Source organism: Anoplopoma fimbria, chromosome 14 (genome assembly GCF_027596085.1).
Source record: "Anoplopoma fimbria isolate UVic2021 breed Golden Eagle Sablefish chromosome 14, Afim_UVic_2022, whole genome shotgun sequence".
NCBI lineage: Eukaryota > Metazoa > Chordata > Actinopteri > Perciformes > Anoplopomatidae > Anoplopoma > Anoplopoma fimbria.
Window position 1 is genome coordinate 21,015,085 of NC_072462.1, and position 143,073 is coordinate 21,158,157.

General features: G+C 38.7%; 10 protein-coding genes across 15 annotated transcripts; 7 read left to right on the forward strand and 3 right to left on the reverse strand.

Annotated features, from left to right (window-relative positions):
- Positions 1-11,077: 11,077 nt before the first annotated feature.
- On the reverse strand, positions 11,078-12,307 carry LOC129102667 (5-hydroxytryptamine receptor 1A-beta). Its single transcript, XM_054612911.1, has one exon. The coding sequence runs from the start codon at positions 12,305-12,307 to the stop codon at positions 11,078-11,080; it is 1,230 nt and encodes a 409-aa protein (XP_054468886.1).
- A 2,359-nt stretch (positions 12,308-14,666) lies between these two features.
- Positions 14,667-24,628, forward strand: LOC129102405 (E3 ubiquitin-protein ligase RNF180-like). Of its 3 annotated transcripts, none has more exons than XM_054612534.1 (9): positions 14,667-14,772; positions 16,386-16,541; positions 16,956-17,050; positions 17,564-17,659; positions 18,379-19,128; positions 19,739-19,861; positions 20,677-20,896; positions 21,577-21,702; positions 23,486-24,628. In XM_054612534.1, exons 3-9 carry the CDS (start codon positions 16,994-16,996, stop codon positions 23,680-23,682), a joined length of 1,569 nt encoding a protein of 522 aa, XP_054468509.1. In that variant the 5' UTR covers positions 14,667-14,772; positions 16,386-16,541; positions 16,956-16,993; the 3' UTR covers positions 23,683-24,628. The 3 variants fall into 3 exon arrangements, with proteins under 3 accessions (XP_054468509.1, XP_054468508.1, XP_054468510.1); XM_054612533.1 differs by having other exon boundaries at positions 16,398-16,541; XM_054612535.1 differs by lacking the exon at positions 16,386-16,541.
- A 1,629-nt stretch (positions 24,629-26,257) lies between these two features.
- On the forward strand, positions 26,258-30,828 carry LOC129102847 (regulator of G-protein signaling 7-binding protein B-like). Its single transcript, XM_054613123.1, has 6 exons — positions 26,258-26,371; positions 26,955-27,127; positions 27,663-27,793; positions 29,136-29,301; positions 29,428-29,498; positions 30,737-30,828. The coding sequence occupies exons 1-6, from the start codon at positions 26,258-26,260 to the stop codon at positions 30,826-30,828; spliced, it is 747 nt and encodes a 248-aa protein (XP_054469098.1).
- Positions 30,829-34,121: 3,293 nt separating this feature from the next.
- On the forward strand, positions 34,122-47,387 carry c6 (complement component 6). Its single transcript, XM_054612433.1, has 18 exons — positions 34,122-34,251; positions 34,819-35,004; positions 35,199-35,355; positions 35,743-35,887; positions 36,086-36,227; positions 36,680-36,818; positions 37,401-37,595; positions 37,948-38,191; positions 38,889-39,011; positions 39,148-39,314; positions 39,405-39,630; positions 40,744-40,912; positions 41,230-41,341; positions 41,864-41,996; positions 43,777-43,971; positions 44,605-44,692; positions 44,942-45,186; positions 45,704-47,387. The coding sequence occupies exons 2-18, from the start codon at positions 34,859-34,861 to the stop codon at positions 45,883-45,885; spliced, it is 2,808 nt and encodes a 935-aa protein (XP_054468408.1). The 5' UTR covers positions 34,122-34,251; positions 34,819-34,858; the 3' UTR covers positions 45,886-47,387.
- A 673-nt stretch (positions 47,388-48,060) lies between these two features.
- Positions 48,061-59,251, reverse strand: c7b (complement component 7b). The gene is made up of 18 exons (XM_054612468.1): positions 59,171-59,251; positions 57,742-57,803; positions 57,553-57,628; positions 56,072-56,213; positions 55,630-55,774; positions 55,361-55,499; positions 54,843-54,971; positions 54,449-54,692; positions 53,326-53,439; positions 53,027-53,193; positions 51,959-52,187; positions 51,612-51,783; positions 51,167-51,254; positions 50,850-50,982; positions 50,401-50,592; positions 49,640-49,736; positions 49,352-49,527; positions 48,061-48,680 (listed from the first exon to the last, which is right to left on the reverse strand). The coding sequence occupies exons 1-18, from the start codon at positions 59,234-59,236 to the stop codon at positions 48,508-48,510; spliced, it is 2,544 nt and encodes an 847-aa protein (XP_054468443.1). The 5' UTR covers positions 59,237-59,251; the 3' UTR covers positions 48,061-48,507.
- A 406-nt stretch (positions 59,252-59,657) lies between these two features.
- Positions 59,658-82,107, forward strand: ghrb (growth hormone receptor b). 3 transcript variants are annotated; one of them, XM_054612003.1, is made up of 10 exons: positions 59,658-59,685; positions 62,764-63,007; positions 67,921-68,008; positions 74,594-74,729; positions 76,273-76,451; positions 77,181-77,359; positions 77,533-77,677; positions 78,748-78,838; positions 79,079-79,148; positions 80,287-82,107. In XM_054612003.1, the coding sequence occupies exons 3-10, from the start codon at positions 67,930-67,932 to the stop codon at positions 81,163-81,165; spliced, it is 1,758 nt and encodes a 585-aa protein (XP_054467978.1). In that variant the 5' UTR covers positions 59,658-59,685; positions 62,764-63,007; positions 67,921-67,929; the 3' UTR covers positions 81,166-82,107. The 3 variants fall into 3 exon arrangements, with proteins under 3 accessions (XP_054467978.1, XP_054467977.1, XP_054467976.1); XM_054612002.1 differs by lacking the exon at positions 59,658-59,685 and adding an exon at positions 61,941-62,000; XM_054612001.1 differs by lacking the exons at positions 59,658-59,685; positions 62,764-63,007 and having other exon boundaries at positions 67,906-68,008.
- A 4,156-nt stretch (positions 82,108-86,263) lies between these two features.
- Positions 86,264-92,295, forward strand: LOC129102704 (coiled-coil domain-containing protein 152-like). 2 transcript variants are annotated; one of them, XM_054612954.1, is made up of 8 exons: positions 86,264-86,582; positions 87,138-87,243; positions 87,696-87,764; positions 88,085-88,149; positions 88,809-88,944; positions 89,209-89,336; positions 89,760-89,867; positions 91,797-92,295. In XM_054612954.1, the coding sequence occupies exons 1-8, from the start codon at positions 86,520-86,522 to the stop codon at positions 91,923-91,925; spliced, it is 804 nt and encodes a 267-aa protein (XP_054468929.1). In that variant the 5' UTR covers positions 86,264-86,519; the 3' UTR covers positions 91,926-92,295. The 2 variants fall into 2 exon arrangements, with proteins under 2 accessions (XP_054468929.1, XP_054468930.1); XM_054612955.1 differs by having other exon boundaries at positions 87,141-87,243.
- A 2,392-nt stretch (positions 92,296-94,687) lies between these two features.
- On the forward strand, positions 94,688-97,147 carry nim1kb (NIM1 serine/threonine protein kinase). Its single transcript, XM_054613094.1, has 3 exons — positions 94,688-94,964; positions 95,456-95,724; positions 96,386-97,147. Exons 1-3 carry the CDS (start codon positions 94,688-94,690, stop codon positions 97,145-97,147), a joined length of 1,308 nt encoding a protein of 435 aa, XP_054469069.1.
- A 2,286-nt stretch (positions 97,148-99,433) lies between these two features.
- Positions 99,434-100,128, reverse strand: gadd45gb.1 (growth arrest and DNA-damage-inducible, gamma b, tandem duplicate 1). The gene is made up of 3 exons (XM_054612701.1): positions 99,986-100,128; positions 99,666-99,873; positions 99,434-99,547 (listed from the first exon to the last, which is right to left on the reverse strand). Exons 1-3 carry the CDS (start codon positions 100,126-100,128, stop codon positions 99,434-99,436), a joined length of 465 nt encoding a protein of 154 aa, XP_054468676.1.
- Positions 100,129-106,265: 6,137 nt separating this feature from the next.
- LOC129102458 (growth arrest and DNA damage-inducible protein GADD45 gamma-like) lies at positions 106,266-106,918 on the forward strand. The gene is made up of 3 exons (XM_054612622.1): positions 106,266-106,366; positions 106,478-106,685; positions 106,805-106,918. Exons 1-3 carry the CDS (start codon positions 106,266-106,268, stop codon positions 106,916-106,918), a joined length of 423 nt encoding a protein of 140 aa, XP_054468597.1.
- The last annotated feature ends 36,155 nt before the right edge of the window (positions 106,919-143,073 follow it).

Here is a 143,073-nt window from a genome sequence, read left to right on the forward strand (position 1 = left end):
ATATATTGTGTTTTATATGTATGAACAAATGTCTCAATAAAGTTATTGAATTTAAAAAAAAAAAAAAAAAAAAAAAAAAAAAGATAATGAAACATTAAATAAAGAAAATAAAAGAATCTACCCGGCATGCAATGCGCGGTGATCGCCGGAACCTATTTCCCGGTCACCGGGATTCTACTAACGGGCGGCCTCTCCTCTAGCTCCCAGACGGCTCAACCTCCTCTAGCTATGCTAGCTAGAGGAGGTTGAGCCGAGGCTTGGTCCACCGGTACCGGTACCGTGAAAAACACCGGTAATCCGGCACACCGGGTATACAGGGCGGTATAAGGATGAGCCGTCCAGTGAAGCATCCGTGAAAACATCATGACGTCACTGCACCGCTACTGTGACAAACGTTACTGTGACAAACATTTAAATAAAGAGAATGAAACATTAAATAAAGACATTAAATAAAGATAATGAAAAATTAAATAAAGAAAATGAAACATTAAATAAAGATATTAAAACATTAAATAAAGATAATGAAAAATTAAATAAAGATAATAAAACATTAAATAAAGAAAATAAAACATTAAATAAAGAAGATAATGCAGCCTTAAATGGCATCAATTTAAGATCTTAAAAATAAGAACTTGAAAATTTAAATATATACATATATATAAACATATTGTGTTTTATATGTAAGAACAAATGTCTCAATAAAGTTATTGAATTTAAAAAAAAAAAAAAAAAAAAAAAAAAAAATCTACCCGGCATGCAATGCGCGGTAATCGCGGAACCTATTTCCCGGTCACCGGGATTCTACCGGGACGGCTCCTGTAGCTCCGGGCGGCTCAGCCTCCTCTAGCTATGCTAGCTAAGGAGGTTGAGCCGTTCCGGTCCAAATACCATGAAAAAACCGGTAAAACACCGGTATACAGGAGGATGAGCCGTCCATTGAAGCATCCGTGAAAACATCAACGCTATCAAAGCACCGCTACTTGACAAACACGAAAAACATTAAATAAAGAAGAATGAAACATTAAATAAAAGAAATAAAGAAATAATGAAAAATTAAATAAAGAAAATGAAACATTAAATAAAGACATTAAAACATTAAATAAAGAGAATAAAAAATTAAATAAAGAAAATAAAACAATAAATAAAGAAAATAAAACATTAAATAAAGAGAATGAAACATTAAATAAAGAAAATAAAACATTAAATAAAGAGAATAAAACATTAAATAAAGATAATAGATGATATTGCAGCCTTCGTGGCATCAATTTAAGTCGAATCAAATCAAATGTTGGCCTAACTTAATTTTTTTTATCCTTAAATGCTGAGAATAAATATTCCTGAGATACAATGTCTTCATTTGTTCAATGTAGTTATTGTTGGAGAGCCCATTGTTTCCCCAAATGGGAGGCATTTCCTCAGGCGGTTTTCCATGACGGGGTCCCTCCCTGTTTCACACCATTCTGTCCTTCCTCTGAGTCTCGCTCTGTGGCAGTCTTACTTTGCATTTCCTTCACTAGCAGTCTTAAATTATGACCCCTAAAATGTATTTTTATCCCCATAATTTCCACAATCTCAGACATGAATTTTAAATTGTTAATTTGTCTCTTTAACACATTCAAAATCACAGTACAAAGAAGATACAATTAGTACAGTGCACCATCTGAATAATTTCCAGACTCAGACACTGACTGAACATTCTCTAGAATCACAGGTATCTTCTTTTTTTTTTGTTGATATGAAAAACTGAGCATCCACCTCGGCCCTAACATTATGTTAACTTGAACTTTATTTTTATTTAACAATGTTTTCCCAGCAAGCTTCTCATTTATAATTCAACTAGAGTTTGTTAATTCATGAGGGACGCTGTTTTACTTGACGCTTGTTTGTTGCTTTCCGCTGAAAACCGAGACCTCGTTTGCCGTTCCTCCTTAATCTCTTCTGTATCAAAGTTCGCCAGTGAGGCCGCTGTCTCCATACTAAGAGCCAGTTAATTCAATCTGTGCATGCACTGCAGCATTGTCTCCTAATTGGTTGTAAACTGAGAAGGAAAGACATTTGTAACAATATATACAGCTGCTGCAATTGAATAAAACAAGGGGAGGTCATGCAGGGATGAATATGAATGTGTTTTTGTTCTGGATTTGATTAATATTAATTGAAGGTTTTCATCTCAAAATGTTATTTATCCGTTTTAGAATGCTCTTAGAAACTCTTCATACTGCGGTAACAACATACCTTGGGCCACTGTCATCGTATTGATTATTTTTTGTTCCTTAAAAGCAGGTGGGTTTTACATCTTTAAATGTAACTTATTTTCGTATAGTATAACTTAAAGCACCTCTTTGAACTGGTTTGTAACTCACTCACTCATTCACCCATTCACATCTTGCAGTTTCTCCACCAGAGGAAGCTGTTCAGTCTGCAACTAACCTGAGCCTTTCCTTGGAGGGAAAAATCACCACCTTTATGTGGCTGTCCAATCAGTGCTGATGGTAAATGTAGTCTACTGCAGAATGAAATGCTCAGTGCGGGAGATTGAGAGAGCTGGTCAGAACCTAAAATTGAACACACCAAGACCATAAGTCTGTTTGTATTTCCACTTTTCCAACAATCGCAACGTATGTTTGGTCAAAATTAATCCTTAATTCACTGAGTTAGATGTTCAAATATGCAGGGCTCTACACGCTGACTTCCTGGCTGCAGAGGCTCAGTGGCGGCTCTCACGCCTTCATCAGAAATAGAAATACAATGACAGAAATAGCCCCAAAATCACTGTGCTGGTCTTGGTTGACTTTTCCAGATTATCTTCTAGATGCTGAAGTAGGTCTTCAGCACAATTCTGTCATAGTGAGGAGGAAAGCTTAAAACTTCTGGTTAATCATTCGATGCAAAATGAGGGCGTGTGCTCTATTGTCCTGCTCCATGGCAATAGCAATGTAAGGTTTTTTTGGACAGTTGGACAAATATTAAATAATAAACTGCCAGCTTTTAAACAAATTGAACAAAACATTGGTGTGACTGATTCTCCTTTTCATTTAAACGTACAATTATCAACAATGATTGAGAGGAAACTCTGGGATGGTTGCTTCTGCCTCTTGCTCACAACTTAGCGAATGCCTTACAAAAGCATCCGCCTCCAAAGGAACAGTTGCCAGTGTATAGATCATTAGCCTGTGTAAAACGTAACACATACTGCTCCATCCAGCTTGCATGGGAACAGGATTTGAATATCTCACTAACTAGTACAGATTGGGAAAATATGGACATCTGCATAATGAAACATAAGGTAAATCAGTATGCCATTTTATGCAGAGCTTCTATTACTCCTATTCCACTTTCCAAAATTGAGGACAATTATTCTGACAATTGTTGTCATGGTTGCAGAAGCAAGGGTAAATTGTTCAAATCCATTGTGGAAATGCTCAGCAGTGTGAATTTATTTGATCAAAGTAAGTTTTGGATGTGATTGTCAATTTTCCCAGTTTGTCCTTCAATACATCTGCTGGACCAGAATTTTTTATTAATAGTTAATTAGGTTAATGCAGGTGATTGTGCCTCTCTGGCTAGCTGAGGCCCATCGCTCTGCACTGCGCACACGCGGCAGTTAGAGCTGTTTGATAGTTGCCACTCTGCTGTTTGATAAACCTGAAGCTTACTCCCTATAAATCACTGTTTGTCCCGGAGGCCCTTGACTCAAATTGCAGATGCTTGGTAATTGCATATGTCCTCTTCTCATCATTGCAGCCGCAGCGAGAGGAAACGGTCATTTTTCCAATTTGCTCTCAGTGTCGTCACCCCTGCATGCTACCAAAACAAGTCTTGTGGTGTGGTGAAGTGGAGGCTAACCGTCTTCTTTTGACCACAGGCACCTAAATGTAGTTAAGTTAAAACCATATTTTCTATCATCATGGAAAAGGTACAGAATTCTAAACACAAAATAAAACACATTTTTTGATCACTATTCCAAATACACACATGTATATATTATTTCTACCTGTTGTCATGATTATATCATCAGAACATTTCTTTAGTATCTTAACATTTATCCATTTCTCTGTTTAATAGAAATAAATATGCTTAACAATAGAATGAAGTTACTCTTCTTTTTTTCGGTCAAGCTTGATAAGGTGCTATTTCTTCCCATTGACATAAATCCATGTAAGGCAAGTATTAGCTTGTAACTATCCTGCTAATGTTAGCTACCTGACACATCAAGTACAATATTCTTTAGGCACCTATAGTTTGATGGTTGACACTTTTATAAACGACGTGTTTGGGAAAAATGAACCCAGTCTAGAAACACTTATCAGACTTTGGATACACAGACAATACTTGTTAGTAGGATCAATTCAATGATCTCGAGAAAATTATAAAATATTGTCAGACTTATCAACATATTGACCTTCACAACAACATGATATTAAACCATAAGGGAAATGCAAATCTAAGACAATGGTAAAATCATGCAGTCAAAATCTCCTTCAACTTTGAAGAACAAAGCTAGACCTTCAGAAAGTTGGGTGTCGGATTCAAGAGGCAGATGGGAAATGTCATACATTGATCCATCCTTAATAACTCTGAGTGAGGACATTTGAAAATTGCTCTGCGTCGCTGTTTTCAAATGATGCTGTGCTTTCAGCATTTAAAATGCTGTGTTGTACTATTATTTAAACATTCAAAATCGTTGTTTTACTATTTAGGAACTGTCCACAATAGGTTATTGAACAAAACTGCTCTGTGAGAGAAAATCACTGTCTGTTTAACAATCATAGTCCTCCCTCAGCAATAACATCAACAAATTATTAATTTCTATGTATTTCTTTCTACTATATGAGTGTTGTGAACTAGAATTTGACAGATAAAGTCCAGCAAGATGACAACTTTTAAGCCCCACTAGAGTGCCTTCGAGGTTGCTATATTCATTACACCAATGATAGGGTAGTAGGTTTTGGACAGAACAAAGGTACATTAAGCTGTTCTTAAGTCGTGTCTCAGAGACGATTGCTTATATAATCAGTGGACAGAGACAAATGGACACTAATTTGACCAGCGCCAATGGAGCTAAAGACACATCCGCTCAAGAAGAAAATGTTTCAATACAGCTAAAATATTGGTTCTCCTTTCAAGGCTTTATAAGTCAAATTCATTAACATGCAAAGATAAGAGTAAAAAGGACAGAAAATGGAGGGAAATAATAAAAGTATTTTTGAGTTTCTGGCATTAGTTATATAGTTATTACATTGGCTGTTTGGGGCAAATAAATACAGAGTGCAAAAACACTTACTGGTCAAATTCTTGTAAAAAAAAAAAAAAGCATACTTGCATACTGTTTGCACACACATGACCAGTAATAGAGCTAAAGATGTTAGGTTTGTCCTGGTGGTGGCGCTAGAGGAAAAGTCATAGGCTTATTAAAACTGACTTTTAACTGCAAAACGTGTGGACATGCCAGTACTTATTTTGATATCTTGTTCTGGACACACAATGTTGGTCATGCTGGGCCAAACAACATAACTGTCCTGCTATAGTAAGTAAACCACGGCTTCCCCTCAATTTTATAATAAGGCATCTTTAGTGCTTGTTATTGTTTCCCCTTAAAGGATAAAAACAAGGCTTGTTTTTGTCCCCCTATACATGGGCAGTTTATAAACATGTAATTGATTTACACTATAATGCTATTGAGAGCACATATGTTGAAAATAGCAACCTCTTGTGGCCAGAAGTGGAGTACTGCTGTATAAAAGTAAAAGTAAAAAAACCCAGATTAAAATACTGTTGTTGTGATATAAAATATATTAATTGTTGTCATATACTGTGCAAAATACACTTAAAATGTCCTTAAAGCTGCATATAACTACATCATAGTGTTGTATTGAGAAGAAACACCTGCAGTGGGAATAAAACACCAAGACAACAAACACCGAGCCTCTGTTTGATGTCTTACTTTAAAATGAATGCACAAACAAAATGACATCACCAACAGCTGCTTGAGGTTGAGTGGGGTCAGGCTAAGGGAGCCAAAAACAGACCACGCTTTAAGATTTAAGAGAGGACTGGAAAGAAGGGGGATAGCCGCTTTTGAAAGAACAAAAACACTGGACAACCTTTGAAATATATTATATAAATATAAGTATTTTCCTTTTCCTTCAGTTCAGCTCAAATGCAGGGCCACAGCACGATACAAACCCCCCCCACTGGTTGGTTAAGTTAATTTAATAAAGTTAGTATATGCATCAGTCGTGACTTCATTATTGTTAGAGGAGCCCCGTAAAACATCACGACCTCACAGCAGAGACTTCATTTGCTTGCTTAAAGCTGCAGGAGAGACACTCTTGCATGACAAGAAATCATGTTTTACAGGATCCCATCAAAACAACAAGTTATGATCTCAAAACTGTATAACTATCGTTCTGGAGTGAGATGACGTAGTGATTCTTATTGAAGGAAGCAAAGTATCAATTGTATTGATGAAAAGAGCCATGACAGAGCTAATTGTTACCATAAAGGAGTCAGAGAGATGGAGCATTACTGACATTTGTTGTGGCTCTGGCCTGTGAGAAGATAATAATGAATTGCTAAGTCATAAGTACTTAAAGCGACACAATGCAATGTATGAGAAAATAAGCAGATTCTTCTTTTTACATATTTGTCTGGTATGACCGGTAGCTTGTGGTGGCTAATGTAGGCTAATAAACAAATGTTATATACCTTCATTACTGAATCACCTTGCTGGCTTAATGACTCTTCTCCACCTGTGCTACTCTTATTGTACGGAGGGCAGCACAGTCCTGCTTGACTGAATAACGAAACAGATTCTGTCAATGGAGCCTTTTGACTTTGAGGAGAGAATATTCAATATTTATATTTTTTTTATGATTTTATTTATTATTAAAAGGCTTACATTTTTCCATTTTGGACAGGTAAGTTTCGGTCCGGGCAAGTGGCTGAAAAAGCTGAATGTCAAGCCCTGAGTAGTTTGGCATTAAGGATAATTTCATGATTGTCAATTGTAGCCTTTGTGACCACTGTTGGTCACCAGCATTACAACAAATAAAATGTTCCTAAGTAGGGCTAATATTTATTTTAATTCTTTATTTAACAAGTCTGTGATTTAATTTAATTTTCAGAATAAGTCCTCTTATACTTTGAGGTATAGTATTAAAAAAAATAGACACGTTTAGTTGGTTTTGTTGAGTTCATGCTGTTGTTTATTCCGAGAATAATTTATTCTTAGAACCTTTATTGTCCTCATATATTGAATTGGATTTAGTCTTACCCCCTAATGTCAATAAAATACATATAAGTGCTATTTAAAATCTAAGGTTGTTGAGAATCATCTGCAGCTCCTGTTCTGCTGTTTTCCTTTAAGCGTGTTAGCAAACAACAGTTCCAAGAAGAAATCAAAAATCAAAAGACAAGAGAGGGTTTATCCCTGCGAGGCCGTGGAAGCCCGTAACGTAATTCCTCTGACAGCAGCACGCCACCGGCGCCTCTGTAAGGGAAACATGACTGAACGGTTCAAGAGTGTGTGGATGAAATTGAATCCACACTCTTCACCTCTTCCAAAAGGCAGGCTGATTTACAGCCAAGTGCTCTCGGCGGCAGTCTCTTAGGAAACCTGGCGAACACACAAGCATCTGCAATGATACATTTAGTGTTACAGTGCTTTAGAGGCTCTGATATCGTCCTGCACATTCCACAAGTGACTTATGGAATTTTAAATGTTTAAAGCTTTAGTAAGCTGGTGGTGTTTGTCCTCAAGCTGTTGTTTACTGTTGTTTTGAGATATTCTGTTTCGAAATGTCACTTGTCAAAAGGACTAATGTGACTGATAAATCCTGTTGTTTAGAGGAATGAAAACGTGAGGAATTGGGCATTGAAGAGATTGCATACGCATTGTGTCGTGGATGAAATGCATCATTACTTATTTTGGTGTTTTTATTTTTCTTGTTTGTCTTGATGTGACGGCACACAATAATGTGGTGCCTTACTGCAGCAAATAAAAGTGTTGTTTGGCCCGACTGAAAATGTTCTTTATTACTGATTTCTCTGTGATATCCATGGATTTACAGAAGGTCAGACGTGCTCACTATAATACTTTACCATACTGTTGGCCAATATATTTGACAGAAAAGCAATATATTCTATGAGCAATTTGCTTTACAGGAAAACACTTTAAAAAAAAAAAGTGATTAAGCATGACAACTGAGCGTACTGAGGTACGAGTGAAAGATCGCCAATAAGTCGACCTGGATTTAGGATTTTTCAAATAAGTAACAATATTTTGAAAAATATTAATTATCGTTGCTAAATTATTCATGTGTGCAAATTGTTTTCCATCTCACCTCTATCCATTTAGTGCGCTGGTTAAATATGTTGCTGTAAAACAAAGTAACAAAATAACTAATTAATGATAGTGTAGGTCTTGGTATCTGACTGCTCATGCTTCTTGCCTGTCTGACTTGTTTTTAGTAATGTCTGGGGCCATAGCCATGACTGTAGCAATACTGAGATTAGAACTTCAAGTCCCCACAATGCCACACATAGACACGTATACATTTTTGACCAGTATGTTTGTCTAGATTTCTTGTGGTCTGCACCCTGGATAAATACTGATCCTTTAATCGATTATTTATTTAATATTTGTAGATCTCAGCAAACCCAAGTTGTAACCAAAGTTATCCTTTAACCTCTGGCCTTTTGGCAGACCAGCACCCCTTTCATGCAGGAAAGCTTTGTTCAAACTTAATTTTAAATGCTTTTGGACATTTAGATATTTCCAAAGAAACTAAATATGTCAGGCTGAATTTTGGGGAAATGTGTTTGGAATTGAAGCTCAAGACATCTAGAATATTTCAATTTGCAGCCATGAAATAAAAACTTGGACTCTTTGGTTTTAATGTGTCATTCCATCACAGTAACATCATAGCTTGAATAAAGCAAACTGAAACAGAGCATTTGTTTATGTGGTCCTGTCAGACAGAATTGAAAAATGTCAGTATAATTATCTTGTTGGGAAATAAAAGGAGAAAACCCACTTTGAAAAAAGTTTGTGGCACTCTTGTAGAGAGAGGATCACAGGACACAGACCTGATGTACAGTAGCAGTCACTGTGTAACACTGTAAGCCAAAGAACAAGAATATAAAACACACCTGCGTATTGTCTGCGGTAGCTGCCAGCTGTGGGCCCCTCACACACACCTCTGTATTCCTGCCTCGCCGCAGGCCTTTGATCAGGTAATTGCCCCTCCGGCCCCCGGAGTTTGCATCCACCATATGTCGCTATGGCGACAGCCTCTCCAGCATCCATCTGTGCGCCCCCTTCACAGCCTTTTTAAGATGGACTTATATGTTATGAGGCTGTGATTGGTGGAGGGAAAGGGCAGCGAATAGGTGGAACAGAATCACCTCCACCACTTCAACAGCAACCTTTTCATGACCGCTCATGTGCGCTGACGAGAGTGTGTTTTTTTCCCTCTGTTATACCATCCAACACATCAGAGACCCCCACCCATGAAATGATGAAATTATTTATTTTTTTCAAACTGTAATAAGGATTGTCTTTTTTGTTTCACATCACATCAGCTTTGAGATGGAAGGAGATCCACACATGCATGATCTGAGAGGATCAGAGTGCAGGTGGAGCTCAGGGGAAACACTTTGGAGGAGGAGGACACATGTTCTGTTGCAGGGGATGCAATCCTGTGAAGACTTTAAGACAAGAACTGAAGTCCCACTGTGATTAGTTTAAATGTACAAATACCACATTCTTATTAACCTCTTAACATTGAGATTTTCTTTGTTTCTGTGTTTTTTAAAACAATCCTATTCCACGCTGTCTGACAGGACACCAAAGTTTTACATCGAGAAATGTTCAAATTAAGTACATTTCCCATACACCTTTCCATCTAATTTGAATATTCTAGATGTATTGACACTTTTCCCTGTCATATTTGGTATTGTTTTGACAATAAGGATGTTTGGGTTTAAACAATGCTTAACTGCATGGCTTTGACCTTGTTACCGTCCCACCAATGGGTCAATAGGGTTGAAGAGGTTATATAGACAAATAGAGAAAAGCAACACAGTCAAATCCTCCACTTCACAGCTTCCATTAGAAAAAAACTGTCACATTGTGAGTCAGATGTTCAATGCCTTAGTATCCATGCACATCCTTAAGTAGTTTGCAGGTGCTGGGTGACAGTTATCTTCATGGAAAGAAGAAAAATCCTGAAGAGTCATACACATAGAATACAAGATTGAGGATTAAGGAACATTTTTTTTTCATATGTCAGTGCAGAGGTTTAATGAGAATATATAAGGACTTGTGTCCCGGATAAGCTTGAGCTTGAGCTGATTGATGTAAATGCGTCTGCTGTGTGCTGCTCAGTTGGATCCTTCATTTATCTTTTTTTAATTGCCATATATACAGCTTTAAAGTGTTTAACATATAATATTTTAGGAGTCAGGCTGCAACTAATGTTTTTTGTCATTATCTATTTCAATGATTTATGGCACTGACATGTTAGAAAAACACTCATCACAAATTCCAAGAGCCCATGGTGAAGTAATCACATATCTCGTGTTGTCTGACCAGCAGTCCCAAATCCTCTATTTCCACTGATACAAAACGAAGAAAAAATAAATGTATATTCTTAAATGACTAATCGATTATAAAAATTGTTATCGGTTAGTTTTCTGCTTGTTGAGTCGGACCACTATCTTCCCCTTCAATTCACCACTAATTTTAGAAATCATGTAGTTTGCAGACCTTAAAAAAAAGAGTAAATCTGTATATAAAATGTTTAAATCATGACTTCTGAAAAATGATGAAAAAGTATTTCTTTATTGAACATTACAGAACAGGATGAGGAACATGGAGCTTTCAATCAAACGATCACAGCTTTATCTATGCATAGGCTACGGACATCTCTGGGAGTATTTCAGTACTGATAACAATGGTGACGATCAACAGTAATCATTGTGAGCTCCTCTTTTCAGTTTTAGCATCAGTCTTAAGAACAATCTCTTTTATAGGCTTTTGGGTTTTTTTCTATTTTTAGGGCTGCTCCTCTTCTCACCTGCAGAAATGACACTTGATTATTTTCTTGAAAGCACTCTGAAAGTCTTTGTTGAAGTAGGCGTAAATAATAGGGTTGAGTAAAGAGTTGGAGTATCCCAGCCAGTTTATGACATCCTCCAGCCACCTTGGCATGTAGCAGGACCCCTGGCAGAAGGGCATGACCAGGGCGACGATGAAGAAGGGCAGCCAGCAGAGGATGAAGGTCCCCATGATGATCCCCAGAGTCTTCACTGTTTTTCGCTCCCTGGCCATAGCAATCTTCCTCTTGGCCTCGGTGGCCTTCTCCTGTCTGCTCTCAAACAGTGGCACTGAGCTCGGAGTGTTGGGCAGTGGCAGGTTGCATTTGGAGTTGCTGTGAACTTCTATGATCTCCAGAGACTCTCCATCCTCTGCGTGTTTCACAGCACCATTGACAGGCTCCACGCTCCTCTTCCAGCTCTTCCCCTGCGCATCTGGAGTCTTTTTATGGAACAACGCAGGGGATAGAACCAAGCAGGAGTCGGACACTTTCTGTTTCTCCGTTTTACGCACCGTCCTCCTGATCCTGAACCTGGCAGCTTTGAATATCCTCCCATACAGAACCAGCATTAGAGTTAATGGGATATAAAAAGCCCCGAAAGTTGAGTATATTGTGTACCAGGGGTCTTGCCTGATCTTGCACTGCTTTGGGTTCGCCCTGTCCTCTGCCATGCTGCTGGGCTTCGAACGCATGATCAACATCGGCGGCACCGAGATGGAGAACCCAACCAGCCAGGTGACACTGATGAGAACAGCAGCTCTCCTCGGTGTCCTCTTCTTCATGTACTCTATGGGCTCGGTTATGGCCCAGTACCTGTCCAGGGCGATGGCACACAGGTGCAGGATGGACGAGGTGCAGCACAACACGTCCAGAGAGATGAAGATGTCGCACGGAATCTGCCCGAGAGTCCACCTGTTCAACACCTGGTAAAGCGCAGCCATGGGCAGCACCAGCACCGACACCATCAGGTCGGTGACTGCCAGAGAGCCGATCAGGTAATTGGCCACATTTTGGAGAGACCTCTCCAAGGCGATGGCTGCGACCACGCAAGCATTCCCAAATATTGAGCACAGGATGAGGGCACCAAGCAGAAGGGATGCGACCACTTGGTAACTCAGCTTCACCTCCTCGTCCTCTGGTTTTGGGGTTTTGTTGGAAGAGTTGTCAAACTGAGACCAGGCTGTGGTGTTGTTTGTGCCCTCCATTGTTGAAGTTTAGAGCCTAAGTTACACAGTCCCACCCTGGAGAGAGCATAGTGGAGGTACTGGTGCAGCAGAGAGAGTCTGGACTGGGAGTCTCGGCTGCTGGTGGAGAATGATGCTGCCTATTTATACCAGTGATGGAAAATGCGTCATTTTTTCTGTGAGGATGTAACGAAGTGGCTGTTTAGTCGGCAGCCAAGAAAGTGAAGACGTGGGAGATATTGAATAGTTATAGGAGAAATAATAATAATGTATAATCTATTTAGCTCTTCAGGCTGCAAGTCGAATCTTTTTTATTTTTTTTAAGAATTCAGTTTCTTGAAACAAGTGGATTTTGCCATTTCGGTGAGAAAATAAGCTTTCAGAAATGTTCTTTGTGTCAGATAACACGTTTTGAGTACATTTACATTACATTACATTACATTACAGTCATTTAGTCAGTAGCAGACGCTTTTATCCAAAGTGACTTACAATAAGTGTATTCAACATAGGTATTCAAGAGAACTACTAGTCACCAGAAGTCATAAGTGCATCTCCTTTCTTAAACAAGCATCTTAAAGCATAAACCAGAGCAAAAGTATAGTGCAGAGGCAAATTACTACGAAAACAATAATTGCAACAGACTAATACGAATATAGTAAGTGCTACAAACTACTACGAATAGGATAAGTGCAGTAAACAAATACAAATACAATAAGTGCTACGAGGAAGGCTCAGGGTAGTACTTCTTGAGTATTTTCTTAATCATGATAGTGAACTGATCTGCATTGCATCGACATATATCAGAAGAAATACAGAAAGAAGAAAGAAGAAATGGCACCACACTTGTATTTGCTTTGATAACAAAAACAACAACAACAACAACAACAAAAATACTATTGATAATCATAATAATAATAATAATAATAATAATTATTATTATTATTATTATTATTATTATTATTATTATTATTATTATTATTATTATATATTAATAGATTAATTTGAGTATGGAACTTTTTTTTCCCCTACCTGCAGAAACGTTGTTTTTTTCATTAAACACATCCTAATTGAAAGAGTTTTCCTTCTTAGCAGTTAATAAAGGATATTTTTAAATCTCAATTTTTTTTTTTTCTAACCGTATCATTTTAATTTTGGTATTTAAAAGAAGTCTGTTTTCAGCACCATGGTCAGCACCAGATGTGACACTGCCACCTGGCGTCGGTCCACTGCCACTACAGTCACAGGATGGTTATGCAATCCAGAGACACTAACATTCTAAAACAAATACAGACATATAAAGATGGGAAATGATGTCAAATCATTGTTTGCAATAGGCTAATGTTTAAATCAAAACTTCTGAAAAATATGAAAAACTATTTCTTTATTGAACATTAGTTAATATAGTTAATATGGAGCTTTTTCAAACTGATAAATTTATCTATATTTCAGTTATTGTGTTTTTCTACTGTTTTTAATGGTGACTTATTTATAATACATTGTTTTTTATTTTATTTTTAGCATTAGTTTTATTTTTTATTTTCTTTTATAGGCTTTTTATCTTGTTTTCTTTACTATGTCTCTTGTGAAATGACACTTTAATTATTTTGTTGTAAGTCTGAAAGTCTTTGTTGAAGTAGGGACTAATAATAGGGTTATCTTATCTTATCTTAGTTTATGACTAGGCTATCAAAACATACATATTTGAGAAAAGTGTCAAGGTGATGGAAAACTAGAATGAAATAAAAGGAAGGGTTACAAACCGGCTTCTCTTTTGTGTTTCAAACTAGATGAATTCTTTGATTTTCTTTTTTTTGTATAAGTAAAATATGGCAGTTACAGTTACTCTTGTGATTTTGAAATGAACTGAAAAAGATGCAAAAGGGATTGGCAATTTTTGTTTAACAAATGTGACATTTATTAACATAGCCTACTTATAGTAGTCACACAATTGTGTTAGTCATCATGGCAGGATTAACCTGTCAGGCAGCTCTGGGGCTAAAAAAAAAAACAACTTTCCACTCTTACACACTCACTGCAATGCAATTTGCCCAGATTCTAGTCCAGCCTTTCTGGGTTTTTTTTGAACATGTAATTTGACAAACTTTAAAAAGCATTAATGTTTCCAGCTATTTTATTTTTAAGGAGTAAATGGTCAAATACTTGAGAGCAACCAAGGTATATTTTGAAATGTTTTTTTGCTTCATTTCTCCTGGTTACATTCATGCATGACTAGAAAAAACAATCTCAGTTTCTAAAATAATTTCATTCTTTAAAATAGTTCACTGGGATGGTGCAGAAGTCTAGATGCAAAGCGGTATTTCTTTCTTTCTTCGCCTCTTTTTTTTGGTCTATTAGACTTTCCGTAGATGTCCCACTCCATGTGACGTCACAGCCTCTCTTAAAGCGAAAGTGCTGCCTAACTTTCTTGTCTTTGAACACCGGTTTTCTTCGTTTTCCAGGACTCACAAAGTCTTCACAGTTGTCAGGTACGTGAGTACGTGTGATGAACATATTCACAGGTCGAGTGTCATTATCATAAGAATGTAATGTGTCGTTGTAGAAGGCACAAGAGAGAGTCTGTTGTGGTCTGTTGTGCTAAGTTAGCACCACATTGTTTACATTGTTAGCTAGAAAACTAAGAAAACACTTTGAGAGAGAGTTGGAAATCCTGTCAACCTTCATTCCATATTTATTGTCACTTCACAGCATAACATTGAAGGGTCAGCAGACAAACATTTCAATAGCAAGGCTGCTTTTTGTGTTATTTTGGTTTTGGGCTGTTTTTCATGGTTTGAGCCCCTTAGTCACATTACTATCCCTATTTAGTCACATTACTATCCCTATTTTCTCCCTGTTATTTTTAACTATAATTCTACTGTAATAATTGCTGCTGTTGTTATAAGTAGTCTTATTATATGAATCATTTATGTCATATACATTGAATGTGTTGTATCTCTGTTATGCTGCTCATTCTGGTCACATGACATCTATTGCATTCTGTCCATCCTGGAGAAGGATCCCTCCTCTGTCGTTCTCCCAGAGGTTTCTTCCTTTTTTCTCCCTGTTAAAGGGGTTTTTAGGGGGTTTGTGAGGGTTAAGGACAGAGGATGTGAGGGTCTAAGGACAGAGGATGCAGAGGATGTGAGGGTGTAAGGACAGAGGATGTGAGGGTGTAAGGACAGAGGATGTGAGGGTCTAAGGACAGAGGATGTGAAAGGACAGAGGATGTGAGGGTGTAAGGACAGAGGATGTGAGGGTGTAAGGACAGAGGATGTGTAGGACAGAGGATGTGAGGGTCTAAGGACAGAGGATGTGAGGGTGTAAGGACAGAGGATGTGTGAGGGTGTAAGGACAGAGGATGTGAGGGTCTAAGGACAGAGGATGTGAGGGTCTAAGGACAGAGGATGTGAGGGTGTAAGGACAGAGGATGTGAGGGTGTAAGGACAGAGGATGTGAGGGTCTAAGGACAGAGGATGTGAAGGACAGAGGATGTAAAGGACAGAGGATGTGAGGGTGTAAGGACAGAGGATGAGGGTGTAAGGACAGAGGATGTGAGGGTAAGGACAGAGGATGTGAGGGTGTAAGGACAGAGGATGTGAGGGTGTAAGGACAGAGGATGTGAGGGTGTGTGAGGGTGTAAGGACAGAGGATGTGAGGGTGTAAGGACAGAGGTGAGGGTGTAAGGACAAGGACAGAGGATGTGGACAGGGATGTGAAGGACAGAGGATGTGAGGGTGTAAGGACAGAGGATGTGAGGGTGTAAGGACAGAGGATGTGAGGGTCTAAGGACAGAGGATGTGAGGGTGTAAGGACAGAGGATGTGAGGGTGTAAGGACAGAGGATGTGAGGAAGGACAGAGGATGTGAGGGTGTAAGGACACAGAGGATGTGAGGGTAAGGAGCCAGAGGATGTCACATGTGTACAGATGTCTGAGGCAAATTTGTAATTTGTGATTCTGGGCTATACAAAATAAACTGAATTGAATTGAATTAGTTTCTAGGAAAGGGACATCTTAATGCTACAGCATACACTGATGTTTTACAGACAGCTTTTGTTAGCAGTTTCAATATGACAATGCCCCCTGTTTTCATAATCCCAGTTTTGTGTGCAGATCTGAACTGGCTTGCACAGAGCCCTGACCTCAACCTCACCCAACACCCCTGTGATGAACTGGAGCAGCGACTATGACCCAGTCCTTATCGCCTCTTATCAGTGGCAGACTTCACTCATGGTCTTATAAGGCTGTAATGTTCAGGTGTCCACATCATTTTTTATTTTATTGAGTGTATCTCATTAATTGCATTTACCCAACAGGATTTTCCTCTCTCTCTGGGTCACTCTAAAAATAGCCAAATCAATATAAATGTAGGCCTACAAGGTGCAGCATTAGGTTACATCATATTTAGATAGCTGTCTCACTGCAAAGTGTCTCTTATATCTGTGTAATGCAACACAGGTCTATATTTAAACATGTTTACTTAGTTTGTCATGGCTGCATTTATGCTATGTGCAGAAGCGTATGCAAAACAAAGTCCATAGCATCTGATAGTTGTCTGCTGAGCCTCCAAAAAAAAAAGGTAGCTTTATGAATTCAGTCTTCATATGCCCTAAAAGTGCAAGTGTGTTTTCAGTTGTGTGTCTTGACTTTCATCATCATCATCATCAACAGCTTGGCTGAAAACTCAGACGGCCTGAAGAGAGGGCACCATGCTCCGTTGCAGGAGGTGTCGCAGAGGCATCATAGACTCAACATGTTTGTCAATGGTGGGTGAACATTTCTGTGTATCTGATGTATTCAGCAATTGTTTACTTTTGAGGAATTTCTGACTCTGTTTTTCATAGTTATAGCCAGTGCTGAAACAAAGTAGTTGATAAATCAGTTTGCCAGTCAAAGAAATTAAACACCAATGATTTTTACAGTTGTTTTAACAAATTTTCCGAGCAAGAATGTCAAACCTTCTGGGTTTCAGCCTCTTAAATGTGAGGATGTGGTGCTTTTCTCTATTATTATGTCATTGAAAATTGAAAAGTTCTCACGTTTAATAGCCCAAACGATTGTTCAATAAATCCCCCCAATATTGAGAGTGATGATGGAATTCAATCATTAGTTTCAGCTCTAATCAAAGTAAATAGTCTATAAAGTTGTTAGGGTGCATTAGAGTTTGGAAAACTCCAAGATAACAGCTTGTGTTTCAGTAATAAAAAAGATTGCTGGCTATCTGTGTCAGTCTGATGGGAGCTGTTCTCGCTGATTGTGTGTCCTTTATGTGGAAGCAGGTTGAGGCCACAGATGAAAGCTCAGCTGCTGTTTGCAGTATTTGGCACGTGAATGTTGACACACTTCCAGAGTGGATACTGACCTCAGTTCATCAGGTAAGTGTGGCAGCTCAGTGAGGAAGTTAGCCCAGAGCACACAGCCATTTAACACTGAATGGAAGGGAGGTAAGAAAACTTAACATTTTCGTCTGATGAAGATTCAGATGCACTTTCATAATCTTTCACATGTTCAATTGTTTTAAATTGTGTTACTTTGTCATGTGTACTTATGTTTGTGACATTTTTTACAGTTTTAGACTTTTTTAGACTTTTTTAATTGTTTTATTATACTGCATAAATTGTATGCATTCATCTTAATCACATTTTATATATAATAACAATATTTTCTGACACCCCTGGTATTTTTAGTTTTTAATATGTTTCGTTACGACTCCCTGTGCATTATTATTCATCTTTTACATCTTGCAGCTGCAATCTCACAGGTGCCTGTCCATATACGTTTCTCCTAGTTTAATACAATAAAACGAAACTGATTTTATGGTTGCTATAGTAGTCCACTTATTAATTGGTATAACCAGGATAATTGAATCAACTGTTTGGCAGACAGGACAAGCAGATGGAAGATTTCACCTTGAGCATTTTTCAGTATTTTCTATTTTTTGGACTGAAAAAAGAATCAACAGTTAAATCAATGAGGAAAACAATTGTTATCCTGCACTCGATTATTAAAAAAAAAGTCAAATGGATTGGAAATTTCATTTTCTAAAATCAATGGATTGTAAGATATCTTGAAAATGTATCTGTTTTTTGTCTAGGCTCAGTGGACTGTTGGAAAACTGAACTGCCAGAACTGCGGAGCTCGTTTGGGGGGTTTCAATTTTATTAACCGCAGCGAGTGTCCCTGTGGCCTTGACGCCACGGTCCACCTCAACAAAAGCCGCGTGGATCGTGACCACAAACACTGCGTTCTCATCGTCCAGCCGAGGAGGACGAGGCCTGAGAAGGAACGGGCTTGTCTGCTGACAGACTGCTCTCAGAACAGACGGCAGAGGCCTGAACTCAACAGGACCGCACTGGACAGTTTACAGCTTAACTGTGCTGCGGTCATGTCCCACATAAGTGCTGCTGAGGCCTCTAACTCACTGACTGACAGTGAAAACACCCATTCATTTTCTTTCAGCCCTCTGTACTGCCTTTCTCATAGGAGACGGTGCAGTTTGGAAGACGATGCCGCCATCAGGTCCTCATGTTTTTGCCCAGCAGTTAAGCCTGCTGTTCAGAGTGCAATTACAGGAACACATGAGTGTACAGAGTCACCCATCTCATATCCCACAAGTCAGCAGTTTGACACTAATGGTGAAGCCTCAGTCAACGCTGTCCCCTGCCGTTCGTTTATTTCTGGAAGGACACAGTCACCTCTGGATCGACAGCCGCTGCAAACTGTGGAGGACGTTGAGTCTTCTCCAGAGACCGCGGCTGTCCACGAGGAGCTTTCTGATTCAGCCCCGTTACTGAGAGCGAGGTCCATCTCTGACACTGTGGCCGAGCAGGACGAGGAAGTGGTGGTATGTTGCTGGAATGTACAGTTAATTAGAAAAAGAATCTGCTTTAATTAGGACTGAAGCTAATGATTATTTTCACATATTATCACATTATATTAACATTGCTTTTTCTTTCGTTCTTTCTTTTTTCTTTTTTAATTTACATTATAGGGACATACAAAGAAACCAGAACATTCAGGGATACGAACAAGGGCTATGTCTGTTGACTATGCTTACGAAGTAAATTGATATGAGGGTTAGGCTTAGGGGCTTCAGGGCTGCAAATGCAAGGGCTTTGATCAGAGGGCCAGAGGCTCATTGACCATTGTGTTACCTTATTCAGCAATAGATAGGTGTTCAAAAGATACATTTTCAGTTCACCTCTACAGATGACAACCATGGTTAACATCAACATGAAACAATAGTCTTAAAGTATTTGTCTTGAAGATTTTCATTTTATGTTTGTTAAATCTCAAACTGTTTGCCAATTTTCTTTTCATTCCAGCCAACATCTTGGTCTTTTTCTTACTTTGTAATTACAATTAATGTCCCTCTCAGATTCTGTTTGTTTCAGCTGTTGAATCAGTGTCATGGATCAGGACTCTCGATATGTGTGTTTTTCTTATCTTCTCAGCCTCAAGGCTTTATGGCCTCCACAGACTCAAACAGACTGAGCAAAAGGGAGAAGAACCGTTTGAAAAGTCTTCGGAGGAAACAGAGGAGGAGAGAGCGATGGCTGCACAGCCAGCTGGAGCAGGTGAGAGAGCAAGAATGACAATGTGGGTCTTATTCCAACTACTTACTACTAATCACAGCTCTTTTACAGACTCATTGTGTCTGTAAAAGACAAAATCTTAAACGTAATTTAATATTTTGACTGGAAAATTTCAGTGTTTCTCAGAAGACATAGAAAGGTCCTGAGGAAGTTGTCTATAAACTGACATATTTTTAATAATTTCTGTCGCCCCTTCCAAGTAAGCTATCGAGATAATATATCAGTAGATCTTTATTTAAATATGTTGTGACTAAAACAAAAGACAAATCAAATTTATAAAAAAATATTTTTTTGTATTATGTTCAATGGGACTTTAAGGATGATGTAATTCTTTTAATCACAATTTAATATATTTTCCATAAATTAAATCTGTGAATTGGATTTTAAATTATACATTTGTGATCTGGAGGATGTCACTCTAAGCACTGACTGGTAATAATAAAAAAAAAAACATTTGGGAAACAATACTATACGTTTCAAGCTTCTAAAATTAAGAATAGGGTTCAAGGATTTGACGCAATTGTAACTGTTTTTGGAGGATGAACATCAAATGAAAAGTTGTAGAAAATAGTTGAAAATGTTTTTAGCCATCAGAGAAACAAAAATACCATCACCATCAAAATCACAGCAATGTGAGATGCATAGTAGTTAGAAGATTTTAAACATTACTTATGTTTTTGCCACATGGTTGAAATACATTTAAATTTCAGCTTTGGAACAAGATATGTATAGCATGCTTGCACAGTGAAAACATTTCTGTATTATTGGATTAGGGTTGTTGTTGAATGTGTGTTCAGGTCGAGAGTGTGAGCGCTTCACTGTTGGACAGTGAGGAGGAGGACAGAGAGGGCCTCACCTGCGCCGTGTGTCTCGAGGTCTACTTCAGCCCGCACAGCTGTCAGCCCTGCGGTCACGTCTTCTGCGAGCCGTGTCTCCGCACGATCGCCAAGAACCGGCCGACAAACACTCCCTGCCCTCTCTGCCGCACCCTCATCTCACACACCACATTCCACAAAGGTAGACTTCTTCCAGCACTTATGAACCAAAAAAAAACCCACTGCATATCTAACATACTGTCCTTTTCCTATCTGAGACCAGTGATAATTGACTGGCAAATAGACAAACATTTTAGAAACAACACTTATTCATTTATATAGTTATAATCAGAAATACTACACATTTGCTATTTCCAGCATCTTGATTGTGAGTATTTGTTGTTTATCTATGTTTTATATTATTGTAAATTGAATATCTTTGGGTTGTTGGACAAAACAAGACTTCCCATTCTGTTCTGAAATATAGTGATGGGTGTTTTCTTTGTTTTCTGACATTTTATAGACTAAATGATTCGTTGTTGTCTCCATACCTGTGTGGGTGTTCTCCTGATGCTGTGGTTCACGCCCACAGTCCGATAATGGCATGGAGAATCTAAATTGCTTGTAGGTGTGAATGTAAGTGTGAGTAGTTGTGTGACTGGGTAGACTGGTGACCTGTAGGTGTACACCTGGACAGGCTGCCACCGTGCACAGGATAAGTGGGTACAGATAATGGATGGTTAAAACAATATTCATCACAGTTATCATTCCTCTCAGCCCTGCCCTTGATAGCAACGACCTACAGTACAGTCATAAGGAATAGTGGCCTTAAATAAACCTACTCTGATAGTGACTGTACATACTGTTCTCATTCCTCTTCAGAGCTCAACCAAACAGCCGAGACCTTCTTCCCGAAAGTGTACTACGCCCGCAAGCAGAACTTTCAGAATGCTTCGTGTGCAAAATGGTCTCTGCCCAGCTGTCGCAAACGCTTCCGTGCCTTCTGGGGTGAGAAAGTATCTGTAATAGTTGTGTCAGCAATTTTATTTTATTTTGTCTATAAAGTAGTACTAATCCTTTGACAGGGAAGTCTCTGTTTGTTTGTTTTTTGACGTCTTTTCCGGTCCAGTCCGGTGTACCAGCTTAAACCACTTTGATTTGAGTGCAAACCAGTGAAGCCATCATTTGACATTATGACACATTCTCGTAAATTAAAATGTAGCAACCTGTGACGAGGTCACTGCACTTAATCCAGCTTCTATTGCATTAGTAAGAAGCAATATGACAATGTGATTAACATAATATAATCACGCTGCGAGTAATTTAGTGCCGAGCCGAGATCGGCAGCATCAAGGAGATCAAATTTCAGTAGAGGTGGGAGTGGGGCAGAGGCACGCGCTGTCTTTGTTTACTAGGAAGTTCATGTGTTTTTTGGGGTGATGAGACGTGACAGAGTTGGGGCCAAAAAAACGCCACCCCTATAATTTTTTTGCACAACGTCCACACTGGTAACGGATAGGTGTTACCGGGGCTCAGGGACGCACCACCCCATGCCACCCCATTTACATTCTCTAGGAAAAGGCGACTATCGCAGCATTTTAAATTTGAGGCATCAGTGCGAGGCGTGTTTTGGGACATGCCTCACTCTCTTGGCTCTCTCCCAAAACACAGCCATATTATGTTCTACTCGAGAGCGGATGCGGATGAAATAGTGGAACACCTAGTGGTGAAATTTGTTTGGGCTTATTATCGTTCTGACTATTTTTGCACTTGCCCAACCCTGATGTAAAACTATACGATAGAGTGTTAGAATGTGGTTTGATTAGCCTGAATGGCCGAACATTCAGGAGACCGGAGCCCTCAAAGTTGACCCATATTGGATGACCACCCCTCCTAAAGACGCAGATATCTACTTTAAAAATAAACATGAGTATGGTATTCTGATCATCAGAAAGCTAACAATCTAGGTTCTAAAGCAGGAAAATACATGGTCAAATTAAAAATGGGGAGGTCAGAAGGTGATTGATTTCTGATGGAATGCCCCTGACCTCATTTTCACCTCATCCCCATGTCGTGAACTCGTTTTCTAAGAAAACAGAACTTTTATTGCTTTCGTTCTACAATTTAGTGGCAATAATAAACCTTATCTTTACAGCAGTTGACAAGTCAATCCTATAAACGACTTTAAACAAACAATAAAACAGCAGTTCTACAAATCCAGTAAGATAAAAAATGACTGCACTGTGAACTTACTGTACATGGTATGGAACAGGGTGTCATAAATATTTTACACAACACTAAAAAAGTCTTACAGTAATTTAAATGAACAACGGCACAATGAAAAAACACCTTAAGTATTTTAGCCTCATAATCTATGGAGATGTAAATATTAAAAGGAATTATTGTGTGATTTAAAAACGTGCAGACTTCATTGGAAAATTAAACCTCAAGCTGAACTTTTGAATTTTGATTTGAATTATGTCCTTATTTAAGAAATGGAAATGATCTTTTTAATGCCCCTTTTATTTTATTTATTTTATTTTTTTATAATTAGGAATTTACAAAAGAAATTCCCACGCACTGTTTGCTTTGTTTCAGGATTGTCAATAAAATACTAACATTTTAGCAAAAGGTTGAATTACGTTTTGGGGTGAACAGTCTTGCATTGCTCGCCACGAATCAATCCAGATGTTTCTAAATGAAATATCAACACAAAAATTCAAACTAAAATACGCAGACATTGTATTTAATCATTTTGAATACAGATGGTAATTTTTCCGTCTGACTTCAGGAGAACAGAGACAGGCTGCTGCAGCAGGGAGACCCTGGCACTTTGTCCATGGAGGTTTCACACTGGATGCTTTGCACTTCACCGATATGCGCGGCTGGCTCTTCGACATCGGCCTCGTCATCGTCTACATCCACTCAGTCAACTGGATCGTGGCTTTCCTCTTCCTCTGTTTCCTCATGTACTACTACTTCTTTTGAGACACAGAGGCTTGCTCAAGAGTTTGGAGAACAGGTTTATATTCTTTTCTTTAAAGTCACCAGTTACTTTAGTGGTTAAGTATCACAGAAATAGGAGAAATGGTTTTGGCACAAAGGAGCAGGAATCCGAACATTAGCGTGTTCGAACGTGTTTCAAAAAGTTTACAATATGCTAACCTTAAAAATCTGATGATGATTTAAATAGAGCTTATTTTTGCCAGTGTTATGCACCCATGGTGTTAGTGCAATATACACTGTGAGTTGTTCTGATCTACAGAAATAATGGGTAAGTCTGGAGTTCATAAAAATGCCACGGCCTGAAGCAAATAGGCGTTACTTCTGTTTAATCTGTTACTTTTGACATCAGGAAGACTTCGTCAAATGTGTGCTGTTTGTTAGTTAAACCTTTGGTTTATGATAGGACTATTTGATAATAGTGGTAGTGATGATCAGCAAAAAATTGTTTCAGCATGTAACAAATGAATCAAACAAAAAAGATACAACTTGCTAATCAGTGAGCTTCAGCAGTGCCAATGGGTTTATTTTAAACTTTTGCAGTGAAATGCACTGCTGAGAAAGTTTTACTTCTATATATGTACATGTTTTATTTACCAAGGAGAGGGATGCTCAGGAACAGGAACAGGTAAAGACAGTAGCAATTATTATGGATGTGAATGATTTCAGTATGGTGCCTTTGCTCAGTCTGTGCCTTCTGTTAACAAGTAATATGAAACAGGAAGTGAGCTGCTTTAAGTTTTAGCTTTCTAGAAAAAAATAAAAATAAAGCTTTCAATGAACATTAATTGTCTGTTTTTGAAGGAAAGGTGGCATAAATTTAAAAGGGCTCCTCCCAAAAGTGATTTTTCAGAAATATTTATTTTGAGCAATACAACATCCTTTGTTAAAACATCCATTGTAAAAGTGATTTAAAAACTAAAAAATAAACTCTTTTAGCTCATAGGTTTGGGTTTTATGACACATTTACTGTATGGTTTTGTCTCTGCGTCCTAGCAAAGGTTTTTTCCAGCAGGGGCAGGCAGCTTTTAACATTCACAGTCAGCTTTGTAATCTGAAGTAGAAATAGAAATAACAGCAAGGGAGAACGGCAACAAAGCTGGACAGATAAAGTGTGAAGGAAAGACCGGACTGTTATTAACATAAGTAGTAAAAAAACGAAATGCACGAAAGCCGAGAAGGGCCATGCTTGCAGTTTTTCATTATTTTGTAACTTGAGATAACAAAGCTCGTCTTCGTGTGATAACGAGTTCAATTGTCGAGAAAACAAAAGGCCGATATCTCGAGATAAGTAATCCAAGTACTCATTGTAGGTGGTTGTGGAGGAAAAGGAAAACAAGCTGCTGCTGTGTGCGAACAGAAACACAATCAGCACCACAGAGGCCTGGACAGCTCCTCTTTAGGGTAACCAAGGTGACATTGTTTTTATGGGTTAAATACACTATGGCTATGCACAGTATCAAGCATGTATGGTAGCCCAGAATGAATATCAAGATAACTAAACACTCTATGAGATAAAGGCATAACAAAAACAACAAGCGTGGCCGTTCTTTGCTTACGTACATTTGGCTCTAAACAGCTAAATAATTTAATAAGAAGTGGGTGACACAAACATGATGGTATGATAATATTCTGCATCTGCCAGATGTGTGTAAATTATTGACTAACAAGTTATGTATATCCAACTTTATATGGTGATAATAGGCAATGTTACGGTTTCTTATCTGTCAGTTTATTCTCCTCCCAGTGGCCGAAATAACAAATGCAGCTGCAAATACAACTTAATCTCTTCACTCCTCCAGTATAACAATAATATTTAAACCGAGGGAGAATTCACCTGACAAAGGGGAACTATTGCCATTTTCAAAATCCATAAATGTTATTCAGACAGTCCAAAAAATATGACTGAACATGACCAACTCCAAAATCCCAAATCCAAATATAATGTCATCAAGTATAAAATGTGGAACTGCTCCATAGACAATGATTGTAGAAATACATTATGGATGCATCTGTGTGTACCCAGGGGAACCTTCTGAGTATACGGGTACTTTCTGTTTCACAACAATGGAATAAAGCTCATTGTGGTATAAAAAAAAGGAAAATCAGTCAGTCAGTCATTGTCTATGGAGCAGACAGTGAATGCCCTTCATCACTCAGCTTTAATGAATGTCACAGAGAAAATCCTGGCTGTTTTTTCTTCTTTTTTCATTTTTTATTTTTTATAAAAATGAATGCTCCTAAACAGTTAATTGTCAGTCGGAGGGTGACGACTTGTTTTCCCGTTGGCTCGTTCTGAATCCTCCCTCTCCTCGGCCTTCAGGAGGGGCTGAAGGTGACTCTCCTCTCGGCTGGGATGCAGAGAGAGCTGGTAGGGGGTCGGTCCTGCTCCTGGGAATAACACACACACACACACACACACACACACACACACACACACACACACACACCTGCAGAGGCTTTAAGCATCAACCCAAAAAAAAAAAACCTGCGACTCTGCAGCATCCGAGCGGTTCTCCCGTCCTCTCTCCCTCCCTGACTGGGTGCTGGGTGTGCATGCATGTGTTCTGCACCGTACGGGAGGAAAAAGCGTCCCCGGTCTGCAGGGAGCATCTTCCCCACCGCTAAAGTGGCGCAGACGGAGCCGGAGGGGGCCGTGGACGGCAGCAGGATGGTGAGTGATGAAACAAGTCATATCTGTGAGGGTGTGAGGGTATAGCTCTGGGTATAGCTCTGCAGCAGAGGACAGGTTATTGCATTAGACTATTGTAAAAAAAATCAAAAAGAAAAAAAAAGCATGCACAGGTACAGCAGTGGCCAAACAGATGGATGGGTTGTTTTTTTTATTGCCTTCCTTTGGAGATGCTACATTCTGGGTTTGTTGTCTGTTTGTTCTCCAGACCGTGCATTAGACTATTATAAAAAAAATCAAAAAGAAAAAAGCATGCACAGGTACAGCAGTGGCCAAACAGATGGATGGTTTTTTTTATTGCCTTCATTTGGAGATGCTACATTCTGGGTTTGTTGGAGGTTTGATCAGCAGTCTGTTTGTTCTCCAGACCGTGCAGGAATTCAACACCCTGGTAGCTCTGTACCAGAGGACAGGTTATTGCATTAGACTATTATAAAAAAAAAAATCAAAAAGAAAAAAGCATGCACAGGTACAGCAGTGGCCAAACAGATGGATGGGTGTTTTTTTTTTATTGCCTTCCTTTGGAGATGCTACATTCTGGGTTTGTTGTCTGTTTGTTCTCCAGACCGTGCAGGAATTCAACACCCTGGTAGCTCTGTACCGGGAGCAGGTCATCTCCATCGGGGAGATCTCAGCCGACTGTCCTTCTCTGCGGGCTCAGATGCAGCACACTCGGTCCAAAGGTTGCTCCATGGCCCGGGCTGCACACCAGGACCTCAGCGTCATCTCTGTGTCAGGGTAAACAGGATGGGTTTTAATGGAGAGAACAAAAAGATGTTTTGCTCCCATCGATTTTAATAAACACCTGTCTGTCAGTGTTTGATTCCAAGCACCTGATTAAACCAGGAATCCTCCTTGAATAATAATACATAAGAAAAACATTTAATTTTAAACAAAGTTATTAGGTGATTGACAGTAAGACAACATAATACAAATGAGAAAATTGCAATTGATGAGATAAGACAGGTCAAGTAGGAAGGTAAAAAGCTGAATAAATAAAAAGAAAAGGAACAATACAGTTTATTTAAACCCTGCATTGATGTAACTTTGGCAAAAGTTAACTGCAAGCTAATTTTGTTCATTTGTAATGGAATGAATGGGGAACTAAGGGCATAAATCTGTTGCATGTTTCGGAACTTGGCTGGCTAGAAAGTAAACACTACATCCCACTACTCTGTTTTTCTGATTGTATCTTTCTCTCGCTCTGTTTTCCTTCCTCCCTTTTCATCCTCTCTTCCTCCCACCCCTCCTCCTCCTCCTCTTCATGCTGCAGTCTAGAGGACGGAGAGATCCACCCCGAGATCTGTCGGCTCTTCATCCAGCTGCAGTGCTGCCTGGAGATGTTCATAACAGAGATGCTCAAATCCATGTGCCTGCTGGGGGTGCTGCAGCTGCACAGAAAAAGTACCGTCTCAACAATATCACTGTATAAAAATGCCACAAAACTATTCCAAGAAAAGTAAAAATACAAGAGCGAAGTAAATCCATGTTACTTTAAAAAAAAAAAAACTAAATAATTGATCAGCGTTGGCACAGGTTGGTGAATTTTACAAACTGTAAAATTTGGACACTCTATTGAATTGATTCAAATGTCAACACAATCAGATAACCAACATCATGTTTTGTGGAAATAACACAAGCACAGACTCATTCAGTTTCATCTCCATGTGAAATACCTTGCTACCATGAGGACCGTGCCTATAATCAATTTTATCTGTATTTGGTTGGTTTCAATTCAAGATGTCACTGAATATCTGCCCATCAGTAAGACAAGAAAAAGCCAGTTAAAATCATTGACACAGGCTTTTTTCCCCCAGAGCAGAAATGTTGACATGACAGTGGGATAAATGCACATGTAAAGATTAAAGTGATGGATAGTGTACAGCTGTAATTTAGCTGTTTCAGTTTCAGGGTCCTAGTATTGTTCTTGCGGGCTCACAGTCACACTGGCCTTGTTCGCACATGGCATTAACATGTGTCTTCGGTAATCTGATTGCAAGTGGACAGCTCTAAATATGTCGGTTCACACCTGGAATTAGAATCTATATCCACATGCGGCTATTTTTGCAAATAAACATATACTTCATTTTCATTTGCAAAGACCAAATATGTTGTTGTTTATAATCGGCGGAAGGCGGCAATGCACTTCTCGTGTTTAATCCACTGGAAATTAAAAGAAGAAATCATAGCAACACAGATTGGTTCTATTCCTTGGTGTGCTCCAGGCAAACCAAATTGTCCAGGATGTCTCACCCTTAATATATCTCCATGGGCTTCCCCAAAGAGCTGCGAGATACGTGGTCACATGCACTGTAATGTCTCAAAGGGACCTTTTGAACAGAACAGAGCCATTATTAATGTTATTAGTAACGCCTGTTCTTTTCCTGCTATGACAGGTCCAAATGTCTTCTGTGAAAGTAGACCTGTTGTTACAATTATCATACATTGAATTTATCTTTCACAAAGGTAAATACAACAGCAATAACACAAAACTTGATTATTAATCAATCTAAAAGATTGATTAATAAGATTGATTTAAAAAAAAACAAAAAACTTTTACAACTGAAATTGTTTTAAAAAACAAAAGGCCAAGCAGAAGCGTTGAACAGAAATAAAGAAACAAAAACACAAAAGACCTAATTGAAAATAAGATGATACTTATATAATTATACACAGAAGAGCACATAAACTTCTGCTTTGAAATGCTTTGAATGTGTTTGAGTTGTCCTCGTTGGAGATGCCTCAGTGCTGCTGTCTCTTTTCGGACCTAAAGGGACAGACTCGGAGCCGAGGTTGGACTTCAGGGTGGATGAAAGCTCAGACGTTCCCATCCTGGAAGACCGGTCCTCCTCCCCCATCGACTTTCCTCAGGAGCAGTGGCTGGTGGGAATAGATATTCAGAACATAGAGAGGTACACCGACTGCATCTGCTTTTTAAAATGTATTCCGACATTGTTTAAATGTAGTTTTTTAACTGCTGTGAAGCTATACTAATTCATCCAAACTACAAATAAGCCATTGTTTCTTTGTTTTCACAGAGACATGCGAGAGATGCGAAACCTACTCAGCAAACTCAGGGACACGATGCCATTGCCACTGAAAAACCAAGGTATGTAACGCTTTGATAGATGAAATTCTTATTATTATAATTATTCTTAATATGGTGTTAAGAATTACTGATGAAATAAACTGAGAACTGAAAGCTGATGCAGTGGCTCCCAACCTGGACCCTCACAAGCAGTCATGAGATGATTTTAAGAGGTTGTCATATGTTTATCAAATTATATAGTTCTACCAAAAATCTGGTTAACAATGTCTTTGTTTTTATTGTGACAAACTATAATTTTACATCTCCAGGCCTCTAAAAATCCTGAAAATCTGCTTACTCCCTTTCTTGATAAGAGTTGGATGAGAAGATTGATACCACTCATGTTTGTCAGTATTAGAATACAGCCAGCAACCTTAGCTTAGCATAAAGAAACAGGCAAACCGCTGGCGTGGGTCTGTCCATAGGTAAGAAAATCCACCACTAAGGCTTGCCAATGATTATATCTCATTTTCTTTAATCTGTTACCCCCTGCTTCCAGTCTTTATGCTAAAATAAGACACACACCCAAAAAACTCTTAAACAGGTGCTAGACCAAACAGGAAACACAGTATTGAGGCAACAACAATAGTAAAATTGGCACGCCCCACTTTAATAATAAAATAGTAATAATAATACAAATTATAAACAAGACAACAAATAATTATGACATAATTGCTCACTACTTATAGACATGTACAACAGGTACAATATTAAAGCTGGATTGTGGAACTTTTGTCCTTTCCCTTCTAGGAGTGTGTAATACACAAACACTGTTGACACGTTCTTAAGAAATTAGTCTGTAGGTGAGCTCCATGCATCTTTTTTACTTTAATCCTTCCTCTGAACGCAAAGTTTCAGTTGTATTCAGAGCACCCACTCCAGAAACTCTTCTTTTCTTTTCCAGAAAGATTTTCCGCCATAGTTTTTGACATACTCTTTACTGCTTTTCCACCGTCAATCCCCCCCTTCCTGCCCTCTTTCCAGCGCGGGAAAGTCGCCACACCACCACTCTGGTATACCTCGACACACAGAGAGCTTTCATTGGCGATGATGGGCTTAATCAATACTGTTTAACTCTTTTGGAAAGGCCTTGACTGTAACAGACGTTCATCTATATATAAAAGTCCCGCACTCCAACTTTAAGGGTTCATAAGTTAAAAAAATTGGAACTAGTGACTCCGGACTTTGTCTCTTTGTTATCAGTCGTCATCATGCCATCCTGCTCTGTGTTTCCATCACAAAATGTTTCTTTGTTCCAGACGACAGCAGCTTGTTGAATCTGACTCCACAACCGCTGATCAGACAGACGAAGAGACGCTTCCCTGGACTCTGCTGCATGGTGTCTGGCTGAGAGCCTGAAGGCAGCACTACAGGCAACACATAAATAAGACATTCATTCATTCTATTTCATTCTATTATTTCCCCCATAATATCTGAAATTGTAATCTTGTAGTTACTGTTATCTAATTATATGCCATTTGTCCTATTCATCTTGATGTTAACTTTTTAGCGAGCGGTCATTCAGGACTTGAGTTCTGCGATCCACCACGTTCCGGTTCAGTCCATTTAGTGGCATAAAATTTCGGACTTGAATCGAGTTTGGGTTTGGTTATTTTCAAATGTATTCTATTAATACATATTCAGAGTAGATGGTTCATATACCATCCCCAGTGGAGAGGGGGAAAAAATGAAGCCAAAATGTTGCATTAGCCTGGCGAGCTAACTGCAAGTAATGGATGAAATGCAACAAAGATATAATACTGCGCAGAACTCTATTTTGTTTTTTGGTTCTCTTTTTAGGTGAGTCATATTTGCATTTTCTTTCTTTTTCTTCCTTACTTATGCAGCCATTCCAACTTTTTTTCCGTTTTGTGCCATTTTTTATTATTGAAGAATAAAAATGTACATATTCAGGCTATGCACTGGCATTTTTGGTTTTCAGCTGTCTCGCTGTGCTTGTGTCACACCTCCATGTTTGAATGTGTCACACTGTGACATGCTTTAGTCCCAATGACCTCCTGATGTAATTCAACTCAACATCATTCAGTAGAGGCTCTTGCCAGGTGAGTCTCTACTTGACTGTGTGGTGTGAAACCCTGTAGACAAAGCAATTAATCCAGTGTTATGATGCATACACTGACTTGGCTCTTATAATTATGGCATTTGTTTTTTCTATATAAAAAAAAAAGATTTTGAATTAATTCAACCATTGGTGTGTAAAAATAAACCTTATGTCAAATAAGTAAAAGCAGCTGCTACAAAGCTTCTAGATATTTTAAGCAGATTGTCAGCCTTTCAACTCCCAGACAGCAGCGTTGATGTATAATGTTGGTCAGTTAGTCATTCCAATATCAACAGTATTATAGTCACTGTGAGGGAGGAAAGAGGAAAAAACATTGTAAATTATGAGATGTTTATTTTAATGCTCCATTATAGTAAACATGTGAGGGCATCTAATCTAATCTACCCAATCATGATATTTTGTTCCCAAAATGTAATCTCTTTCCTTGACTTTATTATCATATTATCAAGACTAAAATTGCATTATAATTGTAATATTATGTTTGCTCTATTACTCATGAAAAAAGCTGAATCATCAGTATGTTGTTCATTCTGTTCAACACTTTAAAGGTTCTCCATACGACATTCAGAGCATAAATATAGCCCCAAACAACTATTAGCTATGTTAAGATATAGTGCAGTATGTCTACCTGAGCAGAGAATGAAGTCGCTCTCCCTGTGTGTGTCTAATGCGAGCTTCTCTGTGCTTTGTTAACATAGCCTGACCAGTGGCTCGTGCCTTGTAGTGCTTGAGCGCGGGCCCCACTGGTTAGCTAGTTTGCCGCAGCTCTGCACTGCACTCACACGGCGGTTTCAGCTGATAACTGTAGTCGTGGAAGCATAGCGCCCATTCCTCCGGTCCCGTCTCGGGTAAACACTGTTATCCCTGTCAGCACTGTTATCGGTGTTTGCACTGTTATCGCTGTCAGCACCGTTAGCTGCGAGCCACCGTCTAAGCCACCGCCATGTTGAAAGCCGTTGAGAGGCAATAGATATGCTCTGAAATTCGCATTTAGCACCTTTAATATTTTGGGGTGTAATACTCATTGCAGCCTCTAGGGGATACTATCAGGGCTTTTAGTATTGTTGTACACGAATGTCATAAGCATTAGTCTTCCTTGATTTTCAACTTTTAGCTTATATGTTCCTTCACAAGGGCTTTTTATGTTCCACATTAAGAAACAGTAGAATTGAAAAACACACACACTGAAAATGTACTGAAATTAATGAATTCATCCAAAGCACTTCACTAGAGCCATTTTCTGATTGAATGTAAGTGTAATGTAATTTGTAAATGTTTGTGATGTTTGTTTTCTTTCTTTAATGTAATCTAGAGTGGTGATGTCTAAATTGCATAATTCTTTGTTTTGGCATGTATATGACTCAGAGTATGCCATGTGTAGTTAATGTGTCCTGCAATGTAGAGAATCCACAGCTTAACCTATGTACAGCTTAGGACATTTTATAATGTGAATAAAGTTTTATATACAAGTAAGATGATATTTCATTTTTTGAAATCGTCTTTCACTTAAAGGAATAGTCCAACATTTTTGAAAAACAATTATATGCTTTATTTCCAAGAGTGAGATGAGAGGATCAAAGTCAATCCATTGCCTTTGAGTGAAGTGCAGAGCTGTAGTCAGAATATGGTTAGCCTAGCTCAGCATTAAAAGTCTGAGCAGGGGGAAACAGCTAGCCTCTCTGCAAATCGAAGCCTCTTACCTTAACACACAGACATGATATCAATCTTCTCATCTAACTCTTGGAAAGGAAGCAAATAAGAGTATTTCCCATTATGTCGAACTATTCCTTTAGTAATCTTCAAAAGCAGTAAACTAATTTGCTAGGGAATTAAATAGTATTCTTATCGACAATGCTACTAAATCCAGTTGTCCTTAACATTTCAGTAATGTCAGTTTCGGTTTAATTTTGCACCATTTTATCTGTTAAATTAAAAAATGAACACTTTTGGGCATATCATGTGTCAGTATCTTTTGTAACACTTTGGATTCCTTTTTCCTCTATCCCAAAGTCTTGGGAAAATGAAGCAAAACCCCAAAACAAATTAATAATATTCCCTTCATTTGTTTTGCGATGAATGTCAAAATGTGAAAATCATACACTGGGCAACAACCTCTACATTTATATACACATTTGTCTTGCAGTTCTACAAATTAAGCTGAATTCACTAATGTGCCTCTTACAACATGGACCAGTTGTGATTGTGTGAAGTGCCAGATTGTGCAAATACTTGGATAACTAAAGTAAGTGTGGAAAGCTAATTGGTTTTCTCCCCCTCAGTATCTCTGAACTGCCAAGTCTCAAACACAAAACATCTGGTTTATGTCTCTGCAGCTGGGAAACTCCAGAGATCTCTTAACTTCCCGTAACAATGGAGGAGAAGAGGGTTATGTAAGAACTGTATGTGCTGCAATGTTTTCTTATTATTATTATTCATTTAAAAAAAATAATTTATATTTAGAATTTTGTTTTGGACACAGATTGGGCAATGTGAGACAAAAAGCAGCTGGGATCCCCCGAGAAATCACAGAGGGAGGTTAGAGTATATATTGCTGCTACAAACCTCAAGTCAGAATCAGCTCTGCCTGCAGTGCAGAAAGGACTTAGTGAGAGGACTCTTAACTGCCCAAATACACAGGAGCTACAGAATTACTTTCTTTATCATCTTCTGAAGAGAACGTCAGTATATGTGGTAAGTCGTATTTAGTTTTTTTAAGCATGTTAACCAAATAGGACCCTTTGTTGCTTGTTATACTATTTTATTTCTTTATTCTTTTTTGTCTTATTATGCAAATCACTGAATCCCCTCTATAAATAAAATCTGCTAAGACTTGAACCTACCTTGCCTTGCTTAAAAGGCATTTTGTGTGCATCAGAACTACATTTACGTTATTGTCGGAAAAAAAAAACATTTTAAAGGGAAAGTAACAAAAACTTGGGGCTTTACTCAAGTTAGATGCTGCAGCATTTAGAATTTTCCTGAGTAGAGAACAGTAGATTTAAGTTTAGGGTTTTGGGTCAAAGGATGTCCTTACAATCCAGTCATCATGTTCACATGTTGAGAACGGTTTGTGAGGCTGTTCCTCTGTGGAGGAAGTGTCAGAGCATCAAGTCATCCTTTGTTTTTGAGTGTAGTTTTGGTGTTTTTAATAATAAATGCTGATGTTTTATAACATTTAGTGAAAGTGCAAGTTGAAAGTACAACTTATCAGTATAGTAAAAATCCAAACAAAACTATATGTTGATTCTGCTCATAAAGTTATTTTCAGAGGAGGTGAAAGCAGTTTGAACTCTCCATTATGGCTCCTTCCGGCTGGTTGGTCCTGATGCTACAGCTCCTCAGCTGGATATCAGTCGGCATGGCCTGTTTCTGTGACCGATACCCCTGGGGACCCTGGTCCGCCTGCTCCAAGACCTGCAACAACGGTATACAGTACAGATACAGGTGAGACACCAAACAGACACTGGAGACACAGCAAATTCAAACTGAGCCAAAGCAATTGTGAAATGCTGTGATCAAGAACTATTTTCAATCTTTGCTCTGGTGTTTTTAGATATTGCTGTGAGATATAAATCCCCTAATGCAAATGATGCCAACAGCTTCTGTATAATAAAGGGATCTTCAAACGTTGTTGACAGGAATTATAAGTATGATGACTATTACTGGAAGAGCAGCTGCAGTCAGCTGTGTGAGAAATATGACGCGAGAGCTTGTAACGAGCGTAGCTGTCCAATCAACTGCCTGCTGACAGACTACAGGGCTTGGTCTGACTGCTCGCCATGCGCCAAGAAACAGGCAAGAAACACACCAATCACACTGCAGAACCCTGCCATGTTCCCTCTCACAGCTGTGTCTTCACTCTATGCTACAGACTAATTCTCAGCATGTTTTGAATGGTATTCAGACTGGAAATTATGTATACTCACCCTACTGTCCGATGCACAAGTAGAGGCAGTTAGTCACAGCTAGAAATCATTAAAATAGTTTTTTAATCCATTTTGTATAACGTTTATTTATTTGTCAAAGAAAAAGGGGAGAGAAAGAAAAATTAATTCTAATTATTATTGTTTAAAAAACATATGTTTTACTTTGTCCCCGTATATTGGTCTGTCAGTTTCAATTGAAAAAAGTTGGTAATTTGTCAAAATTTGAAAATGTACATTTAAAATGTCGTTGCTACAGTTTCGGACGCGGTCTGTCGAGAGGCCGTCCCAGTTTGGTGGATCGGCCTGCAGCGTGGAGCTGACAGAGGAGAGGCCCTGTCACCCCCCCACAGAGTGCAAGTTAGCACCCATCGACTGCAGAGACGACTTTAAGTGTGATAATGGTAAAAAGTGTTTGAACATGAGTGATGTGTTATACAATAAAGAAATAAAGTGTCAGATGTGCAATCCCTACTGTTTTATTTTGAAAAATCTTAGAATCCCTTACTTTTTTTCAGCCCACTTGTTTAATATCTGATCTGTCACACAGAAAGACACAATACAAAATTGTTATCTTCTACTAAACATCCTTTCTGCTGCAGGACGCTGCATCAACTCAACGCTAACGTGTAACAGGCAGAACGACTGTGGAGATAACTCTGATGAGAGGGACTGTGGCGACTTCAAAATAGTGTGTCCAGCGGAGAAAATAGTGGCCCCCGGGGCTGACCTGGTTGGAAATGGGTAAGCTAAAGGTCAAAAGGTCACTGCTGAGTTTACAATTTTTAAAAGATATTCCTTCCTGCTGTGTTCATAAATTAGCCCGCATTCCTTTCTGTCAAGTGCTCCTAATGTTTCTCCTCTTAAAAACGTTTTTATTAGTACGTCTTGCAGTGTTGCATTACATTTGATCTTCTTCTAGGAATATTGTTGTACAACTGCTGCAAAAATATTATAATATTATATACTGTATATATAAACTATAATCATAATAATTAGAGCCCAAATTGTGTTAACATGAACATACAACATTTGTATTTCATGATGTCTATCTTAATATATTACAACTGAACAATATATTTTTTCACTGGATTTAATTTATTTCAGATAATTATAAAAATAACTAAAATTAACTTGTTGGGCTTTTTTTATGAGATGAGATTGAGATTTGACCCTTCAACGATTTGTGTTTGTAGATTTGATGCTCTAGCAGAGGAGCAGAGGGCAGCGGTACTGGATAACATGTTTATGGGAGGAAGCTGCATCATCAGGAGGCCTCCGTCCACACTGCTCTACCATCGCGTCCCTCACAACTTTGACAGCTTTGACATTAAGGTAGTATTTGAAATATTTAATTGTAAGGCCCTTAAGCCAAAAATATAATGATGGAAAAAAGGCAATATTAATATTAGTGATATTTTCTTGAATTTATGATGGAAACGTAAGCAATATCTCACAGTACTTTTAGTCACCATAGCAATTCTAAATGTAGTGAGCTAATTTGATAATGTGAAAAGGGACTAACAGCACCCTTTTTTTCAATCCAAGCACTGGAAATAACTTTTAAATTGGCATATGTCTTTCATCATTTAGAAAAACCTTAATAAAATCCACTCCCAGACAGAAATCGCCTTACACAAAACGAAATGGAATTACTTTTGTATTTGTAGTAAAATCAGACAAATGTTGAAAAGAGGTGACTTTTGTATCAGCGTTGCCGTCTGTAGTTTCTTTGTGACCATCAGGAGAAACCATGTTCAAGCATTCTCACATACTACACACAGGGGCTTTAACTTAATAATTTGAAAACATTTTAAACCAGTGGTTTGCAGAGAATGTCTTTTCAGCTTTAGCTTTTATTGGTCCTATTCTTGTTGTGATAGACCTTTATTAACTGATGTGGTTGTGGTTGTAAAGGTTGGAGAGCTGGAGGACTTCAGCACCGAGCCCCAGACACTGCACGCCGATTCCATTGACTTGAAGACGTCCATGTCGTCTGGAAGCAACCAACAAAATCAGAATGCCTTTTTCTTCCCCATCTTTGTCTTCTGGAGCAGATCCAGGTCGCAGGTCCGCTCTTACAAGGAAGCTTTTGAAGCTTCAAAGAAAATGGTGAGTGACTCAAACAGCAACGCTCACATTTGCAGTGATACACTTGTGAAGCCCTTCATTCAAGTGATGCATTCATCGACTTACTTTAATTTCCTAGAGATTTACCCTAACCCTTACCATAGCAGTTACAAACCTAAACCTTCTCCAACCTTGAAGCAAGTATTCCCCCTAAAATGTAATCATTTACATCATAGGGAGGTGTAATTGTCATGACGAGTCCCCACATTGTGACTGTGTAATTACATTTATGTCCCCATAAGATTGAACATCCCCACACACATGCAAACAGAAATAGTTGCTTGTATCATCTTTCCTTTCTTCTTATTTTTCCTTTCTATATTTCCGTCCTTAGGATTCCAAGTTTTTTCGGGTGCACCAGGTTCTGCCCGTGTCCACGTTCAAGGTGAGAGACCCGGGGGACCTCGTCCTGTCGCAGCCCTTCCTCCAGTTCCTTCACGCTCTTCCTCTCAAGTACAACTACGCCCTCTACAGGGACATCTTCCAGCGCTTCGGGACACACTACTACAGCTCAGGGAAACTGGGAGGCATATATGACCTGTTGTACCAGTACAACCGAGAGGAGCTCACCAGTTCAGGTACAACAGCACAACTTGGTGGGCAAAATTCAGAATGACAGCCTGGTCTGCTGTGGTAACCCTAAAATATTTTTTCTAATGTAAATCAGACTCATGTTATGTAAATCAGTTATAAACAACAACATAAAACTAATAATATCAACGTCAAATAATAATAATAATAATCAATCCTTTATTAGTCCCACAATGGGGAAATTTTTTCTCTGCATTTAACCCATCCCGGAGGAGCAGTGGGCTGCAATGAAGCGCCCGGGGAGCAACTTGGGGTTAGGTGTCTTGCTCAAGGACACCTCGGCATGTTGCCGGTAGAGGGGTGTGAACCACCAACCTTGTGGTTACGGGACAAGCGCTCTACCTCATGTGCCACAGCCGCCCACAAATAACATTCAAATCTTAAAACCACAAGAATTGAGTATGATCTTTCTTTAAAAATGTGGTTCTGGTCCTGGGTTTTTAAGGTCAAATAATCTTAATTTATTGATAATTCTATTTTTGGAGGTTTGGATTAGAATTTGTTGGCACGCAAGAAACCCCAAATGAGTGGACTGTTGTTGAATAAACAGAACTAGGGGGAAATGTAGTGTACCTGTAATAATTGAATATAAAAGATTACCCATAGAGTGCTATGTATGTATGTTTTGTTTTAAGAGCCTTTTGTATCTGCATCATATTGCTCTGCACTCTTTGTCTCCAACAGGTGAAACAGAAGAGCACACCAGAGGCTGCCTGCGGCGGGACCTCACCTGGACCGTCATCCTCTACACAGAACATAGCAGTGTATCCCGATGCACCAACAACAAGATGACTACCAAATATGAAGGTTTTTTTTACACGATTTACTCACTCTTTATTCTCAACTCTACTGTTCACTGTCTACTGACTGTGAAAAAAACATTGATATTACTCTCAACATGTTCTATCCTTTACTCATTCCTTAAACATTTTCTTTGTTCCAGGCTCGTATATTAAGGCAGCAGAGAAGTCTTACTCTATGGTGAGAGGAGGTCGAACCAGAGAGGCAGCAGCTCTGGCCTGGGAGAGGCAAGGCCCCGCTCCGGACCGAACATCCTACAAGAACTGGGCCAAGTCTGTTCTCGAAAACCCTGTTGTAGTCGACTCCGAGGTTAAATCAAACGCCACTGAAATGCCTTCTGTCACGCAGAAATAAAAAAAAAAATTGATGTTGGGTTCATGTATGAGTGTGTTTGTCCAGGTGCTTCCCATTATAGATCTGGTTCGGGGGATCCCGTGTGCTGTCACAAAGAGGAGACACCTGAGGAAGGCCCTGCTTCAATACCTGGATGAGTTTGATTCCTGCAAGTGCTCTCCCTGCCCCAACAATGCCAGGCCAGTTCTCTCCGGCACAGAGTGCAAGTGTGTTTGCCAAACTGGCACATTTGGCACTAACTGTGAGATACGAGCTCCCGACTACACTTCAGGTATAGCAGGACTTCTGCAAAACACAATGTGCTAATGTACGAGAAAAAAGTAGACAACAAAAGTGTGTGTTCAGGTTTTATTTTAATGATCTCCTCAGTGATTCTCCTGTTTAAGTTAAAACAACACGGAAGTTTATGTTTTGACCTTAAGTTTTAATTATTTAAACATTGTGTCTGAATAATCATTTCCCATTATTCTGGTTTTGTAAAGAGAGAAAAAAATACATTATGAACCTGAAAATTAGCACGATATGTCCCCCTCAAAATGCAGATTGTATTAAACTTCTTGGTGGTGCTTGGGGAAAAGACATGATCACCAATGTCATTAATGTACATACACAGGGGACCATGAATGTCTGTACAACATTTCATGGCAATCCATTGTACTTTTGACTTTGTATCAAAGAACCAGATATTTTTTTTACACTGATGATTCAAACAGGAGAGTGTTGTGTCCATTTAAGCCTTGAAGTGCTTAAACTGTCAGACTTTTACTGTAGAAACATGGTGCCTGAAATAACTCTTTCAACTTGTCAATTTATTAACAAAAAATGGCATTAGGAAATTGAAACTAGTTTACGGTTGGAAGTATGGTTTTCTTGTGGATTGGCTTGTACATTGCACCCATCAACACATGCATATGCACTTTTTTTTGCCTAGGTTGACAATGTCCGTTTCTTCGTCCATGTATTTGACCAATGCTTTGGTCCAGTGCAAGAAATCTTTAATTTGCCGTAGCTTTTCATGGTCCCAAAAGGATGAACCCTTATGGTTTTGGTTACCTGCTGACCTTTTCTCTATTACTACCATCGGGCCTGTGAACTTGCACACAAAAATCAAACTCCATCAAGCTACATTTCAAGACAGTTACTGATTACCTTCATGCTCCCCAGAGGATGAATCCTATGATTTTAAGGGCCCAATGACCTTTCCTCTAGAATCTTAGTCAGGATAAAATCAAATAAACTTGCAAATTTATCAGTATGATCTTGGTTCTGTCCAACACTTTCCCATTGGAAGCTAAAACGTAACTCCATACTACAGTGTATAGATTTTTAAACAGGATTGGTTATTCCCACATTGAAAATGTGATTTGATGTGTATTTTCAACAGAGGCAGTTGATGGTTACTGGAGCTGCTGGGGGCCGTGGAGTAACTGTGGAGCCTCAATGAAGAGACAACGGAAGAGGAGCTGTGTTAACCCCGCCCCCCTTAATGGAGGCCAACCCTGCAACGGTCCTGGCACCCTTGAGGATCCATGTCACATCTCACTCTTTGAGAAGTAGGACGAACGGTTTGCTTGAAATGTGTTGATACAGTCCTGGAAAGTAAAGTTAAACGTTTTAATGCCACACATCCTATGATAGACAGGACTTTAACTCAACACTGCAGAAGAATCAAATTAAAACATTTGTCTTCACTGAAAAGTTAAACATTTTTTACATTACCACAATTTTAATGCTGATATATGAAACCATAGGATGCATTGCTGCTCCATTGGATATTTAAACTCAAATTTACAAAATAGGTAAGCTTATTTTTTTCATCTGTATAACTTTGGATTTACTGTTTTTTCTGTGTTCATGTTTTTGTGTCCAGACAGGAGACCTGTGATAATGATGACGACTTCATGATAGGCTGGAGGGACGAGCTGCCTCCTGGTGTGCAGGGTTGTCTGAGGCCACAGAGGCCCGCCAACAGCTTCCTTAGGGTAAACACTAACCCTCCAGACTGTAGTTAGTGATTGAAATGTACAGTATAAGAGAAACAAAGATGCTTTAGTTCATTTCTTATCAGATAACTGACAAAAACATTGCGAAATACTCACTTCTGCAGTATTGCCTTGTTATTATATTGAAAATAATTGCATATTAGAAAGACTGAAAAGAGTGAAAGTGTTGCCTCTCTATGGAGTCTGAAGTGTGCCACTTTTTAAAAACCTTTACAGTCATTGAATAATTTATATATATATATATATATATGAGACTCAGTTTGTCATAGTTAGAACAGTAGGAAGGTATTATTATGTAATACTTTCTCATAGATAATGTGAAGGAAAAGGAGGAATGAAGTGAGAGGAAAAGGAAGGAACAAATGGAAGAAGGAGTATGAATTGTAAACAGTGGAAGGAGGACAACAAATACTATAAAAAGTAAAAGAAAGATTCACAGGTCGGTTTATATTTGTACCCCTATTCATTTTTCTGGTATTTATTAACTTCCTTCTCTGACAGAAAGCGAAGCAGTATTATAACTTTGGTGAGGATGAGGAGCTCCAATGCTTCACTGGATTTGACCTGGAGGGTTTTCAGTACATCAACTGTCTTCCTGACGGGACGTGGAGTCAACCAAGGGGAAGATGCATCAGTAAGTGTGTTTCTCACCAGAAAAGTGAACAGTTATCAAAGAACTCTGTGATTTGGTAAACATACAGTCAGGTCCATAAATATTTGGACATTGACACAATTTTCATCATTTTGGCTCTGTACACAACCACAATGGATTTATTATTATTATTATTTATTAATGAAACTATGTGATGTGCTTTGAGTGCAGACTTTCAGCTTCAATTTGAGGGTATTTACATCCAAATCAGGTGAACGGTGTAGGAATTACAAGACATTTTATACGTGGTCCCTCCGCTTTGAAGGGACCAAAAGTAATTGGACAATTGGCTGATCAGCTGTTCCATGGCCAGGTGTGTGTTATTCCCTCATTATCTAATTAACAAGGAGCAGATAAAAGGTCTAGAGTTCATTTCAAGTGTGGGATTTGCATTTGGAATATGTTGCTGTCAATTCTCAATATGAAGTCCAAAGAGCTGTCGCTATCAGTGAAGCAAGCCATCATTAGACTGAAGAATCAAAACAAACCCATCAGAGAGGTAGCAAAAACATCAGGTGTGGCCAAATCAACTGTTTGGTACATTCTTAAAAAGAAAGAAAGCACTGGTGAGCTCAGCAACACCAAAAGACTCGGAAGACCAAGGAAAACAACTGTGGTTGATGACCGAAGAATTCTTTACCAGGTGAAGAAAAACCCCTTCACAACAGTTGGCCAGATCAAGAACACTCTCCAGGAGGTAGGCGTATCAGAGTAAATACAGAGGGTTCACCACAAGATGTAAACCATTGGTGAGCCTCAAAAACAGAAAGACCAGATTAGAGTTTGCCAAAAAACATCTAAAAAAGCCTGTACAGTTCTGGAACAACATCCTATGGACAGATGAGACAAAGATCAACTTGTACCAGAATGATGGAAAGAGAAGAGTATGGAGAAGGGAAGGAACTGCTCATGATCCAAAGCATACCACCTCATCAGTGAAGCATGGTGGTGGTAGTGTTATGGCATGGGCATGTATGGCTGCCAATAGAACTGGTTCCCTCGTATTTATTGATGATGTGTCTGCTGACAAAAGCAGCAGGATGAATTCTGAAGTGTTTGGGGGAAATTTAATCTGCTCATATTCGACCAAATGCTTCAAAACTCATTGGACGGCGCATCACAATGCAGATGGACAATGACCCGAAGCATACTGCAAACGCAACCAAATAGTTTATCAAGGCAAAGAAGTGGAATGTTCTGCAATGACCAAGTCAATCACCTGACCTAAATCCAATTGAGCATGCATTTCACTTGTTGAAGACAAAGCTGAAGGGAAACTGCCCAAGGAACAAGCAGGAACTGAAGACAGTTGCAGTAGAGGCCTGGCAGAGCATCACCAGGGATGAAACCCAGCGTCTGGTGATGTCTATGGGTTCCAGACTTCAGGCTGTCATTGACTGCAAAGGATTTGCAACCAAATATTAAAAGTGACAATTTGATTTATGATTACATTACTTTGTCCAATTACTTTTGGTCCCTTCAAAAGGGTGGACCATGTATATAATTTGTTGTAATTGCTACAGTGTTCACCTGATTTGGATGTAAATACCCTCAAATTAAAGCTGAAAGTCTGCACTCAAAGCACATCTTGATTGTGTCATTTCAAATCCATTGTGGTTGTGTACAGATCCAAAACTATGAAAACTGTGTCAATGTCCAAATATTTATGGACCTGACTGTATTTCTGCAACTTCTTAAAAAGTAATTCTCTACTAACGTGAAATCTACGTTAGCTTAAAAATCTGTCCTCCTGTACCTTTAGGGAAACTGTGCCTTCCTCTTGAGATCCCTGATGACATGATGCTGTACCCCAAAAAAGACAATTACAGAGTGGGGGAATCAGTGGGTATGAACTGTAACGTGACAAACATGCTGCCACGGCCTCCAGGCATATACAGATGCAGCGAAAGTCTCACCTGGGAGCCTCCATTACCTGCTGATCTACATTGCACTGATGGTACAGTGGATTGCTCATTTTGAGAATGACAAATTAGGATGCTAATGCAAAACTTTCATGCAGGTGTGTCACAGAATAGCTCAACATATTACAGATAGGGAGATACTCATGGTTCCTGCTATACATATTACTTTTTTGAAGCTTTCTGCAACAAAAATGATCCAGTACTTTAGGGATTCAGGTCAACATGGTTACACAATTACTGATCTTATTTACAGCTCATGTACAACTAGAACAGTATCCACCATGCTGACTTTAAGTCCACTGATCAGAACTAGTTCGTAAGTATTTTTTTCTTGTAAAAGGTATATTTTGGTTTGAAACCCCATCTAATAAAGCAAAAATTGAATCTTTATAAGTGCTGTCTCACTCTGGTGCGCCAAGTCACTATGGGCTCACCACCATTACATCTGAGGTTGTAGAGAAAGGCAGTTGTTGTGGGTGTTTTTCTCCCAACGACCACAAGAGGCAGCAATGAGCCAAGTACGCACCCAAAAAAAAACTTAGACAAGCAACAAAGAGACTTTCTCTTAGTCACTGGATTAGACAAATGAGTCTGTTTTATATGAAAAATACTCTTTAGGAAGCATATGGCAAAGTTGTCTCTTGTTTCTGTGTATTTCCTCTATACAGTGGAACCATTTGTTCCGGAGAGTCAGTGTGGTCCAGGAGCGAAACTGCAGGACTCTAAATGTGTCTGTATTCCACGGGAGAGCTGCCTGTAAGCTTTTATAAATTATTTGATTGTGTTTTTTCTATTGCACAACTAGAGAGAGCAATGATCATGACATTTATTTTACATTTTTTCTTTTATTACATCCCAAAAAAAATTACTGTTGTGATTGTTTAACATAAAACAGTCTCTGTTAAATGTTATTGAATATATGTGGAATTTAATACGTGAAAGCCAAGTGTAATACATTATTGTTTTCTGCCAGCAGCTGACTAACATGTTAGTGTTTGTGTGCAGCTCTCAACTGGAGACACTCTGCATACTGAACCTTGAGGTCGGTGTCACTGTGCCAATGTCACTCTGCTCCTTCCACGCTGGTCGTTGCCATGGCGATCCGCTCTTCTTTGTCAATGAGGGCGCATGTGACACTGCCGATTTGGCCAAACTGGAGTGGGCAAAGTTCAGAGCCACCATGTCCTCTAAGAGCTCTGTCCATGTGCCCTGTGATCTTGACACTTGTTATGAGTGGGAAACCTGTTCTGGTGAGTTTGTCTGATATGGAACTATTTTTACATTCAGTTTGCTGTTTGATGTGAATGTGCTTTTTAGGAGATACTTATTGATATGTTTAAATGATTAAGTGCGAAGTATAAAATTCAATTTTTTTTTTTTTATGATTGGTTCTGATAACATTTTACGATGTGAATGTGGGGCAAACAGATGAGATTCTTGAATGTTTAAAAGGTCCAGTGTGTAGGGTTTAGGGGGATGTATTGGCAGACATGGAATGTAATAGTTATATCTATGTTTTTATAAGTTTATAATCACCAGAAACAAAGAATCATGTTCATTAGCTTAGAATGAGCCCTTCACATCTACACCGGGTGTTGGCTGTATCTTCAACTTGCAATCATGTCAGCGTGAATTCTTGATTCATCAAATCTAAGTATTAAAACTTCAAAAGTAACTTTGTGAACACAAATGACGTTTGACTATTTGAAGACATCACATATATTACTTCACTTTTTTTTTCTAACGTTAACTCATGTCCGTCCACAGCATCTAAGAAATGTGAGTGCAAAGCTGCTCGGGAGTGCCCCAGAGTTCAAGAGCACATGTACTGTGTGAAGCTGACCAGGACCCAGAGGACTCGCAGCATGGACCAGTGTTCTATGGCAGCCATCAAATGTGCCAGCTATCAGTTTGAGATTCTCAACGAAGGCGTCTGTGATTCCAGATGATCCTTCAAAAGCTTTTCTGTGCCGTCGCTACCAACCTCTGAATTCATCTAACATCTGACATTATAGTCATAAGCACATCTTACACTTCGGTATTCTTTGAAAATGTACATTAATTAAATAAAGCTGGGCTCCAAGCACCTGAAGCAACTCTTAAATGTGCTTAAACAGGGTGCACTGTTTTGCTTGGGTTTGATGCAGTTCATGTAGTACACTTTCACAGGATGTCGTGGACAACAATGTATCATCAGATTTTCACCAAATTTAGTATGACAACACCGGAGGAATACTGGATATGATTCCATAATGTATCATACTGCCACCTAATGTCAGATTTAATAAGCAGAATGTGGGGTACATATGTGTTGAGCATACCAAATGTGTGTCATATGGAATATGTATTTTGGGGATTTCCACCAAGTTGGTGTAGGTATATTGGTAGACAAACATGATTGGTATGTCAAATTTGGTGACATTTTAACAGTGTGTAAAATACATGTTGGTAATCTGGGCGTCCCCCACCCTGTGCACAATATAGGCCGACAAGATTATATTGATGCATGCCTTGATATTCCAGGAGATGGCACTATACCACTACTCCTTCAGATCGGACACTAAAGTAGAATGAAGATTAAACATTATGAACCATACTATACAGTTCTCCAACTATGTACTTTGTATGTATATGTAGCCACATACTTCTGAAACATTATAACTGGCCCTTACAAAAACAAACTAAGGCTTCTGTCAAACTAAAACTAAATATACAAAAACTAAAACTTAAGCAAAATTAGGAACTAACAAACACACTCTAAAACTAACTAAAATGAAACCACAATGAAATGTCAATGTCAAAACTAAAATGAAATCAAATAGAAAAAGAAAACCTTTTATAATTTTGATTATATAACTATTTGACATAAAACAGTTACAGTGCCATATAGGTTTCAGTTGCAGTCAATTTTTCATGGAAAATCTGGAGCACAGCAATGACACAATTTGACAGATTTTTGATTGTTCTTCAAAATAGGGTTTAACATATTCCATAAAATTGTTCACTGTCAGTGCTTGACCCCCTAAAAAACAGATAAACATGTCATAGACAGATTCATGAAAGTACACAAGTCTTTAATCTTTTGGATACTGTGGAAAGGAAGCACAGTTATGGTACTTTTACAGCTTTGTAGGACTTGATCTGAGCCAAAGATCGAGAAGGCAGTTAGTCAGTCAAGTCTAATTACAGGAACAGAGTGAAATAGTTAGACTTACTTTACATGCTTCACATGTAATAATAATTAACATTGTTATTTTATTTCTTATGGAGATTTTCATTTCACCTCTTGCTCCCCATTTAAGCATATAACACAACATAATTTACTATTTCTATCCTCTGAATATTTGTCAAACAATGAATTCTTTATTGATGTGACCAAGAGATATCGAGACCCAGACTAGACTAAATGAAATATTAAATGTATAATGACTCCAATAAAATGTGAAAGAGATTTTTTTCCCTGTTTTTGATTTAACAAATTCAAAAACACCCATTTCTCGGGTTCATTAAATGGACACCAAAGAGAATGCAGGAAACAAATACAATAAATAATAATTCCAATAATATGCCTCTTATCAAGTCATTTGTGTCACTGGGACTGAGTCCTTAGGTTGGAATATTCTCACTGCACTGGCAGATCTCTTTTGTATTAGGAAAATAAAACTGTTTCAAATGCAATTTTACATGCTGCAAGGATTGTTCTGTCCTTGTGCTTTCTTCATGCTTCAAAAATCCTTGAAAAAGTTACAAAATGTCACAATGGATGATTTATGTTGCGCAGTGGTTCTTATGGTCCAAGTGCTAGACTGTTAACGCTGCGACCTTCCTCACCACCTCCTCCCCATGATGTTTCATTTGATTATTCTAGAAATGTATTTAGCTATACAATGCAGCCATCTCCCACATAAACAACCTTATTAGGTGTGAGGGAGCTACATAATATTAGTATATATATTGGGTTGTAAATTCCCTAATTTTACCATTATGCTCTTGGACATTAACATATCGGGTTTGCTGTTTACCGTCTGTCATGTGAACGCAACATACATTTGATAAGTGATTAAGTGGAGAATTAACCCCATTAGATTATTTGATATTTAAACAAAACAAAGAGAACAAAAATATATTCAAAGATAGGTTTTTATTAACTTTCTATAACAAAAACCATCAATATCAGAGCATTCATTTAATGTTTGTCAAACCATTAGAGCAGAAACTTATGTTTACTTCACATGCAGATGTTGTCCATCATTAGTCCGCACACTGTAGGTCCCTTAAGTGCAATTCATTGGCACATCCACAAGTGACTTTAACTCGAAACTCTGTCTTCTGAATGTCAAGCACAGACCTTCAGTGGTATTTGGCGATGCGCAGCCACTGTGCATTGCTTGTCTATCATCAGTACTTCATGATTAATACAAAAAGACACCACAAGATGGCAGGGGAACATATTTACATAATTCAAGAAAGAAATATTTGATTTTGTTCACAAGGAAGAGAAAAAAAGTCAGCCCCCCCCCCTTTAAGTACAGCGTGAGTCTGCTCAGTAAAATAAAGCTCAACAGCCATATTTATTCAGGACAAGCCTCAATACTTAGAACATTGACCTTCTCCCCAGCACACCGTCTGGCCCCCACCTCACATTCGGTCATCGCCACAGCATTGCTGCCAACACCAGAACTAGCACACAAGGGGGTGGAGTCTTGAGGGCACTCTGAGGCGTTCAGACAAACGCACTTTGATTCTAGAATTGAAAAAGAATGATACATTCACACACATATAATATATATTCAGACCACCAATATATTTGAGTATTAAAATACTTTTTAGGCAATCATTCGTATCTTGCAGTCAGATAACCAGACATTTAAAGACCTTTAAAGAAACAGATGCTAGAACTGAGTGTTTCAATATATTCAGTGGTTTTTTTCAACATTAAAGCATGCAAACATGTAGAAACTCCTGAACCTGGACATTTTATAAAATATTTTCCCCTTTACATTTGCATTACAAATACAATTCTCCATTGAAAACAAAACCTGAACTGAGGAAACATTGGCATTGGAACAACTGAATGAGAAAAAGGTGGTTGAGAAAAAGGTTTCACTGAAAAAAAACCCACAGGCATTACAAATGAATATATATATTGTATATTGTATTCTGATGTATCTTTTTTTGTTTACTTGACTCCATCTTTTTTTTCAGTGGAATTTTGTTTAATGCTTATTTGTCCATTGTGAGTTCAGGATTTGTATTGAATGCCAGATTTAATTTGTGCTGCAAAAATCTCAAATCACTGTTCTAGCTCCATAATAATCTGGCTAAATTTTTTACAATAATGGTCAAAACAACAAGAATAAACCCCCCTATTGTAATAAATAGGAAGATACAATATGGACGGTCCAGGAGACTCACCCTGACAGATTGTCCCTGGTTTGCAGTCCTCACATGACATCTCCTCTGGCAGGTCACAGTCGCTGTCATTGGCCAACTCGAAGCTCCGCCCTAAACACTGCAGAGCTCCAAGCTGACAAACGCTAAGCGAACGAGCTCGACTTGGGCCGAGTCTGGCGCACAACTGCAGAGAAGTCCTGAATGAAGACAACATGTGTAAAAATGCGGTGTTAACGTTCTTTCTTGCTTTCACACAAGGCATTTCCCTGTGTGTGTAATGCAGAGATAATTATCAAAAATCATACTCACTGGCACTGAGATGGCATTTTACACACACACTCAGTTTTTCCTACGCTCTCCCACGGCTTACACCTCAGGCCAGGTGGAGGAGAGGGAACTGAGGGCGCTGAGAAGAAAAAAAAATATATATTCTATCATATAATCTGATATAACATACACCACAGGAACACAACCTTATATCCACCTCAATCAAGAGTTTGCAAAGTTCGCAACAAGCTGCTACTAACATGGTAGACTGTTGGTGGAGGCCAAAAACAGAGCTAAACGATAGAGAATATTAGACTTAAATTCACCCATCGCCCCCGAATTAATTCAATAAAAAAATAAGTAAAACATAAGGTTAAGCTTAAGTTATTTTGATCAAAGCTGCAGTGATAGAATTTTTGCCGATATGGATCAAAATTGTGGCAAACAGATTCCTATTTATACATCCAGCAGACTCAGCAACAATGTCATCTGATTGGAGCCGTGGTTGTGTTCTAGTTGCAAACATTGTCTATTGTTTGATGATGGGCAGGTAGTGTACAGTGCGTTTGTCAGAGTTGTTTAGTTGCCTGCTGCTGCTGGAAACAGGGCTGATTAGAGCACTGAGACTGAAGTATACAGTGAGCTGAAAGAGGCTAAGAAAACTCAGTAGAGCTGCGGAGTAAGTGAGAATTATCTAGTTAAATATTTCACAGCATAACTATATTTCTGGGGAGTGAACCTGTTGAACATACGAAGCTTTACAACAACAACATTTGAACTGAGAATAAATGTGTGTACTGTACCGGCTCTACAATGGGCGCTGGCCGGTGAAGGAGACCACTGCAGACTGGGACTGCACATGATCTCTGACACCTCAGCATCCAGCACTGACCCCACAGGACAGGACAGGGACACACTTTCTCCAATCTGATAGGTGGCCTGCGTGGGCGTGGATATCACTTGGCTGTTGAGTAGAGGAATCTCACAAGTGGAACCTGTGACGGGAAGAGGGGGAATTTGGGCCAGAGGAAGTGAGGGAAACATGACATTGTGATCCTTGACAGTGATAACGTGTGGATTCCTGAGAGCAAATGTTTAATCTGCATTCTGCATCTGGATCTGGATTTATGCCATGCAGTAGACACTACTTAAATCTGTTACTGTAAGTCGCTCTTCAGATGTCCTGCTAATTAACAAACATTAGAACCAAATGCATAACATCTCTAGAAGAGTTGATGGCGTGAAGACGTACTTTTACAAACCATCGCTCCTGTCCTCCACTTCTGGTTTTCAGTGCAATGAGCCACAGCGTTTCCACTGAGGTAATGGCCGTGTATGCAGGAGTACTCCACCCTGTTTCCAACCAGGTAAAAGTCTTTGGGATCCTAAAAAAGAAATAAAACAACAGTAGCTATGCTCAAATACATGCAATTAATCACCTTCTTGAATATTTGCAAGTAGAGAGCTACAAGTTTACTACAGTTTTGCAACATTCTTTGGAACCCAAAGAGCCCACAGGTCTCAGAGGTTTACATAAATGGAAACACAGCATCAATCAAGCAAACTCACCTGACTAAAACCGTTCCTGAGGTTTGGAGGCGCTCCACATCTCTTCGGTGGAGTTACAGAGAGACCGAAGCACTGAGGCTCCATCATCCTGCACACAAACAGTTAGCAGTGAGAAATCTAAAATACTGCTGGAAGCCGCTGCTTAATAAGTATTTAAGCCTGTACCGTATAATGAGGACATGGTCATTAATTGGTTAACCTACCTAATTGATTAATCAATGTTGACGATCAATATAAGGATATCACAAAAAATACTTATTTCCTCTGAGATTATTAACATATGTAAGTATTTCTACTGGTTTTAATCATGCTTTGGGGGAAAAAGTCTCCCATTTAAACAATTACATTTTAGAGTGAAGACTTGTTTTGGTTGAGGAAAGAGACAAAATAAGGGTAGATTTCTGTTCTACTCCTACATGCCAAGTTTGTGTGTGCATGTCCTTACTGCAAGTACTGGATGTCTGCGTCCTCACAAGGCTTGTGCTCCCTCTGCAGTCCAATGCAATGTTGGCCACCTCTACTGGGGTTGGGGTTGCTGCAGCTTCTGGTCCTTGACCTTTGACCCCCAGAGCAGGAACCCCAGGAGGACCAGCAGCTCCAGCTGCCATGGATCACCCCTGAGAGAAAGAGAGAGAGAGAGAGTATTGTCTTTGTTTTTCTGTAACTGACTGGATGGCATGGTAACATAAAACTTTTGTTGGATGACTATGACCAGAGCAAACCTTTTTTTTTTACCCAAACTAAACCTTTGAAACTAATCCATAATCCTCTCAGATTATTTTGTCTGTTTACCTGGTTGTTCTCCGATCACAGCTCCAATCTCGCAGGCTAGTCCCGAGGTTCCTGGACGGCAGACGCAGTGACACTCCGAGCCCGTCAGAAGAGGCTGTCCGTTGTTCTGGCAGGGCCGGCAGTGACAGGGATGCTCCTCCGCCAGGTACTCCTCTGTGGCTCTTTTCAGGTGGAGCTTCTTCAAACCTGCACACTGCACCTCCTTCACCAGCTCATACAGCGGACGCAGCTGGAAAATAAGTTTACACTTTAGTAATGTGAATGTATAGAAAAGGAAGAAACACACAGAATGCTTCCCTTAAAATATCAGAAAAAATCATTCAAGGATGATAATTAATATAAGTACATACATATATTAATTAACATTTTATTTTAATACCATCAATATTTTAATAATTGATTAAGAACAGATTTTTTTTTTACCACCTATAGGACATGCAAACATCAGAATACTTGGCTAACTAGCGTAACCTATTAGAGTAACCTAGCGTTAAATCTAAGGCTAGAATATCTACATTAGTTAACATAACTATTTTGGTGTCTGTCTTCATAATTGAAGCCATTTGTAAAAATGAAACGGAAAAAAAACACATAATTTTTGTATTATTTTTAATATTAATATTATTTTTTCCAATTCTGCAAACTAACAGGGAGCTGGAATGACACAGCAATGTCTTGTGAGTGTCTACGGCCGTTACATATTTTCTCATACTACTGTACACTATTTGTTCGGCCTGTTATATCAGTCTTTTACCATTGCATATCATTTATGTAGCCATCTAGTAGCCTTATGTAGGGTTGGGTGTTAACTCACTGTGGTAATTTTAATTTTCGAACAAGCTACAGCTAGTAGAATGTGACAGCAACAGTAACTTAAGGGGGCGGGGCATTGCAAAGGAGCAGTTTATCTGAAAGATGGAGGCAATCACAAAAAGAACAATTTAAATGGAAAAATTAACTCAATATGTATATATCAAACATGATTAGGAATACAACAAATTAAAACAAAGCTTTTGTATCAACTAACCAAACACAAAGTTACAACCAGCTGTGTACCAGCTGTCATACCTTCTGGTCGGTGACTCCAGGGAAGTCTTTGACAGAGGAGGCCCAGTTGTCGTAGATCTCTCCGTTAGCTTCTGGGTTTTCCAGATCCAGAAGAGCCAGAGGGCCTATAAAGGCAGGATTTCCTCCAAACACTTTGACCTTTATGGGCATCTTGTTTACTTTGTTTCCTGCAGGCAAATTACATCAGAGCTCAGGCTAGTTTGTGTGATGGTTAACTTTAAATTAATATCATTTATTGGTATCAAAACTTGACAAAATCTGACCGTCTAGAGCCCACTGTGAGGTTTAATGTCACTCACCGTAGCTGGATGATAAAGCTTTTTTCATTTTTTCACAGATGGTCTTGACTTTCTTCCTGAAGAAAGAGCGCTTCACCTTTCGCCAACACCTCTGGTACTCTATATTTGTTATTTCTTTACACAAATATGGCAGAAGCAAAAGATATAAAACTGTTCAAAATTCCAATCATCACATGACAGGCACCAAATTCCAGTTCATTCAGAATACAAAGGTAATATTTTAGGAGATACTTTGAAGCTATTATTGGTATTAAACTCAAATAATTGAAAGGTTCATATGTGGTAGTGATCATTATAGAAGAAAAAGTCCCTCCCCTTTCCAATGTGAAAAATGTTACCTTAATTCAGAAGTTTTTTGATACCATTTGAATTGTGTCATTAATATGAGGTTTGCCTGTTTTAGATAGTTTTGCAGGTCAAAAAGTAGCATTTTGTCGAAGGTTTGTGGTAGTTGTAGTTACTTTTTCTTTGAAACCTCTAAACTCGTCTTTCACAATGTACATCACCAACAGCAACATGAATGTTACCTTGGCTTGCTAGCTAGCTAGGTAAATAGTTAGCATTTTCCATGCACATATGTTACATCATGTTACCAGATCATGTTATCATACAAGGACTCTTTTTATCAGCCGGGAAGCGAAAGAATGAGAAGACCTGTTCTCTGTGTGAGTACATCCATTACGAAACACACAGGCATCGAAGCTTCAGTGAGAGACATCACTTCCAACAATTTTGAGTCTGTAGACTTTCTAATTACGTATTTTCACAATGTTATATTTTAACAGTTTTAAGAAAAAGTGTGACTTAGTTGACTTGCAAAAATATCTTTTAAAATTTAAAAACATCTTACATTCATGGCAAATTTCAAACAGGAGAAAAATTGTTATTTGTCGATAGATGTTGACAATCGTAAATATTTTTTACAGAAATACGGTCCCATGGTGGTCAACTGGAAGGGACGGGACTTTGCCTCTATATAGCCGAAGCAAGAAACAAATTCATTCCCTAAAAATATGACATCACATTGCATCAGGTTTGGATTTAATTTGCAGAAGCCAGATTTCTGGGTACGTAAAGGAACTAATATTGATAGCAACATTTTTATTATAAGCTAAGTTCTTACCACTGGATTGGAGCGCCTGGCGGTCAAACTCCAACAAGCCTTGGTATTCGCCTCCAAGTGAGCCCTCAGAGAGGTAGTGTGTGCCGTAGGTCTCAAACAGTTGGCGGTAGGCAGAGTAGTCGTAGGTGTACGGCAGCGAGGACAAGGCCTTCCAAAAGCCTTCAGCCAGAGTCAAATACTGAGGGGCAGAGTTTTGGAACTGGGCCAGCTCCACTTTATTCTTCATGATTATAAGTCTGTAAGCCTGGACCATAGATGTAAAAAAACTGGAATGAAACTTTTAACCCAACTAGAGTACAAGGACAGTTATATCGATATTAGTCACTTTGTCCAACACTTACAGTATGAAATCTGAGATAAGTGATTGGTGAAGCACATCGGGTTATATCATCACCTTATTGTCAGTGAGCTCTTTGTGGAAACTGCGGTGGTCGTTTCCCACCAATGCGCTGGACTGGATGTGCTGTATGTAGGACCAGGAGCTCTCGTAGGATTCATCGCTCTCCTCATTGTTTACTGTCACCTGCAGCACGAACAAAGGCAACACGTGGTATATTAGAGCAGCTGCTCTGATAGTAGCTCATCATCCTCTGTTATTTACTATATTGTTAGCCCATGCTAGCTGCATGGCTCTTCGGCTGTTCAGTCTGTTTATTGGCGCTGTGAGGTTTATGGAGGTTCTGTTAGATTGAGTGATAAAAAGATAAAGTTACTAACTGTAACCTGCAGCAAAGTTTGGAATAACACTGCTGATTTAAAATGTTAAATAACTACATGTATTTATAAATCTGTAAAGTGAGACCGTACTCAGTAATAATAGTATTTATGTAAAACATATCCCATTTGCAGCCCAGTCAGGCCTTTGCCTCTCATCTACATAAACACCAAACATTAATGTGTTGTTCGACTCACCTCAAAGCTGTACCTGATGATGTTCTGTGGCAGTCTGTAATAGACTTTATGGTCACCACTGAACACCTTCCTGCACTGCCCTCCAAAACTGAGAGTGTTGATCACACCTGCCCTCAGATTGCCCGTCAACACGTTGTACCTGTAAAGCATGACACCACAAATCCATTTGATGGACTGTTATCTTATAGGTGTTATATTCTTTCAGCCCAAACATGACATATCAGGCTGTTATTTATGTTAAAAGCAGAATTGGAGTTGTAGCTACTCACCCTCTACCTGTGAAGTCAGAGTTGGGAGGTGTTTTGTCAAGGTCACATGAGTACTGGCTGCTATCTTGGTCACAGCTTCTCTCATCCAGACCATCCTCACAGTCCTGGTCTCCGTTACACACCAGAGACTGGCTGATACACTGACCTGCACCAAGGTTTCAATAAAGACTATTCATCCACATTACAATGAAAATAAATCCAGTTTATTCTATCTATAAAGTATTTTTTAATTATATAATGTGTACAAAATATTAAGAAAACGGAGACAAACATTAACCTAACGTCAACCCCCCAAAACTGAGCCTAAACTTTAAATAGATAAATAAATAAATTGGTATCATGGCACTTTTGCTGTAAATTGATAAATATTGAAATTCATAGCAACGTTATGAAAAAATAGCTTAGGCACAGTTTATTAAATGATATATATGTTGCAACATACCAGAGGTACAGCGAAATCTGTCTCCACAGCTTGTTGCCAGGGGACATCCTTTTTGTGGGACACATGGTTGTGTTTGTGTGGCTTCCCCTGAACATGGCACACCCCCAAACTGGCCGTACACCTCTATGTGGCGAGTCTGCACCTGAAAAAGGAAGCGACCATAAAAATGTAATACATTAAATACGCAAACAAATAAAATGATTAGCAGAGTCTGAATTAATTTTCTGTATTAATTTATTCATTAATATCACTGTGTCAGTCTTAGAAATATCCAGTAATAGCTGAGATAACTGTGTAAAGCCCCCTTTACACCAGCATTTGAAGCCAAAGAGTCCACAACTAAGCTATCATGCAAGCTGTTTGCTCCGTCCATTTGTATATATTTCACAAAAACATTGATTGAGTCAATGGTAAATACATCTTTGAATAAATTGCATTGACTTATTGACTTTTTAGCAGCCGTGCTAGCTCGCTTGCTACAGTCCTAGAGTTTCTTTCAGTCCTTTTGTAGCAGCAAACACACTGGTGTAACCAATTACATACATTTTAGCAGCATTCCACCTTGGGGAGGCCGTTGCTCTGTGCATTCTGTCTCACTGCAATAGCTTACTGGGACACTTAATGGAACTCTGCCAATGTTAAACAGGCCCTATTATGCTTTTTTCCAGGTGCATATTTTTTATCTCAAGTCACAGTTACAACATATTTACATGCGTTAATGCTCATAATCCGCCTTGTTTTTCTCATCCTGGCTGTCCTGCAGCACCTCTTCTCACCCTCTCTCTGAAATGCTCCGTTGTAGCGATTGCTCCTCCCTCCAGAAAGCAAAGTCTGCTCTGATTGGTCAGCTAGCCCGCTCTGTTGTGATTGGTCAATGCCGGAAGGAGTTTTACGTGACTTCCATAACATTATGACCTCATAAAGTTACGGAAGTGAAGGAGAGAATTCAATCGAGCCGTTTCAGGCAGAGGAGGGGGAGGGTAACTCCTTTTAGGCATGGACTTCATGTTGTACACTCTACGGACCTTTTACATGTAAAAAAAAACATGCTTTTTCTGAGGACACACAGACACATTACACTGTGATTCACATCGGCTTAATGGATTTAGTTTAGAGGGTCAATGTTGTGAGCATCAGAAACCCTTGGGAATTTGGCCTTTTTTTAATAACTCATGTGTGCTCTATATTCAGCACATTGCATTATGAGGACAGAAGCCTGTTCACACACCTTCCTTGTGGAGACTTACTTCTCATGTGGGGACAAAACTCTAGTCTCTTCAAGTTTAGTCATTTACTGTCGAGTACTTTAGGGTTAAAACTTGGTATTACAGTTAATGTTAGAATAATGCAAGTTAGGTTAAGGCATGGGTTTAGGTAATGCAAAATAAGGGTTACCCTCTGATCATACCTTCAGGTAATGAATTTAAGTCTATACAGTGTCTTCACATTTACAGTGAGAGTATGTGTGTGCTCTGAAGTACCTTTGTCCTGGAGCAGCCATCGCACTCAGACCATTCCCCATAAGGGCCCCATCTGCAGTTCACACGCTGCTGACAGCTGATAGGAATGGACATTGATATTATTAATAAACAAACATTTATGTTATATTCTTTACATAATTTATCCAATTATACAAGTGATGTAAAGACAGATCATGTGTGTATACCTACCATACTGGAGACAGAAAGACGACCAACAATGCCAAAGAAGACAAAGCTGCAGCAAAATCCCACTGTACAAAAAAGCAAGAAAACTGTTAACTCAATCTAAATCATACTTTTAAAAATATTCTTGACAAAGCTTTTTGGCAGCAGCTATCATCATGACATAAAAGTCCTTTCTATTACACTTCCCATTTTGGCAGTATTGACCATGAATAGAAGTCCTAGTTAATTCAAGAGGATGTGAATGAGTCATATTTAGTCCTGATGAGTCCTGATAACTTTGAATCGATAGCTGTGATTCATTAAAAACTCCTCAGTTGTGGAATGCAGGAAAACCCCATTTCACTCCATGTTTACTTTAGACTTTGCACTTTAATCTCATAAGGTAAAAAAAGTTATTAACAACTGTTTCTTTTATTATCATCTAAGTGTGTCAGTTTCCAGCTAAAATTGTTTTAATATAACTTTGAGAACTTAGGTTAACTTAATGTCCGGACGATCTTTGAACTTTGACCATCACATAAACAAGCTTCTGCGAACCTGCTCCTTCCACCTTACCAAAATCACAATCATTTAAATAAGTGCTATTAACCAGAGATCTAGAACAACTAATCCATAACCTTATATGTTTATGCCTAGACTATTGCAATGCTCTTTAATCTTGTCTAAGACAATCAGCCCTGTCCTGCCTGCAACTGGTTCAAAACGCTGCAGCAATGCTACAAACGTAGATCCCATATCATTTCAATCCTTGCATTTATAGCTGTATGTGTATATTTCTTATTATTGTGCACTTGTCTCCTATGAAGCACATTGTAACTTTGTCTTACAAGTGCTACATAAATTAAATCTAACTTCCAAGTATGCATTGCATTAAGGTTTAAATTCTTCAGAAATCCTTCCTTTATCTGTCATGAATAAAGTTACGTGATGGAGTCAGTTATGTTTCCTTTTAAATATGTGTCTCAGAGGAGTGAAAAAGCTGTCTGTCTGAGTGAAATTGAAACAATGATGAAGAAAGGTAGACACTTCCACTAACACAAACGTGCATTATCCATCAGTCACCTGGGCTTTATTGACAAATAGTGATTATTGGTCCTTTCTAAATGCAAGCAGCTCAGCAAAAACTTTTATAATAACATTTTAAATATTAGAATCGAAAATAACCTTTTTTGTAAACTGAGAATTTCTGTATGGTACTGAATACGCATTTTAATTACTTGAGTGAGAGGTAAAGATTCTGAATTGTGATGATGTAAAAATGATATATTAACTTTAAACCTTAATTTAAGAAATGAAGATAAAGGACATTTCTACATATTTTGTTGCCTGCAAATATTGATTATTTTTTTTAACAGGATCATAATAATACTATTTTCATATCATGGTTAATTCAAATCTGAATGGTAGATTTGTGGAGTGGAGTTTACAGTACCTTCATGATGTGCTCCTTAGAGTCCAGCCCTCTTGTCTGGTCCAGCACTGGAACACTAAGGGTCATATAGTCAGCAGGGGGAGGAGCCTACAGATCCCAGTGTTCAGGAATTCCTCAGTTGAAGAAATTCTCATCCACTGAATCTGAACAACCAGATTTTTACAGTGAGTCATGGACAGAGATCCAGTGTTCTTTTCCACAGCTTCAATCCAAGGCCGGACGTTTTGTTCTCCTATGTGCACTTGGTTGATTCCAAAAACACTTTGAGTTTATTTCAAGTAATTTTGGTGATGCTGTGTGCTCTGAGTGCGTGATGAAATGCTTATTTTTTTGTCAAAACAGCCTCATTGGTGTGTGAAAGGACTAGCTGAATCACACTTGTTTATCCTGGATAAAACATCAGGAGCTGAGTCTGCATGATTTGGGCAAAGGTCAAAAAAGTCCCAATTTGGCAAATATTTGTATGCTATTGACTTGGCTGCTCTCAGTGTGCAATAACATCCACATCTTCATTTGTAAGTACAACTTCCTACTTATAAATTCACGACACAATATTAATTTGAATGTTCTCTTTACAATATTCAGAGCATTAATATAGCAGCAAAAAACTATTTGCTATATAAAGATATAGTCGAGCAGAGAATGAAAAAAAGCTTTCCCTCTGTGTGTGTTGTATTACGAGCTTCTCTCTGCTTTGTTAACATAGCCAGGCCAGCTGTGCGTCCCTTTTAGTGCATGTTAGTACATGTGAGCATGATCTACTGGCTAGCTCACAATTGCCACTCTGCACTGCACTCATACAGCGGTTACAACTGAAAATGCCGTCCCGGTTCAGTCGCGGCAGCTTAGTATCTTCACTCCGGTTCCCCTTCATGTAAACATTGCTAGCTCTGTCAGCACTGTTGCCGTTGTTAACACTGTTAGCAATGTGAGCACCATTAGATGCAAGCCAGAGGCTCATTAGGAGGCAATAGAAATGCTCAGAATTTCTAATTAAGCCCCTTTAATCCACATTTCATATTTGTAGACAGAAACCCAGTATCTCAATTCGCATCTAGATATGTATTCGTACTTGAATATTATTATAATGACTCAGTCATTCTCAAGGTTTATTGTTTTATATTTGTTTGTTTCTTTGTTAATCTAACTCATTTCCATAGATGGTATTACCTTTTTTCCCTTTAGTGTCTTTATGTCTTCTTGAATGTTTAATTGAAAACATGATGAGTCCCTTTTTGTTAATGGGTGTCACTTAATCTTTTATTTATCACAAGTAAACTCAACTTCCTTTACATTGAAACACATACAGAAATAAGTGACATGTCCAGAGGAATATAATTAATAAAATAGAAGAAATTCAAGAGCAATGATGAAACAAAAAGAAAATGATAAACCCCAAATCTTCTTTTATTTTTTACGAAAGGGACACAGTTCTGACAAATCATGCAGCTTGTTCCAGAGAGCGGGACCAACTAGATACCAATTAGATAACCACCATCTGCTGTCCAGGAAGGTCAGACTATGTTGAAGTCAGTGTGCAGTGAGTTTCTACAGGCCCAGCTGTATAATCAGTTGAGGTGGCCATCTGGTTGTGTCTCTTTTTCTTTTGTAGGGTTTAGCACCAAGACACATAAGACATACAGTGTGTTTACCTGTTTTCATCACAGAGGAAGAGGACAGTGTGTAGAGATGCCTTCGTTCCTTTCTGGTCTTGGGAAATTCATGAACCTAAATCTGCCCCTCCGGCAGCGGATGTGGTTGTGAAAGTTTGCAGGGGGCTTGTTTTGCAAATTCCAATCCCAGAAGACCCAGCATGCCTCCACCTCCCATTATTACTGTTATTGGTATAATAGTTTTCTCCTTTTCTATTCATATACTTTCCATTCCTTTCCACTTCCATCTTATTGCTGTTTATTATCTTAGAAATTTTGTTTTGGCTTAGCTCATTATTCCGCACCTCATACACATGCATTTACACATTAAATACATACTCATCCCATGCAATCACTATTCATCTTGCACTTGATGAACTCAGCTTGTAGGCTTGCTAACATTGTTTGAGAATGTCCCAACAAAAATATATTGTGTTTATTCACTTATTTTCGCTAGGAAATCATCTCTTAACATTCTGTAGTATAAAGTATGTTTTTTCACGTGTGTGATACATCACATAAATTGTATGTAACAGTTAACGGGACACCCTGACCAGAACAGTACATTAAGAAAATGATTATTTAAACTTCACTTTTGATTTACATAGTATTTCGAAGGTATATAATCTCTAAGGATGATTTACTTGATTGTAGATTATGAAGAAATGTAAATGTGGTGCAACTGCCTCCAGAGACACAAGCACACTGAAGTTACTTGTTTCTTTATTGAGCTCTAATTCAGAAACACTTAAAGCTGATATTCCAACAGAGTCAATATTTGTGTGGTTTAATGCCATTCAGAAAAGTTGTATGATAATACACATAGTACAATATGTCAGTTTTTTTATGGGTGACTTGTAATTTTAGAACAAATTTGACTGTTGTTATGCAAGTAACATGATTTAAGTAAGAATTAAAGAAATGTAATATTCTCTACCAGATGGCATAGAGCCATAATGTAGGGATATAAAATAAACATAAAAAATAATTCAACAGTAAAGTGAATAACTAAAATGTGAAATGTTGTGGTACAACGTTTTGTTGCTGACTAGTCAAATATATGTGATGTTCTCCAGAGGGGAATTTGGACTTTTGACCCCAGTATTTCTAAAATCTTGGCTGTAACTCTTGCTGCAGCAGCTCCCACACAAAGAGTTCTAAGATAAAGCGACAACAAGGTAATTGTTTTGGTTTTCTAGCAAGCAGCTTTACTGTTTTGGTTCACTTCCACTGCTGTAATCAGCATGGTGCACATGACTCCCATGGAATGAGAGCTGGATGTGTAAATATGGTTGGTAAATATCTGCTTGCCAACATGTGAGCGGCAACACCTATATATGTGTGTGTGTGCTATGCAAAGCATGTAGAAGGTGTTTGGGTGGTCCGTACAGTCTGACAAAAACAGGGTGTTGACATTTCAGAAGTGAGACTCACATACCACAGAGTGAACATAACTTGAAATGCGACTCCACAGGCTGATAAATGCCACTCTAAAACTGTTGAGGAGCAGAGCCTTCAAAGTTAGAAAAACTAAAAGTTCAAGGTTTATTTCGGCACAATAGGAACATACACTTAATAATATAAGTGCATCTAACATCCTTATTCGAGTTACAGCATAGGTAGTGGTACTTTAATTGAGCATTTCCATTTGTGGATCTCAAATTCAAATTGATTGGCAGTGTGGAATGTAACTGTTTTAAGTACAGTAGGTATTTGAGTTATTTGTACTCTTCTTGAGTATTTCCATTTATTGTATATTTCTATTCCTTTACATTTCGGAAGTAAATATTGTACCTTTTCCCTCACTGTATTTATTTGATAACATTAATTTCTCTGCAGATTCAGATTCATAAAAATATTAATCCACCAGTAATTGATGATGTATGATTATGGATTAGGATATGCAGTAGTATATAAAGTTTTTTTCCCTGCTGTACCCAGACCCCACCAGCAGATGCCCCCCCCCTCCCACTGGGTGGATGTGACAGATGTGCAGGCTGCAGCACTGGTCCCACACCGCTGGAGAGTGAGGCAGGGAGTTACCACACCGCACAGATCTCGGTTAAAACGCATTCTAGGTTTATTTTAGAAGGATTGTGGAGTCCATGTGTGTGAGAGACCTCGATGGTGATGCTGTTCTATCAGGGGAACCTGTGAGGAGACTGCTGTCCACCTCACCACGGAGGTGAGCTGGTTCTCATGTCTGTCCAGCATGTGTGTGTGTTAATGCAAACAGACTTTACCTGTTTGACATATTATTATACACTAGAAATGTTCACTGCTAACTTGTACAGTGTTTATACTTCTTGATGCAGTTTATTGTGTCACCATCTTGCACAATGGGGAAAAACAGTCGGATTGTAAAGAAATTCATTAAACCAAAACTGCAATGAAGAAACATAAGGATTAAATCAAAGTAGCCTGTCAGGGTTTAAATGTTACAAGTCAAGTCTACAGTTGGTAAAGGGTGAAAAGTAACTTGTATTTAACTCAAGACTCAAAGGAAGTTAAGTTATGCCATTATGATGCAATTCTAAAGCGAAATGCTTGTTTGTTGTTCATTTCTTACAAAAAAAAATATTAAAACGAAAACAATTAGTTAATTAATAAATAAGTTAATCGACCCAACATTAAATGGAAACTATTTTAATATTTGTCTGTGGAATTTTTGCCAAACTTTGCCTCTTAGCAAATTGTGAGGGTCAGTCTGGAATCAGAATAATGGAGACAATTAGAACTATTAGATACAAAACAGGATGTAGACCCTAAAGGGGGATTTTTTATCATGATTTTCCAAAGTGATGTACCGATTTTTAGGCATTCTATAGGCTTGAAAAATATGTACATCCCTGTCATTAATAGGATCAGCCCCTCCGTTTGGGCTGAGCCTACAAAATACATAACTTTAAGGGTTAAGACATTGTAGGAGGCTTTTTTTTTTACTGTTTATGACGTTTTTATGACAGATTACCGATAATAAAAGTGTAATTGGTTTAATGTTCAACTCAACTGCATCATACATTTGATGGCTGTTAGTCACTAGTTACATTGGAGTTAAGATATAACACCCAAACATTTTGATTTATAAATGAGGATGCATTGCATCTTCTGCTAACACATTTGCATAACAACTTTACAAGGAGAAACCATGTCAGTGCTGTGTTTACAGCTTGTTCTGCTGTCCTCAAGTGGACACAAATATACATTTTCGACTCGTGGGTGTAACACAATCCTTTAAATTGTACGCACTGGGGCTTTAATGAGCTTAACTGCTGAATAGTGTGTAATATAAACAAAACAATAAGTCTATTTAAACCCCTGACAAACATGCACACATCTACAATAATGTTCTTGGATGGTGCATTCTCACTTACATTGCTAGAGATACCTGCATCGAGTTCTGCAACAAATGACATGGGAACTGAAAAAGTTATAACAACAACATTTTACATAGAATTCTTTAGGAGTTATTTTTCTGCTTGGTAACAGGGTTTCTTCTCCAAAACGTCATCAGTCAATGTATCAGTGAACACAAACAATTGTCATGACCCTTTTGTAGTCAACTTATCAGGGACAGTTTGTGTTAGATTTGCTTGAACACAGAACAAGCTCAATATGGATCACATGGGAATAGTTTTTTAAGTCTGTTTATGAAAATATATCGGGACTAAATGTCAGTAAAGTAGATTTACCCATTTTACTGCAGAATTTCCCAAACTTTGAGTCATGACCTCGAGCCTGTTTGTAAAGTCCACACCTGTTCATCTAAACAGAGTTGTGCCATCTGGAGCTATGAGTGTAGTTGAGTCTGTTTGTGTGTCTAATCAGCATGAGACATCCCAGATGTCTGTTCTCAACAGTGGTGAGAGCTGAGTTTATGTTGGTTAACACTCACTAACTAATAACACCTGGCCCAAGCATTGGAGATACATAAGTATTTATCTGAACCCAAAACAAGTAGTGAAAGATTATGAAACAGTTATTATTGTTAGCATGCTGCATATGTAAATATATGGAACACACAGAGCCTGGCTAATGCTGAACTTTTGAGGACGACATAGAAAATATATAGAAAAAAATAGAAATCCTATCACAATTTATCAGCCAATATTCTTAATATATAAACTAAAACAAACTTTTTGGCAAGTAGACTTCACATTTGGTTATAATAGATTTGTCTCAAAGGTTTGTAATGTGTTGCAAAAAGTGCCATGCTGAATTGCAAATTATGCATATAGTAGAAAAAATATGTTTAGTGTTTTGGAGACTTGAGCAGAGGGTTTGGTCTCTTAATGTCAGAATCACTAATTGTACTTTATCTAATTTTATTGAGTAAGCGATTGAAAAAAACCTCAAATTTGTTCAATAATCTATATCTAAACCTTTTATTAGTTAGACGAATATATACTCAAAACCAAGTAAATCACAGAAAGCTAGAGTGTGTGTGAGTAAAAGGTTCAGACATGAGCAGTCTGGTTGCACCTGTATATCCAGTATATCCTAATTATAATGATCATAGAATATTATTTAAAAAGCCCACAGCTGATGATAATCTTCATCTAGTAGTTCATTTAACAAGCTATAGTGCTGCTAACAAGTAAACTAACATTCTTTAGTTATATATTTGCATGCTATTTTTGATCAGGTTTATTCATTTTGTTTATTATTATGATTTTGCATTTATTCCTTTGAGGGACATTGTAATTAATAATCATAAAATGATAATGATGATTGTGATGATAACAATAATAATGTAGTACTGAGTACCGTGAAACTCTTAATTTTCTGAGATGGCTATCGTACCGTGTAATATCTCATACTGTTACAATCCTAACAATGACAAAATTACTGTATTACAAAGTATGATATCATAAACTATGAACACATCACATGTCTTCCTCCTGCACTGCAACATAGAGCTGTGAAAGTAAGAGCAAATACACTGAACTAACAAGACGGTAGACTCCATCAAAGTACACGAGTCAGCGTCAGTAAGTGTGTGAGGAGATTAGACTTAGCATGGCGGGGAAAACGAGACCAGTAAATCATTAATACGGTTGATGATTTCATGTATGTAACGTGCCTCGAAGTGCTTTGAAGTGAATATATAATAAAGTAAAATCAACAGGGATTTGGAAAATTATTATAATTTAATAATGTGCAAAACCCATGATTGATCTGTTTTCCTCAGTCATTTTACCTCGCTGATTATCGTAAAACACACTTCATTCAAACTCAAGATTTTTCCGCTGTTCCAACAATCACCAACTCTGTTTTGAGATTTTGAAAGAGACACTGAATAAGTAACGGATAAAAAAAAAGCAAGCACCGTAACATTAACTGTTCACTAACCCTGCTTCTGATGCTTCTTACTGACAATAGGAAATTAGTCTTTAACCTATTTTATTTTAGCAGGTTTTGTGTTTAAAAAACCAACATATACACGCTTTTTTGGGCAGGAAGGGTATTAGGGACCTGTTCCTATGTTACTGGCTGTTGACACAATTTCTTAGGCCATGATGTAATCATAAAGCCAGTAATTAGACCGATGTTAAGTTGCCATCAAATGTTATTTTTATTCGAGCAAGGAGGCATCTCCAAATAGATTATAGAAATATTGTGAGGTATTTTATATTTGTAAGGGCTACCCTGAATGGTTTGACGATTCAATCAAAGGAGCGGAATCCCTGCAGTGGTGGGAAAATGTGGTTAGGAAACAGGATCATTAATCATTAATAAATAACAGCATAAGACTATTTCAAAATCAAAGAATAGGCCTTCATTTATAATTCATATAAGAACGTAGCACTATCAGAGCAATAGATATATTTTGAATTTATGAATGACATAAGGGAAATAGGTGTTTTTTAAATGATAGATCAGGCTCAGAAATGCCTTGGAAATCCTAATCACAAGCTCACAAAGAGCCCAACTTCTGGGTTGAAAAAAAAATCTGCTTTAAAGGAGGAAAATATAATGAATCCAAGGCTCAGCAATCAAGATCAAAACAAGGCCCAGCATGTGGTGGGGATGGTATGCACATGTGCTGGCGGGAACTCAGCAGTGTTGGCTGGAGATGGATTTCACGTCTAAAACAAAACTGTTTTCTCCAGGAAGGACTAACAGTGTAAATACCACAAAGCTAATATGAATAAAACTTCCTCAGATTCCAATTTAGACCTGCTGGTCCTACCTGCTGTCCAATAAGTGCAATAGGTCAATTCACCTATTGGATTCTTTTTTTTTCTCATGTTATTTCAAATTAAAGATGTAAAACATTTGACAGGTCTGAAGTGAATGATCTGAATAGAGTCCAAGTTGACAGTAAGCATAAACAAATCCCTAGTGTCAGTTTAAGTGTAAACATCGAAAGAAAAAATCTGAAAGTAGTGGAAGTGGCAGTTCAAATTGAAGTGCTGAAAATAAGTTGCAGAAGTTTTGAAGTGTAAGCATTGAATGAAGCTGAATTAACAGTTTCAATGGCACCGAGTGAAATTAAAGTACTTGAAGTGAAGCTGCTTAAAGGAATTGAAAGTAGTAGTTGTAGTAGAATGATGAAGTGAAAGCAATGAATGGAGTTGAAAAGTACAAGTTTTAAAAAGAGCTGGACGTGTCAGTGTATAGGATTCTGAAAGGAGTTGCAGATGTCAGTTAAAGTATAGACACAGAGAGCAGATATCAGTTAAGGTGTCGTTAAGTAATATGACTTTGAATATAATCAAAGTCAAAATGAGGTCTCTCTGGTGTCTGTCCTAAAGCGTTCCAAGCATGCAGCAAAATAACTCCAACGTGGGAACAGAGTTCCTCCAGATGAATGTTGGGATACAGAATAAACCTGACAAATAGGCTGCTATGTATGCACAGGAGCGGGGTTTGCAAACTGAATGTCATTTGATGAATGCTTTTCATCTGAAACCCTTTATAGTTCTGTGACTCTATACAGTTTTATAGTGTGTGTACCCAGCCTCTCCATTGAAAAAAAAAAAAAGCTGTGGAGTGTTTGGAATGGTGGTAGTGGGCTGGGCCTGCGTGGGCTATGTGGTTCAGCTGGATGGACTGCACTGTGAAACTAACATTCACCACATGTTTGCTCCACAGCTCAACACCATGGCTGCCGCTCTCACCATGCTGCTCTTCTTCCTTCACCTCTTCACTTTCTCTGCAATGGAATTAGCCTCAGAACAAGGTATGTTTACGAATATCTATAAGTAGATAAGAATTTGTTGGCATTTGAATACTTGAGGCAGATTTGAAATGATGCTAATTGTATAACATACATAACATATGTAATGTTGCGTGGAACTTTAATGCGTAACATTGATTATACTCTCTTGTTGATTTATTTGGTTTTGGAATCAGAAAATTACACAACACCAGAAGGAAGTAATTAATTCAGATATATCTGCTTTGAATTGGCCACAGGACAATATAACCCCAAAATAATACAAACCATGTGTTGTTGCATTGTGACTGTGTGCTCTCTGCTGCTTTAGCATTCAAATTAATTTGAAATGTGTTGCACAACAGTGTAGCCCTCCGCACAGAGCCACAGAGCGTTGCCAGCAGATTTCTAGTGAAGTGGCTTCCCAGGAATTCTAGAGAGCAGAGAGTACTCTGCTGCTGAACAATGGGAAGCTGTTCAGTGTATCCAGGCCCCGCTTTCTACAAAACAGCCCCTCAGCAGCAGTGGGAAAGGCTGTGCGTTTGCATACATGGGTTGTATTTTATCCACGGATATAAATTAGGTCTCCATTGACCATTAAAGTAACGTGTGGACATCCTGTGCTTTGTTTTGTTACATAATTATGTCAGTAGTTTAGCGGAGATGTGGACGGAAGACCTTTTCCCCTTTCCCCCTGTTCTCCTGCTACTTAGTGTTGTTTTGTTTCATGCCGTTATGAACACAACTGCTGTGTTCTGACGGGTATGTGTACCCCTGTAGAATAATAAGGGACAATGAGCTTTACAACTTGCTGCATCGTTCATTAAAATCAATGGCTTTTTAATGCAGATTAAGAAGCAAGTTTGCCTCCCAAATATTGAGTGGTGAATAGCTGATTGGAAGCAACTGCTACATATAACTGGAGAAAAAAATGTAACATACGTGATCTTAGTATGCAAACAGAGGCTACCAGCTAGCTGTTAGCAGACAGAGGGTATCAAAACAGCGAAACCCTGGTTACCTTTTGCTAAATTTGATAGATGTAATTTAATTTTGCTGAATCCTTCATTAGGTTTTTACAAAATGTAATCGTGATTGAATATTTCTTACTGAAGTGTACCTCTGGCTTTACATTTTTATGTACAAAGGCTTTGATTTTTTTATTTTTATAAAAGAACAGGGTATTTTGGAAGGTATCTTTTGAATGTATAAGAGTTTCAAGTCTATTTAAGCCTTGTTTGTGATCCGCCAGTCATCCAACATTGTCTATGAGAGAATGACTGGGACTTTTAGATAAGTGGTAGCATAAAATAACCCCTCTCAGCTCCAATCTTTTGAACACAACGCTGCAGGAGGTAGGTTGCTGCTTCTGGAAAATGAATGGTCCCTGTAGGAGGGAACGTCTGATTCTTACTTTTCACCACCTGAGCACCAATATGGATCACCAAAGAATCATGACATCCGTTCTTGATGTAATTACAAGGGCATACTGCTGCTCTTCACTGGCAGGCATGCACAAGCTTTTTCTCTATCTCGCTTTCTTTTTTTTATGTTTTGCCCAGAAGGCTTGTTAGGTTAGTAAAAGGTCCAATCACTGTTGAGGGCAATGTGGCTCTTAGCCAAGGAAGGAAATGGCTTTTTCTAAAAGCAGAGCATGAGGTACTTCCTATAGACAGCGCACTGATTGATGTCTGAACATGTGACTCTCTAAATATCCATTTGGCTTGTGTGCTCACAGTAAAGACATTACTGAATGCTTCCCACCAGCACACTGTGAAGACGTTGTTAGATGATATAATCAGAAAAACACACAAGGCAATATGTTGTGTTCTAGCTGATAATATATGGGAACTGCAGGAGGTATGAGTGAGTCCTTTAAAGGAAATGAACACTAGCTGTGATTTCCTGCTTGCTTAGAAATTACGGCTAAGAGGAAACACATCTGGGCTTAGGAAAACAGATTTAGCGAGGATGTTTTCTTTCACCCTGAAATAGGTGGTGTCGGCACTCTGCAGCACTTAGCGAGAAATCATGCTGAGGTAAACATGTTTACTTCTTACGCTCGTGGAAGTTTGTCTCAGAAAGAGTCCCTTAATGAGAAGATCTTGTAAATTGATATTACCAGCTCGGAAAGTGTTTGTGTGTGTGTGTGTGTGTGTGTGTGTGTGTGTGTGTGTGTGTGTGTGTGTGTGTGTGTGTGTGTGTGTGTGTGTGTGTGTGTGTGTGTGTGTGTGTGTGTATGTGGCTCTGATGGCTGTGACCTGAAAGTGCTCGGCTTCTACTGCGCACATGTTTACTTTAGCAGTGAACTCTGTTTCTGGCAGCTGTTGAGCAAACACAGCAGCACTTTCTTTCACGAGCACACAAGCACAACAATGAAGGTCTGCATGTTGATCTAGTAGTCTATGATAAGGTGTACTGGGTCAGAATTAGGCATCATGGGGAAATATATTTTTGCCTTTTTTGTTCTCTTTATGTACCTTCCGCACTCTCACTCAGTGGTGGTATTCAGATCCAATCGTGAACTAAAAGTAGCAAAACCACGATTTCTTTAATACTAACAGGTAAAAGTCATGCATTGAGTGTGAGGTATATACAATGTTAAAAAAATGTTGTCAAAATGTCCATCTCAAGTTTCCAACGCCCAATATACCATCCTCAAATTGTATGTTGTAATATATTAGATGTACTATCAAACATGACAAGTTAAAGCAGAAAAGAAAATCTACAGATAAAAAATAAAAAAAAGACTATTAAAATTGATGCTAATAAATCAATTAGCTCTATATATATATAACATATATACCACTTATATCATTTAAATATTGTAGCTGGTGGAGGTAGAGCTGACTCTGACTACTTCATGGTATCAGATCTATAGAAGTGCATATTTTACAAGTTAAATCCATATTTTGTATATACTCTAAAATCTGTAAAGCACTATAGAAAAAAAGTGTTGTTAGATTTGGTTCCAAACACATTATACATGTCAGAAATGAATAGCTGAAAATATGTGAAAAGACTATAAACTGAATTTTACCTATGTAATCAACCCTCACCCCCGATTTGGTGTGCTTTCAGAGCCTTCAAGCATTTCAGAGCCGGGAAGCGTTTCAGAGCCAATATATTGTTTTTTTTAACACATTCTTCCTTCCGTGGTGTGACAAACTCAGAAAACATATTTATTTTGGCTTTACCCAGACTTTAATTTCAGGGAAAGTGTGAGGTCTTGGACAAAAAATATACACAATGACTTGAACCACAAGATATAGCCTGTTTACCTAACTATAAACCATGACATTTCTCTTCATCAAAGTGCTTTTGGTGCCTAACACTATCCTCACATGGGATTAATGATGCGTACCCCTACGCTCTGTATGCCCACCATCCACCACGACCACAGTATGCCATGCAGTAGGTAAAGATGACCACTGGGTCAAGTGACTTGTGTCGGGTAACAGAAGTTTGGACTGGGCCAGTTGATGAAGCCCGAATTACTGCTCCAACTCTTTTACTTATTTTATATTAAATACCTATTGAAGTCTCGATGAAGTTTGAAGAAAACACTGGAAACAGACAGAGTTCGATGCAATAGAGTTCATTCCTTAAGCAAATAATTAAACCCGAGTTGGCTCACCGGAGGCGAACTGATTTGCTTAGTCATAATAGTGCTCTTTTTTTTTAATCTGTAAGTTCTTCCCAGTTTTCTTTGATCTGCAGGTGCGCTGAGCTATCAATCATCAAACTGTCTGTGCAAGCTAGCTGTCTTTTGTAATTGGTCCTTGACTCCCACCTGCACTTTTATATGCCTACTCTTCTCTGCATGCAGTCACTTGGGGGTGCTGAAGTGTGTGTGTGTGTGTGTGTGTGTGTGTGTGTGTGTGTGTGTGTGTGTGTGTGTGTGTGTGTGTGTGTGTGCGTGCGTGCGTGCGTGTGTGTGTGTGTGTGTGTGTGTGTGTGTGTGTGTGTGTGTGTGTTTTCAACAGCTCTTAGACATTTACAAAATAAAACAGGTTATATCTTAAACCATGCAAAACACTCTATATTCACACTCATTTCAGTATGCAGATGCCATATATATATATAAGTTTCAAACATTTAGGTATACTCAAACATTTAGATAATCGATAGTGATAGTCTATTATGATTAAATCAAACTCCAACAATAGACCAGTCGGACCAAGCGCCAGAGAGCTGGGATAAGGGCTAGGCTAAGCCCAGCTTGGTCCACCTCCCAGCCTGTTCCTTGCCGTGGAAATATCACTTGGGCTGGCTTGGCGGTGGGACATCAGAGACCGTTGTGACTACATCTTGCAGACACCCGGCTCATCATGTTAACCCCGCTTTGCATGTTCTGTGTAATCTGGGTTGTACGAGCAGAGGCGGACTCTCTCGATGCTAAGTGCTCAAAGAAAGTCAAAGTTGATGGACAATTTTTCCCTGATGTCGAACTCTGCCCTGAGAATTCACCAATGTTTTAGTTTTTTGATATTACATTCCTCCTGATGCAAATAAAAAAAACAGTAATACACACAAGTACTCTCAAACGCCCCCAAAAAGTCCTAATAAATCAGTGCAACACATTTCCCCATCACACACAACTAACAAACCATCCACATTTAATCAATCATTTATCATGATGAAATGAGCTGCATAAATGCTCCACATATCCTAGTGTCAAATTGAATTTTCCTCTTAATCCTGAGCCAAGCAGAGTTCCGAGGAGGAGTCGAGGATCTGGTAAACAGGTTATTTTTAACCTGTGACTCCCGTTCCATGAAGCACCCTAATCGGGCCGGAGGTATTCTTCACTTGCTCCGAGTGCTGCCTGTCAGCTGTGAAGGAGCCATCTTGTCCTCACACGTCTTGGCGCTCATCCAGCACGTACTGTGTGTTGTTCCTCTCTGACATGTTGATGTGGTCAGCTGACTGCGGGTGGTGTCCCTGGAATCATTGATCTCAAAACCTCCTGGTAATACAATCAGCAGTGTTTACTTAATGGAACGAAAAACTAAAAGCTCCCTCAGCTATTTGTTTAAAGGGCCAGTTCATCCACATTCAACAAACATATTTCGTCACTCACCCCTTAGTGGTACGGTAGCTAGTCACGCAGACAGTTTTCTAAGCAAACTCTATCCACTTATGAAGACTGTGAGATGCTTTAGAAAAAGGTATTAAGAGTGGGTTAATAATAATAATAATAATAAGCCTTTATTAGTCCCACAATGGGGAAATTATTTCTCTGCATTTAACCCATCCCGGAGGAGCAGTGGGCTGCAATGAAGCGCCCGGGGAGCAACTTGGGGTTAGGTGTCTTGCTCAAGGACACCTCGGCATGTTGCCGGTAGAGGGGTTTGAACCACCAACCTTGTGGTTACGGGACAAGCGCTCTACCTCATGTGCCACAGCCGCACTGTGTTATGACTATTTTGTAAAGGTCTTGGCTTACCGATATTGATACTTGAGAAAAACTCATATTGGCTCAGTGTTATGTAATGTAATTATAATAAATATAATTAAAATTAGTTTGTTAAACATTTTGGAACAACCTCTGAGCGTTTACAGTTAAAAAAAATCAACTTACCAGTGCTTTCTGGTAGATAAATTATGTAATAGCAACAATATTTATACAATTTACCTTAAACATATCTTTGGCATTTCTTTACTGCAATTTCATGTTACTTATACAATGACGCTCAAATATCTGCAATAAACTAATACCTGCTGATAATATCTGCCCAGCTGATGTTTTGGTTGGCTTCTAGTTTTTAAGATAGTTGTCCGGGGTAAACTGGTTAATACACAGACCTCAGCAGTTTTCATTGCAACGACTTACTGCCCAAAGAAATAGTGCTCATGGAAACTGTTGATGGTGTGTTCTGTAGAATAACCAGAATATTAGTTTAGTTGCTGTTGAGTTTTTAAAGTAATTTTTCATTGTTGTGAACACCACAAAAGAAATTCCACATACCTCTTCTGTATCATTAAACTGTCAGACTCAAGGATGTCAGTCAAAAAATAAATAATCGAATCTGCAGAAACTTCTTTTATTCCACATATTCTTCTTCTGGTGCCTACAGTACCGCCAATGTAACAACATTTATTATTTTTTTTATTTTTTTTGTCACTTTGACAGTACGAACACACTGCAAACAAATGGGACACAAATAAGGTCTGCTGTGAGAACACTGTGGAAACGCTGTCCACACATGGTTTGAGTTTATGTAGCCTGTAAAACCAGATCTGAGTAGTACTTCATGTACAAGCGGGTTTCTGAGTACAGAGAGAGCAAATTGCTCATTCCCCGACAGCCGTGGCAATGAGTTCTCTGGTTGCAGCTTTCCCAAGAAGAGCCTTAAAAATACTTCCAGGAAAATGCTGACATTTGCCCTGTGGCTGGGGTGCACAATGGATTAATGTTACAGCTATTTTACAATCACTGAAGTGCAGTGCAACGACGGTGCATCATAACATTATGATCATAACAAACAGTTTACACACCAAAATAAAGCAAAACTGATTCATACAGCATCAAAAAGAATAAGATGTGATGAATATAAGATCATGTTTCTGTATCCTTCTCACTTCCTGTCTCTCTGTTCCCTACAGTCCTCCCCCAGATACACCCACATATCACTGGTTGTGTCTCCACCAACATGGAGACTTTCCACTGCAGATGGAATGTCGGCACTTCCCAAAGCCTCTCCCAGCCGGGAGATATCCGCTTATTCTACATTAACAAAAAGTAAGGGAGAAAACATAGTTAACAAAAATATGTGCCTTTTCTGTGCTGTTCAAGCAAATCAAGGTCACAGATTAAAAAAAAGAGAAAAAGAGGAGAAGGATACAACTTGGCAGAGTATAATAATGTATTCATTACAACAAAAGTTACATGTTGTGAATATCCAAGCCTTTTAAATGATGTGCATAAGAGGAAATAGTAGATTAAAATTACAATTAAAGAAAAAGTATAATAATTCAAAAAACAAGTGATATGCATAGGTCTTAAGTGTATAATAAAATAAACATAAAATATCCCAGTAAACAAATTATGGACCTTAAGTTTTAATACACCCTATACGTTGCAATACAGGGTGTTTGACACATGAAAAGACAGAAAAAAGAATTTTAGGAAGAAACAATGAAAAAAATGCATTACATGTGCAGTTAGTTTGAACATATTTCTGATAAGAAAAGAAGAAAAAAAGTGTCAGTTGTTAGAAAAAGGACAAGTAGTTGCAAGTTAATGTATGACACAGTTGACTCGTAAACCACTTCAGAAATCCCCTCCTCACCCTCATTTTTCAAGGTCTAGCAGAGTCCTTGCTTTTACAACTCAAATGTTCACAAGACTGTGTCCAAGCCATATCTGGCATTTGGCACACCTGCTCACTCTGTGTTGACAAGGCAAAAGTCCAGTTCAGGCTTACACTTTGTGAGATATGTTATATCTGAGGGCATAGTAGGGTAAGAGAACTCATGAATGCATGACAAAAGGCCATGAGATTTCCTAAATATGCATGTTAAAGGATACGCCTAGTTTTATTCTATACTGTATGATTATTGTCAACACATCCAACGAAAAATACCAAACCTGACTTCCCTACTTTTTCTGGTATTCAGCCTCAAACCCACCGCTTGTTTAAATGCTTTGTTAAAAAATAATGCTCACAATTATATAGTTTTATTTATTTATTTATTAACTAAAACAGCTGGGCACTAAGCTCTATTGATTATTTGGGCTGTCACTTTCAAAAAGTCAAGTTTGAACAAATTCAAAGTAACATCTAATCCATTAGAATGAATTTCAACACAACCCCTTTAGCGTAATAGAATATTTGATTTGGCATGACATTAACTGAGCACATTCATGCTCCCCAGAGGATGAAAACCTTTCATTTTCACTGTCCCAAAACCTTTCCTTTAGCATCACCTTCAAGGCAACCTTTACAGTTAAATTATTCCCCACTACAGGTCTTAGAGTAGCTCATTTATAAGGGCGTTTTCACAAGCCATATACTTTTGGTTTGTATTCTATTTAGTCTGGTCCGGTTTTGGGAAATTAAAGCAGAACAAATAAAAAAACGTATTCACAACTGTCCAAACAAAAACCTTACCAGAGTTGATTACAACCGACTAAACGTCTATGCATGCTTATGAAAGTGCCCAATATATCCAGTAATTGCTTTGAGTAGATGTTTTTGACTGAATGAAGAGGTGTTTCCTGTCACCTCTTGCTCTCGTTCATGCTGTTTTTTAGATGGTATCTTGTCTCCCCCCTCTTGCAGACCCCCAACTGCTTTTCTTAAAGAGTGGAGTGAGTGTCCTCACTACAGCACCGACAGACCACATGAGTGCTTTTTCAATGAGAACCACACAACCATCTGGACGTATTACAGTGTCCAGCTCCGCTCCAGGGATCAATCCATCGTCTATGAGGAGATCCTTTTCCAAGTTTCAGACATCGGTGAGTTTGCTCCTGTGCTGAACCAGATCTAGAGAAAGTTGATAAAAAAAAAGGATTAAAAGCCCATGGAAGGTTTTCCCATATTCCTCTGTTACTTTCCACTCAAAAGTTTAAAGATTGGATTTGTTGGCACCCTGGTGAAGTACCAATGCGCTTCCCCAACTTCCAGATTACCTGTTGTTGAACAAGCCTCAGTCTCTCCGAAGAGTCGTAACTTTTGTCCATATTCTCGACTCAATGGATCTACTCTTACAATATACAATGTACTACAATATATCCCCAGAGTCTTAGCTATTTTCACACTGTCAAAGCTTCATGGCAGCTGTTGTTGTTGTATGTTATAAATATTTAATGCAACAATTATATATTAGACAGAAGTATGCTTCCTAGTTTGTGGCAACAGTTTGGAGACAACCCTGTCCCCTTTCAACGGGACAATGAATAAACTGGATCCCCGACTGTGAGCCAGGTCTTATAACCCAACATGAGTGTTTGACCTCACTAATAGTACTGAGTCTGAATGGGAACAAATCCCTGCATCCAGGCTAAAAAATCTGAAGGAAAGCCTGAAACCAGAAGAGACTCTCTGACTCCAACTAACATGCCTCCAGTAATAACTTATTATAGACTAAATATACATGTGTAAACTGTAGTAACACACTCTGAAGTTAAAACACTGAGGGTCTTGTTCAATTGCTGATGATAAAACTATTATAATCTGGCCCGCAGTGCAACCGGATCCTCCAATCGGATTGAATTGGACCCTGCTGAATGTGAGCTTCACCGGCAGTTACTATGACATCATACTGAGCTGGAAACCGCCTCAGTCTGCAGACGTGGAAATGGGATGGATGACGCTGCAGTATGAGGTCCAGATACGCAATGTCAACTCTGACCTGTGGGAAGAGGTGGGTTTTTTATTTTAGTGTGCAAAATTATAACCTCAGTTGAATTTAAGTATCATATTAAATCAAACATTTGTGTGCATCAGTGATTTTTATACTAAACTTCTTATTATTGTCAAATTAAACATGATGTTCCAGCACTGCCTCTTATTTGAACCTTTTTTTCAACACCACAGGTCGACCTTGTGAAAAGCACACATCGGTCCATTTATGGGCTTCAAACTAATGTCAATCATGAGGTTCGGGTCCGGTGCAAAATATTCGCTGGGAAAGAGTTTGGAGAGTTCAGTGACTCTATATTTGTGCACGTTCCATTTACAGGTAAACACTCACTGCAAATGTTTACAGGCTGAATGAACAAAAGCTCTTACAAACTCTATCATAAAGAATCATTATGTGAAAAATGAATTATATTTCCGTAGTTATATGTGTGCAAGGCCAAATTAAAGTAGCATGGGCCCCGAGGCTACCGCTTTTTCAATGCCCTCCTTAATTCCCTCAAGCGTCATCACAACTCATTTACTGCCCCGTACAACCTACTCAAACATTACCCATAAATAATTTGCCTACAATAAGGCATTACAATCATTTTTGACAACAGTTTAATTTGCTTGATCAAGTATTGAGCGAAAGCGCTGTAGACGGCAGCCGCTCACGGGCTGCAATGCAATACTACTGGGGCAAGCTGGCACCTCTATTTACGTCCACTTAAAGGCTTTGTTTTTGCCAATGACAGGCTTTGATTGTTATTTTAAGTGACTAACAACGTTATGGAAAGTGTCTCGTTCAAGGAGAATTCTCGTTCTGAATTCTCTCGAGGTGGCGCGTTGCCGGAAGACAACGGCTGAGTCATAGAGAGTGCAGCAGGGCTGCAAGTTTTGCAAGTTTTGGAGTACAGAAAGCGTAGCTTAGTGTTATCTAAAAATGATTTTCAATTTCCTAGCTGAACATTTAGGTGACTTCGACAATGTGGTGGAGGTATTTGAATTCGATGGCTGCCCCTTTTTAGTTGAGCCAGAGTACACGGATGAACAACATCAAGCAGATTAGGCTGAACCAGCTACTGGTAGTCCACAGAGGTTAGGAGACTGGTGGTGCACCTCTGGGTGCTGTCACCCTATGCCCCCAGAGGAAGAATGCTTTAAAGAGTGGGACCTGTTGCTGCCCGATTTATACATCACAACGGATCCTCCCTTGAGCGGGACTTTGTCCTCGCAGCTTGTTTCATTTTTGCCGGTTATGTTATCCCTCAATACTGGACCAATTTCAAATTGTTTGTTGTCCCAATTAGTCAATTAGACACAAAAAATTTAACAATACCGGCCCAGGTTGAAAAAACCCCAATGTTGCCCTTAAAGTCAATGTGAATTTGTCTCCATTTCTTTTCCCAGTGTCGAGATTCCCAGTGGTGGCCTTGCTCATCTTAGGTGCCTTGTGTTTAGTGACCATCCTGATGTTAGTTATCATATCGCAGCAGCGGAAGTAAGTATTTTCCAACCATCAGGATTTCTGTGTAAGACCAGCACACTGTGTGGGCTGATAGACCTTGTTAAACTGCCTCAGTGTCTGTGTTGTCATTCAATGTTGTCAAGGTGTGGAAAAGTGAAACGTTCTGTATATCAGCTCTGCAATGTTTATACTGAGTTCTTAAGTCAAGTGTGTTTTTTCTCTGTTGGCATTTGTGCTATGTCGAATTTCACACTCCTTTTCTTCTTCCCCAAGGTTTATGATTATTCTTCTGCCTCCTGTTCCAGGACCTAAAATAAAAGGAATTGACCCTGAACTACTCAAGGTATTCATCTAAATGTTACAATGCAAAACCATAACTTGTCCTTACATACTAGCACAATTTGTATTAAAATGATTCCTCACTTAAATGTGAAAGGGAAGCCATTTTCAGCCTCACAGAAAACTATCTCAGTGGAGCTTTTTTAATTTTGATATGTGAGAAAAATGTTTCATATTCAGAGACATCCTGTCCTGGGCACATCCAATGCCAATTTGTAATGTTTCCAGTCAGTATGCTTTCTATTGTATTTCTGTAAAAGTTGAAAAATAACTTTTAAAGAACAATTATTGATCTATTAATCTACTACTCACACCCATCCATTATCAATAGAGAGGTTTGTGTATTATGTTGAGATAAATCCCAAATGTACAGGTAATTTGCTGATGATTTGAGCAGCTCTAACTAAATACTGTTTCAGTCCATTATAGTGGGGTAGGGGCGGAAGTTTTAGAAATGTAAAAGGGTTTTGGGATTTTTATTTTCTTGATCATCTGTTAGGTTGTTTGTTACTCTTCTTTAGTTGTGCTTTTGGATTTGTAATGGCTGACCAGGCATGGGTATGTGTCTGTGGGGGCAGGTGGATACTCGTGTTTGTTCTTGTTATCACGATGTTGTATCTTTATTTTACAAAGTGGGAAAATATGTTTTCTGTTTTTTGGTTGAGCTATCCCTTTAGGGAAAACTGGTTAGAACTGCACTGTACAAAGCAGTTGCTGGGTACATGTTACATCACTAGGATGAAGTCTGAAATGGCAAGAAATATGGAAAGTCAGATGATCAAACAGGTTTCACACAGAAACAGTTCATTCAGACTATCTAAACCGTTTTATTTGTATAGTGAGCTCATCCAAGCTAAGTGTGCACACGGTTAGCATGGTAGATCAAAGTTGAACCTGGAAGAACGTTTTTGTTTCCAAAAATGTTTGGCCAATCTGTGGGATTGTTTAAAACCTTCAGACTGTTTATGTTTCTTGACCTGTCTTTTTATGTACCAGTTGTCAGCAATTACATTGATGAGAACAATGTTACAGAAAACCTACAAAAATAAGACCGAAGTTGTAATAAACTTGAATTATGCCTGAAGCAGCCAATCTAAGTCACCAGCTAAAAGTGTGTCTGCTCTATTTTGTTAATCTCACAGAAAGGGAAGCTGAAGGAGTTGAAATCCATCCTGGGTGGCCCCCCTGATCTGAGGCCGGAACTCTACAACAACGACCCATGGGTGGAGTTCATTGATCTGGACATTGAAGAGCATAACGACAGACTGACACACCTGGACACGGACTGTCTCATGGAGCACTCACTGTCCTCCAACTGCTCTCCTCTCTCCATCGGCTTCAGAGACGACGACTCCGGCCGGGCCAGCTGCTGCGACCCAGATTTTCCCAGCGACCCAGAACCGTCACCTTTCATTCCTCTCATTCCAAATCAAACCCACAGTAAGAAACCGTTGTGCCCAATTACTTGTGAGCCAAGCGCCACGGTCCAGAGCCCCGCCACTGGGGAGCGTCTTTTTGTTGCACCCGGCAGAGAGGCACTGTACACCCAGGTGAGTGAGGTGAGGTCATCTGGCAAGGTGCTGCTGTCACCTGAGGAACAGACTGAGATGGGGAAAAGCACTGGCAAAGCCATAGGGAAAGACATAATCACGGGGAAAGAGAAAGAGAAAAAAGAGTTTCAGCTTCTGGTGGTGAATCCAGATCATGGAGGATACACCTCAGAGCTCAACGCAGGAAAAATGAGCCCCATATTGTCCTCAGGAGACATGAGTGACACCTGCCAGACACAAGAAGACTTGAGTTCTTCACCGTCCTTGTCACGTTACCAGAAATCAGATACCTGCCCCATGTCCCCTCTTTCCCCTGCTCCTGTCTACACCGTTGTAGAGGGTGTTGGCACCCATAACAGCCTCTTACTGACACCGAACTCGATACCTGCCCCCCGACTGATAATCACAAAAATCATACCAACACCAGATGGCTACCTGACCCCTGAACTTTTGGGAAGCGTCACACCATAGATCAGCGGTAAACTGTGCCAAGTCAATACTGCTCCATCAAATGCACAGATAAGCTTGGGAAACGCTTGGAGAATGGGTATTGAATTCCCAAAAGTTGAGTGTTGAATGTCAGTTTTAGTAAAATAGTTAGGGGGCATCTGTGCCTGTCCTGCCACCACCTCTGACCTGCCACTGCTCCAACTGACAGGGCTGTAAAGGGTTAGGTAAAAGTTTGGTATGAGGGAGGAAGAGCACATGGGTTTTACTGCAGTTGTGTAATGGGCAAAGAGACACACTGTCATTCATTTGGATTTATGTTTTTTATCCAATTGATGAAGACAAGTTCAATATACACTCTCCTTAACTCCTCCGATTTGGCCTTTATAAAGCCCTTAGAAAAAGAACTGGCTCTGGCAGCTAAATGGTCCACTGTTTTCACCAGCTAGTTGCTCTTTTTGTTTTTCTGCAGTTTGGTGCTATGAGCCCAAAGACACTAAAAAGCTTTATAGAGCTACAGAGTTGCTGTGTTTTTGTCTCTACGAGTCCCACCCTTAGACATTATAAGTAATCATTTCATTCATACTGTATATATTTACAGTAATTGTACAATGACATGGTTCACTTTGTGTGCACTTTACTCTATGCTGCACTTTCTTTGTAATAAAATCAGGTCATGACTAACTGATATATATAGAATGTGAAAGATCATGTACCCTCTTTTAATGAATCCAACATTTGTTATGGCTTTCATAATGTTTTCATTTCTTTCCAGGCTTTAAGATCTCTATTGCCAAAATAAAACTGAAATGTTTTCAGAGCTGACAACCAAAATATTTTGGATTGCTAGTAACTGGTTGACAGAGCATTTATTAAAAATTAAAAGTTGGGGGTACATGGTCATCAGTGTTGAATTTGTACAGCTATTGCATTTTAACTGTTCAAGTGTTACAAATAAACGTTCATACTTTTGCTGTTTGTTTTATTAATATCCACTAGTTTAAGACCACGCAGATGACTGCATTTTTTCAGTATTCGAAATAATGGTATGGCTTAAAAAAGTCACAAATGTAAGTCATAAAAGTTCATAGTATATTAAGTCTTTAAAAGATAGTGTAAAGTGAGTCATAAAAAATAATTTAAATAGAAAAAGATAAAAAATCATAGTATAGTATATTTTTTAAAAAGCCGTTATATAGTATATCCAAAAAACATTTAAAAAATATAGTATATTCTTTTGAAAACAGTCTTAAAAAGCCAAAGTATAATATGTATAAAAACGTCATGAAAATGTTTAGAAAAGTCATAAAATGTAATTCATGTAAAACTCACATTATAGTATGTCAAAAAAAGCAATAAAATATAGTATGTGAAAAACAAATCCAATAAAATCTTAAAATTGAATGTGGGGAAAAGTCCACAAAAAAAATCATAGTATAGCATGTCTCAAAAAGTAGAAACAATTCATGGTATAATAATAATATATTATTGTTGAAAAAGGGAATAAAGTCAAACTATAGTATCAGAAAAAGTCTTAATAAAGTCATATTTTAGTATGTGTTGTATGTAATTGTATAGTTTGTTGAAAAAAGCCCAATAAAAGACATAGTATAGTATGTTGAAAAAAAGACCCCAAAAAAATCATAGTTTTACTGTCGAAAAAAGTAAAGAAAGTCATGGTATATAATGAATAAAAAATATGTAGAACACATAGTATAGTAGGTCAAAAATTGTCACAGTAGAGTAAGTTGAAAAATATAATAAAAGTTTAAGTATAGTATGTCAAAGAAAAAAAGTCATAGAAGAGTATGTTTTAAAATAATGTCACAGATAGTCCTAAAAAAGACATAGTATAGTATGTCAAAAAGACATAGTATAGTATATTATCTAAGTATAGTATGTAAACATTTTTTAATAATGTCATAGTAAAGTATGTTGATAAAAATTAAAAATAGAAATTGTTTAGTATGTCGCAAAAAGCTCCCCCAAAAAATGTAATAGTATGCCACAAATAGGCATAAAACAGTCATAATGTTGTATGTCAAAAAACGTCATATTATAGTATGTCCAAAAAAGTGAAAGAAGTAATAGTATATTATGTTGAAAAACACAAAAGTCATAATATAGTGTGTTCAAGAAAACCAAAAAAATATCATAGTATAGTAGGTCAATAGTATATATAATTCGAAAAAAGTGAAAGAAAGTCAAAGTATAGTAAGTCTAAAAATGGCCTATATATAAATAATTATAGTATTTAATTTTTTTGTCATAATGAAGTTTGTTGACAAAAGGAAAAATAAGTCATAGTGTAGTATGATGAAAAAAAGTTGCCAAAAATCATTTAAAAGTATGCCACAAATAGTCATAAAAAAGTAATAGTATAGTATGTCAAAAAAGCTTTGAAGTATAGTCTGTCAAAAAAGTTAAAAAGTAATATTAGTGTTGCAAAAAGTGAAAAAATGTCATAGTATATTGTGTCGAAAAAAGCCCCAAGAAGTCAAAGTATATTATCACTGTAGTAGTAGTATTTCAATGAGGAGAGACTTAAATAAAATTTTACAATCATTTATTACACATAAGAAATGAATAATGCAACGGCGGTTGGACTCAATAGCGCAACCGTCTAACAGAGGGGCAGTGATGCTGAGGTCAGACAGGCACAATCCCCCCTGGAGTCCTAACACTGGTGGTCGTGGTGCTGGTGTAGTGAGTCGCAGCATCCGATGATGAATGATGAGCATGACTGTGATGCCTACTGGAGGTGACGGGGTGGAGGAGGGTCGCATCTGATCGTGCTGAAATGACAACTGACAGCAGCAGAGAGGGGAACATTTTAAAAGTTTGACAGCAACGATGTGATTGGCTTAAGGAAACCGTGGCAGACTCTGGTTGGTTAACTTTAAGTGAAACCCACAATCAGCTGATAGAGTAGTCACATGGAGAGAGTGACTGGGATTATGAATGACAAGGAGCGTAAAGATACTCTTCCTGACTGAATTTACGCTAAGCTTCATGTTGTAAAAAGTCCCAAAAAGTCATAGCATAGTAGGTCAAAAAAAGTAATAAAAAAGTATTATTATAGTACGTCTAAAAAAGCCAAAGAAAGTCAAAGAATATAATGTCGAAAACAAATCATAGTATAAAAGGTTAAAAAAGTAGAATAAAAGTTTTGGTAAAGTATGTCAAAAAGGTCATAGTATAGTATGTTGATGAAAGTCAATAAAAGTCATAGTATGATAGGTCCAAAAAACGTCATGGTATAGTATGTTGAAAACAGCAAAAAAAAGTCAGTTTAGTGAGTTGAAAATAATTTTAGAAAAAATCATAGTATAGTATGTTAAAAAAAAGCCAAAAAAGTCATAGTATGGAAAGAAGAAAAAAGACCCAAAAAAGTCGTAGTTTAGTTTTTCGAAAAAGTAGAAAAAAGTCATGGATATTGTGTCAAATAAAGTATTAGGAGTTAATGTGATAGTATAGTATGTCATAAAATGTATTAGTATAGTAGGTTGAAAAAAGACAAAAAAAGTTCAGGTATAGTATGTAAGTTTAAAAAAAGTAATAGTTAGGTATGTTGAAAAAAGTGAAAAGACTCATGGTATAGTATGTCGTAATATAGTATGTAAAAACAAGGTGATAAGTAATATCACAGTATGCCACAAATAGTCTTAAGAAGTGATAGAATACTATGTTGAAAAAAGATGTCATAGTACAGTATGTTGAATTTAGTAATTTAGTACGTTTAAAGAAAAAGTCACAGAATATTATGTTGAAACCCCCCCAAAAAAGTAGTGATATATCGTGTACAAAAACTATAGTAGATTTGTGACTAGAGATGTCTAACAAATTCTAAAGAGAGATTGCAGTATAATGTGTAATTTGCTAGTTTAATAAAACTTGTATGTAATTAAACGTCATTGACATACATGTTTGTTTTGTCTGGTTTAGGAGAAATTCTAGAGCACTTTTTCCTCAGGACTTAATATTTATTGAGTTACAACTTTCCTGATCAGAAGTATACAATTTAAGAAAACATGAAACTAGTCTCGGTCGTCCAGGTAACCGTATCCAGATACAGTGCTGAGCAACCACTCATTAGCATAACCTAACCCTAACCCCAACAGGCAACAGCCATGGGCCGTTTCTCAATATGTGAACTTCTCTGTACTTGTGTCCTCGTGAACTTGTGAAACGTCATCTAGCGCGGCCCAAGTACTGTTCCAATACACAAGTTCGCATTCAGCCAAGTACGGTCCAGATACCCGGATGTGTCCTCGCTCCGCCCATTATATCGAGGATGCATCGGAGGAGACTTGTGTGGACTTTGGACAGCCAAGTATCCCAGAATGCATTTCACCAGCAAACAAGAGCCGACAGTAGCGGAGACGGCTCACAACTGTCAGTTATAACTGTCTAAATACTGCTGCTGTTGTGTAACGGAATTTAGTTTTAACATTTTTTTAAGCGAGAATGTAGTTGTTAAGACTTAAAATATGCGGTCAATTTATCAAGATAGAGCCTGTTTGAAAAAGCGCCGACGTTTGTCGGAGATATGAGAGGACCAGAGAGGATATATATATATATATATATATATATATATATATATATATATATATATATAGATATATATATATATATATCTATATATATATATATATATATATATATATATTATATATATATATATATATATATATATATATATATATATATATATATATATCTATATATATATATATATATATATATATATATGTATATAGATATATATATATATATATATATAGATATATATATATATATACATATATATCTATATGATATATTTTATATATATTATATAGATATATCTATACATATATATATATATATATATGTAATAGTATATATATATTTATATAGATATAGATATATATATATATATATACATATATATATATTTAATATTATATATATATATATATATATATACATAAATATTAATATTTTAATATTTTCTAAATGAAAATGAAAAAAGGCAGGGTTGTGTTTTATATCATATTTCGTTTTATTGTCAATATATATGACTGAAGATAACCGGAGTAGGCGGGACCGACGAGCTGAGTTGGTGACGTCATCAAGTTCGCTGCTGTTCCAATTGCGTAATGACGTAATGACGTCATGACGTACTGCGTCCTCCCGTCCTCGGGAGTTTGTACTCCCGAGTCGAACTATCCAAGTATGAACTTGCAAGTTTGCAAGTCCACACTTGACCATACTTGTAGTGTTAGCTTAATGCTAGTGTTAGCTTAATGCTAGTGTAGCCTAAAGGAACCTGGAGCACTAATAGGATACTTTGACTTCTTGCTACAGTCGTTATCTCTTCCTTAGACTTCAGTACAATGATGAAGTTAAACTGTGTTGATCTTGACAGGTGTATGGAGGAGTTTACTCACCTAGAACAGGTAGGCTAGCTAACGTTAGCCATGCTAACTCAATGCTAGCTAATTATGGGTGTCTCTGCCATTTAATTTACTCCATTGTTTTTCCATTTTTTTCTTCTTTATTAGACCTAATAGTTAAAAGTTTGATAAACATAGTCCCTTAAATACAGATACGTCTTTTAAATTACCTTAAGTAATAAATCACCAAAACTTACTTGTTCGCTGTTTTTATAATTTTATCTATATTGTTTTGTACAGTATGTATTCAGTGTTTGATTTAAATCAATGTCTGCTATTTTGTTAAGATAGATAGATAGATAGATAGATAGATAGATAGATAGATAGATAGATAGATAGATAGATAGATAGATAGATAGATAGATAGATAGATAGATAGATAGATAGATAGATAGATAGATAGATAGATTACACTAAACTAAACATTAAATACTAAACCATATCCTCTGGGATGTATTGAAGTAACCATTAGTAACTATAACCTTACCCATAGACATATTTGAGGGGCCATTGTGGTCTAAAGAAAAGTCTAAAGTGTGCTATCTTTTTATGAAACAGAAGATTGCAGAGGTTAATGGCAAAAACAACGCGTTGGAGATCATGCTGGAGGATGCCAATCGACTGATGAAATTCTATCTGGCAAAAGAGATGAGTCTGATGGAGGGTGAGTATTTTCATTTGAAACCTGGAGGTTTATTAACCTTTTTTTTTTTTACCAAAGTTTGTTTTCTGAGACTGAATATCCTTTATGAGATTTAAGATCCTTGTTGTGCTTGATTTGGTGTATGTCTCCCTCTGCTGGTAATTATTACATTACATTACATTACAGTCATTTAATGTAATGTAATAATTATGCCAGACGACAGTTCTCCTTACCTGGTGTTTCCAGTTTTTTAGTTCAGGAAATTAAATCCTAAATTTGTGAAAATGTGCAAATGGGCTGATATATTATATGGATGTAATTTTTGATACATTGTCATGCAATTCAACATATAAACCCATGATGATGATTATGTTGATGACTGTACTCTGTCATACTTTGTTTTACGGTGTGAGGTAAACCACATTTCATTGGTTGTGTAAACTAAGCTAATTCTATTGATCTACCTGTTTCAGAAAGAGACAGTCTTCTCATCACAGTGAACAAACTGCAGCAAACTCTGGAGGAGCAGTGCAACCTCAGACGTAATAGCAATAACACACTAGACACACACACACACACACACACACACACACACATGCTCACTGGATATTTACTAAACTCAAATCATGGTTCTAGATTAAAGGGTGTTTCTGTTGTTATTGTTGCTTTCAATGCTGCTTAGAAAAATGGGAAAAATATCTTATTTTCTGAGTGATATCCATTTATTATTATAGTAATGATTGGGATCTAACATCGTCAAAAACCCATAGCACCACTGCTATAGTAATTTACATAAAGTAAAAGGAAAATATCCTTTTTGTAAGGATATTCATCATATATTCTGAATCTATTTACGTTGTAGTGGAGAATGAGAAAATGAAGAACGATATGGTGGCCTTGAAACAACAGAATGAGAGAACAGCAAAGGTAAGAACTGATGCAGGAATGAATACTTGCAGAATTCATCATCATGTTAATTGAATACAGCAGTAAATCAAGACTTTCAAATGAAAGTTTCCGTTTCCGTAGCTGGTCTAAGGACAAGGTACTGTTCTCTGTATGTTGTGATATGAATGTAAGTAATGTTCAGAGACATTTATTAATCTATGTAGGCTGTACGCAATATCAGCATTTCCACGGCTGACATTTACAATATCTGTTTGGTTTACTCATTGTTTGTGTGTTTACATTGTCCTAGTAATGTCTAGCTGCTAAAATCCAGACAAAGGAAGCATTGAGCTCATTTTTGATAAGTTTTAAGTCTTCCTAACAAATTCTAAAGAGAGATTGCAGTATAATGTGTAATTTGCTAGTTTAATAAAATTGTATGTAATTAAACGTCATTGACATTCATATTTGTTTTGTCTGGTTTAGGAGAAATTCTAGAGCACTTTTTCCTCAGGACTTAATATCTATTGAGTTACAGTTCCATTTGACATCTTAATGATCCGATAATGATCGTACATATGCCTCCTTACAAATATTAAAAATAAAGTGTGATTGTGCCTTTCAAAAGCCTTAAAACAAGGTTGCAATTCCAAATGTTTGCTTAGAAGTCATTTCAACTAGAAATGTGTGGTCATCAGGATGGAGAGGCTGAGCTTCAGCGGCTCGTAAGTGAAATGAGAGCAGAAGGAGAGAGACACAAGAGGGAGCTAGAGACTGTAAGGCAGCAGTGCAGGAGGGAGGTGGAGGACGCCTGCAGGGAGGGTTTCCATCAGCGTAAGACCAAACAAAACACACAGTGACAGTGCTGATGTTTTAAGATGTTTCAGGGAATACTTAGTTCACATATATACAATATAACCTCACTACAGCACCAAAGTAGTAATGCAAGGCATAGACAGTGGATCCGTTGTATCGTAAAATTAATAAAAGTTTAATAACGGTTATAATTATAATCAGCCCACATCATAAGAGAAGACCATAACGTAAAATTGTATATTGTAATTAGGCTGGGGCATGCTGTTGTTTTATCCCTGACAGTGGAAGCTAAAGATGCTGAAGTGAAGAACCTGCTGGAAAAGAAAGATCTGGATCTTGAGGAGTCAAAGAAGAGGCTGAAGGACCAGGAGAGGGAGAGGCAGAGCGAGCTCCTGAAGTTACAGATGGAGGTAAATTTAAAAAAAGCTACTTTTCAGATTTTTCTTATTAACCAAGTACAATGAAAAAGTCACAAGAATTTACTTTTTCAGAGTTTAAAGACTGATGTATAATAACCAGATTTGCATAGAAAAAATACTATTTATCAGCTGATATTAAGCTCCTGCCATTGAGTAATATCCGTAAACGACCTGTCGATGAGCATCAATGTGTATGCAGATGACGGAGGAATTCTGTCAATTGTTCTGGAGGTTAAAAGTTCTAGTAAGATGAAACAGGAGACAGTTCACATGAATTCCGAGGGTTTTCAGGGAACCTTAAGCAGAAGTCTTAGAAATGATTTCAAGTTTGAGCATTGCTCTGCGTTTGTCCTGGGGAGCCGGTTTCAGCTTCCCTTTAAGCTCGTTGGTGTTTTGCTGTGTACGTTTTGGCAGTTTGGTGCGAAGTTAGCCAGAGTTCAGAGTACAGCTCAGTGGAGCCAACAACAGCAGCAGCAGCAGCAACACGGCTCCAACCTTCTTCCACAGAGTGTCTTCAAGAGGGTGAGCATCACACACAGTATCTATGACAGTAGCTTTTATATGCTGTTTTTGAATGTCTGTAAAGCGTCTTTGAGTACTCTGAAAAGCGCTCTATAAATAAAATGTATTATTATTATTATTATTATTATTATAGAGACTTACTAACAAGGTACATAACACATTTCAGTGGTTTTCAATCGGTGGAAAAGGCATCGATCTGCAGGAACATGTTTCATAATGCAAACATGTTTCATAATGCAAACAAGTTTGATCCTGCAAGTGTTACGGAATGTGGTGTGGACCCAAAAAGCAGAACGACCAGGAGACAGATAAAGTTCTGTAGCTTTATTTAAAGCGGAGAACTCAGCATACAGACAGGCAGGATAAGACTCACAGGGGGAAACAGGCAGGGGATCAGGCAGACAGAAATCAGAGGTTAAACTCGGGGTCGGGGACAGAAGGCTGAGTCGTTGACCGGGGCACAGGCAAGGCAGGTAAGTCCAGACAGGCAGGCAGGGTCGGCAACGGGAAATCAGTCCGGGGGATAACGCTGGAAGGTCTGACATAATGCGGAGTACGATCTGGCAGTGAGTGTGTGTGAGACTGGTGTTTAAATACTGCAGAGTTGATGAGTAGATAGAAGGCAGGTGTGTGGCTTGGAGCAGGTGAGTATGCTTGTGCTGATGAGGTGATTAGGTGAGTGAGGGAAGAGTGTGGTGAGAGAGTGGGAGGGGTGACACACCCACCTCACAGACACACACACAGAGATAACCAAACAAGGGAAAACACATGAAACACAAGGAATAAACAGAGACATGGCCATGGTCATGACAGCAAGATAGTTTGGGTTTGGCAGTTTGTATCCTTGGCATGTTAACCTCAGCTGAAAGCAAAGACATTAGACAACATTTACCTGGAGGTATCATACAGTTATTCCCCACCTTTTAAAGTAACACCAGGCTTCTTCCCAGCATGCAAAGTAAAATGTATGAAAGATAAAAGTCTGAAAAAGAAAGCCTGCTTAATTATCATCTCAGGTTATTGTCACGAATTTGACCAGTTTTTTTTTTTTTTTGCTTTCCTTGTTTATCCACCCCAGACAGCCAACATTCTGACTGTACAAACATGAGCTGTAAATAGCTAGCAACCCACACACCACTACACCCACATGTGTGTGAGTGGAGTGTGCACACAAAACATGCAAGAAACTCCTGTTTAGTCTTTTATTTTCCTTCCACTCTCTTGTCTTATAAAACCAAGAGACGGAGAACATTATTTCACAGAAGTTGATCCATTTTTGACTAACACAGACATGTCTTTGTCTCCAGTTGCACCGTCCAGAAAAAATGAATGTCTGTTAGCATGCTCTTGTGTCTTTGCATCGACGTTAGACATTCAGATGCACTGCCTCTACATTTTGCTTTGTGCTGAGCTTAACACAGACATGTGTGTGTTCTTTTGTAAGTTGTTAGCAGCTGTGTCTCGCACATCACGTTCTCAGAGTCTGCCAATTTATTTGTTGATTTTTTTGTCAAACATTCACTTATTACAGCTTCTCAAATGTGAGATTTTCTCTGTTTTATATCCTTATGAATTGAATAGCACTTTGAAGATGTCGCCTTGAGGTCTGTGAAATTGTGATTTGCATTTAGACACTAAAAGAATCAAGAAAATACAGAAATCATATGATAATGAAAACAACTGTTTCAAGCCCTAAAACACCTTTGATTAGCCATCACTTAACAGGAGAACGCCACAGTCTGAGCACACAGACAGATCATTTAACTGGTGCAGCCATTCACAAGAATCACTGGATAGAATATTAAGAATTAGTGGGTGGTAATTTAATAGGTAGGTCATCATTGTCTGTTCTGAGAAATGTGCTGCACATCTTGATTGTATTGTCTCATTCTACTTTAGTGTTTGTGGATTAACTGTGTGTTTCCTCAGAAGCTGCAGTTCATCCAGGGGGAGAAAAACAAGGAGATTGTTGCCCTGCGTCAGAGAATCAAAGAGCTGGAAGAGAACCAGCGTGCCGACGGCTTCAATGACAGTCGTCTGAAGAAGAGAAGGATCTAGTTAGTTTAGAGGCTAGCAAGTGACCTGTCAGCCCTGCAGGGTATGAATCTGTTGACTTTCTACAGGGGGTAGAAGTGACTGAAGTGTTTGGAAATTTACAGATTAGTATTTCAGTTTCAAAGCAAAACTGAGTTGCTTATTTACAGATCACTTATTTAACTGTACTGCTTCTGAGCTTCTTGCTCTGTCATACTTGGCTTGTAATTTCACCGCCCTGCTGCAGAAAGCCGAGGTAAACGCAGGCCATATTCCTGTTTTAAGGCTTTAATCCAATCAGACGTCTGCATGGGAGGGAGGCAGGGGGAGCCGCTGAAGCAGACAGTTAGCTGGAAGGCCAATCCCGTTCAGGGAATTATAACTGTTCATCTCCTTTCACTCACAGAAAAATAAATCGTTTATTTCAGATTCCTTGAAGTCATACTTGTGTTCCACTATTCTTGTTATTGAAAAAAGAAACGCTGAGCTCTTAAACTCTACTCCCTGAAATTTTTGTTCAAGGATTTCCCACTGTTGGAAGTAAAAGTCTGCAAAGATCATAGTAATGCAATAGTCTGCACTGATTTGAGCTTAAATCCAAAATCAATCTCTGAAGTTGATTATGCATCATTTAACATATGTTGGACTCAAATTGATATTGGATATTGGAGTTCTGGATAGAAATTTGAGAGTAAGAAATATATATATAATCTGAGCGACAGATTGGTGGATATTTGTTTTACATCTTTATATTTTTAACAAATAGGTTTCTTGTCATCGCTATTTTAAGAATTGAGAGATGAATCGATAGGCAGAATCTAGTCATTTTTCAAGTTAATTTAATATGCAAATCTGCCAAATAGTCACTAGTTTCAGATTCCTAAATGTGAGGCTTTGCAGCTTTTCTTTTTTGTATATGATAGTAAGCTGAATAACTTTGGGTTTCAGACCATTGGCAGGAAAAAACAAACTTCTTGTTAAGAAGTCACCTCTGGAAAATACATTATAAATATAATGACATGTTTGCAGATACCAAAATATCTTTGATAAACTATGTTAAACTACACGTGCGTTATTTAAAAGAAAGCAGATTTGAATATGCCCGTATAACGTTATTGATGTCTTTTGACTGCGTAGTGTCTCCCCCCCCTGCTCCACACAGGGACAACACACCTGTATCGAGACGCTGCGCCAGGTGAGGCCTTGACCTTGTGCTTCGTAATCTCTTTATCTGTGCTGCTCAGCCAGCGCCTGAAGGGGACAGAGAGCTAATCTCCATGGTAACATTGTGTAACACTGTTACATAACATTTTCTCTTCTCAAAAGCCAAGCAATCAACCTTAGCTGCATAACACAGCCATGTCTCACACACTCGTGTACACCTGCAAACCAAAGCATTCTGGTCATATGCATATAAACCGTGAATACAACTACAATGTGAACATTTATTGTTATTTGGGCCTCATTTTTGCTGCCTTGAACTGACATTAGGATTCTGAAAGGATTGGCACAGATCCAAATTTAAACAGGATTAGAGTTCATTACACCACCTTAATCCTTCGTCTGCAAGGAGGAGAGGGTAAGGATAGGCAGAGGTGAGCTGTGAGGGGTGTGGCTAGCAAAGCTCTTGCTGTCTGTCCACTTGACTGATGGCACAAAGAGACACGCCCCCTCCCCTTCTGTGTTTTTGGCAATCAGTATACTGTAGTGTGTTAAGGACAACTGAGAAGAAGACCTTGAAGGCATCGTTCTGCTCAGTGTACATGGACCTTCTGAAATGATTTTGGCACAAAAAGTCAGACTTCCACATGCAAGTGAAGTAAATTCAGTTTTCTGGGTCCTACGTGGCCAAAAGATTAACATTTTTATATTACTGCATGCAACGGATTCTACAGCTGTGTTTTGATGCAGTGCAGAACTTTGGAAACTTGGTAAGTAAACAAAAAATATTGTTTTCTTTGTGCTCGATCGATTTCTAACATTCTTCCCGGGCTTCTAGTCTTACTAATCTATAGTAATATGTGTACAAACTCGTGCTTAAGTCATGCAAAAATATGTTGGTATAGTCTTAAAATCTAAAGTAATGTGTTTTAAGTGAACAACTGGAAGAAGAAAGTATTGAAAATGTATATTTTATGTTCAGGGACATTTAAAGGGAAAAGGATTTCATCAAGTCATTGAAAAATGTACAGTACCAGTCAAAAGTTTGGACACACCTTCTCATTCAATGTTTTTTCTTTATTTTTATTTTTATTTTTTTCTACATTGTAGTTTAATATTGAAGACATCCAAACTATGAAGGAACACATACGGAATTATGTTGTAAACAAACAAATGCTCAACAAACCAGAATATGTTTTATATTTTAGATTCTTCAAAGTAGTTGAATGAGAAGGTGTGTCCAAACTTTTGACTGGTACTGTAGGTTCCAAATAACTCAGCGCTATATGTATTATCTCAAATCCTCATCCTCATTAAGACTAAATTACATTATGTTATTGAGTTGAATACATTTTGCATTTACATTTTACAAAACTTGCCCCTTTCTGTATGCTTTTAAACCTATCTTACCTGAGTATTTACTGTTTAGCTGTGTTTACATGAAGATTAAATGATTAAGCACTGCTGTGTGGTGTTTTCAGTGACGTAAATATGATAGATTTAACATCCTGTCAGCAATGTGAGGATGAAAAAGAACTACTATGTGTCCAAAACTTGAGCTGGTAAAGACTTGATACCATTTTTCATGCTTTTGAAGATGACCTCATCTCCAGCCTGCTGAAGAGATGCCTGTACCAGGCCAGTACCAGGTGCCGATCACCAAGCGGCACCGCAGCCTCTACAGCCTGACGGACAGCTCTGAGGCCGGCCCGGACGACGAGGTGGCTGACAGCCCGCCGCACCTCACCCCCCTGCAGAAGCTCACCTCCGACATGTGCAAGGACGAGAAGACCATCAAGGACCTGATCATAGGCCGCAGGGTGGGCTTCTACAAGGTCCGCAGGGAGATCGGCTGTGGGACCTTCTCCAGGGTCAAACTGGCTTTCCATGCTCTGACTAAAGGTCGGTGTGCATGCTGGGAGACTGTTTGGCCCCTTTTATATATTTAAATAAAATGACATTCACAACAACTTGTGAATATCTTGAAAAAAACAATGAGAAGCAGAGGAGGTTGTTCTTAACGACATAGGGAAAGAAGAAAAAGATGGCCAGCCCACCTTCCTTAGTAGAGTGAAATAAAAGAGAGAAAATGTTCACATTTGATATTCTGGAGCCAGAGAGTGTTATTTTTGTTTGATAAATGGCTTTAGTGATGTACCAATTATAAGAATTGTTGATTAAATAATACTCAGTCATAGCCGAATCACTGTTTAAGCACTAAGAGAACAACAGTGATGTCTACAAACTTATATTTTGTCTGTCCAACAATCAATTTCCAGTATTATGAAATATTGTAACGTTTTAAAATCTGGCATTAATTCATTTTATGTCCTCGTCGACAGCCTGACTGTTGTTTGACGTCTCCCCGTCCCTTTATTTTGTCCTCCTCGCAGACAAAGTGGCCCTGAAGATCCTGGATAAGACCCGGTTGGACAGCCAGGCCCAACGTCTGCTCTCCAAGGAGATCACCAGCATGGAGTGCCTGCACCACCCAAACCTGGTGTGTCTGTACGAGGTGGTGGAGACGCCAAGCCGCCTCTACCTGGTGCTGGAGTACGCTGGAGGAGGAGACCTCCACAACAGGATCTACACTGAGGGGAAACTGTCCGACAACACCAGCAAGATCACATTCGCCCAGATCCTTTCTGCCATCAAATACATGGTCAGTAACATGGAAACTTTTAAGAGCTCAAAATTTGTTTTAGTGTTTTCCAATCATCTCGTTGTTTATTTATTCTATTATGTCATGCTTAATTCAGCCATATTAACTGCCAGTTTCATTGCTGCTGGGACTCAACTAGTCTAAATACAGCAAGCAACATCATTTGTCAGGTTTTAAGCAAGTACTCAATTTGACCCAATTAACTAAACCACTCATTTGGATGACAACAAAGATGGCTTTAAAATGTCTACCCAGACTGCTAGGTTAAAACATAATCTTTTTAGAGCTTTGACCTACACTACTTAACGTAAACTGTGTCCAATTATAATATGTGACTTTTGGATTTACATTTGTAAATACTACTATAAAGTTGTTTTGTTCAATTTGGTTATATGAACTGGTCTTGTTTAAAACTTGGATGATCACTTGTGTTTGATGGACTCCATTATAATTCTAATATATCACAATTATTGAGGCGTAAAGTCCCCAAAAATCCCAGGAACTTGACAATATATAAAAGGGAAACAAAGTCAATACAAAGGATGGTCAACACTGTCAGTTTACGATCCAGCTCATAATAAAAAGTCCCACGGAAAAAATCTAGCATTGTTTGACAGTTAGAAATGTTCAACCAGCTTGTGTTTTGTGTTTCGCTGTGCAGCACAACATCAACGTCATCCACCGGGACCTGAAGGCGGAGAACGTTCTGTTCACCAGCAGCGGCTGCGTAAAGGTGGCGGACTTTGGATTCAGCACGCAGGTCTTGGACCGTAACGTCACCCTGGACACCTTCTGTGGCTCGCCGCCCTACGCCGCCCCAGAGCTCTTCAGGGACGAGTGCTACCTGGGGGCCCCAGTGGACGTGTGGGCCATGGGGGTCCTCCTTTTCTTCATGGTGACCGGCACTATGCCATTCCGTGCTGAGACCATGGGGAAGCTGCGGCGCTGTGTCATCGAATGCGCGTACACCATCCCCCCCTGGGTGCCGGGCCCCTGCCAGAGGCTCATCAAGGGCATCTTGAAGGAGGTCCCCGCTGAGCGCTACGCCATCGACCAGATGCTGGGCTGCGATTGGCTCTTACCTGTGGAGTTTCCCTGGACGTTGGTGCCTCCCGAACCAACGAGCCCTCTGCAGAGCCTGCTGGACTCGGGGCGCGGGGACCTGGTGGAGGAGACGGAGGAGGAGGTCAGGAGTTTGCTGGAGGAGCTTGGTTTTACGACCGAGCACCTGCAGAACAATCAGCCCAAAAACAGCCGCAGCGCCGTCACCGGGGTTTATCGAATCCTGCTGCACCGAGCCCAGAAGAGGAGGGGCTGCGACAGTCCCCCGGTGGTCCGAGGGATGGTGAGGGACCCCAAGAGGGAGGGGCTCCGGGCCTACAAGGGCCTCAGACACACCTCCAAATTATGTTTGCTTTCATAAAAGACTGACAGACTTCAGCACAGTTTTTAAATAGACTTTTTTTATACAAATTTGTAGGTTTTTTTATTTATATTTTTTATATTGTTTGTGGGGAAGGGACTCGCAGATACTACTAACAAATACTTTGAAATGTGTTTCATTTTCTCCAATGCAACTTCTTGTGATAGCCAAGGTATATGTCAAAGTGCCTGATGAAGTTAAAAAAAGTTGTGAAAGAATCTATATAAACTCAACTTCCTTCTAAAATTGTTTGATTTTAGGTTAAAATATTCTATTTCTTTTGAAGTGAAGGTCATTTTGTGTCACTTAATTTTTTTTTCCCCCTATGGGCCCTTTTGATTTGTAAATATAATCACAAATACTCTTTACAAACACCAAGAGCCAAACAGTCCAATAACCATTTTACAATACTGTCATGGGCAATGATTCATTTTCTGTGCAATAACTCTTTCATGCAAATATATATTTGTGCACCTGATCTTAACTCCACATCCTTTGCAGAGCACAGAGTGGGAGGTTAGTAATTAAGAACATTGTACCTTTGTTAAAGTGAAAGGGGAAAGCTTGCTTTCACCCACTTAAACTAATCCCGCCCTTGAAAAGACTCCTATTGTTTATGAAAAACTAAATAAAGTGTTGGAAAGAGAAAGTGATGCATTCATTGTTGAGGCTCTGCTGAGCAGGTGGCTGCCGCTGCACCAAACAGAGCCGAGTTCACGTCTTTGTGCCTTGTTTACAGAAGTTTCACTAAGTGCCTGCGAGTAAATAACAGTCACGGCAGCAGCTGGCAGGACACCAGATGATACTCTGGACCCCCTCTCCATCTCCACAACCGGCCCAAACCAGCCTGACCCAACCCGGCTGCCCCTCTCTGGCACTGGAAAACTCACTAACCCCCCTGGCTCCTCCCAGCCCTGCCCTGGCCGACCCCCAGCCAGCAGGACTCGGCAGATGGCGCGGCGTGGCTGCGGAGACATCTGCAGGCCGAACAATAGGCGCTCTGTGCGGACCGCTGGAGCTGACAGGCCCGAAGCTCCCGCTATTGTGCGCCGCGCTATAGACATGCAGATGAGGTCTGCTGGAGGAGGGACCGCAGAGTTTCTTTTTTTATTATTATTTTTTTTTTTTTTACTACAGGGACAACGGCCAGCAGATGACAGGCCTTAGCGCCTTCCATGCAAATCTGCTCGAGTTAGAAACTTTTGTTATTTTCATAACCACCCCTTTCCTCCCTCCTCTCTGACCCCCCCACCACCACCACCAGCACCACCTCCTCCACCCAAACACACACACAATACACACAACTCAAGCAGAGGCTTTTGCAAGAGAAAGTGAAAACACATCACACCAAAATATATAGATTTTTTTGAGTTTTATTATGCATTTTCACTGACGATTTCAAACAATTTCTACAGTGAAATCGGACCATCGGGTCAAATCTTTTCATTTTTTGTTTACATTTCTGTCTTCAGTACATAAATGTTTTACAAGACAATCTTACAAATTCTCATAATTTCTAACATTAGCTTTATTTCGCCATTTTCTAAAGTGAAACCTTTAGAGAATAACATTGTTTTCAATTGTTTTTTTTTTTATGTTTTAGAATATTATTTGTCATCGTTACATTTCTAAAGTGAAACCTTTAGAAAAGAGATAAAGAACAAACTTTGTTTTCATTTCTTTCTTTTTTTACGTTTTAGAATATCAATTGTCATTGTTACATTTCTAAAGTGAAACCTTTAGAGAATAAACTTTGTTCTCAATGTTTTTTTTTATGTTTTAGAATATCATTTGTCATTTTAAATTTCTAAAGTGAAACCTTTAGAGAATTAAGACAATTTTGGAAAGTGGGAAACATTCTCGCTGATTGCAACTGTTGACATGTTGCTCAGCAAAGAGGACATAATTAAAAAGTCTTTTTTTAAGAATGCCTCTTTCTCAGCACCGCTTCTTCTCCTGACGTTTGCTCTGTGGGACCACAGGACGCAGAACTCGCATCTCCTTCCTCTCCAAACCTCATCCGCACAAAGAATGAGGGTCTATGTGTCGCTCTTGCGGCATACCTGACCTCATTCACATAAAGAATGAGAGTCATCTTGGCATGGACGGGACAAGAGGCGACGGTTCACGGGGGCCCCCTTGGGCCGGCGCCGTGCTGCCTGGACGGGAATCCTCCTCAGGAGTATCCAGGGATGAGTAGAAACAGTGTCATCCTGTTCATTAGGATGAGTATTTCCAGATAAGAAGCTTTACAGCATCTGAGCAAGAGAGGAGCCGAGGCCCAGATCAACGCTCGGGGAGGCTGATCTCAGGAACCCAGTCGCTCAGACTGCGGCTCTCCTCGCAGAACAGGTGCAGCTTCTCCAGAGCGGGGTCCTCCCAAGACCCTTCAGCTGGGTTCTGTTAAAAAAAGGGGGGGAAAGAGGATTTAGTCACCGGTTTCTTTCAAAAAAGCATCCCGTATAGACTTCTGAAATGATTTAGAATCACATAATCTCGTTATCTGAGCTCCACATACCGTGATGAGGACGCAGTGAGCATCTTCAAGCTGCTCCGCCTTGTCACCAACAATCTCAACCAGACGCTGCATGTCGCTCACTCTGACGATGCTGATGTCGTTATCGAAGCAGAAGGACTGGATGAGGGTGAAGTGGATCTGCAGAGCGATGTCAACCTGGAAGTCCTCATCCATAGCCAGGACGCAGAAAGACACACTGTCTGGGTCACTGTGGAGACAAAATAAAGGGGAAAAAGAACATGAGATTGCATCCAAACTGTCTAGTATGAGTGCAAAAAAGGGCTAAAACGTAAATCTTCCGGTGGGAGTTTTATACTTACAGGTTCATAACTTTTGCGCTCTCGTAGACACCGACGGTGAGGGCATCGTTGTCTTTAGCGGTCACCAGGACCTCCTCCAGGGCTTTGCCGGTGCACTGAGCAGGCTCGGCGTGTTTCTGGATCAGAACTTCCTCAAGAGTCATGATGAAGATGGTGAAGATATTCCGCAAAGGGAGAGTTGTAGATAGTTTAGTCAGGGAGTAAATCCGAGAGAGAGCAGAATGATTTCAGATCTGCAGCCTTCCCCTTATATACTCCTCAGCTCTATCTCCCTGATTGGCTGAGGTTGAATGGTGTATTGGTATGATGATGCTCCTCCTCCGAGTGCAGCAGCCTGCCCGAAACTAAAAATAGCTTCATTTAAATAAAAGCTTGATCACTCTGTGGAACTTTTTTTTGCAAATAAGAGAAAGCACAGTGGGTGATTGTTGTTGCAGAGATGCATGCTGAGCACAATTTCTACTTTAACAAGCATTTATAAAAGGTTCATAAAGTGCTCAGAAGCTTCATAAGATAAGATAAGATAAGATAATCCTTTATTAGTCCCGCAGCAAACTTACAACAGCGTAGAGTAAAGTGCACACAAGAGACATAGTAGAAGAAGACAAGCTAAAAAATGAAAAATAAAAAAATAAAAAATGAAAAATAAAAAATAAAACAAGTATTATAAATAAGCAATAAAAAAAACAGTAGAAAAAACAACAATAACTGAAACATTATATTTACAGACAGAGAAAAAAACAACTATTTTAACTATTTTTAACAATGATGTCCTTTTTGAAAACTTAAAACTTAAATTTATAGGCCAGTTTTCAGCCCCAGGAGCCTCATTGCAAACATCAAAACATAGAATATGAACTCGAGAAAAAAAAACTTTCTTGCATTTTTAGGTTTGTGGTGACAATATTACTGCAGCAACAACATGGAGAAAGTGTGAAGCCCCTCCTCCCCCCCTACAGCAGAGAGAAAGGCAGGTGGATGATGCCATCTGTGGACTGGAGGCCCATAAAGAGGCCTCATTGTGCTCACAGAAGTCCTCTATTATCTGGGTTCTCCATACACATGCAAATGACCAACGCGTGCCAGAACCCTGTGAGTGCTGACCACGTGTCCATCAGCTGTCCGGGTTTTATTTATTTACTCTGAGGAGTTCAGGGGCCACAGGACTGAATGTTATTCAAGGAAACTTATTGCACTTTAAGTTGAATGCACTCGTTTTGGTATTTTGGTGGTTGGATCCAACACATGTGTTTATATGTGATTTTATTTAAACTTATTTCTTACAACTTTCTGTTCATTTACTTTTAAGAACGACGAAAGTTCAATTTCAATTCAGTTTATTTTGTAGAGCCCAGAATCACAAATTACAAATGTGCCTCAGAGGGCTTTACAATCTGTGCACATGAGACATCCTGCAATGTGCAACACATGACACATTACACTGTGCAATGATAGTTAAAACAGTTAAAAATAGTTGAAATAGTTGTTTTTTTTTCTCTGTCTGTAAATATAATATTTCAGTTATTGTTGTTTTTTCTACTGTTTTTTTTATTGCTTATTTATAATACTTGTTTTATTTTTATTTTCCTTTTTTTATTTTTAGCTTGTCTTCTTCTACTATGTCTCTTGTGTGCACTTTACTCTACGCTGTTGTAAGTTTGCTGCGGGACTAATAAAGGATTATCTTATCTTATCTTATCTTATCTTATCTTATGTCTTATGTCATGTGTACAGAATGAGCAGCATAACAGAGATACAACACATTCAATGCATATGACATAAATGATTCATATAATAAGACTACTTATAAAAAGTAGAAAGTTATACTCACTGATTTGGTTTCATTTAGTGTGTGTATCACTTTTACTATTTGAATTGGTTACATATATTATATATTGTACATGTCGACTACCTTATCTGTGCCCTTAAATAAACTTCTATTCATTGAAACCATCACTTTTTTGATGAAACTTTTTACGCAGCTCCACTGACGCATGCAGCTTTTTGGTTCCTATTTTATCTGCATAATAATAATAATTCAAAACACATTTTTGCATGAAGTCAGGCCTGCTGGCTCTGCTGCAGGAGACCCAGGTTGTGTGTGATTGATTCATCGCTATTGTTCTGCGGCAGATGGAGAAGTGTCGCTATGAGGAACCCTCCCTCTCTCCTAAACCCGGGTCAACCCGACCCAAAGGCGAGCCCATCCTTTGTCTCCAAAACCTCCACATTCACCGGTCTGTTGTCTGAGTTTTGATTCAATTTGAATGCCAAAGAGAAGAGCTTATGGTCTAAACTCTCACAATGACAAAGTGTTATCTCTAAAAAAGATGCCAAGCAGATAAAATCACTTTGAGTTGTAAACAAGTATGAGAATGCCTAATGTGTTTGTTAATAAACAAAACTACAGCATTACGGTCTCACCCATCAGCTGGTGGAGAGACTTATTTGATACCGAAATTGGATTTGAATCCAGCTGATAGACACTCACAGTGAGATGTATGAGGAAGGATCGATACCGACCTATTGTTGCTCACTCACACCTGCCAGACGAGGTCTCCACTGCAGAGACAGGTGTTGGTGCCAAAGCTCTTTTCTGGTCCAAATCTGCAGGAGAACATGTTAAGACTTCTGGTAATAATTGCTGCTGTTATTATAAGTAGTCTTATTATATGAATCATTTATGTCATATACATTGAATGTGTTGTATCTCTGTTATGCTGCTCATTCTGTACACATGACATCTATTGCATTCTGTCCATCCTGGAGAAGGATCCCTCCTCTGTCGTTCTCCCAGAGGTTTCTTCCTTTTTTCTCCCTGTTAAAGGGGTTTTTAGGGGAGTTTTTCCTGTGCCGATGTGAGGGAAGGACAGAGGATAAGATAAGATAAGATAAGATAAGATAAGATAAGATAATCCTTTATTAGTAGAGTAAAGTGCACACAAGAGACATAGTAGAAGAAGACAAGCTAAAAATAAAAAATGAAAAATAAATTATTAAGTATTATAAATAAGCAATAAAAAAAAACAGTAGAAAAAACAACAATAACTGAAATATTATATTTACAGACAGAGAAAAAAACAACTATTTCAACTATTTTTAACTTGTTTAACTATCATTGCACAGTGTAATGTGTCATGTGTTGCACATTGCAGGATGTCTCATGTGCACAGATTGTAAAGCCCTCTGAGGCACATTTGTAATTTGTGATTCTGGGCTCTACAAAATAAACTGAATTGAAATTGAACTTTCGTCGTTCTTAAAAGTAAATGAACAGAAAGTTGTAAGAAATAGGTTTAAATAAAATCACATATAAACACATGTGTTGGATCCAACCACCAAAATACCAAAACGAGTGCATTCAACTTAAAGTGCAATAAGTTTATTGAATAATATTCAGTCCTGTGGTCCCTGAACTCCCCACAGTAAATAAATAAAACCGGACAGCTGATGGACGTTTTAATTGATCATGCAGTAAGAAAAGTACAGGGGTTACTAATAATGTTAAGGATATCTCTTCATCAATCATACATTTGATTAATTACTGGGCTTTTCCTATTCTGATATGTAAAAAAACATTTTACTGTAGAAGTTAAGGCACAAATTAATTCTCTATCACAAAGATTATTATTTTAATTACAAGATCCGCTTTTTTCCCCCTAAAAATATGACAAAAAAGAAGGAAATCTTGTTAGAAAATTGGAAAATTGTTACATGCTTTTAGTAGCACTCACAGCGTTAAAAATAAACTGAACTGAACTGGTACCTGTGTTTAGGGAAACAGACGACTAGTGTAGTTTATATAAGAAAGACAAAAAACAAATGTCACTGATGAAATACGTGTTTTGCATTCAACGTGTGATTGCAATAATAGTTAATATAGTTGTTTTTTTCTGTCTGTAAATATTATATTTCAGTTATTGTGTTTTTCTACTGTTTTTATTGCTTATTTATAATACTTGCTTTTTATTTTATTTTTATTTTTTATTTTCATTCTTGTCTCTTGTGTGCACTTTAAATCTACGCTGTTGTAAGTTTGCTGCGGGACTAATAAAGGGTTATTTATCTTATCTTATCTTATCTTATCTTATCTTATGAAGCTTCTGAGCACTTTATGAACCTTTTATAAATGCTTGTTAAAGTAGAAATTGTGTTCATTCTTTATTTTTATCTTGTCTTTCTCTACTATGTCTCTTGTGTGCACTTTAACTCTATGCTGCTGTAAGCCTGCAAATTTATCTTATCTTATCTTATCTTATCTTATCTTATCTTATCTTATCTTATCTTATCTTATCTTATTCAGCTCAACTTCTGCGTTCGAGTTTAACCTTAAAAACGTCTGCCTCATATCTACTGAGGATCGAAACGCTGCCTTCACGCCCTGCAGGTGCTGCCAGACTTCCTTTTGTGCAGCCTCCCCTCCCTCCCCCCGGGGACAGATGGAGAGTGATGCATTCAGAGAGTGATGCATTCAGAGAGTGATGCATTCAGAGAGATAAAGCACGCAGGCACCTCCAGATGCCACGCGCCTCACGTGAGGCCTGGCTTTAGGCATGCAAAGCAGGCGCGTGCCACTGCAAAACAGAAACAGTGCACGAGGTATAAGTCTGTCTGACATCCAATGCATTAAGCTGGTTGGTGTGTTGCATTATGACACAACTTATTTCGCTCAATATGCTACATTTTCCAAACTTCCCAAGTTTTATTTTCAATTTCAATTCAGTTTATTTTGTAGAGCCCAGAAGGGACTGAATATTATTCAAGGAAACTTATTGCACTTTAAGTTGAATGCACTCGTTTTGGTATTTTGGTGGTTGGATCCAACACATGTGTTTATATGTGATTTTATTTAAACCTATTTCTTACAACTTTCTGTTCATTTACTTTTAAGAACGACGAAAGTTCAATTTCAATTCAGTTTATTTTGTAGAGCCCAGAATCACAAATTACAAATTAGCCTCAGAGGGCTTTACAATCTGTGCACATGAGACATCCTGCAATGTGCAACACATGACACATTACACTGTGCAATAATAGTTAAAAAAGTTAAAAATAGTTGAAATAGTTGGGGGTTTTTCTCTGTCTGTAAATATAATATTTCAGTTATTGTTGTTTTTTCTACTGTTTTTTTTTTATTGCTTATTTATAATACTTGTTTTATTTTTATTTTTAGCTTGTCTTCTTCTACTATGTCTCTTGTGTGCACTTTATTTATTATATGACATAAATGATTCATATAATAATTTTGATGCTCTTATGATAGGGAAACGTGTCCTCTGCCAACATTATATAACTTCATAGGAGGCATTTAAGCACCATGCTTGTGTTTTTGCAAATTCTAGTAAAGCATGTGTTCTTGCATAGTGTATAGTTTTAATTTTTGAAGGTTTTTTTTCCAGGTAGCAATTCAGAGTCAAAATCTGACAGATTTGACAAACTTTAATTTAGCTGAAGAACAGTCAGAGAACAATGTTCAATCGAGACTTATTGTGGAGGTTTTACAGGAAAAGACATCATGCAGTGACAAAGAAAAAATATATATTTTGTCATGAATAATATAGGTGAAGTGAAACCCTCAAACCCTTTTTTATTTGCTATTGCTGCATAATTTGTGATTTAAGGTCAGATTTGAAGATGTATTTACATCCCAGTCCAGGCAATTTCCATTTATTTTCTGTACCGTAGAAAATCGCTGACTTGTGAAAAGTCCCTTGAGGTGAAGAACCTATCATATTAAACATCAAATCTTCAGAAATGTTGGGAACTAATGGAAATCAATGGCTGTCTGGAATGTCAAAAAACATGACATTGAAATATCCAACACAACGGCATGGTTTTGCAAAATGTTCTGCTGTGATGTAAAGTGCTGTAGACTGTGTAAGCAGAAAACATTGCATGGTTCCTGTTTTAATAGGAGTTATTGGCCACTTCTAATTGTTCCAGAACTTCAAGGACTTTGATGACAACAGTGTGGTCTCCCTGTGTGGTTTCATTATTCCTGTAAACTGAGGGAATCATTTAAAGGTCAGAGAGTTTCTACATCTGATCCTTTGAACCAAAACTTCCCCCGACTTTCTAAGACTTTTCTATAGGCACGCGTCCCCGAGGGTGGGGCGGGGGCTGCAGGCCTATTGTTGTCATTGTGCCCCAAACGGCCAATCAGAGAGTGAGCGTGTGCCGGGTCTGCAGTATAAATGCTGGCAGAGTCTTGGAGGAATCACAAACACTCTTCTCTGGACTTTCTGACCACATCAACTGAACTCAAAGCCTAAATCTTATCATGCAGTCTCCTGGAAAATCCCTGAAGGAAGCTCTGTGCTGTGCTCAGAGCGAGGATCGACTCACTGTTGGAGTCTACGAGAGCGCTAAAATTATGACTGAGTAAGTAAACTACACATGACTTAAATATGACTTTGGCATCCACTATGAACAGCCATCGTGATCACTGTCTAACAACAGCAGCTAACAGGTGACTCTTCTTTTTCTCCACAGTGACCCAGACAGTGTGTCTTTCTGCGTCCTGGCTATGGATGAGGACTTCCAGGTTGACATCGCTCTGCAGATCCACTTCACCCTCATCCAGTCCTTCTGCTTCGATAACGACATCAGCATCGTCAGAGTGAGCGACATGCAGCGTCTGGTTGAGATTGTTGGTGACAAGGCGGAGCAGCTTGAAGATGCTCACTGCGTCCTCATCACGGTATGTGGAGCTCAGATAACGAGATTATGTGATTCTAAATCATTTCAGAAGTCTATACGGGATGCTTTTTTGAAAGAAACCGGTGACTAAATCCTCTTTCCCCATCTTTTTTTTAACAGAACCCAGCTGAAGGGTCTTGGGAGGACCCCGCTCTGGAGAAGCTGCACCTGTTCTGCGAGGAGAGCCGCAGTCTGAGCGACTGGGTTCCTGAGATCAGCCTCCCCGAGCGTTGATCTGGGCCTCGGCTCCTCTCTTGCTCAGATGCTGTAAAGCTTCTTATCTGGAAATACTCATCCTAATGAACAGGATGACACTGTTTCTACTCATCCCTGGATACTCCTGAGGAGGATTCCCGTCCAGGCAGCACGGCGCCGGCCCAAGGGGGCCCCCGTGAACCGTCGCCTCTTGTCCCGTCCATGCCAAGATGACTCTCATTCTTTATGTGAATGAGGTCAGGTATGCCGCAAGAGCGACACATAGACCCTCATTCTTTGTGCGGATGAGGTTTGGAGAGGAAGGAGATGCGAGTTCTGCGTCCTGTGGTCCCACAGAGCAAACGTCGCACGTTGAAGCACGCGCAGCAGGAGAAGAAGCGGTGCTGAGAAAGAGGCATTCTTAAAAAAAGACTTTTTAATTATGTCCTCTTTGCTGAGCAACATGTCAACAGTTGCAATCAGCGAGAATGTTTCCCACTTTCCAAAATTGTCTTAATTCTCTAAAGGTTTCACTTTAGAAATTTAAAATGACAAATGATATTCTAAAACATAAAAAAAAACATTGAGAACAAAGTTTATTCTCTAAAGGTTTCACTTTAGAAATGTAACAATGACAATTGATATTCTAAAACATAAAAAAAAAATTAAAACAAAGTTCATTCTCTAAAGGTTTCACTTTAGAATTAAACAATGACAAAATATTCCTTTAAAAAGTATTGAAAAACATATATCTAAAAGGTTTCACTTTGGATATATAACATCAAAAGAAAAATATAAAATGTGTAAAGTGTGACTCTGAAATATGAAGAAAAAACTGAAATGTGTTACCTGAAGGTTTCACTTCATCTTTATTTACTACAAGTGAAATAACATGTTCACTGCATATTTGATTTTTTTGTATGATGAAATTAAGAAATAAAATCTTTGAATTCACTATTGCCTTCTGACTGTACTTTTCACTTTTTCATGTGAGGTTAAATTGTCTGACTCACATATGAAATCAACCTTTTCTTCTGCAAATCTGCTCCAGTCTGGTTTGACTTTTTGACTTTGCGAGCCCTTTGGGGGATTATTATCTTGTTGAACACAGCTGTAATCAGCTGTCAGGTCTTTATACATAAACCTCTGTGCACTACATCAACTCAGTGCTGGAGAGGCTTTTGACTTGGAAAACTCTGAACACAAAAATTCTCAATCAGTAAATGTGCTGACTAAATGTTTTGGGATGGCGAATGTGGCCTTGATAGACAAAGTTCCCTTCTCTCTAATTGAGACAGGTGTTAAAAGGCATGGTCTAAAGGCCGGATGGTCTGGTGAACAGCGAATGGTTCAAATATTTTTCCTCCTTTCAGTTATGAACACAAACCCTTTCTTTATCTATTTAGATTTAGTGACCATACGCTGGACTCTCATTGTTCTTTTCACTTTTGAACTGAAGAAATGATTCTTGAAACTTCTATTTCATCATAAAGAATCCACCAAAATCACTGTCTAAATAGATTTGGGCTTATTTGTATGCAGCTCAACTGCAAAGTCAGGCTTCCTTTTACATTTAGTACACCACGTTTTAAGGTTTAGTTTTACTTTTAGAAAACTGTGATTATTTGCTGTTTTAATGAGAGTCAGATGAGAAGATTGCTGCCTCTCATGTCTCTTAATATGCAGACAGAGGCAGCAGGCAGTTAGCTTAGCTTACATTTATGTCTGGAGTCTTTCAAAGGATAATACAATCTACCTACCAGCACTTCTAAAGCTCACTCAGGTAGCGCACACACTTTGATGAGACACATCCATGATGGTGTTAAAAGTGACATTTCTTGCCAAATTTATAAAAAATCAACATGTATTGGTTGAAAATGGCTTAACAAACCATCTTCTGGTTTAAAGCCGCCCTAATCTTGCTAGGCCCATCCGAAATAGAGTTGACCATTTGGGACTAATCTAATTAAGGAAATCAAAAGAAATTGAACGTCCTCTAATCAGACCCCCTCCTCGCCTCTCCCAACAGCATCTATGGTTTTTACTTTTTTCTGTAACCACTGTGTATGATTACAACCGGCTGGATTTAGCTGCATATTTACCTCGCAAACATAACTGAGTTCTGATTCTTGGCAATAAAGTGAAAGCGGATTTTCCAAAAGTGGAAGAGGCAGCCAGCCATGGTACCAGTTTAAAAGTGTATTCAGGCAGATGCCAGCTTAACGCAGGCCACTCATTCTTTCGATATTTTTGTATTCTGGATTAATGTCCACTGTACGGTAGCATTCTGATTATTTTGCCACTTACCGTCATCAAAACAGAAGAGCAAATCTTCCTGCCATTAGAACTTTCTAGAGTTCTGCATTTTTGCAGCATCTTAGCATCTGATAACACTTTGTTCTGGTCCCTTTTAAAAAAATGTAATGGCAATTTCAGCCAGGTAGCCTACTGAGTAAGACGTGATGACAGAATGTTTTTTCATGACTTTCATATCATACTCATTCTTACCTGATGAGATGTCAGTGAATATTTCTTTATCTATAATCATTGAAAGTTGTGTGTTAATTTGCTGATGCTGCTTGGATTGTGAAGTCGAGAAGAATCAACCAAACTGAAGCTGGAGCTTAATGAAGGTGATCTTTTGCTCCTGGCACACGTTGGTTTTTCTTTTCTTTCTCTCATTTGTGATTCAGGACCTTTAAGAGGATTCAAACTCTAAAGTCACTCTGTTGCCTGTCACTGCAAACTATTGTGGAGTCGACAGCTGTTGCAGCCCCCATGCCCCACTGTGACACACACACTCACCACTCTGACTTCCTTTTTATCTCTCTTTGTATAAAAGAGCTCATTAGGCTTCAACTAGATTTAATGCAATGATTCACCAGAAAATGTTAAAATAAAATGGACCAAAGAAGAGTCTGCACAGTTGCAACATATGCAACCTTCACCATTAACTATGCTGCACCCTCACATGTGCATACACACACGCACACACACCCTCCGTGTCAAAAAAGAAAGAAAAAAGAACCAAACAGGACCAGCTGAAAAGCAATCACCCCTTTAAATCTCCACGGCAACCAACCTACCACTCACTCCATCTGCTGTCCAATTTAATGATGAGGAGAAAGGGGTGGAGAGGAAAAGGAGGAGGAGCCAGAGGCAGTGTGTCTGGCACAAGCCTGCTGGATGAGGCTGCACTTACAAAAACACAACAATGAAAAACTTGATGTGCTTTTTAAAGAATAGTTCAACATTTGGGGAAAAAATATTCTTTGTCGCTTTGCTTCTGAGAGGGAAATGAGAAGATCGATACCAATCTCATGTCTTTATGTGATGTACAGATCTTGAGTCAGGCCATTGGTTGGCTTAGCATAAAGACTGGAAGCAATGGAAAACAGTTATTCTGGCAAACTCTTACTTTACAAATCACATCTACCAACATCTCAAAAGCTCACAGACTAAACGTACACAAACTGAAAAGTAACTGAACTCGCTAACCTGAGCAACTTCAGCTGCCCTCTGTCTCAACCCCAGTCATAAAAAGCTCTGCTGCTGCAGCCACATGCTGCTTCTCAAGTGTCCTTTCAACATAAAAGCCTCCTCCTCCTCCCCAAAATCCTTTCTGTTTGCTGGAGAGCTGCAGCAGATGGTACTCATGGGCTGCAGGCTAAGTGTGTGTGTGTGTGTGTGTGTGTGTGTGTGTGTGTGTGTGTGTGTGTGTGTGTGTGTGTGTGTGTGTGTGTGTGTGTGTGTGTGTGTGTGTGTGAGAGAGAGAGAGAGAGAGAGAGAGAGAGTGCACATGTGTTTTTCTGTGCTCTTAGTTTGTTGGTGTTTTGGTTGAGCAGGTTGCCAAGGATACTGGGATCAGCATCCCCTTCTCCATAGCTTAATCCATTTTTCATTTATCCATTATTTTTTTGTGGTACACACAGAAATTATGTTTACTCTGAAATAGACAAAGTTTCGACATTTTATACCTTTAATTTATACTTTTGGAAAAAATATGAACAAGGTAAGTTTAATGGATGGATCCATAGTTGAAGAGTTTCAGTGTCTGCTGACACGCTCTGTCTGATAGCTATGCTAATATAGTTTTTAACTATGCTAATATCGCCCACGACATTACCATAAGCCTGCTGCTGCAAGTCACAGCAGGCTGAGGGTCAAACAACACACACACACGTAACTCTGCATTCAGTCAGATCTGTGTATACGCACACACACGCACATATACACGCCCATTCCCTCAGTCATCAGCTGCTGATGCTAATCTCTGTTTCTGATATCCATCAGCCAGTGTCAGCTCATGATGAATCTAATCACTAATTACATTAACCTGCAGCCCCTCAGGCTGCTCCTCTCCTGCTGGAAATGTAGTTGTCATTCTAATACTTATTCTTCTCAACATCTTTTTTTTATTTTTATAATTTAAAACATTCAAGAAATGATCCAAACAAATCATCATTTTGGTATTAAAATGAGAACTCACATTTCTACTTCTAAAGAGTTCAAAATAATAGTATTTTGTATACCAAGTACTGCATTGTTGTGATCTAAGGTGGTTAGTTGGAAGTGAAAGTACATTTGTTTGTATTAGATTTGATCTTACAAGGCAACCAGAGTGTAAATAAATATGAGAATACACTATTTTCATCTGTTTACGTCCGCAGTTGCTGCTTGTATACACAAAGTGGGCTCACACTCACACACACACACACACACACACACACACACACACACACACACACACACACACACACACACACACACACACACACACACACACACACACACACACACACACACACACACACACAACCACTGCCAGCTGTTGCCAAAACACTGGTCTGCTTCTCCATTCAATTCGGGGGCCCTCAAGTGCCTTATTCAGACACAGCAGAAAACGCTGTCTCTCTCTCTCTGTGTGTGTGTGTGTGTGTGTGTGTGTGTGTGTGTGTGTGTGTGTGTGTGTGTGTGTGTGTCTGGTGTTTGCGATCAGAGTATGAATCTTGCATGTGCAAGTTCATTCTCTGAAATAGTAGTTTGGCAAATAAAGAAAAAAAACTTACTCAAGGTACATTTACTAGCCCTTTGCAGAGCTTTCAACCTCATGAAACACAACATAAAAAAAAATACCATATTTGACTTTGGAGGCTCTCTAGGTAACTGTGCATGCAAGATGGGAATGAGACCAGATCCCCAATAATGTGGACTGTAGACTAGCCTGGTCTGAGTCACTTATATGTTTCTGTGTGCATGCATGTAATGTGCGTGCTGCAGAACTAGATCAGGTGGCTAAATGTGCTTGTAGAACAAAACAAAACAAAACTCAAACAAAAGCCAACACTTCTACACCCCGATCCATGGGCACAAAGAGCAGAGAAACGACAGGAGGGGCCCTGCACAAAGGTGCACCGAGACCCCGGCCCACTCTCCTCTTTTGTGCTGAAAAATGGAAAGGTCCAGGAGCAGCTGCTGTTGGCTGCACGGGACATTTGAGATGATCCTTTTCACCCAAAACAAAGTCTGGAGCTGTGAGTGTGCAGGCTGCAGGGCAAAGGGGCAAAGGGGGAGGAGGAGGGAGGCTGTATACAAAACGAAAGGCACACTTAGCCTGATCAGCGTAGGGCTGACTCCCCCATTCATCCTGCGGATCAGCAGCAGAGGCAGTGGGGGTTGGGGGAGGGTCCTAAAGTGGAGGAGAAGCCTTTAAAGTTGACGGGAGTCACATCAGTCACAGCACAAAGGAGTCCCAGAGGCCTGCCATATGGAACAGGCACATCATCTGTTCAGGGATCACTCAAAAGAAATCCAGCCAGAGCCAATGAGAGGGTGAGCTTTGCACCTTTCTCTACCCAGCGACACATCCCTGGTTTCTGATTGGTTGTAGAAGTGTGGTCATTAACAAAGTGTCTCAATTAGCCAGATAGGTGGGTGGGCACTTTGTTGTTTTACTGCTTCAGGATGCTCTGAGTCTCTGATTGATAAGTGTTTAGATTTCCTCTCTGGTTACTTATACACGTGGTTCTCCAAAATGTCCTAAATCACCATTTAAGCCTTTTTTTAATGAATCACTCAATCAATCAATAGAGGACTTTTTGCTATTTATCTTTAGATACCTTACCTTAGATAAATTCATGACAAAATAGAATATTATCGTTAAAAAATGAATCTAGCAAGATTAATATCAAACTCCAAGATTAATAAGAAACACTAATGTCTTAATTTTAAAATAGAATGATTTTTTTCTTAGCTTTTTTTCAAATGTCTGAATACTAATTGTGAAACATACTGCACTAAGAGTCACTATATAAATAATTAAATCTGATATTTTTCTTATGGACATTTTCATCATACGTCTGTGTTATTTCAAGGATGAAATGTTATTTGATCTACCTAAAGCACATGAATGACTCTCAACACAGTTTTTTTGTCTTCTCACAGTGAAGTGTGAAAACAGAGGAGTGCACATCTGTTGCAGTTCCCCTTACTGACATAAGACCGTAGAGTTTCCTTTTCCTTTATCTGTCGTCAATTGCTAAGACAACATTTTTAACAATAACAAATATGGGAAAATGTTTGCATTTGCTTTGTGACCGGTTTACATTAAGCATTTTTTGTTTTTACACATCTCAGCAGTTTTGAAATAACTTTTCACATAATTTAATGAAGTAAAAGAAGTTACACAACTATAGATACAGTCACTCCACTACAAGCAAAAGTCCTGCATCGAAATACTACCAAAGTTAAAGTACAAAAGTATTATTAGCAAAATATCCTTACATTAATTGTTTAAATTGTAATCACATAAACCTCTCATGATCAGGTTGTGAACCACTAGTGTAAATGATGAAGGAAAACAGTCCTAACATCCAGATGAATGAATAGCTCTTGTTTGTGTTAGTGGTGTGACACCCAGTGGTGTAACAGTGGTACTAGATGCTGTACTGCTTTTTATGACATGGCTCAATTCAGCCTGATAAACAGCTCCATCTAGTGGTTAAAAGCTGCTTTTACATTCTGCTGATATATATATATATATATATATATATATATATATATAATAAATAAAAGAATATGATAAAAATAGAATGGCACCTTAAATATTTATTTTACTTTTTGAAAATTGTTTCATTTTACATTATTTGTTTTCCTTGGAAAACATGGACGGGCATGAAAACATTTCATTGCACAATTGAAAGAAAACGAAAAAAAGGAACATAAACATATTCTTACATATACAAAGAGATGTACACATCTACGACGAATAACAGAGTGATTAAAGGGGATGCTACATTGATTTATTATTGCACTTCCATCAAGTTGGGGGACTCACAAGAGACAGATTTGTGGAAAGAATGGTAACAATTGAAGCAGTAGAGGGTGAGTAATCCTGATTTTTAATCCCTGGGTCAAACAAAATGTTGGATCCTCCATTTCCCATAATGCCTCTTAATAGGGTCTTTCATTAGACCCTCCCTGCCTGGTGAACAGCCACATCTTTGAAACTGTACGACCCACGTTTCAAATGCAGTAGACTCACATAGCCAGACCTATTTTCACACTGCCAGTGAGGGGGAAAGGTCTTGCTGGAAAAAAAAAAAAAAAGGCATTAGGTTCAAATCAGAATTTTCTTGCTTTTTTTTCCTTTTCTTGCTAAGCCTTGGATGCAGCCTTGGTGCTCTTGCAAAATAGTTTTAGCAGATAACGGAAGTGAAGGAGAATTCCCTCTAAAATAGAAGGTCAATGGCAGGCGTATACGCAATGTTAACATTCTGTGAGTCAGACTAGTAACGTTGTAAACATTTGTATTTTCTAAGCTGAAGTGAGTTAACTCTGATGACACCACTGTTCCTGTGTTGCTCTTTTCCTGGTTTGCCTCTCTGTGTGTGTGTGTGTGTGTGTGTGTGTGCTCTCCCACTCTACTTGGCAAGGAGGCCAAAGATAAGTTGTCACAGCGCCATATGACATCAAATCATTGGGTTAAAACACATGTGCAGTAAAATCTGGGTTGCACTTGCCAAAAGGTTCATTAGCTGCAGCATAGATAAATTATTGATAAGATCTATGATAAAACACAAACAAGGCTTTATATCTGAAAACATTCTGTTGTATAACGGCGGCCATATATTCAAGCATACCCAAAAATGTATCTCAGGCCGAGCGTACATCATCCATTTATTTCCAGTGCTGTCTGCTGTAACCCTCCAACATTATAGCTCCAGTAACTGTTCACGTGTCACACCCGATAGCTCCCATGGGATCAAAGACCATGTCACAGCCTTCCTTTAATAGCCGTTCCTGGGTCCATGCTTAACCTACACGGCTGCCACCAATCTGCTCACCACCTCTCCCCCGGCTCCCTTCTCTTCCAACACAGCTTCATGCTATCAGCTCATTAGCTCTCCGGCATATCGCTTCTCCCACTGGATAACTCAGTGTCAGTATCCTGCGTCTGGGTCCAACTAGCCACACCATAGCAATCACAATGACATCATAAGGGTTATTATCTCAGACTTGTCAAAGCTCCTCCAGAGCCACTGAAGTGGATAAAGTAAATGTTTGGACACTACTTCCTCAAAAAGATTGTCTTGACACATTTAGATATTCCCCTCTTCCTTACACTTTATCTGTCCCCATCCCTTATCTCCAGATGTTTCCCAGCTGTTAACAAGCACACCAACACAAACAGTTCTATATCATGTAGGCTTTGCCTTCTGAGAGCTGGCCTAGTTGGGAAGATTTTTTGCGGCCATCTGACCTGGATTGGCCTCCCTTACGTCTGCATTAGTGACACAGCCGTGCAACAATAGTTCTGCTCCCATTTTATCTTCAGCGTCAGTTACATCCTCCCATCAGACCTACATCCCAGTTGCGAAAGCGTATTTGGTGCTGTCCACGCTGGGCTAGCGCTTACCTATATATTGACTTTTTTTCCTGGCTCTCCATGCTCTGGGCAGCTTTTTCTTAGAAGATGGATAATATCGTGTCTGACAATTTCTTCAAGCTTCAAAAAAAGGAAATACAATGTTCCTTTTCATGACTTTACAGAACAGTTTCTGCCCGTGATCTAAGCAGGCATCTTTTCTCCATCAGAGCGGTTAACATCCCCGTGTGACAAACTGCTTGGAAGTCCATCCCAGAACAAGTAGAAAACTCCCAAATTCAGGACATGTTTGGGAGCGTGAAGGTGAATTTGGTTGCAGGCAGATCCACCTTCACATCTGGGCGCTGCAATCACCTCCCAGACATATGCCAACGGCTGTGGGGTTTGCATTTGAACGGGAGTGCTGGGAAAGATAAGAGTGGCCCATTGGAGTGGTGCACACTATTAACAGTGTTAGACTCCCTTCTACTACAGTTTGTTATGCAGGTGTATGGTCTGCTTTTCAGTGCTGGTGTGTGGAGAGGAGCTCAGATCTCACATCATTTAGGTCCCATGCTTCCCGTGCTAAAATACCCTCAAATGTTGGCAGATAAAAATTTGGCCCCATCAATGAAAGTGAAAGAGTATGCAGCCATTTCGTCAAACCGCAAAGGATATGGAGAGAGATTGATCTTTGTACATCCTTTGGTGAAGCACTTTTTGAAAGGAGTCAGTAACCTGTTGTGGGTTAATCATCAGAGTGGGATTTACCGCTGGAGCTGTGGGCTTTTGGGGATTCCCTTTTGATCTGTTAGCCAAAATGCTAGATGCTATCTTTTAATATAGCGCTCATTCTAGCCCTGACATTGGATATACATTGAAGAGTGAGTGACCTGTGGATACGACCGGTCTCGCCGTTCTGCCTTACTATTAGAAGGAGGATGAATCGCAGCAACTTTACAGCAACTTTACAGCCAAATTCCTCACCTTACTACTACTCCTACCTTAGCAAACTCCTAATTTGTGCCGCCGAGGCGTCCAGGCAGATTCCACCAGAGCTTTATTCTCATCCTTGGCCCTCCTTAGAGGGATGACAGTGGCAGATATCTCTGCAGCTTCATCCTGGGCTTCTCTGTACTCTTTCATCCATTTTTGTCTGCTAGATGTATCTGAGTGCTCCTTACAGCGTTAAATGTGCTAGACGGCAAATGAAGTATTGCGCGATCTGAAGCTTTTATGCAAGTGTCAAACGGTGCGACTCTAATCCGATCATCATGGATTCGTGGGGTTGCACGGGGACCATGATGGTACATAACTGATGTCCCCACTCTTCTGAGTTTCCAAATCTCGACATTGAGCCAGAGTCTCAGCATTAACCATGAGTTACTTTACAATTTTAGTATTTGTGTTTTTTTTTTTTTTTATGTGTGCTCTCTTTTAATGTCAGGTCAGCTCTAAAGCTCTTTTTTTTTGCTGATGTCAGCTGCTGCAGGAAGCAGTGAATCCTGCCTCTCCCTGGCTCTTCCTGCGTTCCAAAAAGCAGACCACCCACACACTAGGCTGAGGCGAGGAAGCATCAGACTGCTCATGTTTTTTAGCTCACAGAGAATGTTTACTGAGTCAACAGCAGATCTGCGTGTGGTCTGAGGGCCGTGTTAGAGACTCATCCATGTTTCCCTCACATAGATCTGCTGTTCAGAATGGAGAACGGAGACAAACTAAGTCCTTAACATGCTTAAGTCCACATACAGTCCATTAAACTGAGGACAGACGGATGAGTGAGGGTAAAGCACCATGGAACTCTGCTGACTTACGGCCACGCTTCGCTCGACTTGAGAGACACAGTTCAGACTGAAGTGCTAAGGACTTTCCTTTTTCTCTCTCTCTCTGTCAGACGCCCAGCAGCTTTTCTTTCAAGAGATTCTCAGTTACCTGAAAAATGTATGTGAAGTGAAAACATGGTAGGTCACTTCATTGGCATGCATGACCCTGACTCAAAAACTGAATAACACAAGGAAAAACGCACGCATATAGAAAACAAGGACACTAGATGACGTCATTAAAAGAGTGCCAATCAAACCTCAAACGACTGAAAATTCACGGAGAAAATATGATAAAAATATGGCTTGTCTGTTTCTTTCAAGTTGTAATCTGAGTAAGGTTACAGTGTCCTCATCATAGAGATTAGATTTTTTTCTCTCTCCAGTGGAATATTCAATAGGTCTGTTTCAATTGCTCCTTGTCGCATTTTGCTCATATGGCAATTTTTTATATTCAACCAAGCGAGAAAAAAAACAACCTTTTTGGAATATTTAAACTTTACGGATTTCCAGATTTCCAATTTTTTTTTTTTTTTATGCCCAAATTAAAAAATGTGCATTAAAACAGGTAGATGGAAACAAATGTCAAAATCCAGACGAGCGAATCTCTGGGTTGATGAAACTAGTAAATCGATCATCTGTGTTCACTGTGCTTTGTGGAATTTTCCACTTTCCACAGGCTACGTACAGAGTGCCCTACCTTCTAATTGCAAGAAGGTTATCTTTTAATATTGCTATTAGCTTCTTTAAATCTGCATACACTGGTTAGGGCTGAAAACAACCTATGCAACTCCCTCCACATTTGTTAAAAACTGATTTAATTTACAATTAACAAAATGCAGTAAATGTGCTGTTGGCTTGATTGATGTTCATGTAAATAAATGAAGCCCCTGTACACACACACACACACACACACACACCAACACACACACACACACACACACACACACACACACACACACACACACACACACACACACACACACACACACACACACACACACACACATACACACACTTCTGAAACCACCTTCTCTCCAAACACTCCTCTTGTCTTTGTATTGAAAATTGAATTAGTACTTTAAATGTACTTCTTAAGCATACCATTTGAGCTCTTTTGCTCATCTCTCCCACAACTTCTTCCTACTTTTATCTCTGTTGATTTTTCTGATTAAGTCTCCATCTCCGTCGTCTCCCTCTCTCTCTCTCTCTCTCTCTCTCTCTCTCTCTCTCTCTCTCTCTCTATCTGTCCCAGGGTGAACACAGAACAGGCTGGAAGTCATTCCGGGAAGAAATTAACACAGGAGTCTAATACTCTAATGCTCCCACACAGCAAATTGGATTCGTGCGCTTCACTGACTCTGAGTATCAGTGTGTTGCAGGACACAAAGCCTACTGCAGCAAGTGAGAAGCACAGACTCAGGGGAGAGACGGTGGTGCTTCAACACAGCTTAACTTTCGAAGACAGAAGAAGTGTGTGCCTGCTGTGGGACAGCTTTTGGTGTTACTTCTATAGCTCACCTCATGGTCAAAAGTATGTGGACGTCTGAGTATAAAACCACATGTATTATTCTGCTATAACAGTCTCTACTGTTATGGGAGGTTTTACCAGATGGTGTTCAAGTTCATTCCCAAAGGTGGATGGGGTTGAGGTTATGGCTCCGTACAGATTTTTCCACACCAAATTGGGGAAACTTTTGGCATGCTGAAACAGCAAAGATCCTTACCCAGAAAGCTGCCCCAATGTTGGAAACATTATTATCTTAAATAAGATTGTAGCATTTAGATTAGAGCTAAAGAGCCCAAAATATGATAATCAGCCCCAGACCAAAAGTATGCAGCTGGCGAGTTGACATTGCATATTGTTGCATTTAACTGTGCAAGATGTGAAACACATCCTCCGTTAGGTTTTTGCATGGAAGTGATTTTTTTTTATGTATTTCTATTTGACAATCTGAAAAAGAAACCATAATGTCAAATCAGTATTTAAACAGCAAACCACAAGCTGTTATGGAAATTGGTGTTTTTCTCAAAAATAAATAATATTTTTGTCTCGGCTGTTTTTTATTATTTAAAAAAAACAAGAAAAGAAAACAGTACAATTTATTTCTGTCAAAGTAAAACACAAAATGTCAGCTCTGTCTCATATTTATGAGAAAATATGAGTACTTCTCTAAAATATTTTCATAGAGAAGTACCAAACAACAAAACAACATGGACAACTGAGACTACTAACTAACTTGAGTAAAACAGTCTTTCAGAAATTCTCCCTTGAGGTAAAAAATCCGGTTACATCTAAACCTCAACAGCTCATTCCTCATTTCCCACCTCATATCGCTGTAATGTTGTAATATGTTTCATTACTTTGTTGCCCTGCAGCCCAAATGTTAATTACATTTGTTAGAAAACCTCTGTGTGAGCAGAGAGGCAGATCTATCTATCCATCTTAATCTAATCCAATCCATATGCTTTCTTTCCATTTATAGATTGAGTCCATGTATGTAAGCAGTAATAAAGACCACGTAATGGATTGTGCTGTTACACACTTTCTGAACATTGTAGCTTCTTTAAACTGCCTTTCATCAACAAAAAGCAAAGTAATTGAATTTAGGGTGCTTTACATCTTTAGTTCAGGAGCTGAACTTTGATCCCCGTGTAAAAAAAAACTAACATGTTTCCATTGTTTTCAAAAGCACTATATAATGGTTTAGTGATCTATATGCTCGTACTTGTACTTTAAAGAGGGAGCACCTCCAGATACCATAGAACATGTTCTCAGTAAAATGGTCCTCAATAACAACAGTACAAATATCTTATAATTGGATACAAAGCAGCGAGGGAAAGCTTATACTAGAAAGACTTGTTTTTCTATTGTTGTCTTTGATCAGAAAATGGGAAAAAGTGAATGCTCAAGCAAAGAAGTCCACTCCACACACTGCGCTTCATGAGACCAATTTAGTATCTATAATTTATTTATTTTAGTATTCATCTTGATAATAATTTTTACAAATATGGGCAAGTCAGCATGAATAACAATAACAACATCAATATTGTGACATTTAGAAAGGTATTTTATTGATGGTTTTAAAGGGGGGTGTAGTTCAGTAAAAAAAAACTGCCCAAAACAAGGTCTGTGGATTATTTTGAGTAACCAGGTCATGAATTTTGGAAAAAGACTGTTTTCAAATGTATTTTTTTAGCGATTTGATCACCACAACCTGAGGACCATCTAGTTCCATCATATTGGATTGAAGGCAGACAGCTCTACGGCCGATATTGCCATAACTCTGCATTTCACACCAAAACAATCTAGTTTGATAGATAGAACTTCAGGTTAGAGTTAAAATATAAACCTTTAAAGGCCTTATAGTCTGTTTACATCCTCACCTAGAACCAGTGTAGAGGTTTTATTTATTCATTTCAAATTTAGGGAGAAACCGCCATGACATGAATTATCTTGTTTTTGAGATGCTCCTATCATTACGCGGTGGTTAACCTTCCTGGGTTTGTTTGTCTACAGAATGTCAGCTGATGACCTTTGACATGCTTTCATATGACCATCAGCTGGATTTAAAGAGGAGCGTGTGATCCTTCATCTGATATTAAACCATGAAAGTCAAAGACTGGATTCCCGAGGTTGCAGCAGGGCGGCAGTGGTGTGCTGGCATGACGGACACATTAGGATCAGCGGCTGCTTCGCTGCACTTCCGTTTGAGCTCCCTAAACAATTTCCCCACAGCTCATTTTTAACCTGCCACACAGCCTTCATCATTTAGCCCCATAATCCCCCAAATTCATGCATAATCAAACAAATTAGCCTTTATGCTAATTTCTTATGACTCAATTATGTTAAAAGCCCAGCTTGAATGACAGTCATAATTACAGTCATAATGCTGGCAGAGATATTACCGGCGAATAATACGGTAATGGATATCAAAGGAGCAGGCTTCATCTGCCGTATGAAGACGCCGCTGAGTGGGTTAGCGGGAGTAAATAAACTGTGATGTGGTTGCTGATGAGCTGTTTTTGTCCTACAGCGCTGCCGAGATGCCAAGGAGGTCAGAGCAACACACTCACACACTAATGTACGGAAAGAAACCCAGTCGTTTCCACAGATTTGATTTCAGCTATGTGCCCTTGTTTGTCTTTTTTGTCTCTCTAAATTTGTGACACTTTGATGTTTTTAAAGATTTAATTTAAGATACTTTTTTTTTTACCTAAGGCTATGTGTTTGGTTTTTCAAGGTTTTTTTCTCACCAACTGACCTTTTTTTCCTGCCATCCTATGATTGGATAATTTCCTCATAATTCATTTGAATTTGATAAATTAAAGATTTCATTCCTTTTTTTATAAACAAAAGGAGAGAGCACCACCCCTCATGGGATCAGTATGCTTTATCCGCATTGCTTGTTGGATTACCAAACAGTGTCTGAAACCGCCAACTAACTTTAAGACTTCAACACTGTGGAGGCTGCTTCTGACAATTTCTGTAACTTACTGAAACTTATTATCGGACAAGCACACCGAGTGCAGTTTTTCAAAAATATTAAAGTTGGAAGGGTGTCAACTTTTCTTCTTTTTCCTGTTACTTTTCACAGTTACTGCCTTCAAGGATGGACTTTTCGGAAAGTGTGTGCTGTCATCCCTATTTATTAGTAACCATTATCACGTCTAATCCCTTTAAATGAAAGCAGGCTTTTCCTTAAGATGTGATTGTACCAACTAGTTTACATTGTGAGTGTATAAAAGGTAGATTTGTAGAAGTCCCTCCTTCTTTGGTACTTGCTGTCATTTCCCTTTTCACACGGATCAACAGTTGGAAATGACATGCTTTTGGAGTTTGGAGTTCAAAAATAGATATGTTTGGTCATGAAATCAGTACAATTTTGAAGTATTTACTCAAGCTGCCAAGGAAATTTAAACCATTTTTTCTTAGTAAAAATATGCTTGTTATTTAATTTGATCCAAGAAAAACTCAAAGGCTCACTGCAAAACATAAGGTAGTGAAAAATGCTTTACTTATGGATACAATAGTAAGTAAGGGACAGTATCTACATGTGTATAAAATGTATTGTTTTTTAGATTTGTAGTGTGTAATGGTTTAAGTCAACTCTATCTCCTACAAAATTAGGAAAACCTACAACTAAACTGCATTCTCTATCAAATGTTTAGCTGAAATGCAGTTTATAACACAGGGTTAACGTTGTAAAGGGACACAAAACAAAAACGCAAAACAAATACTTTGTAAGGCTTATTAAAAGACCATGGCTTGGCTTAAAATATGAACTCTTGTTATGTAAATTAAGTTGGTTGGAAACATATTCGTGGTCCCTCAAGAACATCATTTAGAAAATATGTTGACCTCAAAAATATAATTGAAAATGCAGGTTTGTTGAGTGCGAATGTCATTTTGTCTTTTGTTTGCCATCTCCCTCATTTACAACTGTAGTTACGTCACTTATTTCCCCATTCTCCTGATAATGGTTAATTGAAGTTGAACTTGTTTTTAGTCGGATGACATTTCTCTTCACTGACCTAGAACGAGGTGGTTGGCTACACTAACAAGAGTTTGCCTCCTTCCTCTATATTTTGCAGGTCCCACTGAAATACAAAGACATATCAATCACAGGCCCCGGTCTTAATTCCAGGAAAAGAAGGGAGGAAGAAACAGTTCTTCGTCCAAACATGATGATTGATACCTCTGTTTATTACAGATAGAGTCTCTTTTTCAAAGCCTTTTGGAATTTTGGCATCTGAAAACCCCCGTTGGACTCCTGACAGACAGCAATAAAAATGAAAATGAAATCAAATCACGCTAGTTTTCCAAAGGATTGCAGGGGCCAAGAGTTTGTGTTGACAGAATAATGAGACATTAACAGACCCGGACATTAGATTTCTTAGGGGAACAATTCTTCTTTGTTTCAGGATGGATTGATAGTTTTTTGGAAAATGTTCATTCACTCCTCTTTGTGGTTGGGGTCAGAGGTCAAAACTGAACACTTGGCTGCGAGGAAATTGTGATGCTTTCCTCCCTTTGTGTTGTTTTCCTTTTGTGTATCAGATCTCTGTCTTGCTCACCGAGAACAAACAACAAAACACTTTGGTCCATAACTTGCTATCACTTACTGTTGTGCGGATAAAAGCGCTGCCTTTTCTTAGCGACTCACTGAGCGCCGTGATAGATGGACCTGGAGCAACTGCAGAGTAATTGCATATTTCAGGGCGCTCAGATGAATTATCCAGCGCTGATACGTCATTATAATACTGAAACTCAGGCTGTCATTTGCAAGTGAGGAATGTTGCTCAACACTGATATTTGCACAGCTGCAGGGGGTCATAAATTATTGAAGGAGACACGCACAAATTAGTACAACTCTTTCATCACAAGTTCTTAAACAAGGTAGCCTCTTCCTACCCTGCATGTTGTAGAGGAGGTCCTCCATGCTCTTTTACTCAGTCTGAAAGTGTCTCTTTTTTCATTGTATGTTCAATCTTATAGTTTTACACTATGTGAGGCTTACCATGTTAAGGGTAATCAACAACCACATTGTGTTATGAAGCATTTCTGGAGGGTGAATACATTTATATCCATCCAAATGTCTGTGCATGCAGCTCTTCCTGTAAATGTCATGTCACATCTGAATGAAGCCGAAAGGGACATGAACATAAAAGTGTTTTCTGTCTCAATGACACAGAGCCATCACTTTAACATTAAGATGAAGCCAGCAATATTTTGTCTGACATTTCTGAAAAGAGCTCAACAGTCTACATCATAGAGGCTCTGTGAGGCTGAACATCGGTGCTTTATGCTGACATGCTCAAAATGACAATGCTAACATGCTGATGTTAAGCAGGAATAATGTTTATTATGTTAATCTCAGTTTAGCATGGTGGCATGCTAACATTTGCTAATTAGCACTGAACACAAAGTACGGCTGAAGCTGATGTCTTTGTTAGTTTTTGAAGTATTTATTAGTAAACCAAAGATTTAGATTATATTAAGTAAGAGATAATGCAATAATGACCTGCTCACTGTACGTTATCCCTCTTATTACACAGCTACTTCCTTAAGAAATCAATAATTTGACAAAAAATATTGATTTGAAAAAGATTTCATTGCTTGCGCTTGAAAAAATAGTCCTCATGTGTATGGAAAAAAAACTGCATCCATAGCAACGGTCTTTAATTCTTAGCAGCAGTACACTCTGAAGAAATAACAGATAGAATGCTGCAATGTACCAATAGGAATTTAGTTTTTAACAAAGCTGTGTAATGAGAGGGAAAGTTAAGGGAGAGCCAAATTTAGACATGAATATCTGTAAAGGTCATTGCAATCCATCTAATCATTGTTTCACTTGACTTACAACAACAATTGTTAACCTCATGCTGGAGCTAGAGGAAAATCTGGGGATCAACAAAGTCATGATGATTTATCTTGGAATGATGCCATCTTGCCAACAGGGGGTTCCAATCAGAAAAAGCCTCTGTGTGTTATTCAAGAGGGAATGGACAAACAACGGACTTGTTGCAATGCAATGACTTAACCAGCATTCTCTTCTTAAAGTGTCTATAACCAATATTTTTGAAATAACAATATAGACAATACAAACATGAAAACAATGACACAATGTGAAAGGGGTCACTTATAGTGATGAACCTTCAGATAATTATTAGCTGAATCTGAAGCCCCACTCTGCTTAAAAGAGCTTTATAGGGAGTTTCAGCTCATTGGTCGACCCGACCCACAAATTTACTGTTTTTTGATTCACTCTTACCGCTCTCATAGCATCTGAAAACCTTCTATACACCACCCGCTCAGAACCAGACAGCAGACTGCCACAGTTAGCGGGTGAATATAGTGGAGCATTTTGCAGCTAAAAAGAGAATATGGAAGAACAAAGATCGAATACAGAGCTAATAATGAATGAATCTTTGACTCACATTCATCAGGTGCATACAAACAAATTCAAATGTATGCTTATGTTGCTGTGTAACTACTGGATGTGTTAATAAGCAACTGTTTGCTAACCAGTTCAACATATTAACCTAAAAGATGATGATATGTCAGTGTTGTATTCACAACTTACACTTGCTGTCCCCAAGTGGCAAAACATATCAGTGATGACAGGTAGGTAGGTAAGGAGATTCAGTGCCATAAATTCAACCAAACCTTTAGAGGTGACAGATCAGAAAAAAGCAGTTTCACACTTATGTGGAATGTTTTCCCTAATTACTCTGCTCTGTTCAAGTGCCATAGTAAACCTTTGACAGCCAGCCTGAACAATACCAGGACCTTGGAACTAAAGCAGCTAAATCAAAATCAGCCTTTTTTCATTTCTATCAATGTGCTCAGACTAATTATCCTGCAAAATAAGAAAAATAACTTTCTTTGACTTTTCTTTAATGAAGAAATGTGAGCTAAAGCAAAAGTGTTGAAGCATTGAATTTTTTCTTTGTGCCTTGGACATTTGGTGAAGATGGAGGCTTTTGTAGCGTACAATGATGTGTTGCTTCTGGTGTGAATTTCAGGTGAGGATGAGTATCCATGTGCAGATTTGTAAATCAGTCTTGGCTATAAATCTGAGTAGACATATTGGCACTGAAATCAAAATGATACACTGAGTGTGTGTGTGTTTACAAGGATGTGTGCGAATTGATGCATGTGTGTGATGCTCCTAATGTCTCTCCGTCTCTCTTAACGACTCCTCATTCTCGTTTGGAGCAGGATATGGATCACCACTGCTCGCTGCTCCGCTGCCGCTGTTCACTGTCTGATAACTCTGTCCAATTAGATCACAGAAGCTGCTCACACTCACCGCCTCGGCTCGCTGCTGAGGGTGACAAATATGACAATTACCCAAAGTACCAGGCGCTGCTGTTCATTCCTTATTAGAGAATCAATCAGGACTAGGAGCGCTGAGGCCGAGCCCCAAGGCGCCAGCACTTCCTTAGCCCGGAGGTTGTTCTGCATGTCGGCCTCGGGTTTTGAAAAGACTTGAAAGTCCTTGTTGCTGTTGGGTAAAAACAGCTAAATAGAACTGAGTTTCTATTATTTTTTGTACAGATAAACCTACTTAAAACTAATATTTTGACCGTTGAATCTTGCAATAATAATATGTTGTCAAGGTGTACTGGATACAGAAACACCAGTAGGATATATATTCAGGATATTTGAATATATTATCGCAATGCTAACATGCTGATGTTTAATGTTTACCATGAACACCATATTTTGTCCCACTCAGATATGCATTGCCACCCTGAACTTATTTAGACATTTCCCGGAGGAGCTGTATACAAGAACGCAAATGTCAAAATAAGTTGGACTGATCATTAAACTGACTTCACTCTACCAGCTGCCTAGGACAATGTCTTTGTAATGTCCGTTTGAGCCCGTTTCTGAATGGAGCCGGTCATTGCCTAGAGAATTCCCTGTGGGTGAGTGGGCATGTTTAAAACATATCCAGGAATAGCTCCCTGGTTAAATGTGTCTAAATTAATGAAAATGTAGTGATTAATAAAAGTTTACACAAAATCCTCTGATTTAAATGCATGACACATATAATGTCATAATAATAACACTTTAGTTTTTGTTCATAATTTTGCACATATCAGACTCGGAATAACAGGAAATCATTATGTCTTTTTGTTCATATTTCAGTCCATTAAACGATCCTTAAATAATATTTTATAGCAGTAGTATCTTTGATAATTTTCCATACACTTAATAATTATACATCTAACCAATTTGAAGAAAGTATTTTTGTTATAATGCTAATGTTTTAATACACAAATGTACAACCCATGAACAGTAAGAGGAGCGGTCAACAGTGTTAAATACCAGTGTCTTTTTCCAGAGTCTATATGTCTATATGTCTCTGAAGACTAGAACTAGAACCATCGGAAAGCCAAAACTGTAAGGGTCTTAGCCACATAGCTCAGATAATAGCAAAGTATTTCTGAAATAGTTATAAGGAAGTAAGAGTCTGGCAGAAAGTAAAAAAAAATTCATTGAGGCAACAGCAACATAAGAAGGAAGTAGAGGTCGCTGAGTAGAGATTGGACGGAATGTGAAGTATTTCTTGAAGAGATAACATTTCCTCATTTGACATCAGCGGACACGGAAATCACATCAATTCTGACACCTTGCAAGACAGACTAAACATTTCAAATAAAACATAGAGCCACAGCTGCAGCAGAGACCTTGACACCTAGCTGTGAGTTGGATAAACAACTCCACATGTGGTCCTTTAGTTCGGGCCTGTAAATGGATTTGTGGAAGCTGCTCGTCATTTGGTTAACGAGGATTACACATCCAGGACAAACAGAAATTGGAGTAAGACAGAACAACACGTCATCTCTATGTCACTTGTCCAAAGCTTTGTGATGGCCTTCTTTTTACTGCACTTCAGCATGTTGCTTTAGTGCTTTTCATACTTCTAATAACGCTGCTGTGTGTCCCTGAAAAAGAGACCTTACATCCTCTACCTAAATGTTTTGATAAAACAATCTCAACACAAACTTCATTTAGTCGGACTTTCCTGCTAGATTCCTTTGCTGACATAGAGAGGCACCTGGTAGCTGATTACGTCCAGTGTCACACCGGCCCTCCAGTGTGTGGGGCAGTGGTGTGTGGAGAAGTGCTTTCCACTTCTGACTCATCTTCACTGTTCAGTAAAATGTTAGCCCGCCCAGGTTCTAACCCTAACTATTTGCATATCTCCTCCAGGACTACCTCAGACCTCCACTAGTTGTGGTTCAAGGCAGGTCATTCAACTTTCACTTTTCTCCTTCCTCTGCCGTGCATGCACTTCTGTCTCTCACTTCTCGTTTAGTTTCCCAGTTTCGCTCCCCTCATCACTAATGTAATATTGATGATAACTGCTGAGTCAGCACTACCTTTGTCATCATGATAACAAACCTAAATTTAGAATCCTAATCATCAGCATTCACACGTGATTTGATTTAAGCGTATCATCATCTCTGAGCTTTGTTTTTTTGGGATATTAGTATTTATATAAGGACGGAGTACTATTCAGTGCTCCAAAGTTTCATACAACAACCGTGATGATGTCGTTGTGATGTCATCAGGGTTGTCTCCGCTTGGGCTTGAGACTACACATTTATAACGAAGCCCGCGCAGCAAACTGGAGATGTGTTTCCAAGATGAGGTTGTTAACCAGGCAGGGAGGGGCTAAGGAAAGATGCTTTTATGTTGCATTATGGGAAATGCAGGATCCAGTATTTTTGTAGCTTGGCACAGGCACTAAAAGTCATGATATCTCGGCCTCTGCTGCTAATACATGACCTTTCAATTTAGATGTTGATGCTTTCCATATAATCTGAAGGATTACTTAGACTTTAGCATTCATGATCATAAGACCATTTGGAAACCATTTAGAGAAGAAAGGCAAAATGTGTGCTATCATTGAAATGAAAAAAGGCGGTTTCTCTTATCTCCTGAAAAGTTGACATTTTGGGAGGTATTAATTGAATTATACTTATTTTTCGAGTCCCCTGGTGGGTTAGAGTTAGGGTTAGTCCCCCTGGAGGGCCTTAAGGAGCTGCTCCACCTGCTGGGAGGAAATAATTGTAACTAATGGTAAGACAATCACAAAGTAATGATTAACTATTTACAAACATATTCACTTAATTATTTATTTAAGCAGGACAGTGCACTTTTGTGTTTTTTAATATTATAAGAATTTTTATATTTGCCATTATCCCTCTCTTATGTATCGCCTATATTCTTACTCCTTTGATATTATCATTCAGGAATTGGTTTCCTTAAACCTCATTCCCCATTTATTTGTTACTTATTCTTTGGTAACTTCATCCATCAGGATGTAAAAATGTAAAAAAAAAAATCACAGTAGATGTTTCACACCTCACAGCAGTAAAAGCCCAGGTGTTACTAATAACATTAACGATGGCTTTGTTCTATTCAAGTGTCTCAGTCAGCCATGCCAGTGTGACCGTGAGCCAGAAAACACAATAGCAGGACATTGAAACTGAAGCAGCCGAATAGAATTCAGTCAAAGCATCACTACATGATACATTCTCCTACAAGTATCAGTAAAACACATTCAGTTTACAATTCCTTATTAATCTAATACAACAGTGCTACAAAAAAAAAATCCTTTAATGTTCAATGGTTCTAATATTCAGTTTTTGTTGGAATTGTTTTAGAGATGTGTTGATTCAATATAATCATGATTTTTTTAGGGTTATAGGTTGGGGTGCTGATGGACTGTATTTGTTTCTGTTATTAAATCTATCCTCAATGATATAAATGGGGTAGGAAAAAAGTAATCTGTTACAAAAAAACAAACATTAAAGTCACTGAATATGGACCAATAAAACCATTTAGCAAATTTTCATACAGCCATCCAAGAACAAATCTATTGGTACCAGTGGTTACTGCATGATGTCCATCACCAGGTGTTGTAACTATGTCACTATAATTTTTGGATTATAATGATAATGTGAAATGAAATGTTTCCATGTAGCGATAAAAACACACTGGTGTTGTGAAATTACTGGGTTTTTTTGTTGAAAACGTTAAAACTTCAGCAGTGTCAAACATTACATTACATTACATTACAGTCATTTAGCAGACGCTTTTACTAACAATGACTAGTGTGGAGCCCATTTAAAATCTATCACAGTTGATTTAACACCAAGCTTTTTTGCTGTGTAGATTTCATTTTATTATTAACACTTGCGCTTTTCCTGATGTAACATGACAAAAAGTTTTTTGTGAAAAAAGACCCAGCAACAGGCTTTCCACTTTTATATCTTTCCTTTTTGTTCACTCGGTTTACTTTTTTGGAAAGTTGGGAAGGTCATTCAAAGTATGGAGTATGGAGGTAATGGCGGATATAGTGTCTTCAATATAAATAATGGTTTACCATTGTTTTACCGCAGGGTCAATTTGGTATAAATATTGTCTTTTTTCCCCTATAGATCATATTAAAAGTTAAAATCACAGTCAGACTGTTTATAGCCCTTTAATCATTGTTTATTATGTCAAGACTTAACTGAAAACATGCTTTCTCATCAGCTGACACACTTGACTGCCATTCACATGGACACATTATTTTCCTCTCAGGAATTCTCCCCTCCTGGCGACCAGGAGAGTCTCCTCCATGCTCAGGGGATGACCGATACCTGATCCCGTCCAGGAACCTTCGAAATCTTCTTCCAAGCCAAAATGAACGCTCTGTTTAATGAATAAATAACGGTTCGGTGCGGTATGGCAGATCACAGGCAAACATGTTTTGAGTTAGTTCTCGGCAGGAAGAGGCGACACAGATACTGCCGGGGAAATCCGATGAGAGCAGGAATAACATTTACGGGGGAAAGAACATCATAGCAGGTTTGGTGGAACCCTCGCTCACATCAAGACTAAAGGGAAGGGTGTGTATTTGATGTGGAATCACACTGAGAGGACTGGGATCAGTTTAAAATATGACCAACTGTGCAGGATGTGGTCATTGGTGGAGAGACGGACTGATCACTCACAGGTATTATACTGCTCCATTCACAGAAACCCATGATCAACCATGTACATCCAGATTTCATCAATTTACATTTTCATCTTTTTATCAAAACCCTTCTTTTTTTGGTTTATGATGAATGTCCGTACCAAAGTTTGTGCTCATCTAGTAGATGTTAGGATATTCCCGGGGATATATCTGTAAGTTTTGACCTTTTGGTGGTGCTAGAGAAAAAAGTCAAGGGATCAACAGAGTCATTCAGATGCATCTTCTGGGAACCTTTGAATGTTGGTAGAAACTGTCATGGCAATCTGTCAAAAAGTTGAGCTATTTCAGTCTGGACTAAATTGGTGTACAGACTTGCTGATTGCCATCACAAGAGCCACGGCTTAGTCTGTCATTAGGGAGTTTATAGAAAGTCCACATTAGCGTTAAACATTTATGGTTAGAGTTAAAATTGTTTGGATAAGACAACTTATGCAAGGTTATGGATTTAGAAAATGTATTTCAAACAAGTTTTAGTGTTGCAATTTAGTAGTAAAGATGCTCAAAAACAGGGTAGAATATTAAGTCATATAGGGGAATATGTAAACATTCTACCTTTCAAAAACTTCCCAACCAAAGCAACCATCCACCACTCTGACTGTGCTTTGACTCTACTAATATCTTACTTCAGTGTTGTGTCTGAAAAATGTATTTTCCTCAGTTTCCAGGAGACCTGCATATGTTTGGTTTTCAAAGTGAAAACGCCTTTCGCTGACTAGCATTGAACATTTCCAGAGTGCTGAGTGATTTGACTTGTTTGGAAGTCCACATATTGGATATATGTATGTGTTTTGGAGCAGAAGTCTTGGGGTGCTCGGATGAAATATTTTGTTTGGTCGGGGAGGTTCATGCAATGGGGGGCAAGCCCCTGGGGCCCTCTAACTCAATCGGCCCAGCTCCTCATGTCATGACCCCGCTGTGACCCTCATCACTTCTCACTTCCCGCTCCGCATTTTCCCACCGACATAATGATGCACTCCTGATGGCCTTAGAGCCCTTTTTGATACGATCCCTGCCACCATATTTAATCTAAACTCAACGGAGAGCCATAGGTCAAAGTCGTTTCAAAGATCGTTTCCTACTTGTCCTTTTGAAAATAAACTCTTCTCCTGCTGTTTTAGTGATATACTAAAGAGAATAAAAAGGAAAGCTTGTTCTCAGATAAAAATGAAGTGTTAAAGCCAAGACATTGTTTAAACTGCAGGTGAAAGGTGTTTATAGGTCAGTTCAGAGGTTCCTTTTGGAGTGACAACCTTGTCAAATAAACATCACGCTAAGTGTTAGCGCTTATTTCCTCATTTCCCCACAAAAGTCAAACATGCCGGTCATATTATATGCTACTAGTGTGCACCTCTCTGGAGAGTTTGTCATACATGTTAACTGAATTTTAATGACTCACGCTCATGAAACATATTTCCTGGAAGAAAAGGCTGAAAAAGAGCCCCAGTTTTAATGAAGCGGTGTATAATTTAAACGCCTGAGAAATTTCATCTTTAACCATAAAGCAAAGGGAGAGAAAAAGCTCTAGAGATGCATAATATCTCCCCAGATATGTATTTAAGGCCATCATACGTCTGTGAGTAATGTGCTGCCTCCACAGGGTTCATCACACTGAGTCTAAGGACTTTTTCACTTTCACACAATATTTATTGCCTTTTTGCAATATTCATAATAGCTGTGCCATGCTGAAATAAATAAAACTGTAGACTTTGTAGATCTTTTCATATGTGTTCTTATTCTATACCAATATCATGGCTACAGGTTCAACTAAAAGGATATCTCCCTCACCTCAGTTTTTAGCAGTCTCTTGGCACGGCAATGTCGGTCAGTCCACCGCTTTGGTGCAGACTGAAATGGAGGCTACAAGTTGAATTTCCATGAAATTTGCTGTGGAAATTCCTGATCCCCAGAGGACAAATTGCTAATTCAACACTTTGTTAACCACCAACCCCTCCTCTACACCACCAGTAGGTCTTGGAATAATTTGTTGATTTTACATTCTGCCCAATAAATATCAAAATGTTAAGGAGGAAAATTGCCCTTAACTTTATTGAGCACATTCATGCTCCACAGAAGATTAATCCTTTTTGAAGGTCCCTTGTTCTTCTTGACCATTACTGGATGGATTTCCATTAAATCTTTTGTGGATATTCCTGCTCCCCAGTAGACAGTTCTTAATGGTTTGAGTGACCTAAACTTTGTTCTAACGCTTAACAAGAATCAAGGAAAATGCTTTATGAAATGTATTGACAACATCAGTGCTGCCCTGAGGATGAACCTTCTGATTTTTAATGTCATGCTTTTACTCTTGTTTCACTATTCCACCAAAATGTCCCCTAAACTAACACATTGTCCATGTCAAGGTGTCTCAACAAACTGATTGCTAAAATTCCATAAGATTTGCCGGAAACATTCATGGTCACCAGAGGAGGAATCATAGTGAATTTGGTAGTCCAGTAACGCGTCCTCTAGCACCCCTCTCTGTCCAAAATTTCTACTTTTACACATGAAATATCCATACATGAAATATCCATACTCCATACACATGAAATATCCATACACAGCTGGAAAATTGGGCTTCCAAAAACGCCCAGCGAAAGACAACATAAAGATAGTTAACAAAGATCAATTGTTAATAAATTGATATCTAATCAATACAGTTTTTTACATGCTAGTAGATAAAATTGTCTTGCGGAATGGTTGTTTGAGCAGTTTTAAGCTCAGCACAATTCATTCAAACCACAGTTAAGACAAAGGTCAAGCTTGTTTTAAAAAATGCGGGTTGTCTTAAGTGCAGTAATCAAGCGGCGGTTACCGATTGTGTGATTGCTGGTGTTGTTGTTGTTGTTGTTGGCACCGTCGGCTCCACTTCTTCCAAACCTGGATCTATATTTAGAGAACAGGACTGTGGTAATGGGATGATAAATGGACTCAGTGAGGCCTAATTTCACGGGGCAGGAAATCACTGGAGAAAAGCTAAACTGTAGAGGCTGTAATTATCCTCAGGGAGAGATCAGTCATGAACTACAATACAGGAAGTGGATGTTTCATGATTCATGGTAAAGTAACATGTTCTGCATTTAATCTTCCACGGTGATGCCACCTTCACATGCTTGTGCCCCTTTATGTGCTTTCTCAGGGGATATATATATATATATATTTTGTAAATTATATACTATTCAAATTACTTCATCACTTTCTACTTCTCAGGAGACACTGGGCTACACACTGTTGGTCACTCACCACTGTTTCCTCTGCAGCTTCACTGCATGATGTTCATGCATACATGATGTCATATGTAAACAGTGTTTGTGGAGTGATATATCGTCTTGCTTGACATATGTTGGTTTTTTGCACAGTGTGAGATTTTTATAGATAAATATGTTGCAAAATGCAACATATTTATCTTGCAAACATGTTCTGAATGTGAAGTCACAGAAAAAATATTCACATATTGATTGATAGTTAAATAAATACAATGACAACTGTTTTCCAGTACAGCCACAACTCAGTGATTACAGCCACTCGAATCGGTCATCTGCAAATTCACAGATGTGCTCTCCTGCATCACAAAGTGATGATTCTGCCACCAAAACTCATTTGTATTTGTGAAAGGGAGAGAGCTGAACATTTTTTTTTTATTATTATAAAAGTGAAGAAATAAAAGTACATCTTCTCACATTGTTTTTCTTTTCAAGTTCTCACATCACGTCTACAAGCTCTTAAATAATAACCTTCACAGATTATTTTGTTCTATGTGCTTCATGCTGTGACATGTGCATTCTATCAAATACTGTATGAAGCTACTGCAGAGCCTGGTTTGCTGGAGGACATTTATTTAATTTATAATAAATAGTTCTTCAAATTGGTCATTTGTATGCTGAAATTTGTGCCCCCAAAAATTGCCTCCATTTGGTAATTCATGTGCTTGGATAACCTCATTTTTTCTCTTTAATGAATAATTGGTGCCTTCACATTGTGATTGTGCTTGAAGCTCAGTTGAATGACCTGAATGACCGCAGAATCAAAGGTTTTACGCTCCAGCAGCCTGTTAACCCATAAAAAAGGCTGTCAAAAAATAAACATTGTGTTTAGGTTGATACTATTCTATAAAGCCATGAAGACAAGAAAGCATCAATGAGGCCCACTGTTGCAGTCGGTTACAAGTTTATTTTAACCAAATCCCAAATACACCATCCTGTTGCCCCTATAGAATGTATCCGCCGCTAAAAGTAGTCCCCTTAAAAACAGCACAATTTACTCCCACAAAACTGCAGGGCCCAGCTTTTTGTAATGTACAATAATTGCCCTTTTTAGGAAATTACCTGATAACTTTTAAAAGATTTGGGCTAAAGGCCACAGACATGGTAGGGGAGACAAATTGAGGGCACTGAAAGTATATTTAGAACACAATTTTCCAAACTTTTCAAACTGATGCTTACCAAGCTTTTAAGGTTTAAAATTATTTTCTATATTTAATAAAATAGTGATTAAGCATTTGGCTTTGATTGACTTTAATTGGACTTTTTAATACTGTGAAGTATTTATTGTTGTTTGTGTTCTAAAATTGACATAATAATTATATGATTCGTGATTCACAATTAAATGTGAAAAAGTGATGTCTGAATGACATTATTACTGTTTTTATGTAAAGAATCAATATAAATCATAGTTTCGACCAACTGTAAACATTGCAACAACACCCCACAGTCACTGTTAACAGCTGGTTAACCTTTATAGAGATAGATATCCAGTCCCTACCAGGAACCCATTAGGATTTCCTTTTTACGATCAGCATTTGTGTTTTGGGTAGTTTAAAATATCTGTTCGACAACATGATGCCTCAGTGAGGATGTGTTTGTTTTTCTCTCAACCAGCAGAGGGAGCCATCCTTAGTTTGATGTATAAAGTTTGTTCTCTCGGTCTTAACACAAGTGTCTATCTTATCTTTGCCACCTTTTTGTTAGCTCTGTGTAACAGCTATAGTAAATTTCACTGTGTGTGTGTTTGTGTGTGTGTATGTTTGTGTGTGTGTGTGTGTGTGTGTGTGTGTGTGTGTGTGTGTGTGTGTGTGTGTGTGTGTGTGTGTGTGTGTGTGTGTGTGTGTGTGTGTTTGTGTGTGTGTGTGTGTGTGTTTTGTGAGTGTGTTTGTGTGCTATGTAATCCAAGCTGGTCCGGTCAGAGAGCTGTTTGGCCTTCTGATACTCTGGAGTAAATATGAAAATAAAGCTTCACGCAGGAAAGCCCTAATTAGTGTGTCACTCTTAACTTAACGTTCAGCTCCCCCACCTTTTGCCTCCCGTCCATCCCCCCTCCTCACCAGCAGTATTTTCTCCCCCTGTCAGAGTTGGTCATGAGTGTCAGATTTAATCTGGTGCAGGGGTCGACCGAGCCCTGGGGTGCAGGGAGAAACCCATCATTTTGAGTTTGTTTGTGTGTGTGTCTGATGGATAGAACAGATAGAGGAAAGGATTGGGCCACGGAGAAGGAAACAGCCTGACAAATTCAATAAAACACCTCTGAGGAGCCCGCCGCGCCTTCTGCTTCACTTCGCCCCTCAGAATAAATATGAGTTTGTCTAAATCTGCATTACCGTTGTGTATAATTGTCTCATTTTTTTTCCGGACTGTTCCGTTGTTTCACAGAGTGAATCCAATTACAGGTGTCACCATCACTCACGGTGGTGGATGGAGCAGATGATGCGAGGATCTGGACGTATGATTGGTTGTTTGCGGGGTGATTGCATCGATTAACCGTGAAACACTTCGACCAGCAGTTTCTATCACTCACTCACAAATGAGGCTCCAAAGACCTAAACTTAAACTGAGGGGGGAAGTGAGACTGTATCTATGATGCTGAAAGTAGACCCAAGATATTTGTCTTCAGGTTCACTGTGGGGTTTGAAAACAACATATTTTAACCACACACATCAACAAAAGGACTTCAGAGTTCATGGCAGCATTATGAATTTTAAAAAGTGTTAAAGGAAATGCTGATCAACTGGCCCCATCAATAAAAATAGTTAGGCATCGGTACTTGATCCTGTCTACCAACAAACACAATCGGCTGTGTTTGCGGATGGGAAGCTGTTGAGGGATCATGTCATTCTTTGCCCGGGACCCGATAATCAAGTCCACCATGATTGAGGACATTTAAAACCTTTACACCTTTCACAATGTGCGAAGACAGTGGGGTCCACAGGAACTTAGAGCTTGAAACCACATGTTTTAACCTAACATTTGATTTTTTTTTTTTGCAAGATCAATGCCATGTAAGTACCAAAATTGTTTAATCTGAATGATGAAAATGTTGCTTATTTCATCCATTAGCCAAAAGGGCTTTTATTTTATTCTTCTCTTACATTCTGTTCCAATGCATCTTGTCTCAGAAATAACAATTGTAGTTTTTATTAGTCCTAAAATGAGCTTGAGCCTGAAAAAGACAGATTTACTGTACCTGCAGCCTTTCACAAATGTATGCTACCTTTCTATTCTTTATTTAACTCATACCTTGCTTTACTGCTTTCTTATGTGCGTTACCTCACATCCATTCTGTTCCCAACACACATAATTGTCTATTTCCGTTATTTTCTTCAACATCAGGTTGATGTCGGAAAAGATCTGTAATTGGTGTCATAGCAGCAGCCATCAGTTGTCAGTTGTTCTTTCAAATTGTGACTTCATTTTAAGTAATTGCTGTGAAATTGGGGAGAAAATGGGGGGAAACCAAGCTTAAAATTTAAATTGGCACCAACATCTACAACATGTGCCTTTTGATTGTATCCTGTGGTTTATCAGACTGTGCAGGTTTTTGTATCTCTAAAGTCGATCACAGTGAACACCCTACTGTGGGAGGAAAACCAAAAATTGTTCCCAGCATTTTTGCCCACAAAAGGAAGAAAAACGAGGCTCCGTCCTGTGAACCAAGTAGAAACATAACAGTGCGAGTCTGTTTTTTTGGGGTCATGGTTAAGTGGTGAGGTTAGAGGTGCATAGTGCAACTGATGCCCTGCCCTCAGTGTCAGGGGGCGAGGGCAGGACTCTTTCTAATCAATGGGCACTAGCTTTCAGAATGAGAGTTTAGACCAATAACACATTATATCCACTGAGATGAGGATCAAGCTGACACTAATGATCCCTCCGCCTAACTTCACATGGAGTTAATTACACGGTTCTAAAGTGCTTATGTTTGCAAATTAATCACTGGCTTTGATTTGGAAAACTCCAATTACTTTAACATGACTGGTCAGATTCACACCTTGTGAGTGTTTGCAAATAAAATAATAATAAATCAAAACAATATTTAATCACAGGACACACATGAGACGCATGAGAGGAAAAAAGATGATTGTGCTGATAAGATTAACAATAATGGACTCAAAGGCATTCCAAAAACCTCTTGGTTTATGTTGCTAATATTACAATTAATCTCTAATTTTTTCAGAAGGGTTTTTCTCCTTTAATTTAAATCTGCGTTAATTCTTTTTTTCTATTACCAATGGATCAAAATATTATGTATATTGTGGAAAGAGGCGTTGGCCCTGATAAACCCACAGATAATTACCTCCTTACTCTGCAGTTTCCCTCAGCTTTAGGGAGCATTTTAGTATATTGCAGCTCATTGTTTTGATATCACGGCACACAACTTTGCTGCTGTGATTAACTCTCAGCACTCTCATTAACCTTATTTCCAGAAGCAGCAAAGAGCAGACAAAGTCAGTGACTAGCTGATTAACATAGTGGAAGAATTAAAAGCTAAAGAGCCAGATCGTTCCCTGAGGAGTTGGTAGAGACCAAACCAGAGCTACAAAAGTGTGTACATTGGACTAAGATTCATCAGGTAGACACAAACACAACTCCAAATGAATGCTAGTTTTGCTCTGTGTCTGCCTAAAGAGAAAAGGCAACTGTTTGCTAACACGTTCGCAATATCAGGTTTATAATGTAGCAATAAATTGATGTTGCGTATGTAGCATGCTTTGCTGTTCCCAAATGGAAAAATCAGTAACCCTTTATTAAAATGAGGGGTGTAACGTAAAGAAAGGATTTATTTAAATGTAACATTTTCTTGTGGTCTATCAGTAAAAATGAATAATTGTAAAATATACATGAAGATGCATGCACACATGGTATTCGTCTACTATATCAACACTATAACTAAGCAGATTTATCTTCACAAAGCATGAAGAGGAACAATGCATGAAGGGATGTGAAGTTATTTTGTTTTGACAACAAAATTCTTTGAATTTACGAATTGTAAAAATCCCACAAAAAGTGTGATTTAAGTTATGTTATAAAAAATAGAAGATCAGCGGTTCAACCCATGACTCCTCCAGTCCATGTCGATGTGTCCTTGGGCAAGGCACTGTACCTTTGCTGTATGTGTGGGGTATGAACGGGTTAGTTAGTCTTGGCGGGCAGGTTACACCTTGCATGGTAGCCCCTGCAATCAGTGTAGGAATGGGTGTGAATGGGTGAATGACATGTAGTGTAAAAGCGCTTTGAGTGGTTGGAAGAAAACAAAGGCGCTATAAAAGTAAAATGCATCTGAATATTTAATTTTATGTTCTAAAAATAATACATTTTGTGTTGCCTAGTTTTACGTTGCAGTAAAACTAATTTCCAGTGAGAGCAGAGAAACCTTTTGTGGAGGTAAACTTAATTAGAATAATAGTTTCATTCTGTCTGGAAAAGCTTGAATTTGTTTCTCTTTCATATTTTCACTCAGAGGTTTCATTTTTCTCATCCACCTGTGAATTCTGCTCAATGTGCCTAAACTACCTTGAACTGTTAATAATCAATGTTCACCCATAAAAACCTGGTTGAGCCGCTTCCCGGGGCGAGGCGTGGGGGTGTCTTATTTATGCAATTCAATATGTGTGCAGAAAAAGAGTGGACCGTGGCCCTCGGGGGTATCAGTAATCGTCTGGAATAACTTCCAATTAATGAGCCAGATGGTATTTTCACAGTAACACCTGGGATGTCCAGGCGCTCAGCAGGCAGGAATTAATTCCACTTAGAGTAATATTTCAAAAAGTGTTATCCCCTACATCCCCGTCTCTTCTTTTTTCCACTGCGGCTGCTTAATGTTGTAATAAATATCCCTTGCACTTCTCTAATAGAGCAAGTCTGATTCGCCTTCACAGGCCCCCTCTCTGGTTTCTAAGGGTGTTTTTTAGTCCTTGGTAATCCTGCTGAAAGACATCACTGTCTGGGACGACTTCCAGGGAAGCACAAGGGCAAAAAAAAAAAAAAGGAAAATGGCAAATTCCATGTGTTGGTCTGTTTATAACTCAATATGCCACTCAGGCTCCTGCAGCGCGTAGTGAGGGCTCTAGCCCAGTGCACACGAGCTAAATCGTGTTAGTTAGGCAAACACTGCAACATGACGGGATTAACCAGGAATGTGAGAGAAGGAGCAGCAGCCAGCAGAGACCGGCCTCAGCTCACCGTATTTTGTCTTGTAATTATGACTAAGACCAGCCAGTTTGTCGACCACATCGATAAATATGTACACCACTTGTTATGAATGACTCTCTAAGGGGCTGTTCGGACAGAGTGACAAAGTCTGGGTTAAAGATTTTGTGCCACTGACTGTGCTGTTCATCTAATCAGCGCTTTCAGCTTTAAACTTTGAACTAAAGTTGAGGTAAATTTGATTATTTTAGACTATGGTGGCTTTAAGGTGCAGAGCAAAGCATAAAAATAATAAAGCATCAGGAACAAGAAAACAATTTGGAAAGAGGGGAAATGGAAAAACTTACACTTGACAAAGATGGCTTCACAAAGACAAATATTTTCAAAATTCAGAAAAAACATTAAGCGAAACAGAAACCCCCCATAGAAAGAATAAAGTAGAGGGAAAAAAAGAGTCCAGCAGGTGACTCATTTGCGGGCACAATTTTTTAAATTCTAGGGCACGAACCAAAACATGAGCATGAATTAAAATAAATGCTGCTCCAGAAGGCTTCCTGGCTCCATACAAAATGAAGTTTCTCTCGCTCACTTACCCACAACCAAACACAAAAGTCATAAAACTGAAAATGTATGTGAAATTACATGTTTACAAAGTCAGTGCAAAAATATAAATTCCCAACAAATATTTTCAGCCACAACACTGAATGTATCTAGCGCTACAGTGTGTTCCCTGCTTAGAAAAAAACACTTCAGCATGGGTGGTACGAATGTCAGAAACATTACAGAGTAGATAAATGAGAGGAGAAAATGACCAACTGGAGCTCCAAACCACAGCCCTGAGGTTCATGTCTTCACCCTGGGCTTTAGGCCTGCGCTGATCTCTGACCAGAGAAATTAAATGAAAGGGAACAGTTACTGTAACATTTGTGCAGTTATATTTTTACAGGAAGAACCGAATTATGGCCACAGAGAGAATTTGGTTGGTTGAGTCATATTCTCAATTGATTTAACCACAATGACACTCTGGTTTTAGTTTTAAGACAACTTTAACACTGCATTAGCTCTCTGTGAGATTAACTGTTATAGGGAAACGTGTTCCCAACCTTTTATTGTCAAGTAATGCCTACTCCCCTTTGTCAAAAGTTGCACCTGTTTAGCTGTGACTATTTCAACTGAAGATGGATTTTCTCTTCTCAGATTGTTTCATTTCAAAACTCTTAAAGAGGTAAAACTTTCTGTTGTTTAACTAGAAAAACGCAAAGATTTGAGGACGGTTTTTTTTAAATTCGTGTGACCCTTTCAATGGCCCCTAAAAAAAAAGAGAGAAGTAGAGAATGATGAACTGTCTGATCAACATTCAAAATGCACTTTACTAACTGCATCATCATCATCATCATCATCATCATCATCTCATCTGTGCAAATTGAAATTATTCCTCCCAGGGCATCAAGAGATGGAAAGGATTACTTATCCAGAGATGCCAACTGCATAATACAGTCATCACTGCAGAAGTATAATCATTACATTTCAAGAGTAAAATTATACCAGATATCTACACTTGCCACCAAAGCATTTGCCCCTGCTATGAATATGAAATGCTTCATTACCAAAATAGTGGAGAAAAGTATCCAAATAATGAAACTTGGCATGTTTTGTCTGTGCCTCTCCTCAGCGACATTGAGTTTATTGTCAAGTGCACAATGGGCGTGCTGTGATGAGCTGCCTTTGATGATCATAAATGAAATCAGAGCTCATTATGACGAGTTCGTTGATTATCAGCCAGCCCCCTTTTTTTCTTCTCCTGCTCATAATGATCAAAGTCGTCTGAAACACGTCTCCCTGGGAAGTTCTTCTTCTTGCGGTCTGCCGTCTCCTTGTTTCCAGAGGCAGAGCTGCAGCCCGGGGGCTCGGCCCCTCCATATGGAAGACATGTGCATCCGCTTATTTGCTCATGTAGAGACAGAGTGACTCTCTGCCTGTACTCCATGATGTAATTAGTAGCTTCTCTCTGTCAAGAAAGAGGTTACTGTTTATCTTTGTCAAAGCCCGTCCATTAAATCATTATTAGCTGGCTAAATGCTGCAGGAGGGGTTTCGCTGCCTGCGTGGCCGGTTCACTGAGTTATGGCCAAATATCGGCTGTGTCAGACTGTCCTATAATTGATGGCTCTGGTTAAGCCTGGGCCGATCCATAAAGAGCAGTTTCTGCACTGTGGGTAACGCCGGCCTGGAAACATGAGGAAATATGAGATAGATCAGGCAGTGAGTCACAGGAGGACACAGAAAGTCCCCACATGAAAGCCAGAACAGGCATTACATCGATTCATGTAATGTAATGTCCACCCTTAACACACCAAGTATTACTTTTCAGGAGATTAATAAGGGAGAAACTAGGAGCAGGTCTCCTAAGATCTTTTTTTATGGCTGCATTTTTTTATTATTGTGCAGCACTTAACATTTATTAGAAAAAATATTAACTCTTTGAACCCTCCTCTTTTTTACAGGCTTCTGAAAGTCACCTCCTCTTCTAGCTTTCAGATTAACGCTAT

Excerpts from the sequence above, each read along its gene's own strand:
- c6 (XM_054612433.1), top strand. The coding sequence starts at position 34,859 with ATGGCTCCTTCCGGCTGGTTGGTCCTGATGCTACAGCTCCTCAGCTGG. Across the intron at positions 40,913-41,229 it reads CACATCTCACTCTTTGAGAA|ACAGGAGACCTGTGATAATG; the intron begins GTAGGACGAACG and ends TTTTGTGTCCAG. Across the intron at positions 41,997-43,776 it reads ACCAAGGGGAAGATGCATCA|GGAAACTGTGCCTTCCTCTT; the intron begins GTAAGTGTGTTT and ends CTGTACCTTTAG.
- LOC129102458 (XM_054612622.1), top strand. The coding sequence starts at position 106,266 with ATGCAGTCTCCTGGAAAATCCCTGAAGGAAGCTCTGTGCTGTGCTCAG. Across the intron at positions 106,367-106,477 it reads AGCGCTAAAATTATGACTGA|TGACCCAGACAGTGTGTCTT; the intron begins GTAAGTAAACTA and ends TTTTCTCCACAG. Across the intron at positions 106,686-106,804 it reads CTCACTGCGTCCTCATCACG|AACCCAGCTGAAGGGTCTTG; the intron begins GTATGTGGAGCT and ends TTTTTTTAACAG.
- LOC129102667 (XM_054612911.1), bottom strand. The coding sequence starts at position 12,307 with ATGGAGGGCACAAACAACACCACAGCCTGGTCTCAGTTTGACAACTCT.
- LOC129102704 (XM_054612954.1), top strand. The coding sequence starts at position 86,520 with ATGATGAAGTTAAACTGTGTTGATCTTGACAGGTGTATGGAGGAGTTT. Across the intron at positions 88,150-88,808 it reads AGAATGAGAGAACAGCAAAG|GATGGAGAGGCTGAGCTTCA; the intron begins GTAAGAACTGAT and ends TGTGGTCATCAG. Across the intron at positions 89,337-89,759 it reads TCCTGAAGTTACAGATGGAG|TTTGGTGCGAAGTTAGCCAG; the intron begins GTAAATTTAAAA and ends ACGTTTTGGCAG.
- c7b (XM_054612468.1), bottom strand. The coding sequence starts at position 59,236 with ATGACCCTTAGTGTTCCAGTGCTGGACCAGACAAGAGGGCTGGACTCT. Across the intron at positions 54,693-54,842 it reads AAGAGCTCACTGACAATAAG|GCTTACAGACTTATAATCAT; the intron begins GTGATGATATAA and ends TCTATGGTCCAG. Across the intron at positions 49,737-50,400 it reads CAGCGCCCATTGTAGAGCCG|CGCCCTCAGTTCCCTCTCCT; the intron begins GTACAGTACACA and ends TTTTCTTCTCAG.
- ghrb (XM_054612001.1), top strand. The coding sequence starts at position 67,906 with ATGTTTGCTCCACAGCTCAACACCATGGCTGCCGCTCTCACCATGCTG. Across the intron at positions 76,452-77,180 it reads TTTCCAAGTTTCAGACATCG|TGCAACCGGATCCTCCAATC; the intron begins GTGAGTTTGCTC and ends TCTGGCCCGCAG. Across the intron at positions 77,678-78,747 it reads TGTGCACGTTCCATTTACAG|TGTCGAGATTCCCAGTGGTG; the intron begins GTAAACACTCAC and ends TTCTTTTCCCAG.
- LOC129102847 (XM_054613123.1), top strand. The coding sequence starts at position 26,258 with ATGTGTTCTGCACCGTACGGGAGGAAAAAGCGTCCCCGGTCTGCAGGG. Across the intron at positions 26,372-26,954 it reads CCGTGGACGGCAGCAGGATG|ACCGTGCAGGAATTCAACAC; the intron begins GTGAGTGATGAA and ends TTTGTTCTCCAG. Across the intron at positions 27,128-27,662 it reads AGCGTCATCTCTGTGTCAGG|TCTAGAGGACGGAGAGATCC; the intron begins GTAAACAGGATG and ends TTCATGCTGCAG.
- gadd45gb.1 (XM_054612701.1), bottom strand. The coding sequence starts at position 100,128 with ATGACTCTTGAGGAAGTTCTGATCCAGAAACACGCCGAGCCTGCTCAG. Across the intron at positions 99,874-99,985 it reads AGCGCAAAAGTTATGAACCT|TGACCCAGACAGTGTGTCTT; the intron begins GTAAGTATAAAA and ends TTGTCTCCACAG. Across the intron at positions 99,548-99,665 it reads CTCACTGCGTCCTCATCACG|AACCCAGCTGAAGGGTCTTG; the intron begins GTATGTGGAGCT and ends TTTTTTTAACAG.
- nim1kb (XM_054613094.1), top strand. The coding sequence starts at position 94,688 with ATGCCTGTACCAGGCCAGTACCAGGTGCCGATCACCAAGCGGCACCGC. Across the intron at positions 94,965-95,455 it reads TTTCCATGCTCTGACTAAAG|ACAAAGTGGCCCTGAAGATC; the intron begins GTCGGTGTGCAT and ends TCCTCCTCGCAG. Across the intron at positions 95,725-96,385 it reads TTTCTGCCATCAAATACATG|CACAACATCAACGTCATCCA; the intron begins GTCAGTAACATG and ends TTCGCTGTGCAG.
- LOC129102405 (XM_054612534.1), top strand. The coding sequence starts at position 16,994 with ATGCTCCGTTGCAGGAGGTGTCGCAGAGGCATCATAGACTCAACATGT. Across the intron at positions 17,660-18,378 it reads TACTGACCTCAGTTCATCAG|GCTCAGTGGACTGTTGGAAA; the intron begins GTAAGTGTGGCA and ends TTTTTTGTCTAG. Across the intron at positions 20,897-21,576 it reads ACACACCACATTCCACAAAG|AGCTCAACCAAACAGCCGAG; the intron begins GTAGACTTCTTC and ends ATTCCTCTTCAG.